Source organism: Hylobates moloch, unplaced genomic scaffold (assembly GCF_009828535.3).
Source record: "Hylobates moloch isolate HMO894 unplaced genomic scaffold, HMol_V3 SCAFFOLD_15, whole genome shotgun sequence".
NCBI classification, from domain to species: Eukaryota; Metazoa; Chordata; class Mammalia; order Primates; family Hylobatidae; genus Hylobates; species Hylobates moloch.
This window is the reverse complement of record NW_026652290.1, coordinates 46,116,961-46,247,448: the sequence shown is the minus strand read 5'-3', so window position 1 is coordinate 46,247,448 and position 130,488 is coordinate 46,116,961. Positions and strand designations below refer to the sequence as shown.

The window sequence follows — 130,488 nt, the reverse complement described above, 5'->3', positions numbered from 1 at the left end:
GTGCCAGTTTTCAAAGGGAATGCTTCCAGTTTTTGCCCATTCAGTATGATATTGGCTGTGGGTTTGCCATAGATAGCTCTTATTATTTTGAGATACGTCCCATCAATACCTAATTTATTGAGAGTTTTTAGCATGAAGGGTTGTTGAATTTTGTCAAAGGCCTTTTCTGCATCTATTGAGATAATCATGTGGTTTTTGTCTTTGGTTCTGTTTATATGCTGGATTACATTTATTGATTTGCGTATGTTGAACGAGCCTTGCATCCCAGGGATGAAGCCCACTTGGTCACGGTGTATAAGCTTTTTGATGTGCTGCTGGATTCGGTTTGCCAGTATTTTATTGAGGATTTTTGCATCAATGTTCATCAAGGATATTGGTCTGAAATTCTCTTTTTTGGTTATGTCTCTGCCAGGCTTTGGTATCAGGACGATGCTGGCCTCATAAAATGTGTTAGGAAGGATTCCCTCTTTCTCTATCGATTGGAATAGTTTCAGAAGGAATGGTACCAGTTCCTCCTTGTACCTCTGGTAGAATTCAGCTGTGAATCCATCAGGTCCTGGACTCTTTTTGGTTGGTAAGCTATTGATTATTGCCACAATTTCAGAGCCTGTTAATTGGTCTATTCAGAGATTCAACTTCTTCCTGATTTAGTCTTGGGAGGGTGTATTTGTCGAGGAATTTATCCATTTCTTCTAGATTGTCTAGTTTATTTGTGTAGAGGTGTTTGTAGTATTCTCTGATGGTAGATTGTATTTCTGTGGGATCGGTGGTGATATCCCCTTTTTCATTTTTTATTGCATCTATTTGATTCTTCTCACTTTTCTTCTTTATTAGTCTTGCTAGCGGTCTATCAATTTTGTTGATCTTTTCAAAAAACTAGCTCCTGGATTCATTAATTTTTTGAAGAGTTTTTTTGTGTCTCTATTTCCTTCAGTTCTGCTCTGATTTTAGTTATTTCTAGCCTTCTGCTAGCTTTTGAATGTGTTTGCTCTTGCTTTTCTAGTTCTTTTAATTGTGATGTTAGGGTGTCAATTTTGGATCTTTCCTGCTTTCTCTTGTGGGCATTTAGTGCTATAAATTTCCCTCTACACACTGCTTTGAATGTGTCCCAGAGATTCTAGTATGTTGTGTCTTTGTTCTCATTGGTTTCAAAGAACATCTTTATTTCTGCCTTCATTTCGTTATGTACCCAGTAGTCATTCAGGAGCAGGTTGTTCAGTTTCCATGTAGTTGAGCAGTTTTGAGTGAGTTTCTTAATCCTGAGTTCTAGTTTGATTGCACTGTGGTTTGAGAGACAGGTTGTTATAATTTCTGTTCTTTTACATTTGCTGAGGAGAGCTTTACTTCCAACTATGTGGTCAATTTTGGAATAGGTGTGGTGTGGTGCTGAAAAGAATGTATATTCTGTTGATTTGGGGTGTAGAGTTCTGTAGATGTCTATTAGGTCCTCTTTGTGCAGAGCTGAGTTCAATTCCTGGATATCCTTGTTAACTTTCTGTCTCGTTGATCTGTCTAATGTTGATAGTGGGGTGTTAAAATCTCCCATTATTATTGTGTGGGAGTTAAACAAGCCAGACGTGGTGGCTTATGCCTGTAATCACAGCAGTTTGGGAGGCTGAGGTAGGCGGATCACGAGGTCAGGAGTTCAAGACCAGCCTGACCAACATGGTGAAACTCCATCTCTACTAAAAAATACGAAAATTACCCGGGCATGGTGGCACACGCCTGTAATCCCAGCTACTCAGGAGGCTGAGGCAGGAGAATTGCTTGAACCCAGGAGGCAGAGGTTGCAGTGAGCCAAGATCGTGCCACTGCACTCCAGCCTGGGTCACAGAGCGAGACTTCATCTCAAAAAAAAAAAAAAAAAAAGACTAAAACGACATGCATATGTATCTCAAATGTCATTAAAAATCACAAAATTGTGTCCATGTGTGGTGGCTCACGCCTGTAATCCCAGCACTTTGGGAGGCCAAGGCAGGCAGATCACAAAGTCAGGGAGGATTGAGACCATCCTGGCTAACACGGTGAAACCCTGTGTCTACTAAAAATGCCAAAACTTAGCAGGGCTTGGTGGCGGTTGCCTGTAATCCTAGCTACTCGGGAGGCTGAGGCAGGAGAATCACTTGAACCTGGGAGACGGAGGTTGCAGTGAGCCGAGATCATACCACTGCACTCCAGCCTGGGCAACAGGGTGAGCGTCTGTCTCAAAAAAAAAGTTATAAAAATATGTTGGAGACTTCTCATAATGAGATAGGTAGAACTGATCATTCTTTTCGATTAGTATTATTAGTTGAATATTATTAGGCTAGAAAATACAGTGTTGGTCATCAGATCTCCTATTTTTCATTTTTATTGAGATAACACTAAGAAAAGTTACATAAGTAAGTACTTTGTAATGAAGGATGGTTCTTTAAATTTTGTGTGTGGATGCCGTATTGTTCTATTGTCAACTTGGTCAAACTAGGTATTTCCCAGAATTCTCCTCCACATATACAGTTGGCCAAACAGAAACTTGTTTGGAAAGCAGAAATGAAACAGGGCCATTATACTTTTGGAAACTCTGCAGTCAGATGGAGTGATAAATAAAGGCAGAGGTAACTGGCTCATTCCAGCTTGTACTGACTCTTCTCTGCTTTAGTTCCAGGACTTCTTCCTGTATTACGAGCCTAATGACCAGCAAGGGCCCCAGACCCACAGAGGGAACAGCTTCTCAAACTTCTCTATGACTTTCCAACTCCTTGTCCTCAACTCAAGGAGTCAGTTGGCCTTCACTTGGGCTCTCTCTTCCTATGCTGCAAAAGGAAAACTCCCCAGGCAGTCAAGGGGGTAATCATAGATTCACTACCACAATTATGCTGTGAAACATTACATTACCATCATTGTGAAAAGTTCCCTGTGCCCCTTCGCAGCCAGTCCCTTTCCCCAACCCCTGGCCTTTGACAGCCATAATCTGCTTTCTATCACTATAGTTTTGCCTTTTCTAGAATTTCATATGAATGAGATCATATAGTATGTTGTATCTGGCTTCTTTCCATTAGTGTAATGGTTTTGAGATTCATCTATTTTGTTGTATCGGTAGTTTTTTGCTTATTATCCCATTGTATGAATATATTGACATTTGTTTATCCATTTGATGGACATTTGGATTATTTCCAGGTTGGGTTGCTATGAATATTTGCATGCAACTCTTTCAGGTAAATACCTAGAAAAGGAATTGCTAGGTTGTATGGTGTTTCACTTTTTTTTTTTTTTTTTGGGAGGGGGCTTGCTCTGTCTTGTCACCCAGACTGGAGTGCAGTGGTGCTGTTTTACCTTTTAAGAAATTGCTAACCTGCTTCCAAAGTAGTTTTACCATTTTGTATTCCCACCAGCAGTGTATGAGAGTTCTGATTATTCTGCATCCTTGCCAGTACTCCATATTGTCAGTTTTTAAATTTATTTATTTATTTAGAGACGGAGTTTCACTTTTGTTGCCGAGGCTGGAGTGCAATGGTGCGATCTCGGCTCACGGCAACGTCCGCCTCCTGGGTTCAAGTGATTCTCCTGCCTCAGCCTCCCAAGTAGCTGGGATTACAGATGCCTGCCAGCACACCCAGCTAATTTTTTGTATTTTTAGTAGAGATGAGGCTTCACCATGTTGGCCAGGCTGGTCTCGAACTCCTGACCTCAGGTAATCCACCCACCTTGGCCTCCCAAAGTACTGGGATTACAGGTATGAGCCACCACACCCAGCCTTATAGTAGTATTTCATTGTGATTTTTCTTTTGGTTGATTTTGTTTTGTTTGTTTTGTTTTGTTTTTTTGAGATGGAGTCTTGCTCTGTCACCCAGGCTGGAGTGCAATGGTACGATCTCAGCTCACTGCAACTTCCACCTCCCGGGTTCAAGCGATTCTCCTACCTCAGCCTCCCAAGTAGCTGGGATTGCAGGCATGTGCCACCACACCCAGCTAATTTTTATATTTTTGGTAGAGACAAGGTTTCGCCATGTTGGCCAGACTGGTCTTGAACTCCTAACCTCGGGTTTCCTAACCACCTGTTTCAGCCTCCCAAAGTGCTGGGATTACAGGCGTGAGCCACTGTGCCCGGCCTCATTGTGGTTTTAATTTGTACTTCTTTGTTGAGTAGTCTTGCTAAGCACTTTTTCATGTGCTTATTGACCATTTGTATCTCTTTTATGACTTGTTTTTTGAAATATTTTGCCCATTTTTAAATTTAAAAAATTATTTTTTATTATTTAAATTGTTTATATATTCTGGATACAAGCCCTTTGTTCAGATGTTTTGAAAATATTTTCTCCAGTTCCGGGCTTGCCTTTTCATTGTCTTACTTGTGTCTGAAGAATACAAATATTTCATTTTGATGATGTTCAGTGCATCAAAAAAAAAATTTTAATGGTTTTTGTCCTAAGAAATCTTTGCTTGTCCAAACATCACAGAGGTCTATGTTTTCCTTTAGAAATTTTATGGTTTTCATTTTTACACTTATATCAATGATACATATTGAGCTAATTTTTGTATATGATATCAGGTAAGGATGGGAGTTCATTTCTTCCCCATATAGATATCAAGTTGCTGTGACATAATTTGTTGAAAAGATTGTCTTTTTCTCCCCATTCTAAAGGCCTTTGCACTTTGTTGAAACCCAGTTCACCATATATGTGTGGGCCTACTTCTAGACTGTTTCATTGATCTATATGTCCTTATGCCAGTTGCACCCTATCTTGATTAGTATAGCTAATAAAGTAATTAGTGTAGCTATAAAGTAAGTACTGAAATCAATTAAATATAAGTCCTCCAACCTAGTTCTTTGTTTTGCAATATTTTTTGCCTGTTCTGAGTCCCTTGTGTTCCCATATGCATTTTAGAGTCACCTTGTCAATTTCTACCCCAAAAAAATGCCTGATGGGATTTTGATTGGGACTGCATTGAATCTTTAGATTAATCTGGGGAGAATTGATGTCTTAGCAATATGGAGTCTTCCCAATTCATGAACATAGCATATCTCTTATTTATTTATTCCTCCATTTAACTTTCTCAGCCATTTTTTTAGCTTTAGTGTACAGGTCTTGCATGATTTTGTTTAATTTATCCTTAAGTGTTTTTCTGATTTTTGGTCCCGTTGCAAGTGGTATTTAAAATTTTTCAATTTCCAATTCTTCAATGCTAGTATATAGAAATATAAAAGTTTTTTTTTTTTTTTTTTTGAGACGGAGTTTTGCCCAGGCTGGAGAGCAATGGTGCGCGATTTCGGCTCACCACAACCTCTGCCTCTTGGGTTCAAGTGATTTTCCTGTCTCAGACTCCCGAGTAGCTGGGATTACAGGCATGTGCCACCACACCCAGCTAGTTTCGTATTTTTTAGTAGAGACAGGGTTTCTCCATGTTGGTCAGGCTGGTCTCGAACTCCTGACCTCAGGTGATCTGCCTGCCTTGGCCTCCCAAAGTGCTGGGATTATAGGTGTGAGCCACTGCACCCAGCCAAAATATAATAGTTTTTATGTTGACTTTGTATTCCACAATCTTTCTTTCTTTGTTTCTTTCTTTTATTTATGTATTTATTTATTTATTTTGAGACAGGGTCTCACTCTGTCACCCAGACTGGAGTGCAATGGCATGATCTCAGCTCACGCAAACTCTGCCTCCCAGGCTCAAGCGATTCTCCTGCCTCAGCCTCCTGAGTAGCTGGGATTACAGGCGTGTGCCACCATGCCTGGCTAATTTTTGTATTTTTAGTAGAAACAGGGTTTCACCATATTGGCCAGGCTGGTCTCGAGCTCCTGACCTCAAATGATCCACCTGCCACAGTCTCTCAGTGTGCTGGGATTACAGGCATGAGCCATTGCGCCCGGCTGTCCCACAATCTTCCTATTAGTTCTAATAGCTTATTTTGATAAATTCCTTAGAGTTTTTTATATACACAATTATGTTTTCTGCAAATAAAGACAATTTTGCTTCTTCCTTTCCAGTCTGTATGTATGAGTCCATTTTCTGTTGCTTATAACAGAATACCTGAAGTTGGGTGATTTATAAAGAAAAAGAAGGTGATGGTGACACTAAAAGTTTAGACTTCACCACTATGCAGTATATTCATGTGACTCAACTGCACCTGTATCCCTTACATTTATACACATTTTTAAAGGGAAAAAAAGAAAAAAGATTTGTTTCTTATAGTTATGGAGGCTCAAAAATCTAAGGTTGAGAGGGCATATCTGGTGAGAGCCTTCTTGCTGATGGGGACTCTACCGAGTCCTGAGGTGGCCACAGGGTGTCCCATGGCGAGGGGGCTGAACATACTAATGTGCTATGCTCAGGTCTCTCTTCCTCTTATAAAGCCACTAGTTTCACTCTGATGATAACCCATTAATTAAGTAACCCTTTAATATATTGATCTATGAATTAATCTATTCATGGGGGTAGAACCCTCTTGATCCAATCACCCTCAAAGGCCCCACCTCTCAACACTGCCACATTGGGGATCAAGTTTCAACATGAGTTTTGGAAAGGACATTCAAGCCATAGTACTGTACTTGTTTCTTTTTCTTGCTTTATTTCACTGACTAGAACCTTCAATACAATCAATGTTGGATAGAAGTAGGGAGAGTAGACACCCTTCACTTGCTCCCAGTTTTAATGACAAAGCATTCAAACTTTTACCCTTTTCCAATCATGTTCCTCTAATGTAGAGCTACAACTCTGACCATCTCTCCTTCTAGGTAAAATGAGCAACCAGATGCACCACTCAAAGTTTTGCCCACTCGGAAGATTTCCTTTGACCAATGTTCTCAGGACCACCTTGAGTGGGGTTATAGCAATATGTGATGCAGAAACATCTGTAACAAGGAACCAGACTTGAATTTTTTTTTTTCCTGAGGCAGGGTCTCACTGTCGCCCAGGGTGAAGTGCAGTGGCACGATCACTACTCACTTCAGCCTCAACCTCCTGGGCCCCAATGGTCTTCCTGCTTCAGCCTCCCAAGTAGCTGGGATCACAGGTGCATGCCACCGCACCTGGCTATTATTATTATTATTATTATTATTTTGTATAGATGGGATCTTACCATGTTGCTCATGCTGTTCTCGAACTACTGGGCTCAAGCAGTCCTCCCGGCTGGGCCTCCCAAAGTGCTGAGATTATAGATGTAAGCCACCGTGCCCAGCCAGACTTGAATTTTTTTTTTTTTAATTTTTACCTCCTTGGTCAACTGGTGATAGGGGATTCCCCATGAGGCCATAGATGTGGGTTGAGAGAGAATAGGCAATGTAGCGGAAGTAGTTACTCAGAGAACTTGCTTCTGCATTTAGGACCTGCTCAGACCCAATCTCATTTATACCATTTCCATTTCATAATGACTCCATCATTAAGTAGATGGAGTGCAACCTTCTGGCTTGATGAGTCATATAATACCCAATTTAATTTATCGTTAATAAATAATGATATTTAGGCTTAGCTCAGGACACTTGATAATTTGGTGGCCCACAGCCAAGGGCTTTAGTGTCCACTAGGGCCAAGTGACATGCTCGAAGCTGTATCTCAAAAGAATAGTTACCTGCAGAAGATAGTATTGTGTTTCTTCTGATTTCATCTTGAGGCCTCTTTCTGGAGAGTGGCTGTAAATTCTAGCCCTGTCCTGACTCCAGGGCCCCAAGAGAGGTGGCCATGGATGTTTGCAGTGTGCCATTGACAGGATACTTCATTATCTGGCAGATGGCCTAATTCCTAAGTGTCAGACCCATGACCAGGTGTCTGTCTCACAGGAAACTTGTTGATACTGGCAGACACCTGTGTGGCTCTTGTCTGACTTGTGTCCAGTTTATTCCTACGAAGATAGCCATTCTGTAGGAGAACCCTCTATGGAATGAGAGTTGGGTTCAGGTGTGATGGTCAGGTGAGTTGCAGAGGAGGCAACACAGCAAAACACATGAAGTAACAGAAGTAGTGTATTGCTTACAGATCTCTTACAGAGAAGAGGGCAGCATGCCTCTCAGGGCCAGTGGGGAGAGGAGAGCCAGCCTGGACATGGATGGGTGCTTAGCTGGGGAGTGGGGAGAGGAGAGCCGGCCAGGACACACGTGCTTAGCTGGGGAGCAGGGAGTGAGAGAGAAAGCAAGGAGCCTGAGGGCTAATGTCTGTATTGGGTCCAGGCCATTACCCAAGCAGGTTTCCTGAGAGGAGTTTTTGTTTTTTTGTTTGTTTTTTTTGGGGGGTGGGGGGTGGTTTTTTGGTTTTTTGGTTTTTTTTTTTTTTTGAGACAGAGTCTCACCCTGTCGCCTAGGCTGGAAGGCAGTGGTGCCATCTTGGCTCACTGCAACCTCCGCCTTGAGGGTTCAAGTAATTCTCATGCCTCAGCCTCCCAAGTAGCTGGGATTGCAGGTGCCCGCCACCACACCTGGATAATTTTTGTATTTTTAGTAGAGACAGGGTTTTGCCATGTTCCCCAGGCTGGTCTCAAACTCCTGACCTCAGATGATCCTCCTGCCTTGGCCTCCCAAAATGCTGGGATTACAGGCATAAGCTGCCATGCCCAGTGGGTTTTTGGTTTTTTGAAACAGAGTCTCATTCTGTTGCCCAGGCTGGAGTGCACTGGCGCTATCACAGCTCACTGCACCCTCTACCTCTCAGGCTCAAGCAATCCTCCCACCTCAGCCTCCTAAATATCTGGATCACAGGAGTGTGCCACCATGCCTAGCTAATTTTTAAATTACTTTTGGTAGAGACAAGGTCTCGCTATGTTGCCCAGGCTGTCTCGAACTCCTTGTCTCAAGCAGTCCTCCCACCTTGGCCACTCACAGTATTGGGATTACAGGCATGAGCCACTGCGTCTGATAGGAGTTCTAATTGGTAAGTTTAGAGCAAGCAGGCACAAGTACCATGGGGTCATGCTGTGACTCAGAGGTGGTCACTGCAGCATGTCTGGGCAGTCCATCTGGGGCGAGGGGGTTGGTGGAGCAAGTCACGTAGGTAGTATCTAGGTGTCCACAGGGAAATGGTCATCAGGAGGTGGTTGTATAAGGCAGGTATCTAGACTGATCACACTGAGGAACTAGGAGGAGGTGGAGAACTGGAAAATGTGTCAAGGGTGACTGAGTCCTGCTAGAAAGACTAACCTATATTTAAAACGGATGCTGAGGCAACATATAATTACAAAAATTTCACCACGTGCAATGGCTCATGCCTGTAATCCCCACACTTTGGGAGGCCAAAGCTGGAGGATCACTTAAGTCCAGAAGTGTGAAACTAGTCTGGGTGACATAGCAAGACATTGTCTCTACAAAAAAAATTTTTTTTTAAGTTAGCCAGGCATGGAGGCACACGCCTGTAGTCCCAGCTATGTGGGAGGCTGAGGTGGGAGAAAGGCTTGAGCCCAGGAGATTGAGGGTGCAGAGAGCCATGCTTGCACCACTGCAGTCCAGCCTGGTGAGATAGAGTGAGACCCTATCTCATAAAAAGAAAAGAAAATATCCTGAGTCACAAATGCCCTGAATACACCTAACCTACAGGATATCATAGTTTAGCCTAGCCTACCTTAAACATGCCCAGAACACTTACATTGGCCTACAGTTGGGCAAAGTGATCTGTCCAGACAGCCCACCATAGAGTATTGGTCATCCAGCCTAGTGATTCTGTGGCTGGCAGAGCTGCACTCAGCTGCCCAGCATCACGAGAGAGCGTCGCACCACATATCACTCACCTAGGGAAAGATCAAAATCCATCATTCGAAATACAGCTTCTACTGAATGCACATCGCTTTCACATCATTGGTGAAGTAAAAAAATTTAAGTTGAACATAAATCAGGGATTGTCATGACAGTGTCATCTTTTGTTCTGGGCCCCACTCAAAACTGATAGCCTTTTAGGTTATTCAGAAAATGGGTCAGAGAAGAACATTCAAATGAGGTATACATTGCCTCCAAAATCCAAACCCACTGGGCATTGTGCCTCTTTCTTAGTGGTAGTAGGGCCCAGCTTAACATGCCCCAGACCGTTAGGCCCCCCAGAAGTTTCACTGAATGTTTGTGGGATTTATTTCCCACCCTCTGGCACACATATGTCTCGTCAAGGTGGCTAGAATAGTTACTACTTCTAATCAGCATATTATCAACACATTAGACGAATGTGATGTCCTGTGGAGTAGAGAAGAGGACAAGGTTTCCGCAAACTAGATGATGACAGATGACTGCGAATTGATACAGTCCTGAGTTTGGATAACGAATAGGTATAGCTAGCCCTGTCAGCTCAAAGCAAACTGCTTTTGATGGTCTTTACTAAAAATTACTGAGGAAAAAAGCATTCATCAGATCAATAGCTGCATACTTTGCTCCAAGGCATGCATTGATTTGCTTCATGAATGAAGGCACACTTAGAATAGCAGCTGCAATTGGAGTCACAACCTAATTGAGTTTATAATAATCCATGCCATTCTCTTGGATCCATCTTGGATCTGCACAGGCTAGAGAGCTAAGCTGAATGGAAATCATCAGCTCTGTGTCTTTCAAATCATTTATTAGTGGTGGCACTAATTTCTGCAATCTCTCCAGGAATGCAGTGCTGCTTTTGGCTCACTGCTTTTATAGGTAGAAGCTAATATTTATATGGTTTGTCTTTTTTTTTTTTTTTTTTTGAGTGGAGTTTCGCTCTTTTTGCCCAGGCTGGAGTGCAATGGCACTATCTCGGCTCACTGCAACCTCCGCCTCCCGGGTTCAAGCGATTCTCCTGCCTCAGCCTCCCAAGTAGCTAGGATTTCAGGCATGTACCACCATGCCCAGCTAATTTTGTATTTTTTAGTAGAGATAGGGTTTCTCCCTGTTGGTCAGGCTGGTCTCGAACTCCTGACCTCAGGTGATCCACCTGCCTCGGCCTTCCAAAGTGCTGGGATTACAGGCGTGAGCCACCTCGCCCGGTGTCCATTTTTTTTTCAATTCAGCATAATTTGTATTGTCTCTGAAACTTATCTTCCTCATCTGTGAAATACAGATAATGATGCCAGCCTTAACTTGTGTTCAGAGGTTGTTGTAAGACTCAAATGAGATTGTGTAAGTTAAAATACATTACAAACTATAGAACCCTCTATGGGGTATAAGGAATAAATGCTAGAATTATTATTACCTCCTTCCATCCCCTCTTATATAGAAAATTTAGATTATAGTCTCCTTGTTACTATTTCAATCTATGTTTTTTGTTGTTGTTTTTGTTGCAAGTACTTGGAATCCACTCAGAGTAGTTTAAGCATAAATATGGAATCGAATTTGAAAGATCCAGGAGTGTCTCAAGAAGCTCAGAATTCACGGGCAGGAAAGGCACTTGTGCATCATGAGGTGGTAGAAAAAGGAACTGAAAAGGCATTGGGAGCTGTGGCCATGAGAGTGCGCTGCTCACATCTCTGAATGCAGGGAGCGTAACATGGCCCCCTGCTGCTGGGCAATGAAATTCTGTCACTGCATTTGCACTGAGACCACCCTTCCTGTGAGCTGCTCCCACCCGGTGACTGAGTGCAGGCCTGCCATACTAAGGCAGGCCCATTTCTGGGATATGGGGGACTCCTCTGACAGGTGGCTTTGGCAGAAGCACACCTCATCAGCTCTTCCAGAGCTTTCTTAGAAGTACACTACATTCTAAGCTGGGCATGGTTATGCACGTGTAGTCCCAGCTACTCAAGAGGCTGAGGTCGGAGAGTTGCTTGAGCTCAGGAGTTTGAGGCCAGCCTGGACAACAAAGGGAGACCGTCTCTGAAAAAGAAAGAGCTACACTGCATTCTAACACCTCCTCAACCCAGCCCTCCTCCCTTCCCGTCTCCTCGCAGGGGCTACAGCTGCATTGCAGCTCTCCCAGGCTCTTCCAGCTCCTTCCTATTCCCTTCACAAGTGTTTTCCCAGCACATCTCTTGCACATTTAGTCCTATCTGGGCATCTTCTCAGAGGACTCAAACCTTAGGACAGGAACCTAAGTAATTCCTCTTTTGCAACTCCAAGTCTATGTGGACTCTTATTTTCTTTCTACTTTTCTACTTCCTTTCTGCTTTACTCTTTCACCCAACCCCTGCCTAATCTTCTCAGCTTTTCCATTTATATAAAGAAAAATGTCTGACCCAGTTTCTAAATTTACAAATCTTTCCAGTTTGAGCACTAATTGACACTGATGTCTTTGAATCCTCACTTCAAGCTCCCAAAAGAATCAAGTGCCTTCACTTGGATTAGGAGCTCATTCCTGGTCCAGTTGTGGTAATTATGGCCAAGGAGACAGGTCTCATGATACAGATAGTATTACTGAGATTCACATCTCAGCTGATGACCTGCTTTGTTTAATGAGAAAATGGAAGCAAATCAGGCTAGGTGCAGTGGCTCATGCCTGTAATCCCAGCACTTTGGGAAGCCAATTCACTTTGGGAATTCCAGGATCACTTGAGCCCAGGAATTTGAGACCAGTCTAGGCAACATGACAAAACCCTGTCTCTACCAAAAATAATTTAAAAATTAGCCAGGCAGGGTGGAGCACTCCTATGATCCCAGCTATTTGGGAGGCTGAGGTGGGAGGATCACTTGAGCCCAGGAGATTGAGGCAGTAGGAGTTAGTGAGCCATGATCTCGCCACTGCACTGGGCAACAGATTGAGACCCTGTCTCGGAAAAAAATAAATAAATAAATAAACAATTAGACCAGAACTGCCTCATTTTCCCACCACCAAATGTACCAGCCTATACCTGGACACACACTGCCTTTGTTCCTTTTAAGATGAAAGCCCACCAAATGAGTGTGCTCCTTGGGGTGATCTGTTATTCCACAGTAGACAACTAATACAACCAGCCAACATAAGAAAGAAAAGGCAGACTGGGTACAGTGGCTCACACCTGTAATCCCAGCACTTTGGGAGGCCAAGGCAGATGGATCACTTGAGGCCAGGAGTTCAAGACCGGCCTGGCCAACATGGTGAAACCCCATCTCTACTAAAAATACAAAAAAATTAGCCGGGCATGGTGGCACACACCTATGGTTCCAGCTACTTGGGAGGCTGAGGCATGAGAGTCATTGAACCCGGGAGGCAAAGGTTGCAGTACGCCAAGATCGCATCACTGCACTCTAGCCTGGGCAACAGAGCGAGACTCTGTCTCTAAATGAATAAAAATACTGCATCCCAGGGGAATGGCAGAGATTAATGCCACCTTAAAGAACAAAGGATGCAGGGGTAGTGCCCCCCCCCTCAAATCTCCATTTAATTCACCCAACTGGACCCTATGAGATCCAGGTATGTCCTGTAGTGTGAAAGTAGACTACAACAAAAGAACCAAATATCCCAATTGCAGCCACTGTGCCAGATGCATCCATGATAGAGTGGATTTACATAGTCTACACAGTGTAAGGGAACTGACCACTGATCTGGCAAATGCACGATTTCCCATCCCCACCAAAAGGGAGATCAGAAACAGTAGATTCACTTGGAATTGATAAAAGTATATATTTATGGTTTTCCTACAGGGCTGTGTTAACTCTGTCAAAATACAGTCTAAAAACATGAGAACTGTCTGAATATTTCTTAGAACTTCATATTAGTTCCTATGTTGATGATATCATATGCATCTTGCTAATGAGGCCAGATGAGCAATAAGTGTCAAGTACTTTGGGTGAGACACATACACTCTAGAAAGTGGAAGAAACGTCCTGTGATATACAAGAGCTTGCCTCATCAGTGAACTTTTTAGGAGTCCAGTGGTCTACGCGTGCTGAAACATTCTAAAGCAAGGAACAAATTACTGCAACTCATACCTACCACAAGGAAGAGGGAAGCACAACTTCTAGTAAATCCATTCATATTTTAGAGGCAGCATATTCCACAACTGGGAATATTGCTTAACCTAATACCGGGTAACACAAGAGGCTGCCATCTTTGACTGGGGGGCCCAGAATAGGAGAGGGCTCTGCAGCAGGTCCAGTTGCTTCAAGTGGCAGACCCTGCAGTCTTGATGTTTTAATTGATCCTCATCATTTCTCTTCCTCTACTGTCCGTTTTAGATTCCCCTTAACCTCAGGAAGCACCTCTGCTAAGGATCTGCTCATTCCATTATATTACAGTTATCCAAGGTGGAGTTTCTAGCAAGCCCCAGCAGGACAATCATAATATAGGTCTTCAGGGTTCTGGAGCAAGACCATACTATCTGCAGCAGAGAATTAGACACCTTTTGAAGAATAGCTCCTGGAGGGCTACTAAACCCTGGCAAAGATGGAACATTTCACCAAGGAGCACCAAGTGACCATGTGTCTAGAACCGTTCGTTATTAGTTAGGTTCTGCCTATCAAACTCACCAAGACATAAAGTTGAATGGGCCTAGCCATAATCCATAGTAAGATAGAAATGGTATGCCCAGAACTGGGCATGAACAGAGCTACACAGTCAGGTGGCCTAGACACACATGTCACCTGCCAGTGTAGCACCAGTGCTTCTCCCTCAGCTCATGCCTGTGGTTGCACAGGGGGCAAAGTCCCTTTATGATCAGCTGACAAAAGAGGAAAGCCTTTGCTTTTTCTTGATTCACAGATGGGTCAGACTGGTATGTGGGTGCAAGCCAAAAATGAACTGTGACTACAATACAGCCCACCACAGGCTGATCTTAACAGACAGTGGCAAGGGAAATCCCCCCAGTGGATCAGTCCTCTCAGTGGTGCATCTGTTCATCCACTTCATATGGAAAGACATGTAGCCCAAGGGTACACTTTATATTCATTCATGGCTACTAGCAACTGCCTTGACGGGTTGATCAGGGGTCTGGAAGGAGAAAGATTAGAAGATCAAGGACAAGGATGTCTGGGACAGAGGCATGTGGATGGACTATTTGAGTAGTTAGGAAGTGTGAAGAGGACCACCAGAGAGCATCTAACATGAAAGAAACACCAAACAACCAGCTAGACAGAATGATTTAGCCAATTTCATGTCAGCCAGATGCCATCAGCCACCCCAGAACTGACACAATGGGCATGTGAAGGAACAACTGTGGTGGCAGGGATGGGGACAAACACATGGACCAAATAGCATGGGCTGTCACTCACAAGGGCTGATGTAGCTACCGCCACTGCTGAATGTTCAGCCTCCCAGCAATGCATCAGTGCTGATCCTCGGAAATGGCAGTAGCTCTCAAAGTAAATAAATAGCCACTTGATAATAAGTTGACTACAGTGGGTCCCTTCCATCCTAGAAATGGCAGAAATTTATTTTGACTAGAATGGACACATGGTTTACCTTTTCTGCCTGCAGGGCCTCAGCCAACGCCACTATCTGAGGGCTTCCTGAGTGTTTTACCCACTGACATAGGATCCCACGTAACATCACATCAGACCCAAGGGCCCATTCATTGCACAGCAAAGGAGGCATGACAATGGCACGTGACCATGGGATCACTGGTCCTGTCACATTCTGCACAACCCAGAAGAGACTGGCTTGAATGAAGAGAAGAAATGGGTTGTTGAAGGCATAGCTGAGATGCCAGCTCAGAGACGATGATACCAAGTAAGGAGGGGGCACCACCTTCCAAGGCACAGTGTACACTCTAATCAACAACCAATAAGGTGCTATGTCCCACTGGGAGGAATATATAGGTCCAGGAACCAAGGGGTAGAGATAGGAGCGGCTTCACTTTACATTAATCCCATTAGGGTATTTCTGTTACCACAACTCTAAGCTTTGAGGGTTTTAGGTTCTGGTTCCCAATAAGGAAATGTTTCCATCAAGGGATACAGCAAAAGTACACCAAGGAACCAGTAGGCAAGAAGCAGGAGCCACCATCCTGGCAGAAGTAGTGGACCCTGCCCACCAGGAAGAGATGGGGCTGCAGTTGCACAGTGGGAGCCAGAAGGAATATGTCTTTGTACACTTTTGCCCCTTGTTGATGGTAAATGCACAGGTGCAGCAGCCATGGCCTGAAAAGGGTATGGTGGCCAGGGGCTCAGCTGAGGTGCTTCCTGCAGGGAAGAGAATCTAAAATGGATAGAAGCCGAGGCGGGCACAGTGGCTCATGCCTATAATCTCAGCACTTTGGGAGGCCAAGGCAGGAGGATCACCTGAGGTTGGAGTTTGAGACCAGCCTGGCTAACATAGTGAAACCCTGTCTCTACTAAAAAAAAAATTACAAAAATTAGCCAGGCGTGGTGGCATGTGGCTGTAATCCCAGCTACTCAGAAGGCTGAGGCAGGAGAACTGCTTGAACCTGGGAGGTGGAGGTTGCAGTGAGCCGAGATGGTGCCATTGCATTCCAGCCTGGGCAACAGAGTGAGACTCGGTCTCAAAAATTAAAATAAAATAATAAAATAAAATAAATAAAATAAAATAAAATAATAAAATAAAATAAAATAATAAAATAAAATGGATAGAAGTCCAGGTGCAGTGCTTCACACCTGTAATCCTAGCACTTTGGGAGCCTGAGGCAGGAGGATCACTCAAGCTCAGAAATTCAGCATCGGCCTGGGCAACATAGTGAGACCTCATCTCTTAAAAAAAATTAATTAGTTGGGTGTAGTGGCACATACCTGTAGTTTCAGCTACTCAGGTGGCTGAAGCAGGAGGATCACTGGAGCTTGGGAAGTGGAGGCTGCAGTGAGTTGTGATCACACCACTGCACTCCAGCCTGGGCAACAGAACAAGTCTCTAAATAAATAAATAAAGATAAAATGGATAGAAGAGGGAGATGGGGAGTATCGGTGAGGCCTCAAGAACAGCTGCAGTGGTGGGGGCTGTGGTCATCTGATGAACCATTAGTTTGTTCCAGAGAAAGATGAGCTGCTCCGAGAACTTACCCAGAGGAGTGGATCTGAGTGGCACGAGAGGCTGTGGAGCCCCGATACACAATCCAGATCCCCCTCAAGACAGAGGCTCTGCCCCAGCTGCTGGGAGGATTGCTGGCTCACAGCCCTCCTCAGCAATTGCCCCCAAGTGAAGACAGCTTCCCCACCCAATGTCCCACCACCCCTCTGGGGACAGTATGCACCCAGTGACTGGCTGAAGCTGGGGTACAAAGGTCTGGCCCCTCAGCTCAGTGTGGGCTGGGGGCATCTGAAGCTGGGACAGCCATGAGACCTTTCTAAAGCTTCAACACCCTCCATGGGTTCAGCTGAGGGGTGTGTCGAGACTGCCTTGCAGCCCAGCTTCTCGCTCTGAGCAAATCTGCTTCCTTACCTTCTCCTGTAGGTGCTGAACCTGAGAGCAGCCCCAGTACACTCCTTGCATGCGAATCTCCATCTCAAAGTCAGCCTCCAGGGAGCCCACCCTGAAACAGATTCTGTCATGCAACTCGACAGAGTATCCCGGTGTGGATAACCAGTGTTGGGAGTTAGAGCATGGACTCTCTCCACCTGCATGTTGCTGGAGCTCTGCACACCCCCTCTGCAGCCATCCCTCGCTGCTGTCCCTTAGCTGACGTCCTTGCCCTCTGTGTATCCTTCCTCATGGCCTGCAGGTTTCAGATCCCAAGCTACAGATCATGTCTTCTAGTTTGGGCTCTGGCAGAGAGTTCAGAAGCACCTGTTTATTATCTTAGCAGCAGCATGTGTGGAAATCATTTCTCATTACAGCGGAGGTCAGGCATTGTGCAGAGGGTTAAGTGGGCCTGCTTGAATTTGGTTGTCGTTAGCTCTCATGTCTATGCCTTGGTCCCTTTTCCCGCAGGACTTGGAGAGCAAGCCGTTTCAGTCTGATGCCACCCCTGGGCTTCGACTATCATGCCAAAAGGCAGCAAATAAGTGCCTTTTCTTCCCTTCAGGATACATGGACAATCCAAAGCTCTATTCATCTATTATTCAGAATGAAAAATGTTTACAATATTCGTCCTCTTACTCCTCAGTATGTGAGACTGTTCCTCATAGCAGGTTATTTCTTCCGAATTCAAAAACTCCTCATGGAAGCATCTGTTTTTGTCATCAAGGAGGGGGCTGTATGTGGAATTGCAAGGCCAAAGACACCTCGGGTCAACTCTTCTCAGGACGAGATCCAAGTCGCCAGTGAGAACACACATTCAGGCAGCCTCCACCAGTGCCCTGCCTCAGGAGCGAGGCTCCCTGCTTCATGTGGGCAAGAGTTGCCCCTGTTTTCCCAGCAGGCAGTCGGGGGTCTGGACCCTAGGAAGCAAAGTGAAGCACACACTCCTGCTTCCTCCCTTCCCTGCAGTTGATGAGTTTCTGGCTCAGTTTAGGTTAATATCATCTCTTCAGCCTGGCCCAGTTTACCACTATGGGAAGGAGCCCAGCAGCAGGGGCTGCCAGACCTGGAAATAGATCTGCTCATTGCAGTGTGGCAGGTGCAGAGGAACAGAGCCAGCTATAGCTGGAAGAGAATCTTAGGGCACAGAGTTGCACAAACATGTATGAGCAAGTCGAGACCCAAGTACCAAGCTGTAGAGTTACTGCACCGTAGCAACCCAGGCCAGGAGGCAAGGCAAGAGGGCAGTTATTACAGAGAGCCATGGGGCAAGAGTGGAGCCACCTTGACAGTGGGGGTGACCAGAAGCCACATCTAGGAGTGTTGGCCCAGAGTCTCTGCATTTCCTCCTGCTCAGGACCTTAAGAGAGGCCCATCTTAAATGCCACTGTCTCCACGAGCTTTTGGAAACCTTACTGGTTTCCTCCCACGTTCAGGGAGCTCCACTAGGGCAACATTCCTGCCTTCTCTCCACCCCTCTATTACTTTGCCCCAGGGAAAATAAAAGATGACTGCTTGGATAGGTAGGTGGGAAGGGGAAACTGGTCCTGTGTAGGCCAGTGGGCCCCTCCATCGCCTTGGGGGTGAGCCGCATGCAGGGTACAAAATCCCACTGCTCTCGCTGAGGGGGCTGCACTCCTGCAGGACTAAAGGAGGCTTTCTGTGGTTGAGGGCTGCCATGGCTAGGCTGGTGAGCCTGCCTCTTAGTGGGATTTGCATTAGCAGCTCACTTAGTTCACAGGTCTAAAGCTATGTCCTCCAGCCCAGCCCTCTAGCAGTAATAAAGACGATATTTGGGTTCCTGTTGCCACTCCTTTGTTTTATTTCTCAGGGCCCTCAAAGACACCCCAGAATAGATTTCCTGTCCCCTTCAATCTTGCCCTTCTTTGAGTCCCCATTGCATTTTGTGGTATATTTCTAGCATGACCTTTCATTCTTTCAGTAATTACCTCCTTATTTCCTTCCCCCCCTGCATTTAAAAAAATTTTTTATAGATGAGGTCTCACTCTGTCAACCAGGCTGGAGTGCAGTGGTGCAATCATAGCTCGCTGCAGCCTTAAACTCCTGGGCTCAAGCAATCTTCCTGCCTCTGCCTTCCAAGTAGCTGGGACCACAGGTGCACATGACCATGCCCAGCTAACTTTTTTTTTTCTTTTTTGTAGAGACGGAAGTCTTACTTTGTTGCCCAGGCTGGTTTCAAACTCCTGGCTTCAAGCAGTCTTTCCACTTTGGCCTTCCAAAGTGCTGGGATTACAAGCGTGAGCCACCATGCCCAGCCTCCTTCCCTTACTAGCTGAGAACTAAGAGAAGACACTCTGGAGACAGAGGAGGAAACAATGACGATGCCACATGATGAATACATAATGGAGGGTGAAGACAAGGCTCCGTCAGGGGCACCAACGAGGGAAACCCAGTTCTGTGGGGAAGGTATGGGGTGGCTTCACAAGCCCGGTGTCTGCTCCCTTTGTGGGAGACGTGTTGTTTCAGCATCCATTCCCCCTTCTTTTAGGGAAAGTGCTTGAATTTCCTTTTCATGGAACCACCCACCTCCCTCTCATCCATGCATTCTATTCCCAGCATCAGGGGTAGACAAGTGACTTCAGGCTTGGCCAATTAAGGTTCTGACTCTTGGTCAAATCGGAGTGAATCCTGAGTCATTTGTAAACTCCAAGGAAAGGGCTTGCTTTGTTTTCTGTTGAATGCAGTGCTCTGAGATAGCCGGAAATGAAGTTGCTTTCTTGCCACACTGAAGGCTAGAGAAGGGCCTGGCCAGGAAATGATGCCAGTGATCAGGGGTGGAGCTGGAAGAGGGGGAGCGAGGAGGCCCAGACATCTTGGGAACCCCGAATTCACCTCAGGATTTAACTTCTCCTCTGCTCAGCCAATAAATTCCTTTCTTCCATGACTAATTTGAGTTGAGTTTTTAGTTTTTGCAACTAAAACAGCACTGACTAATACCCCCTTAGGTAAGATTAGAGCAAGAATTTCCAATATCTGTTTTCTTCATCCTGAAATTTGGTGAGGATATCTAAGGTTCTTTTGTCTTTTAAAAGAATTCTGTTGCAATGGAAAGTATCAACCCATATTTTTCCATTTCTCCAAAATGTTTTAGTGTATATCTACGGGGCACAAACTTATCTCTGCAGGCCCTCTGCCACAGTTGCTCTGTGCCACTTGATAAGGGGCTGGTATCTAGTATAAAGAACTCTTAAAACTCAGCCGGGCACGGTGGCTCATGCCTATGATCCCAGCTCTTTGGGAGGCCAAGGCAGGCAGATCACCTGAGGTCAGGAGTTTGAGACCAGCCTGGCCAACACGGCGAAACTCTATCTCCCTAAAAATACAAAAATTATCCAGGCGTCGTGGCTCACTCAAGACTGAGGCAGAAGAACCACTTGAACCCAGGAGTTGGAGGTTTCAGTGAGCCCAGATGGCACCATGGCACTCCATCCTGTGTGACAGAGTGGCACAGGATGGCAAAAACAAACAAAAGCTCTTAAAACTCAACAATAAAAGACAACCCAATTTAAAAATGAGAAAAGGGCCAAGTGTGGTGGTAATCCCATCACTCTGGGAAGTTGAGGTGGGTAGATTGCTTGAGCCCAGGAGTTTGAGACCAGCCTGGGCAACATGGCAAAACCACATCTCTACAAAATACAGAAAAGAAAAAAAAAAATTAGTCGGGTGTGGTGTTACACACCTGTAGTCCCAGCAACCTGGAGGCTGAAGTGGGAGGATCGCTTAAACCTAAGGAGATAGAGGCTGAAATGAGCTGTGATTGTGCCACTGCACTCTACCTTGGGCAACAGAGGAAGACCCTGTCTCAAAAAATAATAATAATGAAAGATGGGAAAAGAATTTATTTCTTTCCTTCTTCTTTTTTTTTTTTTAGACAAGGTCTGGCTGTGTCCCCCAGGCTGCAGTGCAGTGGTGCAGTCTTGGCTCACTGCAACCTCTGCCTCCCAGGTTCAAGAGATTCTCCTGCCTCAACCGCCTGAGTAGCTGGTACTACAGGAGCAAGCCACCACACCCAGCTAATTTTTGTATTTTTAGTAGAGACGGAGTTTCACCATGTTGGCTAGGCTGGTCTCGAACTCCTGACCTCAAGTGATCTGCCCACCTCGGCCTCCCAAAGTGCTGGGATTACAGGTGTGAGCCACTGAGCCTGGCCTTTTCTTGCTGCTGTTGTTGTTTTTTGTTTTGTTTTTGTTTTGAGACGGAGTCTCGCTCTATCACCCAGCCTGGAGTGCAGTGGCTCAATTTCAGCTCACTGCAACCTCTGCCTCCTGGGTTCCAGTGATCCTCCTGCCTCAGCCTGCTGAGTAGCTGAGACTACAGCCAAGACACCACCATGCCTGGCTAATTTTTTTTTTTTTAAGTAGAGATGGGGTTTCACCATGTTGGCCAGGCCGATCATGAACTCCTGACCTCAAGTGATCTGCCCACTTTGGCCTCTCAAAGTGCTGGAATTACAAGCATGAGCCACTGCACCTGGCCTTTTTTTTTTTTTTTAATAGAGATGAGTACAATGGACTTTAGGGACTCAGGGTAAAGGGTGGGAAGGGGGTGAGGGATAAAAGACTACACACTGGGTACAGTGTGCACTGCGTAGGTGGTAGGTGCACCAAAATCTCAGAAATCACCACTAAACGACTTATTCCTATAACCAAACACCACCTGTTCCCCAAAAACCTATTTAAAAAAAAAAAAGAAAACTCACATAAGTAAATAGAGGCCAGGGGCAGTGGCTCATGCCTGTAATCCCAGCACTTTGGGAGGCTGAAGTGGGCAGATCACCTGAGGTCAGGAGTTTGAGACCAGCCTGGCCATCATGGAGAAATCCCGTCTCTACTAATAATACAAAAATTAGGTGGGCGTGGTGGCACACGCCTGTAATCCCAGCTACTTGGGAGGCTGAGGCAGGAGAATCGCTTGAACCTGGGAGGTGGAGGTTGCAGTGAGCAAAGTTCACGTCATTGCACTCCAGCCTGGGTGATGAGTGAAACTCCGTCAAAAGAAGAAAAGAAAGAAAGGAAAGAAAGATGCGGTCTGGCTGTGTTGCCCAGGCTGGAATGCAGTGGCTATTCACAGGTATGATCATAGTGCACTGCAGCCTCAAAACTCTTGGGTTCCAGTGGTCCTCCTGCCTCAGCCTCCTGTGTAGCTGGTACTACAGGCTACAGCTAAACTGCTCAGCTCCTCCGTCCTTCTTCATCTCCCACAGTGGATACAGAGCGTGGCAGCCCCCTCTCAGGAAGTCATAGATCTTTATGGCTGACAGGACTGTAAAGTCACCCAGTTTGGCCCCTCATTTACATATAAGGAAACAGTCCTATAGAGAAGGTGTGCCTTTATAAGTCACACATTTGAGCAAATAAATAATTATCTCCTCACACATTTAAGATTGCTATTACATCCTTTTCTCTAGACCTTTTCTTTTAACCTTTCATCCACTCAGAATGCTTGCCGACCCTCTCCAATTTCGCAATATCTTTCTTTTTTTTTTTTTTTTTTGAGACGGAGTCTCGTTCTGTCGCCCAGGCTGGAGTGCAGTGGCGCGATCTCTGCTCACTGCAAGCTCCGCCTCCCGGGTTCACGCCATTCTCCTGCCTCAGCCTCTCGGAGTAGCTGGGACTACAGGCGCCCGCCACCACGCCCGGCTAATTTTTTGTATTTTTAGTAGAGACGGGCTTTCACCATGGTCTCGATCTCCTGACCTCGTGATCCGCCCGCCTTGGCCTCCCAAAGTGCTGGGATTACAAGCGTGAGCCACCGCGCCCGGCCTAATTTTTGTATTTTTAATGGAGACAGGGTTTCACCATGTTAACCAGGCTGGTCTCAAACTCCTGACCTCAAGTGATCCACCCACCTCAGCTTCCCAAAGTGCTGGAATTACAGGCGTGAGCCACCGTGCCCAGCTCAACATCTTTCTTAAGTGGGCCCGAGGTTGGGGGAAAAATCTCACCATAGAGATATTTGTTAGATATCGAGCATGTGCTGAAGAAGGCATCTGTGATGGTTAATTTTATGTGTCAGTTGGACTGGGCCATGGGGTGCCCAGATATCAGCTTGAACATTACTCTGGGTCCATCTGTGAGGGCGTGGGGCAGGATTGGCATTTATGTTGGTGGAGCAAGTAAAGCAGGCTGCCTCCCTAACGCGGGGGATCCTCATCCATCAGCTGAGGGCCCAAATAGAACAAAAGGCTGAGTTGGAGGGCGCCTCTCCTGCATGACCAACTTTCAAGTGGTGACATCAGCTTTCTTCCTGTTTTTGGACTTGAACTGAAACATCAGCTCTTCCTGGATCTTGAGCCTGCTGGCCTTCAGACCAGAACTACACCCTCAGCTCTCCTGGGTCTCGGCTTGCCGACTCACCCTGCAGAACTTGGGACTTGTCAGCCTCTACATTTGTATGAGCCAATTCCTTATAATGTCTCTTTCTGTATATATACATATATATCCACATCTTATTGTTCTGCTTCTCTGGAGAACCCTGAGTAATACAGCATCATTCCAAGATCAGCAGAAATGTTAGTGCTTCTGAGGAATTACTGCAAAGGGTACCTGAATAGCAGCACATGCTCTCAGTACCCCCGCCTTCTGTTGTCTGCCGTTGCCTGCTCCCTCCCCACCCTTTGGGTTGATTTCAGGATAGAGATATGGGGATGGGACTGGGGTTGGGTGTGTAGTTACCCAGAATAGCCAGGATGTGTGCACACTGTGACCCAGGAGCATCAAGCACTGCTCAAGCTGCTTGGAAAAGAAAACAAAGTCAGGAAAGTGAAGAGCTGGGTGGGCGCTGGAATGGAGCAGGAAGAAACGGGCAAGGGTAGGAGAGAAGCAGAAAAAACAATCCCTGAGACAGAGCTGGTGTAACCAAGGCTCTGTTTCCCCCACCGTTTGAGAGTGGGTGAGCCTGACTTCAAGGCCCAGCTCTGTTCAAAGATAGGACACTGATTTTCTTCAAGAAGGCAGAGCTGGTGAGTGGCCTCATGTCTTACCATCATGGAAAGGGGAGGGCTGGGGGAGAGTGAAGGGGCAGCCAGGGCCTCAGAGTGGTGTAGGCCTCACCCTTGCGCTCACATGTCCCAAGGACTGCCAGCTGTGCCACCTCTGAATCCCAGACCCATGTAACCATCCTCTACCTGGACCACAGGAGGAAGCTCCACGTTCTTTGCCACGGTTCAGGGTAAGGGGCATGATCTAAGTTGGGCAAAAGAGAGTCATCCTGGTACCTTAAAAAAGAGTCTAGGGTGAGCCCCAGTCTGCTGGTGGCCATCTTCACCACCTTTGGGGAGAGATGGCCTGAGCAGACACACAAAGCAAAGAGGTGGAGAGAAACCGTGTCTTTGCGTCATTGTTTGAGTCCCTGGACCCAGCCAAGTCCCCCGGACTACCCTGAACTTTTCAATTGTGGGAAACAATAAATTCCATTTAGTTAAGAAAGTTTCAGTTCTGTGTCTTGCAGCTGTGAGCATTCTGACAACCTTGATGTTCCAGGCCCTCCTGAGCTAGGTCCATGAGCTAATTGCTTGCCCGCACCTCCAGTGGGAAGGAGCTGCTCACATCAACTCAGTGTTCCCCAAAGCCACGCCCTTCCTTTCCTGCTTTCACACCACTGACTACACCATGCCGTCGTGAAGGCCTGCCCCTTCTCCAAGGCCCAGATCAAGTCTCTCCTTTAGGAAGTGTTCCTTGGCTGTCAGGTTTGGGTGTTATCACGTTTCCTCTTTCCTGGTGGCTGGATTGGAAGGCCTTAGAGGGCAAGGATCATATGTGTTAGAATCTCTGCATCCTCCACAAGGCACTTGTGTTCAGTGTATTTGCTGAATAAATGCTACATAAAAAAGCATGACCCAGCCGGGTGTGGTGGCTCATGCCTGTAATCCCAGCTTTTTGGGAGGCCAAGGCAGGCGGATCACCTGAGGTCAGGAGTTCAAGTCCAGCTTGGCAAACATGGTGAAATCCCATTCTCTACTAAAAAATACAAAAATTAGCCAGGCGTGGTGGTGTGTGCATGTAATTGCAGCTACTCAGGAAGCTGAGGCAGGGGAATTGCTTGAACCCAGAGGTGGAGGTTGCAGTGAGCCAAGATCGCACCACCACACTCCAGCACTCCAGAGTGCACTCTGTCCACTCGCAACAGAGTGAGACTCCGTCTTAAAAAAAATAAAAACAACAACACATGACTCCTGGCCTAATGGACTGATAAGGTAAATAAGAAGAAAGACACAGGCCTGTACACATAATAGAAATTGGGCGTGTACCAGCCTGGGCAACACGGCAAGGCTCTGTCTCTGCAAAAAATAAATTAGCCAGAGGTAGTGGCTCACACCTGCAGTCCCAGCCACTCAAGTGGCTAAGGTGGGAGGATCACTTGAGCCTGGGAGGTTGAGGCTGCAGTGAGCCATGATTGCAGCACTACACTCCAGCCTCCAGACAGAGCAAGAGCCTGTCAAAGAAAAGAAAGCAAAAAGAAAAGAAAAGGAAAGAAGGAAGGAAGGAAGGGAGGGAAAGAAAGGAAAAAGAAAAAGAAAGTGAGAAAGAGAAAGAAAAAAAGAAAGAAAGAAAGAAAAGGAAAGAAATTGCATGTGTGTACATGCCAGCAAATTTCCCATACCCTGTTAGAATACGAGGGAGCAAACAGATGGAAAGAATCAATAAGGGGGCAGGGCGCAGTGGCTCACCCCTGTAACCCCAGTATTTTGGGAGGCCAAGGCAGGCAGATCACCTGAGGTCAGGAGTTCGAGAACAGCCTGGCCAACATGGCAAAACCCCATCTCTACTAAAAATACAAAAATTAGCTGTGCATGGTGGTGCATGCCTGTAATCCTAACTACTTGGGAGGCTGAAGTTGGAGAATTGTTTGAATTGGAGGTTGCAGTGAGCCGAGATCTTGCCACTGCATTCCAGCCTGAGCAACAAAGTGAGACTCCATCTCAAAAAACGTAAGTAAAAATGAATGAGACATTCTTCCTTTATTAAAATAAAACCCATCAACCACCCCAAGGTTATTCCAGAAGGAAACTCTCCACCAATAGTGGTGGCACTAGACATATACTAAGAGACCCCCAAGAGGGAAGTGAAGCCATGGGGGCATCTGGGGCTACATGGTCTATCTCACCACACAGGGAGGCCCTTTACAAGGCTAGCTGCCATTTTCTACCAAGACAGAAGGACAGGAACCTTCCAAACAGGGCAGCCTGCAGGCCCTGCAACTTCAGGCCCCATTCTCAGACACCCGTACAACCCCTTAAGCCAGACGGACTCACAGCTGTCTCTGGAAAGTTCTTCGTTACCTGACTCTTTAGACACATGGTTGGCTGGAGGGGCCTCTCCCTCACCTTGAACATCTTATGAAGCCCCTTGCCACCCACTGTGTTGCTGTCCCACTCAGCTGAAAGACTGGCCAGTCCCGCATAAACCCTCCAGCTCTGAGATCAGCCAATCTTCCCTGGACACTGCTCTCTCCCCCAGCAAAAAAGCCAAGAATTTTCCCCAAAGCTTATGGTGAGGAACCGGTCGTGTGTGTGTGTGTGTGTGTGTGTGTGTGTGTGTGTGTGTGTTTGAGATGGAGTCTCACCGTGTCATCAGGCTGGAGTGCAGTGGCACGATCTCGGCTCACTGCAACCTCTGCCTCCCGGGTTCAAGTGATTCTCCTGCCTCAGCCTCCCAAGTAGCTGGGACTACAGGGACCCGCTACCACGCCTGGTTAATTTTTGTATTTTTAGTAGAGACGGGGTTTCACCATGTTGGCCAGAATGGTCTCGATCTCCTGACCTTGTGATCCGCCCACCTCGGCCTCCCAAAGTGCTGGGATTACAGGCGTGAGCCACTGCACCCGGCCAGAACTGATCTTAATTCTCAAACCAGTGACCCTAATAAAGTGTCTTCATTTCAGGTGGGCTCATTCAAAACGACATTTTCAGGCTGGGTGCAGTGGCTCACGCCTGTAATCCCAACCCTTTGGGAAGGGAGGCAGAAGGATTGCCTGAAGCCAGTAGTTTAAGACCAGCCTGGGCAACATGGTGAGACTCTGTCTCTACCCACCCCCACAAAAAAGACATTTTCTCTTCTCCACGAACCTCCTGCCTCCCATTAAAATGTCACTCCCCCAAAAAAATGCAGAGGAAGAGGTAAGATTGCAGACTATTTGAAAACAGGGGCATGACGTTTGTCAGTTCCCTTGTGTCTCCCCACAGCATCTGTGTTCCATTAGTGTAGTGGCTGACAGCGTGGATATTTCAGGCGAGATGCCAGCTGAAGACTCTCTAGTCATCTGGGGAAAGCCGCCCTGCCCCAGATGCACCACCTCTTCTTGTGTCCCAGGGTCCTCTCCTTGCGGCCCTTCACATCCCATGGCTTCTCGTCTGCGGGCCCCTCTTCGCCTGTGCAGTTGATGCCACCTTCCAGCTACCATGTGACAGGTGGGCAGAGACTGGGGCTCCCGCATTCCCAACTCCAGCACCTGGCTGAGACACTGGGCCCTGGGATTGACTGTGACTGCCCTCTTCCCCTTTGGCAGGTCCCGTCTCCCACTTCCAACACCCTCACTTAAGGCCAGGCAGACTCCTTCCTACTGTCACCAGTCATTAAAATAAGGCTGCATCCCTCCCTTCCCTTCTCAAAATCCTTCCAGGGCTCCTTCTGCTGTTAGTGCCTTAAATGAGCACCCCTCACCTTTCTAACCTCGGCTCTTACCACGTCCTGGCCACCAGTGTGCTTTTGCTCTTGCCATTCTCTCAGCAGGAGTGTCCCTACCCCAGTTCACTCCCACATCAAGTGTGGCTCAAGCTGTGTCCTCCAGGAAGCCTTTTATTTATCACTCAGGTCAGAACTGGCTCCCTTCTGGGCACAGCACTTTTCCGAGCCGGCCGCCCACTTCACTCTGCCTTTCTGTGGACAAGTCCATCTCCTGAACTAAGGACATAAAAGCCTTGCAGACAGGGTCCTGTCAGTCACTGTATATTTCATGGTGCCTAATGGTGCATTGTCTGAATGGACATGAGAGAGAACACACTCCCAGCTTCCAAGAAAGATGTGTATTCTCCCTAACAACAACAAAAAGAGACCTAAATGGGCTGCTCCCTGAAGAGAGCCCTCAGCTCTTTTACCGTGATGCACACTCGGGGCTGGGTGTAGGCTGTGTAACCGAATGTATGAAGGAAGAAGGAATGGAGAGAATGTGGGCAATCAAGGCCTGGCACTGCCCTACAGGAGGCTTACAGGTCACACTCCCAGAACTGTCTCTATCCCCATGCCTCTCCTAGTAAGATTCATTGCCTATGATTTCAAAGAAAGTGCAGTTTCTAGGGAGTGAAGGAAAACGTGAAATACAGAAAGAGAGAAAAACACACAAATCATTAAATAAAATTTTAAAAATAGACGGAAAAAAAGTGTAGTTTGTTCTGCAAGCCACAGCCCAAAGAAGTCTATTTCCTCCCACAGGATGGCTAGAGTTCAGAAGCCGCGTTCTCTTCTATAGCTCACCAGAGGACGCAGCCTGAAGAGCTCAGGGTTTGAAGGTAGGGCCTTGGGCAGGAGTCAGCTACTATTTCTAGCTGTTCTAGAAGGACCTAGAAACTTCCTGTGTGATTAGGAAGCTCTGGGGGTGAAAATGCCATGCACGGAGCTGGCCCATGCCAAGTCCCTTCTAACTATTTTAAATTACATCTTTGGCCAGGTACGGTGGTTCATGCCTGTAACCCCATCACTTCGGGAAGCCAAGGTGTGTGGATAACCTGAGGTTAGGAGTTCCAGATCAGCCTGGCCAACATGGTGAAACCCTGTCTCTACTAAAAATACAAAAAAATTATACGGGCATAGTGGCGCACACCTGTAATCCCAGCTACTCGGGAGGCTGAGGCAGGAGAATCGCTTGAACCCAGAAGGCAGAGGTTGCAGTGAACTGAGATCATGCCACTACACTCGAGCCTGGGTGACAGAGCGAGACTCTTGTCTCAAAAAAAAGAAAAAGAAAAAAAATTACAGCCTCATCAATGTCTCCTGCTTCTCTGAGACGAAGGGAACAAAGCAAATCAGGAAAATTGTGACAGAAAAATGACAGGCAGCCATTGTCATTTCCATTCTTATTCGTGGTTTCTGGTTTTTTGGTTTTGTTTTCCTTTTTAATTTTTTTCTAGAAAAAAAAAAACACAACCAGGGGAATTTATATGACAAACTATCAGTGTCAGGATGGCAGAGGAAAAGAGAAAGAAGAGGAAGGCCAGAGACATGGGGAGTGAATAAAAAGTGGGTTCCAGATCGTGCGGAACAGTCCACAGGGTCATGTACAGGTCCTCAGGAGATGACCGCTCCCTTTGGCATGCATGTCCGGTGCCTGGTCTTCTGGTCTGCCTGCTCAGACACCCAAGGGCAGAGAAAGCTGGCCACAAGTAAACCTGCCAATGACAAACTCAGGACTTAACAGACTTAGTTCAGCTCCTTGGCTTTGTGCTCAGGCATCACATAGCAGGCAGCCGGCAGCCTTTCTTGCCTGAGAGAAGAGTCCAGAAGAGCAGGAGAGTCACTTTTGAACACACTCTGGCATCACAGCAGTGAATTGCAAGCAGCCACCGGCTCGTGTGCAGATGTGGCCCTCGCCACCCATGCAGGCATCTGTCCAGACATCCCCAGTCAATCTGGCCAAAGGATGGGACATGACAGTCCCTTTCTAGCCACAGCTTCATAGTGTTGTCCATTCTCCAGTCTTGCTCAAACTATCACCTTAAATGTTGGAAGAGATTGGAATCCATTTCCTTTTCAGCTCAGCAATGGACACTGATTCCCAAGAAGCAAGTAACTTAACAAGGACAGGTTGGCCATCTGGATCTACACTGAAGGTCTTTCAAGTTTCATCCACTTTATGCCCAGAACTCAGGGCAGAAAATTCAGCCAGACCCAGAGCAAACGGTGGCCAGAGTGATGGCTGAGCAAGAAAGCCTCAGCAGCACACTGCAAGACCAGAGTACATTCAAGACAGGAGAGGGCATGCGGCAGGCTGGAGTCCCGAGTCAGAGTCTAGGGCAGCACTGGGTCTGAAGGACACAGCCCGGCCTGCTGGGCTGATAGGGTGGGTCTGACGCCTCACGTGACGGGGCCCCACCGGTTGTATTCCTATGTGGAGGGTGGTGGGTTCCTGCCCTGTTGTGGCCCCTGTTCCTAAACTGAGGCCAGGTTCCATCTTAGTGCCGCAGTCCTGAGGAGCACCACGCTGGCCCGCCAGCCAGGCCACAGTCCTCAACCCCTCTGGGTTCTACGAGAAGGCCCCCGGGAGCCACCGTCACTGGGAGGGAAGGGGCCAGGGAAGGGAGGCTGCATTCTACTGGGAGAGACTCGGGGAGGGACTACCACGGGCTTGGAAGGAGCTACAGCCCCAAATATTGCAGAGCCAAAAGGAATGGGATACATGTCTAAAAAGTGACAAGTCTTGTCCCTCTTTTAAAAACAGAATATTGTTGCTGTTGCCTGGTTTCGTTTTTTTCCTTTTGAAACCACTCACATTTAAAAGGTGAAGGGCTGGGAGATGTAGTCCCCTTCACTCTGGTCCTTGATAGGCACCAGGGGGCCTCAGTCTCACGCTGGCTCCTGCTCTCCTTGCCTGGGTTCCAGCCACATGAAGCAAGGGCAGAGAGGGTAGCAACTGCTCTGCCTTCCCAATAGTGATTCCCTCTCCCCATAAAACCAGGGCACACATGAGAAGAAGTCCAAAGAGTAAAGTGCACAGAACTCCCCGGAGCAGGTGGCCTGGGGGCGGGTCACTCCGAGAAGGACGGGGTCTGGGGGGCATCAGCCCAGAGCTACAGCTGTGGAGCAAACACTGATCCCTGTGAAGTGAGCCTGCAGGGCACAGTCCCCTTTCCCTTGGGCCCTTTGACACTTCTTTCTGGGACTGTCCACTCTCAGCAGCTCTCCAAGGAAAGTCTCGGTCCCAAAGATATGGCCCATGCTGGAGGAAACTTGGATGACCTTCCCTGGCTGGTAATGACTCGTGAACATGAAGGGGGCAGCATGTGGCAGGAGGGAAAGAGTACATTATAGAAAACCAGTGGACCTCCGGTTCTGAGAGCAGGGATACTTGGATGACCCTAAAGGCAGAGTATCTCCTGGGGAAGGTTTGCAGAAGATGGTCAGGATCCCACCAGTGAGGCCTGCTGGGGAAAGGAGCTCCTCTGGGTGCGAGAGGAGCTGCAGAGTTGAGGGAGGGGCTGCTGAGGAAGAGAGCCCAAGGCTGGCATTAGGGTGTATAGGCAGGGGGTGGCTGGAACTGGTTGATGACCTCATATTCCGCCGGGTAGGGTTCGTTCTCCTCCATCTCTGAGAGCAGCTCCAGCGCCTGCTCCTCTTCCTCTGTGGGGTAGTGGCGCAGGAGGTTGGCTGCCGTGGCCAGGATTGAGGCTCCACCAGCTCCTGCCACCAGGTAGAAGCTAACGGCGAAGGTGACATAGACCTGGGATCCATGGTACTTCTTATGCTGCTGCTGCTGGGCCAGGATGAGTTCAGAAGCCCAATAAGAAAAGCCAATGACGGTGGCACACTGCAGGACTAGGGGACAGAGGGACATCACAGAAGGGGAGTTAGTGAGCACTCCACAGCTAGGATGCTTGAGGACCCAATCACAGCCTCTCTACCCAAACCCCATTCTCAGAGAACCTGCCTGGCCCCAGACTCTGCAAGGAGGAGCTCTCTTGGCCATGGGATTCCTGGCCTGAGGTTGGGGACAGCAGTCTGACCTCATCTAGGCCAGTCAGATTCTCTCTGTCTTAAGGAGCAAATAGGGTCATGCAGCTTGGGAGCTGGAGTAGGCACACCACAATTCAAACCAACACAGCAGTGCAGGCATGAGGGAGGAGAGCAGCTACATACAAGAAAAGGCGGGTCTGTAGGGAAGCAGGAAGGTGGAGAGGAAAGAATCTGACCAGGAGCTCCAGAGGAGACACGGGAGATTGCCTGGTTCCTTCTTCACTTATATCAGGTCTGAGCTTCAAATGCCATTTTAGAGAGCTGTGAGCTTCCTTGTGGAATTTCTAGCAACATTTCCCCTCTACAGCTGGGCTGAGTGACCCTGGCAAGTTAGCAGCTAGACTGGAGCAGGCTGCTGACACCCTGACACTCTGGGAAAGACTGGAGCTTGGCACATGAGCTCCTGAAGGGTGTCTGCTCGGAGAAACCAGAGCCCCCACCGGCAACTCAGACAGGATGCCCCCGCCCTGTAGCAGTTCCTCCCCCAGTGTGAGCAGGCTCACGGCTTACCCGTGAGGATATGGGCGAAGGCATAGCGACGAGTGATCTTCAGGGCAGGATGCTTGGGCCCAAAGACATCCAGAAGGAAAGCGGAGAGACTACACAGGATGCCCAGGAAACAGAAGGCGGCGATGACCCGCAGGAGCAGCACTGTCTGGGGATTCATGCAGAAATCTGTAGGGGGAGAACCAAATTTTCAGGGCCCCAAGTAACATCTGGTGCAGAAAGTCCCCACCTAGAAGGAGTTTGATTCCCCTCCACCACAGTCCTGGGAGCCAGGGCAGTTCTGGAGGACACTGTCTTAGCCCCTGCTCCTAGGTGGTCTGCATGGGAGCTGGAACAAATTCCACATTAGCAAACAGAAGCCCTCTGGGCCACTGCTCTCCTGTACCTCAAGTCCTTCTCTTTCCAACAAGACTAGCCTAAGTGCAGGATTCTACTTCATTGTGTGTGCCATGCCCTTCTAACCATTTTTAAAGACACTGACAATTAACTTGACATGTTAATGCATTCTGCTAAAGGATACTTTGAGCTGGCAGGAAAAGCCTGACTTTGGAGCTGAGACAGGCAGAGAGGCTAAGACCATACAGGTCAATTAATGCTGATTCTCCATTTACTCACTCATTCATTCCCTTTTTGTTCCAAAAAGAAGTTAAACTTGAAGATACTATACTAAGTGAAATCAACCAAATGTAGGATAAATATTTTATAATTCCACTCATATGAGATACCTAGAATAGTCAATTTATGAGACAGAAAATATAATGGTGGTTGCCAGCAGGTAGGGAGAGGGGAGAACAGGAAGTTATCATTTAATGTGCACAGAGGTTCAGTTTGAAATGATGATAAAGTTTTGGAAACAGATAGTCATGATGCATGTGCTTAATATCAATGAACTCAACACTTAAAATGGTTATTAATACTTTGGGTGGCTGAGGCAGGAGGATTGCTCGAGGCCAAGAGTTTGAGATCAGCCTGGGCAATATAGTGAGACTCCGTCTCTTTGAGGAAAAAAAAAAAAATTAGCTGGGCATGGTGGTGCATGCCTATAGTCTTAGCTCCTTAGGAGGCTGAGGCAAGACGATTGCTTGTGCCCAGGAGTTACTGTAAGCTATAATCACACCACTGCACTCCAGCCTGGATGACAGAGAGAGATCCTGTCTCTTAAAAAAACAAAATATTGGCCAGGCGTGGTAGCTCACACCTGTAATCCCAGCACTTTGGGAGGCCGAGGCGGGCAGATCATGAGGTCAGAAGATCGAGACCGTCTTGGCGAACATGGTGAAACCCCGTCTCTACCAAAAATACAAAAATTAGCCGGGTGTGGTGGCATGTGCCTGTAGTCCCAGCTACTCAGGAGGCTGAGGCAGGAGAATCGCTTGAACCCAGGAGGTGGAGGTTGCAGTGAGCCGAGATTGCACCCCTGCACTCCAGCCTGGTGACAGAGTGAGATTCTGTCTCAAAAAAAAAAAAAAAAAATGTTGGCAGGGCACGGTGGCTCACACCTGTAATCCCAACACTTTGCGAGGCCAAGGCGGGTGGATCACCTGAGGTCAGGAGTTTGAGACCAGCCTGACCAACATGGTGAAACCCTGCCTCTACTAAAAATACAAAATTAGCCGGGTGTGGTGGTGCATGCCTGTGATCCCAGCTACTTGGGAGGCTGAGGCAGGAGAATCACTTGAACCTGGGAGGTGGAGGTTGTGGTGAGCCGAGATTGCGCCTTCACACTCCAGCATGGGCAACAAGAGAGAAACTCCGTCTCAAAAAAAAAAAAAAAAAAAAATTAAAATGCTAAGTTTTATGTTATGTATATTGTACCACAATAAAAAAAAAAAGTAAAATAAAGAAAAGAGGAAGAAAGAAGTTGCAGCAGTTTAGAGAAATGTGCAGCTACAAGAAAGTATTACATAGATTAGGAAAGTTGGTAGACTATATCATCACATTTAGTTTAGCTCCCTCCCTGAACTCTACGAGAACAAAAGAATTCTTTTAAAAGGCAACCCACACAAAAAGAAAGGGAGGTATAAAACAAGGCTCCCAAAACTGCAAAGTAAAGGGAAAAAGACCTACCTAAAAGGGACTCAGCAGACTGGGCAGAGCGGGGGACAAGCCATCAACAGGAAAAGCTAGGAAGCCACCACATTTATACCACAAAAGCCCTAGAAGCCTTGGACAGTGCCAACGTGCACATGTCAAGGGCATAAATGAAGGAAAAGGAAGAGGCTAAAAGAAAAGACACAGCACTCAAGGGGTTCCTGGGAGTCATGGTGCAGGGAGAACCCATGACAACAACCACACAGCAGACACACAGAGCAACTTGTATTTCCCCCCAGTACTTTAGCCATTCTTTAAAAAAACATTTCAACTAGACGACACTGCTGGGCGCAATGGCTCACGCCTGTAATCCCAGCACTTTGGGAGGTTGAGGCGGGTGATCACCTGAGGTCAGGAGTTCGAGACCAGCGTGGCCAACATGGTGAAACCCCATCTCTACTAAAAATACAAAAATTAGCCGGGCACGGTGGCGTGCGCCTGTAATCCCAGCTACTTGGGGGGCTGAGGCAGGAGAATCGCTTGAACCCTGGAGACGGAGGTTGCAGTGAGCTGACATCGTATCACTGCACTCCAGCCTGGCAACAGAGCGAGACTCCATCTCAAAAACAAAAAACAACAACAAAAAAAAACTAGACGACACTGTCTGTCTCCTTCGATAACTATGCAAACTGCAAAAGCTCCCAGAAGCATAGGGTAGAATAAAGGCTGAATCAAAAAGAAACTAGGCCGTGATTAAGTATTTTAAGCTTTAATAAAAAGTAGAAATGGGGTCGGGCATGGTGGCTCACGCCTGTAATCCCAGCAGTTTGGGAGGCCGAGGTGGGTGGATCGCCTGAGGTCAGGAGTTTGAGACCAGCCTGACCAATATGGTGAAACCCTGTCTCTACTAAAAATTTAAAAAATTAGCCAGGTATGGTGGCGTGCACCTGTAGTCCCAGCTACTCAGGAGGCTGAGACAGGAGAACTGCTTGAACCTGGGAGGTGGAGGTTAGTGAGCCAAGATCACATCACTGCACTCCAGCCTTGGTGACAGAGTGACTCCATCTCAAAAAAAAAAAAAGTAGGAAATGGGCCTTAACTTCCTCTCTTTCTTCTGTTACAGGCACTGGCAAGTTCTTCTTTTATTTAGGCCATGGGTCACCAAGTGATTTAGGAAAATTTGGAAAGGGCTGGCAAGACTCAGGCTATATAGTGTCCTTTCCTGAACTTGATCTCAGGCTGAGAGGGTGTGGGGTGTGATCATCAATCTCTAGGGCATACCCAAATCACTGGGGCACTGTCTGAAAGCATGTTCCCAGGTCCCCAGAGAGTCCGAGTTCTAGGTCTGGAGCAGGGCCTAGGAATCTGGATTTTAACAAGCAGCCCAGGTAATCCCCATGCAGGTGATCCAAGCCCCACACTTCAAGAAACACTGGTTCCAGACCTCAGAGGAAGGTGGACTGATGGGGGAAAGTCCAGGAACCTGGGGAGGGGACCTAAACCCAGCAAAGCTGACACAGCCCAACAGATGCCAGCATCACAGGTTCTGGGTAGAGAGAAGCCCTGGGCCTCTGGGATTGAGCATGTATACCCTGCCTCAGGCTCAGAGTTCGCCCGGCAGAGGCTGGCTGGGCCCAGACAAGGCTCATACACCTCTGTTTGGCTTTGGGTCACCCACGAAGCAGCCCTCAGAGCTATCTGTCATGATCTCTTGTCTGCTGACCATCTGTTTTGGGCCCAAGCACCCAGCCTGGGTAACTGTCTACTGCCAGAAAGCCTGCCTGTGCGTGAGCCCTGCCAGCAACTGGGACCAGCCTTCACTGAACCCAGCCCTGCAGAGCCGTAGTGCATGGGGCCTCACTGAAAGAAAAGCTCTAGGAGACAGGGGCTATCTCCTGGCTTTATTTTAAATCTTATTAAAACTAAGAGAGTTCTTCTTGGGGTCCACATGGCATGTGGCAGGGATGGGGCAGTGTTCTTATAGTGCTTCCAAGAATAACCTGCCAGAGGTCACATGCCGCTCTGCAGCAGGCCGTGTCAGATTCCACTCACACGACTAATGAGGCCTGGCACTTGGAGTAAGAAAAGTAATACGTGGGGGCTTCAAGGAGCCTGTATTGTTTCTTTGGCTGGATGGTGAGCACAAGGATGTTCATTTGATTATCCTTAAAAATATACATCCATGACATATACTCCTATTGTCTTATGTTTCATTATACATGAGTTTTAGTAGTAAGGAGACATGTACATGATAAAAAGCTTCCGAGAGGACGTTCCTCCCCTTGCAGATGTCCACCTGCTCCTCTCCAAAGGCAAATATTGTTGGAGGGGCCTTGTATACCCCTCCTGGAACAGCCTGTGCACACAGATGGGTCAAGTGCCCCCCTGGGGGATTTACCACACAGCTCAGATGAGGAGTCGGGAGCTCCAGAAGGTGAAGTGGCTTCCTCCAGGCCACACGCTCCAGAGCTAGATTCCAAACCATGATCAGCCTCCCCTACACTGTGCTGCTCGGAATCACCAAGTACCAGAGTCGGCCACTGTATTTTTCCCTGGAGATACTCAATCAATTCCTAAAGAGCTGTGCATGAATGAGGGGTCAGAAGCTAACAGGAATACTGTTGGAGCCATCCTCAGAGCCAGCTGCTAAGCTCACTAGAGGAACAGCTTGAAGCAATGAAATCTCTCAAAGAAGCAAAAAAGGTTTGGGTCATTAAGTCCTCACATGGGGAATTATTGGGCAAAACCTGCCAGGCATGGTGTCTAAGCTCCTGCAGCACTGCAACCATCAGAGCCTGCTCTAGGAAGTGGTCAGGACACCAGAAAGGCTTGGGACCTGGCACCGAATCCTAGCTCTAGCAGAGACTGTGTTACTTTGAGCAAGTCCCTTGAGTGCACTGGACCTCTGTTCTCTCATCTATCAAATGAAAACAATAACATCTGCCCCACCCACCACCAGGGCATGCTGGGTCAGCTGACACCGTGCCCATGAAAGAGCAGCCACCTGTACTGTTATTAACCAGAGGCTGTTTCAGCTGGGCCAGTGTGTCACCTCAGCGTGCCTTTCCTTCTTCCACCAAGACTTCGTTGACCACACATGTCAGCCCGTGTGGACCAAAGCCTACTAAAGCTAGACTAAGGGCCTACCCTACAAGTGTGACAATATGATAGAGAGAAGAGACTTTTGACCTAAAACTCCAACAGGTTTTGTTTCAATGTAACTAACTGCCTTTCTCCACTCCAAAGCTGTGAGTAAACCCTCAGGGTCAGTGAGAAAACCAAATATGAACTTCCCTTTGGGCAACGTTAACAGATACCCCAGGGGCCTGCCCCATGTGACAGGTGGATTTTCCTCAGAGGGTCTCAGAGCACACCGGAAGAACAGGCAGTTATCCTAGACAGGCTTGGAGCCCAGCTCAGAGACTCTTCTGGAGTCAGTATCTCAATGTCTTTCTCTCCTCCCTTCCTAGACGTCGGTACAGCAGGGAAGGCAACAAGCACCTGCTCCCATGAGGGGATTGCTAAAGAAAACCCCTGAAGGTTATGTATGTAGGATTTTATTCGAGAGAGAAATGGCATGCAAGGCAGGACCCTAACTTGAAATTCAAGCCAGTGGTGTAGTCCACGACGCCCTGGCTAGACACAGAACACCTCCTATCCTCCAGCTGTGCTCTGGCCTGTTGATTTTGGTAAACACTGCTTGGCGGTGCCCTCTAGTCATCAGGGAAGCAGGCAGCTGTAATAGGATCCCATGGAACTGACTTTGCTCAAGGTCACTGGTGAGTCACCGGGCTAGATTTGTTTTGAAGGTCCTGCCTCTTCCTGTCTATCTGCCCATTGCTCTAACCATTCCTGACCCAGTCTGCAGGCAGAAAGGCTTAAAGGGACTTCTGTCCCACCCCGCCCCCCTCCTTGCTGGAGTCCCTGTGAATTAGAGACACTTCCCCAATGCCCCAATCCCTTTTTATGCATCTGTGCAATCTGCTCAGCCTCTCCTCACTGTGACCTTTTTAGCTTCCAGAGAGGCCTGTGACACAGGCCTCTTAACAGAGCCCTCTAGTGCCCAGCCAGGTTATCCCACAGATACCAACAGGCCCCGCAGGACCTGGCAGTGTCAGCTGCCCCAGTCACCACCTGTCAGGCACACAGGCTCTCCCTGGAAGGCCCTTGATCTTCCAGTGGCTGCTGTCAATTGTGATTCACCTGACTTCTACTCCCCAACTTCCTCATTCTCCAAAGATGCTTCCTGGGGCTGTTGCCAGTGCCCTTTGGTGGCCACACTTGAGAGGCAGAAAGGATCAGAAGAAATGACTATCTGCGGCCCCTCTTTCTGGGGCCTAGAGGTGTGAGCCTATCTCCACCCAGGGCCAGGTTGAGAGCTGTGTGAGAAGCAGGCACCGCTTGCAGGGGCAGTGGAGAAAACCCAGGATGAGGTCTTTTTTTTTTTTTTTTTTAGAGAAAGGGTCTCACTCTGTCATCCAGGCTGGAGTGCAGAGGCACAATGATAGTTCACTGCAGCCTCGAACCCCCAGACTCAAGTGATCCTGCTGGCCTCCTGCTTCAGCCTCCCAAAATGCTGAGATTACAGGAGTGAACCACCGCACCCAGCCCAGGATGGGGTCTTTGGAGCCAGCTTTCATTGGCTAAAGCCTCTGAAGCTTTGTGAATGACAATGGGAGAGTGGCTTTGCCCTGGGATCACCAACTAAAGCCTCAACACTGAGGTGATGAAGTTATGACAAAAAGCACAGCTTTGGCTGGGCTTATGATAAAACTCAACTAGAATAGGAAAGTGATAAGCCTCAGGCAGCTTTGATGGGAAATAAACTCGGAGCTCACTAAGGTGTTGCCGTAAGAGTATGGACTTTGGAGTCAATGTCCACTCGGATTAGCTGAGCAAACTACCTAGCTTCCCTGAGCTGGGACCTTTGTGAAGTGGGGCTGATAACAGTACCTACCAAATAAAGATGCTGTTTAGGAGGAAAAAAGCAGGCATGGGGTGTGCTTAGCATAATGTCAAAATGTGGCACTCAGGCACGGGCTGAGAAATGGTAAGGCTGCTCCAGGGCCTGCTGGCTGCCCGACTCCCATCACCTGCAGAGACCTGGCAGGGTCTGTTCTCCCTCTGGAAATATCTATATGTGGCCAGGAGCAGTGGCTCATGCCTGTAATCTCAGCACTTTAGGAAGCCAAGGTGGGTGGATCACTTGAGGTCAGGAATTTGAGATCAGCCTGGTCAACAAGGTGAAACCTCATCTCTACGAAAAGTACAAAAATTAGCCGGGCATGGTAGAGCACCTGTAATTCCAGCTACTCGTGAGGCTGAGACAGGAGAATTGCTTGAACCCAGGAGGCGGAGGTTGCAGTGAGCTGAGATGGCGCCGCTGCACTCCAGCCTGGGTGACAGAGCAAGACTCTGTCTCATTAAAAAAAAAAAAAAACTCTATATGCACCACATCTGTGCTCGACAGCTCTGCTCCCTCTTGAGATGTGGAATACTCCAGGCTCCCAGGTCAGGACATCTGTTAGGCCCTGAGGATCGGCACAGTCACACAGGATACTACATGTCTGAAGGCCCACTGGGTACCAAAAAACCAATAGGTAAAAAAGGGAGAGAAGACGCAATCAAGGACCTCCGGATTCCTTACTGATTCTTCTGTGATAGCTCATGAGGCACCACTGCCAACTCTCCTATTAATGGGCACAAAGTGCTCTTAGGAGATGGCCACAGGCAAGCAAGTAGAAACTATACATGGGTTAAGATCTCTAAATATGTGAGCAAATGTAATGTAAAGGTTAAGAAAACATGCTTCGCAAAAGACAAAACGGAGCCTGAATAATTTCTTTTTTCTTTTTTTTTTTTTGAGATGGAGTCTCACTCTGTAGCCCAGGCTGGAGTGCAGTAGTGTGATCTGGGCTCACTGCAACCTCACCTCCCAGGTTCAGGCGATTCTCCTGCCTCAGCCTCCTGGGTAGTTGAGGCACCAGCCACCAGGCCTGGCTAATTTTTGTATTTTTAGTTGAGATGGGGTTTCACCATGTTGGCCAGGCTGATCTGACTCCTGACCTCAGGTGATCCATCCGCCTTGGCCTCCCAAAGTACTGGGATTACAGGTGTGAGCCTCCATGCCTGGCCTGGCCTGAATAATTTCTTAGAAAGGGTAAATACACATGTGAACAAAGAAGAACCTGCACCAAGAATTTACTTTTTTTTTTTTTTTTTTTGAGATGGAGTCTTGCTCTGCTCTGTCGTCCAGGCTGGAGTGCAGTGGTGTGATCTCTGGCTCACTGCAACTCCTCCACTTCCTGGGTTCAAGCGATTCTCCTGCCTCAGCCTTCAGGGTATCTGGGACTACAGGTGTGTGTCACCACACCCAGCTAATTTTTGTATTTTTAGTAGAGACAGGGTTTTGTTTCACCATGTTAGCCAGGCTGGTCTCCAACTCTTGACCTCAGGCAATCCACCCGCCTCGGCCTCCCAAAGTGCTGGGATCAGAAGTGTGAGCCACTGCTCCTGGCCTTTTTTTGTTGAGATGGAGTTTCGCTCTTGTTGCCCAGGCTGGAGTGCAATGGCGCGATCTCAGCTCACTGCAACCTCTGCCTCCCGGGTTCAAGCGATTCTCCTGCTTCAGCCTCCCGAGCAGCTGGGATTACAGATGCCTGCCACGATGCCCGGCTCAAAAATTTACTTTTATTTTTAACATGCCTTCGACAAGGATGCACACCAAAGTGATATAATTATGAGATTGTTCCTTATGACAGCTGAAGTAAAACAAAGGATAAAAACCATAAATGACACAGCAGCATTTTATATTGGCATCAACAGATGTGGGGTAGTCCCAGCTCTGCCACCCCCAACTGGGTAGCCTTGGGGAGATCCTTCATTTTTCTGAGCCACAGCTAAGCATACCCCATGCGGTGCTAGATTTTGAAGATCTAGCTTTCTAGATCTGATGGGTCTAGTGGTGGGAAGGTGGTATGTGTGCTTCAAAGAAAGCAAGTACAGGGCAATGTGCTAAAAGAAAAACCACCAAGACTCACTCAAGCTTAATGCTCTTTGTGCCATTAGCAACATGACAGAGAAAAGGCTGCATACAAGGCCTCTGTCATGTGCATAACTTTGGCTTTAATGAGCCAACCCAGCAAAGAGTACCATTAAGGTGAAATCTGGAAACAACCAGTTGTCCCCAATCTTCTACAAAATCACGCTACAGCTTCTAAAACTCAAGAGAGATGCAAAACAGTAAGAGAACACTCAGAGAAAGGCAACATTTGGCCACAAGGATGAGGCTTTTCAGCCTAGACCTGCAGAAGCAGAGTATGGTCCAAGGCACAGCAGGGAACTTGGACCTTTTCGCCAAATCCCAGTGCCTGAATTCTTCAGGAGGTAACACGCAGATATCTAACAGGAAGTGCTTCTGATAGGCGGTGCAGTAAACATCTGGAATGCATCACAGCCAGGGAATAGCACAGAGAGGATAGCACAGAGAGGATATAAGACCTTCAAGATGGCTCAAAAGACCTTGGGGTTGATGAACTATGCTGTTACTAAGGACTGTTTGGGGTACATTGATCATTGTTAGGGTAAAAAGCAGGTGATACAGTCCAGTCCTGTCCTCACACTTCACAATTTTTACTGGAGGCAAGACTGGGCAGGATAAACTATGGGGCCCATAGGACCCTCGCATAGTCTGCTGTCTATCTGGCCGGAAAGCATGATGATGAACAAAGCAACCTTGCCTCTGTCAGGCACACTTATAATGGTTCCAAGAGCCACATTCCAACTGTTGTACTGCGGGTGGCAATGGAACGGTCTTCCGATTACCTAAAATGCCACAGATTCCCTTTTTCTCTAATACGCATCCAATTACCATAGAACTCTAAGGTATCTTTTAAAACCTAGTCATATTAAAAGTTCCTTTTTCTCCATCTATCAGTCTGCCCCAAAGAAGCTTTTCCATATCTCACAGGCTCCTTAGAAGGGGCCAGCTAACTTTGATACCTAGCACCCTTATCTTTTCTCGATACACAGCGTCCTTCCTCCAGCAGAATCCTAAAATAGCAGCAGTCCGGATTAACATGGCTGTGAGGAGTAGGTGCTTAGCTGAATAACATCAGAATTAATGAGGGGCCGGACCCCAAACAGAGCCACCTGGTGGGCATGAACACCAGGCAGTTATGGGGCCGTTTCCTTCAGCCAAGTGTCTGGTCCCTGGCTATCTCTGCTTCAGCCAGAACACATTCTGTCCCCCACCGAGGCCTGAAGGGCCAGCGCGCAGCACCCTCACCTTTCAGCAGGTCCGGGTGCACATAGCCCAACACGTCGGAGACCCCCAGCTCCTGGCGCGAACAGGTGCCTCCGTGGATGTGCAACCAGGCGGGCTCGGCGAGGGCAGTGCACAGCGCCGTGATAGACAGGGCGCCAGGCAGGGCCGAGGCCAGGCTACGCTCCGGCTGCTTGGGCAGAGCGCTGCCTCCCGGGCTCCTCCGCCGGCGCCCGCCGGGCAGCCCTGCGCCTCCGGGGGCGTACATGCCCGGGGCCGCCCGCCGTCGCTCCGCAGTTGCTGCTGGTCGCCGCCGACCTCCGCGGGGCGCGCAGAGCCTGACAGTCCGGTGGAGGATAGCAACGCTCCGGGTTCGCTGCAGGTGAGGCCGGCACTGGGCTGTCAGGGTTGACACCAGAGGATAGCGGGGTGGGACCCAGGGCTGACGGAGACGGGGAGGGCTGCGGGGATTCGGGGGGCGGAGACAGGAGACTCCGGAATGGGACTGCGGGACGACAACCGGAGAGGGCCAGGGGCCAGATGGGGTCTGGGCAGACTCAAGTGGCGGGCGGAGGGATCGGGGATCGGCTACTGCTAGAGCAAAGACCCAGAGTCAGGGTCTCGGCCAGAGGATGCTGAGGGGCGGAGGACCGGGCTGGGCCGCGGGGATCGGGGACCCGTGATATGGGACCGGCGGTTTGGGGTGCGACCTGTGCGCAGAAAAGACCCTCCCCACGCCGCCCATTGTTCCTCACCAGTCAGCAGGCCCCAGGGCTGGGATGGTGCCGCTCAGCCCAGTCACCGGCTTCTCGGCTGCCGGGGGCCCAGCGTTCCCAGGCCTCAATCCCTCAACGCCCGGACAGACCCGGGTACGATGCACTTCCGACTTCCTCCTCCTCTGCCTCCGCCTCCTCCGGCTCCCCGCCCAGTCCCCCGCGCGCGTCACAGCCTGGGCGCGCCGCCGGCTCTGCGCAGGGCCTCACGGGACTGGTAGTTCGAGGCGGTCCCGCGATGCTTTCCCTGCCGAGGTGAGGGGAACGACTACAACTCCCATAGGGTATCGCGGTCGCAGCAGTGGGCAGTTGAGTTCTCGGGGTGACCCAGGTTCTTCGGCGGAAGCGGGAGCCTCTGTCGGCAGCAGAAGCCTGGAGTGGGCGGTGCGCAGACGCGCGCAGTGAGACCCGCTGTCTGCGCAGCGGATTCTGCCCGCCCCCACCTCCCCCTGCGTGAGGCCGCCATGAAGGACTCGCTGGTGCTGCTGGGCCGTGTCCCGGCGCACCCGGACTCCCGCTGCTGGTTCCTGGCCTGGAACCCCGCGGGGACCCTGCTGGCCTCGTGCGGCGGCGACCGGAGAATCCGCATCTGGGGCACGGAGGGTAAGGCCCAGCCTGGCTGCGCGGCCCTCGGCACTGAGGGCTCCGCCTGCGCGTAGTGCTGGCGCTCAGGCTGCAGGGGAGGCTGAACCTGTTCCTGGCGGAGGTAGAGTCGGGTGTTAGCCACCCGGAGAAGGGCTTTACAGGCAAAGAAGTCTGCGGCTGTTGGGAGGAAAAACGTCAGCAGACAAGCTGAAATGTCAAGGGAATTGTGTTAGCTACTGAGGCAGGAAAATGGGAAAAGAGAGATGTTAGGAAAGTGGCCTTCAGAGTAACTTGCGACTGGATTGTCACATTTTATCCCGAGGGCATTGGGGAACCAATAGCAATTTTAGATCAGATTTGTTTTAGAAAGATGCCTCCAGAGGTTGGGCGCGGTGGCTCACGCCCGTAATCCTAGCAGTTTGGGAAGCAGAGGCAGGTAGATCACCTGAGGTCAAGAGGTCGAGACCAGCCTGGCCAACATGGTGAAACCCCGTCTCTACTAAAAATACAAAATTAGCTGGGCGTGGTGGTGGGCACCTGTAATCCCAGCTACTCGGGAGGCTGAGGCAGGAGAATCCCTTGAACCCAGGAGGCGAAGGTTGCAGTGAGCCGAGATTGTGCCATTGGGGCATCAGAGCAAAAACTCCGTCTCAAAAAAAAAAAAAAAAAAAGGCTCCAGAGGAAGTAGATTCAGTTGCATCTTTGTAAAAGCTGTGAAATACACTCCCTCAGCTTTCCCCCACTAGCTTGACTCCAGTGCTAGCCGCCGATATTGAATGGCTTCATGGTGCTGCACCCAGCTCCAGAGCCTGGCCTGCGCTCCACCTTTAGGTGACAGCTGGATCTGCAAGTCTGTCCTTTCTGAAGGCCACCAGCGCACCGTGCGGAAGGTAGCCTGGTCCCCCTGCGGTAATTACCTGGCCTCTGCCAGCTTTGATGCTACCACTTGCATTTGGAAGAAGAACCAGGATGACTTTGAGGTACCCAGGCTGGTTGGGACCAGAATTATCGCCTGTTTCCTCCCCAGGGCTGGTTCAGGAACCTGAGCCAACCTGCGCCAGTTGTGCTGTACCCATGGGAAGGGCCTTAGGGGTGTTAGCTGCTGTTAATTCTCATTTTCCTTCCCCTTTCACAGTGTGTAACCACTCTCGAGGGCCATGAAAATGAGGTCAAGTCAGTGGCTTGGGCCCCATCTGGCAACCTCCTGGCCACTTGCAGCCGAGATAAGAGCGTTTGGGTCTGGGAAGGTGAGTCCAGGTCCCTCCAGGTGCATTGGGAACCACCTGACAGCCCCCTCCGTGTCCCTGACAGGGTCAGCTCTTGGGTCCCCTTTTTCTCTCCCACAGTTGATGAAGAGGATGAGTATGAATGTGTCAGTGTTCTCAACTCCCACACACAGGACGTCAAGCATGTGGTTTGGCACCCAAGTCAGGAGGTAAGAGTCAGGCAGGGTCTCTTGTGGGAAGGGCTCTGGTGTGCAGGCTTGTGCCCATCCTTCCTCTGCTTTTCAGCCTTAATCTAGCTTTTACAGAGACCTTCATCTGTGAACAAAAAACATTAGTCCCTTTATAAAAACAGATCCGGCTGCGTGTGGTGGCTCACACCTATAATCTCAGCACTTTGGGAGGCCATGGTGGGTGGATCATCTGAGGTCAGGAGTTCGAGACCAGCCTGGCCAACGTGGTGAAACTCCATCTCTACTAAAAATACAAAATTAGCTGGGCATGGTGGCACATGCCTGTAATCCCAGCTATTCTGGAGGCTGAGGCAGGAGAATCGCTTGAACCCAGGAGACGGGGGTTACAGTGAGCCGAGATCGTGCTATTGCACTCCAGCCTGGGCAACAAGAGCAAACTTTGTCTCAAATAATAAAATAAAATAAAAGCAGATCCCCGGGACTGACCTGTCCTTTACCTCCTGGGCCACACAGACACATGTTGGGTTTCCTTTCCCTCTTCCCCCAGCTCTTAGCTTCTGCCAGTTACGATGACACAGTGAAGCTGTACCGGGAGGAAGAGGATGACTGGGTATGCTGTGCCACCCTTGAGGGCCATGAATCCACTGTGTGGAGCTTGGCCTTTGACCCGAGTGGCCAGCGCCTGGCGTCTTGTAGTGATGACCGTACTGTGCGCATCTGGCATCAGTATCTACCAGGCAATGAACAAGGTGAGATCCATTAGTAGAGCTAAAGAAGACCCATCTCTCAAGAGGTTCACAGTCTGCTAAGACACGTACATGAGTCAGAGCAAATTAGGGTAAAAGGTAAGATGTGCCACAAGAGGGCTCTGGATAGAGTGCTGGAAGAATTAGGAAAGCTTTGTAGAACAGGCCGTTTCATCTGAATTTAAAAGGGTATGTAGGATTTTAACATGAGAATTTTACGTGAGAATTCAAGTGAAAACTCAACAGTGTGAGTAAAGATAATGATGGCAGGAATGCTTAGACTTACATGAGGGGTGGTAATTCATTTAAATGGGGCATAGGACATCTAGGGTTTGGAGAGGAATAAAGTGGGTTGGGTCGGCTGGTGGGTGGCCTTCACAGGCACGCAAAGTAGTTACATACAATCTGCAACAGAACAGGGACGTTTCCTTCTCGGAATTCTGCTTGAGAAAGGCCAGTCTGGCTGTAGTGTGTAAGGCAGACCAGTGGGGATGGGGACATGAATGGAGACGCGGACTCATAGTCAGTTGAAGATGAGGGTGAGGGAAGGTAAGTTAGGTTCTCCTTTGAGGTGCCCAGGACATAGGAACGTCTTAAGGATAAGAGAAGTCTGTCTTGCAGGGGTGGCATGCAGTGGCTCTGACCCCAGTTGGAAATGTATCTGTACTTTGTCCGGCTTCCACTCAAGGACCATTTATGACATTGCTTGGTAAGACTCCATCCCCCACCCCCATCCCATCCCCATAAATCAGGGATTTTAGAGAAGGCATGCCCTATGCAGTCCTCTGCAACCCTGGGGGAGTGCTTGGGAATTGAGGGCAGCCACCCCCATTCCTTATCAGGCCTGACTCTACCATGCTGGTTTACAGCTGGCTGGGCTGGCATTCACAGTAGCAGAGAACAGTCCCAGGCTGTGAGGGCAGCACCAGTGCTAGGGGTTCACACAGCTCATGCTGTCCAGAAGTTATTATTGAATCTGTGCATTCATGGCTGAGGTTTTTGGGTTTTTTTTGTTTTTTGTTTTTTTGTTTTTTGTTTTTGAGACAGTCTCACTCTGCAGCCCAGGCTGGAGTGCAGTGGCGTGATCTCAGCTCACTGCAAGCTCCGCCTCCCGGGTTCACGCCATTCTTCCTCAGCCTCCCAAGTAGCTGGGATTACAGGCGCCCGCCACCACGCCTGGCTAATTTTTTGTATTTTTAGTAGAGACAGGGTTTCACCGCGTTAGCCAGGATGGTCTCGATCTCCTGACCTCATGATCCACCCACCTTGGCCTCCCAAAGTGCTGGGATTACAGGCGTGAGCCACTGTACCTGGCAGGTTTTTATGGGTAACACTGACTCTGCCCTTGTGGAAGCTGGAAAAGCTGCACTATTCATATAGAAGAGTAGGTCAGAGGGTAGTTCTGGCCCTGAGAATTGATCCCTAGGAAATCCAAAACAGTGAAAAAAACTGAGCACTTAAGCTTGCTTTATATTAGCAAACATTTGGGAATCACCTATTCAACAAAAGTGAACTTAAGTAAATTATGGTAGGACTCAGCTTGTTATATCACTGTTTAAAGAAAGGGGTTAAGAATACTTTATGATGGGGCTGGGCGCGGTGGCTCACGCCTGTAATCCCAACACTTTGGGAGGCCGAGGTGAGCGAATCATGAGGTCAGGAGTTCAAGACCAGCCTGACCAACATGGTGAAACCCCGTCTCTACTAAAAATACAAAAATTAGCTGGGCATGGTGGCGCACACCCAATCCCAGCTACTCAGAGGCTGAGGCAGGAGAGTTGCTTGAACCCGGGAGGCAGAGGTTGCAGTGAGCCGAGATTGTGCCACTGCACTCCAGCCTGGTGGTAGAGCGAGACTCTATCTAAAGAAAAAAAAAAATAGTTTATGATGGCCGGGCCCCATGGCTCATGCCTGTTTATGATGGCCGGGCCCCATGGCTCATGCCTGTAATCCCAGCACTTTGGGAGGCTGAGGCGGGTGGATCACTTGAGGTCTGGAGTTTGAGACCAGCCTGTCCAACGTGATGAAACCCTGTCTCTACCAAAAATACAAAAATTAGCCTGGCATGGTGGCACATGCCTGTAGTCCCAGCTACTCAGGAGGCCGAGGCAGGAGAATCGCTTGAACCTGGGTGGGGGAGGTTGCAGTGAGCCAAGATCATGCCACTGCACTCCAGCCTGGGCAACACAGCGAGATGCCATCTCAAACAAAAAAATAGGCTGGGCGCGGTGGCTCACGCCTGTAATCCCAGCACTATGGGAGGCCGAGGCGGGCGGATCACGAGGTCAGGAGATCGAGGCCATCCTGGCTAACACAGTGAAACCCTATCTCTACTAAAAATACAAAAAATTAGCTGGGCAAGGTGGCGGGCGCCTGTAGTCCCAGCTACGTGGGAGGCTGAGGCAGGAGAATGGCGTGAACCCCAGGGAGCGGAGCCTGCAGTGAGCTGAGATCACGCCACTGCACTCCAGCCTGGGCGACAGTGAGACTCCGTCTCAAAAAAAAAAAAAAAAAACTTTATGACATGGGAAACTGCTTATGCCAAGTGAGGAAAGTGCAGTTCATAATTGCATATCGTTTTTTAGGATAATCATTGTAGGGAAAAGAACTAGATTGCAGCATCTGAAGATGTAAGTGGTGATATTTGTGACTCCTTATTAGTTAAGGAAACATTTTAATAAAAGGTTTTTAGCTGAGTCCTGAAGTTAGGGAAGAGAACAGGCCAGGAACTATGGAACAGGTCTCTCTGGCCTAACTAGTCAGTTATACCCACTGATGTCACTTTCCTTCCAGGTGTCAGCTGACAGGGGCTCTGGCCACAGCTTGTGGGGATGACGCGATCCGCGTGTTTCAGGAGGATCCCAACTCGGATCCACAGCAGCCCACCTTCTCCCTGACAGCCCACTTGCATCAGGCCCATTCCCAGGATGTCAACTGTGTGGCCTGGAACCCCAAGGAGCCAGGGCTACTGGCCTCCTGCAGTGATGATGGGGAGGTGGCCTTCTGGAAGTATCAGCGGCCTGAAGGCCTCTGAGCTACCTCGACTTTGGACAGAGTAATGACTCCCCAGAAAACATCATAAGACTTTACCAGCCCCTGAGACGGCCAGGAGGAGCATCCTTGACCTTCATTTAACTTGGCTCACTTCTCTTCAGACTTGGGTAGAAGTGTGGAGCCACAGAATTGCTCTCCTTCCCCTCCTTTTGACACGATGCCTTCAGTAAAGAGCTACAGAACATCAGTACATGGTTATACCACAGATTTTTCTTGCATTAGGGCACAGTGTTAAATTTTTTGGAGGTAAATATACTATTTATATTTACTATAAATAGTAGGAGGGGGTATGTGTCTCAGGCCTTTCTGAAGTTGCAAGACTTAAATAATCCATCTGCATCCCAAGTCCTATTTTATAAGGATATTCATAAAAATTCCATGGTGAATCATTGTCTGAAATAGGTCCTGCCTTCCCAGTTTCTGTGTAAGTCTTTGTATTTAAGACATCCAATCAATAATGAAGGAAATTTTTTTCTTTTTTTTCTTTTTTTTGAGACGGAGTCTTGCTCTGTCGCCCAGGCTGGAGTGCAGTGGCGCAATCTCGGCTCACTGCAAGCTCCGCCTCCTGGGTTCACGCCATTCTCCTGCCTCAGCCTCTCTGAGTAGCTGGGACTACAGGCGCCCACCACCACGCCCGGCTAATTTTTTTGTATTTTTAGTAGAGACGGGGTTTCACCGTGGTCTCGATCTCCTGACCTCATGATCCGCCCGCCTCGGCCTCCCAAAGTGCTGGGATTACAAGCGTGAGCCACCGCGCCCGGCAAGGAAATTTTTTTCTGAATGTAGGTTTGAGGGGCACCTCTGCTTTCCCTTAGAAACCCTCATATACCTCCTGCACCGTTGTTATGCTGTGATGGCAACTGGGGATAGAAAAAAATGGGGAAAGACAGGAACCCTAAAAGGGAGAGTTATTACTGGCCACAAGCCCTATATTCTCAACAGGGATGCAAATTGGTTCTTCAGTAAGGATAAAAAAAAAATCAAGACAGTTGTTTGTGGCCCTCCTAAGGCCCACAGCACATATAGTGTGGCTGTGATATTCCATTTTCATGGCAGGGAGTGATCAGGAAGAAGGCTCCCTAGGGAACTGGCAATGAAAACCAGTTGAGAAACACTGCCATCAGCAGGCAGTTTCAGGCTCACTGAAGTCTCTTGACAGTCACTTCTAAATGGGTTCTAATGTGACAATGGCCTCCAGAACTACAGCCTTCCCCGAAGTTTAAGCTGTGACCTTAGATTTTAGAAAGACAGTGGGGCAGTACCTAGAGTAGTGGTTCTCAAAGAATGTAGTCTGCAGATCCTGGGAGTCCCAAGACTCCTCAGGGAGGATCTGTGAGGTCAACTGTTGGCACTGCGGCATGAATCAAGGTGGTGGCAGCAAACTTCCAGTAGTTTTGACATGTCCTTGATAGAACAAATAGCAATGGTTAACTACTAAATGTTGACCTAGCCAGCGCAGTGGCTCACGCCTGTAATCCCAGCACTTTGGGAGGCTGAGGCGGGCGGATCACCTGAGGTCGGGAGTTCGAGGCCAGGCTGACCAACATGGAGAAACCCCGTCTCTACTAAAAATACAAAATTAGCTGGGCATGGTGGTGCATGCCTGTAATTCCAGCTACTCAGGAGGCTGAGGCAAGAGAATCGCTTGAATCCGGTAGGTGGAGGTTGCAGTGAGCCGAGATCACACCATTGCACTCCAGCCTGGGCAACAAGAGTGAAACCCTGTCTCAAAAAAAAAAAAAAAAGTTGACCTTGAGAACTTAAAATATTCTGAGAAAATTGGAAGCATGCTTCATACATCATACTGCTGTGCACTGAAGTATGGGTGCCTTGAGGAAAAGCACTTACACAATTGAGTTGCAAGCTGAATTGACTGTGCAAGGCATGCCCTTTAGAGTTGAAAGAACTAGCAGATTACGGTATTTAGACTTGAATATTTGGCTGATACTTTCAGGAAAATGAATGGAATGAGCCTCTCACTTCAAGGGAAACAACTGATAGTGTTGCCAATGACAAAAGAGAGCTTTCAAGCAAAAATTAGAATTTCTGAAAATCTGTACTCCACCATGAGCTTTATTGTTGAGGATATTAACAAATGTGATTTGTATAATGAAATGCATTTCATTTGGAAGAATTCAATGAACCATTTTTCCAAGTGACCAGTACGTGATGTTACAAAATCATGCATGGCTCAAAGATTCATTCAAAAGTGTAAGGCCAGTGGATTTTAATGTATTAACAATATAAGTGCATTAAGTTTTCGGAGTCCACATTGCCTTTAAGAAACTATGACTTGTGGTAAGCTGGGCGCGGTGGCTCACGCCTATAATCCCAGCACTTTGGGAGGCCAAGGCAGGTGGATCACAAGGTCAGGAGTTCAAGACCAGTCTGGCCAATATGGTGAAAGCCCGTCTCTACTAAAATTACAAAAATTAGCTGGGCGTGATGGCAGGTCCCTTGTAGTCCCAGCTACTCGGGAGGCTGAGGCAGGAGAACAGCTTGAACCGGGGAGGTGGAGGTTGCAGTGAGCCGAGATCGGGCCACTGGACTCCAGCCTGGGCGACAGAGCAAGACTCCATTTCAAAAAAAAAAAAAAATCGCTTGTAGTCTTGGTGTGATATCAAAGAATAGCTACAATTAGCTGAAAAGGCTATTTTAAAAACTTTTCCAACTGCATATCTGTGTGAAGTCAGCTTCAACAAAAAACAGTTAGTTTGGATGTAGAAGCAGCTGTAAGAATTCAACTGTTTCTTATTATAACAAGATACTAAAGAGACTGTAAAATGCCACCCTTGTCCTTGGATTGTTTTGGAAGTTATTCTTCATAAAAAATGTTAACGTGGGCTGGGGGCATGGTGGCTCATGCCTGTAATCCCAGCACTTTGGGAGGCTGAGGTGGGCGGATCACTTGAGCTCAAGAATTCAAGATCAGCCTGGGCAACATGGCTAAACTCGGTCTCTATTTAAAAAAAAAAAGTTAACATTATGATTTAAAAGTGCATTAACCTTAACCTAGATAATAAAAGTTTTTTGGGGCAACCTCCAGAACTGTGAAAAATAAATTTGTTATTTAAAAAGAAAAAAAAAAACCTCTTTGAGTTTATTAGTTTTTAGTAGTGTAAAGAGGTCCTAAGACCAAATCATTTGAAAGCTGCTACCCTGAGGAAACTGCCCTTCAGAATCATCTTTCAATTTTGTGTGCATTTAATCTAAAGAACAGAAGGTAAGAATTTGAAGACAGTCGGAAGATCTGGATTAGAAAACCTGTTATATTAAGACTGGGTCACATCCAGCTGGTACATTTGGTGCCCTTTCTGGTGCTGCCTCCCAGGAGCAGACACTGCAGATTTCAGAACCCCCATCTAGAGAAACCCCTAACCTGTGATCTAGCTTCCGAGGCTCAGTGTTGGTTCTTGTGGTAATGCTAATGTGTGGGTACCACTGAGGCCAGGCCACAGTCGCATGTTCCCTCCTCCAGGCTGACTCAAGGCTACAGGGGACAGCACACCTAATGAGCAGGTCTGTCCTCCAGACGTACTCATTACAAGCACGTTCCTGGCTAAAAAAATAACCAGATCTTTTTGGCCATGCCCTCAAGATAGAGAAAGAAAACTTTTAATTTGGAATCACTGCAAAGACGAATGGTTTCTACAAATTATTTTATTAGAATGTCAGACTCAAAAGAACTACCAGGAACATGCCTGAAAATGCTATATATGATTTATGCTTGACCCATGACACCTGCTGTCACTGGATCCAGAGTGAGCAAGGGAAAGGAAGTGGAGGTGGGCGGGGACAGCACCAGCCCTGGCTGGCCAGACCTGAGGCCCATAGACCTGGTCCCCACAACCAGGATCCCTACAATGTACACATTCCTAATTCAGGCTCTACTCTCCTTTACCCAAAAGTAAATGCCTCGGGACTCAATCTGAATCACTGTCCGTCTCAGCTTCTTTCACATCCACGCTGAATTTGTACTCCTGGTCACATCCCATGTAAGCGTCACTCATGAAGTACAGAGTGTAGTTGTGGGCACCAGTGGCTGGGGCCACAAAGTCCAACTTCACCTAGAAAGAGCAGGCAGAAATCAGGATGAGCATGGACACGAGAAGCATTCTCACCCTTCCCCCATGCCAGAACAAATGCTGGGGCCAGTGGACACACTCACCTTGGCCTTCTGCTGCAAGGTCAGCCTCTTGATGGAGATGAGGCTATTGGACTTGGCGTCTCCAATCACCACCCACCAGCCCTCTTCACGTTTCTGCAGTGATCCAAAACCAAGAATTTCAGCATGTAAAACTTGATGACCATAGGCAACCATGAAATGGTACAGTTACAAAAGAAAACAAAAATCAGATAGCTTTCCAAAGTTTCTTCCCAAAATACAATTAGATATAACATTTTAATACTATCAAAAGTTGTCTCAAACAGACTTAATTTTTTAAGTAGATGAACTCATTTGTTGGTTCTGGCTCATTTCCTTGTGCCAAGGTACCTTCTCCCACTTAGTACCTGCCACTAAGTCCAAGGTACTACTATTAGAGGTCTAGTCTTTGAGGCCTAGTAGCTTTGAGTTCCTTAGAGATACTTTTAAGTACAAGGCAAATCTGCCAGATGAGAAAAAGCTTAACAAAGAGCTGAATGTGCAGAGATGATCCACAGCTGGCCTTGCAGCCCTGTCTACGGGCCGCCCCACTGTCACAAAGACCAAGAGTCCCAGTTAAAAGCACTCTTTACTCAGAGCCTATGAAACAATTAGTTTACAGAATTAAACATGACAGTATCTGGTTTCTGCTGTCAACCTTCAATTATTCTCCCATATAAAGAGAACCAGAATTTATTTCTGGTGGTAAAAAACCAAGCACCCAGAAGCACAGTAAGTGGCAGTGAGAAAAAAGAAGAAACAACCAGGAAAGCCCAAGTGTCCTGGAGCCATCGGAGTTAGACAAATGCATCTTAAACAGTCAGGGAGATGGACAACACTACACAACTGACGGGCTTAACAATGACCAGTCATCTAAATTGTGTGTGTTTTTTTTTTTTGAGACGTCTCACACTCGGCTGGTGTGCAGTGGGGCGATCTCAGCTCGCTGCAACCTCCATCTCCCGAGTTCAAGCAATTCTCCTGCCTCAACCTCCCGAGTAGCTGGGACTACAGGTGCCCACCACCACACGCAGCTAATTTTTGTATTTTTAGTAGAGACGGGGTTTCACTATGTTGGCCGTGCTGGTCTCGAACTCCTGACCTCGTGATCTGCCCGCCTCGGCCTCCCAAAGTGCTGGGATTACAGGCGTGAGCCACTGCGCCCGGCCCTAAATTGTTTAAGCAGAAACAAACAAAAAAAAACCCATAGCCTCAAGATTAATTCTCAGCCTTGTGAGCTCATTATCAGTCTAAAGTTTCCCTCCCTCAGGGACAGTGTGCCCTTGTACCAAGCACCTAGCCAGTGGATAGGGTGAGTTGACACTTGGCAAAGCCAGCTACCAGCACGCACCTGCGGGAAGAGAGGCGCAATGACAGGGCCTGTGACTTCTTCCTCTCGCTCCAGCTGCACCAGCACCACAACTGGCCCGCCACTGCAGGGGGAGAGGAGGGGCGCACATCAGCAATGGGGCAGTGGGCTCACAGCATACTATCATGCTGTGCCCAACAGGCACCACCTCTGGCTTACCTGCGGATGCTGTCCTTATCTACCACCTCATAAGATAGTTCGATATTAGGGTAGCGGTTACAAAAGCGAGCCACATCTGCAATCTGGCTGTCAGTCAGCTGAAGCAATGCATTCCGTTCTTCATCCTCCATCTCCATGATGTCGAAAACACTCTCCACTCCCTACAGTGAGTATTCAGACGTCAGGAAAGAGAGAACACAGGTCAAGAGCAAATGACACAGGCAGCAAAGAGCTGCTAATTTTACCTCCTGCACTATCCAGTCATCTAGATAAAACAGCTGCAGAAAGAACATGGCCCGCAGTTGGCAGCCTCTCTAGCATCTCAACAGGGAGCACCTTTGGAGGAACCATAACTAAAAGTTTAACTTACTGAGACTCACCTCCCGCAACCCACCCTCAGTCCACAACACTAGGCTCTCAGGCTCACCCACCCGACCCTCTAGGCTGACCCGGCTCACCTTGTCTGTGCAACGTTTGATATGCTCAGAGGTGAAGTGTGGCAGCTGCTTCAGGTATGAGTCCTTGGACCACATGGCTTGGGTGACCATCTGGGCCAGTTCCATAGCTGCCAGAGCAGGGCTGAGCCACCCATTGCTGGAGAGGACATCCACGCAGGCCTGGATGAGCCGGATTGCCTGAACAGGAAAAGGTGTACAAAAGTGGGCGGAGTTGGAGCTGAGATGTTTAGAGCACCATTGGCCCCTCTGCCCCACACCCACACTCTACCTTACTAAGGATTTCCTCCGTATCTGACTGCAACTCAGCACTCAGCTGCATGCGGGACAAGTGAGCCTGCAGGAGCAGGTTGGTCTTGACGTGCGGATCATTGAACTTAGGGTTATTCAGCTTGTGGGGGACCTTCTGAGCCAACTACAAAGTGGAAGAAAAATAGCTGGTGATGAACAGGTGACCTTGCCTGAGACCAACTCAGGCCAAAACACCACGTGGCCCAGGCTCACACATCCCTTCAACACCCTGAGGCATGTGGGTGGTAATGGGATGGAGATGGGTATCAGGGAGGTATGGAGCGGGGGACATATGGCGGGGGTCAGGGGATGCGTATGGGGGTGTTGGTGGCAAGGATGCCATGTGCTCTGGGCACACAGGCCAAGTTTGTTGTTCCCAGAATGTTCTCCTGAAGTCTGCCGTCCTCACCTGCCTCAGGAGGTTGTCTTCATGGTGCCGGATGGGAATGTTCTCATACTCTGCTGCATTGGAGATGATCTCGATAAGCCCTCGCACCTTGGTCTTGGCATTGAGGGACATGCTGAAGAGCTCTGACAGAAAAAAGAAATGTGAGAGAAGCTAAACGCAGGCAGAGAAGGAGCAGAACTGCCTGGGCTCCCCTGCTGTCCCCTGCAGTGTCATCCCGCTGACAAACACGGGCGAACCTCTCATCCCAGTGAGCTCCTGACCCGTGTGAGAAGATTCCCACAGACAGGACACGGGCCATGCCGGGCCTCACCAATGGTGGTGTAGTTGATGTAATAGTAGGCGGCGATCATGCCTAGGTTCAGAGGCGCCACGTCCATCTCGTCCTCAATGCTGATGCACTTGGACTGCTCCAGGTCACTCAGGGTCTGCTCCACCAGCTCTGACAAGTGGTCTGACAAGTGACGATGGGAGATGCCTATGGAGGTGAGAGGAGAATGGGGAGCCTCGAGAAGATGCCCAGCAAAGACTGTGAGAACCACCAAAGGATCACGTGTGCTCCCAAGCCCACTGACCCTGCAGGTTGTAGTAATTGGGGTTCTGTGTCATGCGGCGGTACAGAAAGGTCCAGGTGAGATAGTCCACAGCATCCTGCTTGTTCTCAATGGTCTTGGTGACGATCTCAGCATTGAAGTGGTCATGCATACAGTGGTCCAGGTGAGATTCTACTGGCAATGGCTCATATAAGAACTTCTTGAAGAAATCCTGTGGGTTGGAGAAGGAGAAGGAGTAATAAAGAATTAGTGACAACATAGTCACAAAGGGCCAAGGGCAAATCAACAGGGCATGGTCCCTCTGTGAGACCTAATACCAAAATGGAAGAAGTCACACATTTAGAAAGTGCATCACTGATGACAATACGCAGTGGGAACAGAGGTACAGCAAGTTACGAGGGCAGAGCAGTGAGCAGCCCAATGAGGGAGGGAACCAAGTAGAGGGTGAAGACCTCAACACGTGGAGCCAACGGCAGCAGCAAAACCAAAAGGCAGCAAAATTCCACATGGGTGGCAGGCTCGTTACAAAAGAATTGTGTAAATAAGAGAGGCAGAAGTTAAGAAACTAAAGTTACTGAAGACATCCATCAAAAGATTAAAGAATCCATTCTGAGGCTCCGGATCCAAGAGGCTACATGAGTCCAGGACTGACCTTCTTGGAGCCCTGACACATGATGACACAGCGCCCCTCATCGTCCTGCAAAGGGCGGTTGGCGTGGCCCACCATCTGAAGCACGTCGTAGATGGGGTAATCCACATAGCTGGTGACAGAAGCAGGGAAAGAAGGAAAACCCACCTTAACACAGAGACCACGCTGAGGAGGCCCAACTCCCTTCACCAAGTAAGAGTAAAATGTAAATACAGGGAGACACAGTCAAATCACAACACGACTCTGTTTATGAATCTCTGCACTTAGAACTAGCTTCACTGGCTGGCCCGTACATCATTTTAGTATTCAGTGTAAGGGCCATGAATTTGCTGCTCAAGTGCCATGAACTGAGCTACAAAACTATCTAATGCCAAAACCAAAATAACTCCCTATTCGAGGATCAAATATGTAAGTCAAACTTCCCAAACTTTTCTCCTTTAATTAAAAAAATTATTATTGTTTCTATTTGTTTTGATACAGGGTCTTGCTCTGCTGTCCATACTGGAGTGCAGTGGCACAGCCATGGCTCACTGCAGCCTTGACCTCCTAGGCTCAAGTGATCCTCTCACTTCAGCCTCCAGAGCAGGTGGGACTACAGGTGCATACCACCACACTTTCCAAACTTCATAGCTGTATATTTCGTGAGTCATCAAGTCACCTGACTTTAACCCTACCTAGAAGCAGGTTCAAACATTAAAAATGAACCCGTAAATAAAATTCATTTCAAACTAATCTGCATTTCAGGAAAAAGTTATTAAGCGTTGGGCCAGGCACCATAACTCATGCCTGTAATCCCAGCACTTTGGGAGGCTGAGGTGGGTGGATCACTTGAGCTTAGGAGTTCAAGACCAGCCTGGGCAACATGGTGAAAAACCATCTATACAAAAAAAAAAAAAAGCAAAAATTAGCTGGGAGTGGTGGCACATGCTGGTAGTCCCAGCTACTTGGGAGATTGAGGCAGGATGATTGCTTGAGCCTGGGAGGCAGAGGCTGTAGTGGGCTGAGATCATACCACTGCATTCCAGCCTAAATGACAGAACAAGATTGTCTTAAAAGAAAAAAAAGTATGCAGGCTTTTTTCTGAGAATGATTGACTCTTCTAACTTTTTTTATTTTTGAGATGGAGTCTCGCTCTGTGGCTCAGGCTGGAGTGCAGCGGCGCTATCTCAGCTCACTGCAACCTCTGCCTCCCGGGTTCAAGCGATTCTCCTGCCTCAGCCTCCCAAGTAGCTGGGATTACAGGTGCGTGCCACCACATCAGGCTAATTTTTGTGTTTTTAGTAGAGACAGGGTTTCACCACGTTGGTCAGACTGGTCTCGAACTCCTGACCTCGTGATCCGCCTGTCTTTGCCTCCCAAAGTGCTGGGATTACAGGCATGAGCCACCACACCTGGCCTTTTTGTTTTGTTTTGTTTTTGTTTTTGAGATAGGGTACCACTCTGTTGCCCAGACTGGAGTGCAATGGCACGATCTTGGCTCACTGCAACTTCTGCCTCCTGGGTTCAAGTGATTCTCCAACCTCAGCCTCCCAAGTGGCTTGAACTACAGGCGAGTGGCTTGAATTACAGGCATCTGCCATCAAGCCTGGCTAATTTTTGTATTTTTGTAGAGACGGGGTTTCGTCATGTTGGCCAGGCTGGTCTTGAACTCCTGATATCAGGTGATCTGCCCACCTTACCCTCCCAAAGTGCTGGGATTACAGGTGTGAGCCACCACACCCAGCCTTTTTTTTTTTTTTTTTTTGAGTTGGAGTCTCACTCTGTTGCCCGGGCTAGAGTGCAATGATGGGATCTCAGCTCACTGTAGCCTCTGCCTCCCAGTTCAACTGATTCTCCTGCATCAGCCTCCCAAGCAGCTGGGATTACAGGCGCCTGCCACCACACTCAGCTAATTTTTGTATTTTTAGTAGAGACGGGGGTTTCACCATGTTAGCCACACTGGTCTTGAACTCTTGACCTCAAGTGATCCACCCACCTCAGCCTCCCAAAGTGCTGGGATTACAGGTGTTAGCCACTGCGCTCAGCACTCCTCTAGCTTCTTACTTGTCACTATATAGGTGTATGACCTTGACCAAGTCACTTTTCCTCATCTACAAGATGTTTGAGGTTAATGACACAACGTCAAACATTCCTCCTGGCTCTAACTTCCTATCTCTCCCAACTGCTGAATATGGCAGCACAATGACTAAAAAGCAAATGTGAGCCTAAGTATTGAGACATAAAACTCTCAAACACTTGGCTCTGGTGGCATCTCAGCTATTAACTTCCCTAACACCTTTTCTTCATCCTAGCTTACTTTCTGTGTATCTGCAGATTCACATTCATTTTAGGAAGGAGGTCTGTGCTAACACAGAGCACCAGTTGTACTCACGCGTGGATCTTGCCATTGTAGTACTGGGTGTCCATGATGATTACCAGGTGCGCAGCCACATTCATGCCCCAGCAGAGACTCCGAGAAGCCACCACCACCTGGATAGCCCCTGAGCAGTAGAGGGGAGAGGAAGGCTGAGGGCAGGGGTCTCTGGGTGAAGCAGGCTCACTGCCTCATGGGCAGGCCATGGCTTACCCTGTGCTATGTTTCAGAACTCATAGCAAGGCTGGCTAGGAACAAGGTCTAACATGAATGAGAGCTAACACATTGCTATGAGGTAGCTCCACGCTGCTGGTGCCTTGCTCTGGGACTATCCAGGAGAAAACAAGTCATCGTAGAACAGAACCCAAAGCCCAGGAACACCAAGGCAAAACTACTGCTGATGGACTGCTCCTCTGACCAGAAAGTGCTAACACTCATGTAGCCACAGGCTGGCTCAGCCATGCCAGCAAAACGGAGATCACTCTAAGCATGCCCCAAACAGGCAGATTCAAGGGCCAAAGAGTGACAGGAAGTGATTCTGGCAGGAGGATCTCCAATGAGGCTCCAATAAGCCGTGTTAAAATGTAAATCTTTGCACAAAATGCCACAGGGCAACAAGGGACAGTGGCCAGCAAGAGTGAGCTCAAGGGAGAATCAGAACTCTCCTCTGTGCTAATCTCTAAAGTCTAACTATCTTGGTGAGATGGTTTGGATCTGTGTCTCCACCAAATCTCGTTGAACTGAAGTCTCCAGTGTTGGAGCAAAGGCCTAGTGGGAGATGACTGGCTCATGGGGGCGGAGTTCTCATGAATGGTTCAGTACCACCCACCCTTGGTACTATCTAGTGAGTGAGTTCTCACAAGATCTGGTTGTTCAAAAGTGTGTAGCACCTCCCCACTCACTCTCTCGGTCCTGGCTCCTGCCATATAAGATGCCTGCTTCCCCTTTGCCTTCCCTGAGGCCTTCCCAGAAGCAGATAACACCATGCTTCATGTACAGCCTGCAGAACTGTGAGTCAGTTAAACCTCCTTTCTTTATAAATGACCCAGTCTCAGGTATTTCTTTATAGCGATACAAGAATGGACTAATACACTTGGGGAGTCTGGTATCCATGGAGAATCAGCAGTCTGGTGGCCAAAGGTCCTGGACTCTAGAAAACCAGGTTCTGAAATAGCACAACCTGATGTGTCTGCCTGTTTTCTCACCTGGCAAGTAGGGATGGTGTTTGTCTCACCTGCCTCATGAGGTTCTTGGGAGGATCAAATAAGTTAACAGCCAAGAGTCCTAAACAGTATTTTGAAAATGTCTAGTATGCTGTAGAGAAAACACTGCCACCCGCACCCCTCAAGTTTAACACCACCACTTGGTGATACCCTTGCTATGCTCCCCTTCCGTGGCCTGACTTACCCGAGCTGAAGAGCTGCTCTACCAGGCGTCGCTCCATGGGGCTGAGCCCCTCATGCAGGTAGCCCACCCCATTTAGCAGTGTTTCCTTGAGAGTGCTGTCACTTAGCTTCTCCAGGTATGGAATCAGATCCTTCTCGGTGCAGTGCAAGAACCTGTGCGGTACGGGCACTGGCTCAGCTCAGAGTGGTCCAATTCCTGGCAGACACCTTGCCAGCTGTGCAGAACCCGGCCCCGAGCAACATGGGCTAACCCCACCCTCATAAAGAGGACACCCTTGGAGTAGGCCAGCCTCACTTAACCTAACCCCAACCCCCAGAAGCCAGGCCCCGCCCACCTCTGCCGTTGGATGTCTGCCGCACAGGTGGTGAGGATGTCAATGGCAGTGAGGCGGGTCTGCTTGCGAGACGGGACAAAGACAATGACAGGCTTCTTGGGCGAGTGCTTGGTGATAGCATGGTACACAGGCTTGGCCATGGAGAGCAGGCGGGTTTGTGTATGGCTGATGTTGAAGCCCTGGCGACCGGGAAGAAGAAAAGACACCAAGGTTATCAGACCTGGGTCACTCAGGATCTATGTGAGACCCCACAGACGGATGAGGAGAGTGGGTCCTACCTGGATGTGCAGCTCCAAGGGGACGGGACGCACATTGGGATGGAAGTTGAAGGTGGAGGTGGCACTGCAGCCCAGCCAGTGGGCCACATCCTTGGCATTGGAGAGCGAAGAGCTGAGTGCCACAATTCGAATGGGCCGCTCAATCTGGGAGGAGATGTAGCGCATTCGGGAGCAGATCACTTCTAAGACAGGCTGGAAAGAGGGAGGGAGGGAGGGTCACTGCAGGCCGAGGCTCCCATCCTCTGCCTGGAGGTCCCCTTTGTGAACAGCCCAACAGCCTCAAAATGACCTCATTCTTCCTTCTAACTAGGAGCTCTCAAGTCTTTGGTTCTACCTCCTCCACAGCAGCCAACCTCCACTAAACAATACTGTTTTCCTAAAGTACTACCAAAAAAGTTAACATTGTCCCTTTGGAATAGGGCAGCAGGCAGAATCCTTTGGGGAGAAGCCCCGAGCCTCTGTCCTCAGACCCAAACATTAGGCCCAATGCCAAGGTCACTTGGTCAGTCCCAGTCCCTCATCTGTGCTGCAAGGTCACGCCATACCCCATTCTCGCCCCCGATAAGGTGGACCTCATCCACCACGAAGAGGTTGATGTTCTGCACGTTCTTGCGCTGCTTCCATCGCCGGGAAAGTATGTCCCACTTCTCAGGGGTGCTGATGATAATGTTCCCTTTGCCTAGCAGCTTCAGGTCTGTGCTGGTCTCGCCTGTCAGGAGTACCACCTTCTTGTTGAGCCTGTCCTGGAACTTCTCATACCAGTCCATGTATACCTGGCAGGCAGAGGAGGGAGGCAGAACAACACTAGGTCATACCAGGCATCTTTCACTTATGTGAGGAAAACCTGAGATGCCAAACAGAGAGACCTGTTGACCTGCAGATCTCAAGCTACATTCTAATCCCATAGCAGCCTCTATGCGATGCGATGGGGCAGCTTTTTCTTTTTTTTTTTTTTTCTTTTGAGATGAAGTCTCGCTTTTTTTGCCAGGCTGGAGTGCAGTGGTGTGATCTTGGCTCACTGCAACCTCTGTCTCCCGGGTTCAAGCAATTCTCCTGCCTCAGCCTCCTGAGTATCTGGGATTACAGGCGCACGCCACCACACCCAGCTAATTTTTGTATTTTTAGTAGAGACAGGGTTTCACCATGTTGGCCAGGCTGATCTCGAACTCCTGATCTCAGGAGATCTGCCCGCCTCAGCCTCCCAAAGTGCTGGGATAACAGGTGTGAGCCACCACGCTTGGCTGGGGCAGCTTTTCTTTAATACACAAACTGAGGAAATGACCCTGCAAATTTCAGGGCTTAGAAAGCCTTTATACGGAATCACAGATGAAATGCTTCTTGGGAAATTCACATGACACAGCGCCACATCATACCTGCTCTGCCAGGGCCTCCATGGGGGTGATGTACACACAACGCCCCTCTGAGCTCTGCAGCAGCATCCGCAGGATGGCAAACTCTGCACAAATGGTCTTCCCGCTGCCCGTGGGGGCCCCCACAAACACGTTGTCGTCACTGTTGTACACAGTGTTAAACACTGGAAACCAACAGAAAAAAGCAGTGTGAGTATCAAGAAGAAGAGACGGACTGGGACATGGATCACTTGTCAAAACAAAGGACAACATAAGAAATGAAGTCAGGCAGTTCTGGAGTGCAGACAGAGGAGCTATGGCATCCAAGCCTCTAACTCCCAGCCGGCCCTACTGTACCCCCTCACCTGCTCCCACTTAACAGTTAAAGGGGAAGAGGCCAAGATCAAGAGCCCAGGTCCCCTGGAGATGTGTAGGATGACAACAAAAGCAAAGCAAAAGAAGCCACACATTCTTCTTTGCTTCTCAGGGACTAGGATGCGGGACAGAAAGGAACTGGATCCCTTTCTCTGCCCCTTCAACACTCTCCTGCATTTCCTAGAAATAGCCTAAGGTAGAAAGTAAGAGCCTTAGCCCTGGCATCAAGACTGAATTAAGCCGGGCGCAGTGGCTCAAGCCTGTAATCCCAGCACTTTGGGAGGCCGAGGCGGGCAGATCACGAGGTCAGGAGATCGAGACCATCCTGGCTAACACGGTGAAACCCCGTCGCTACTAAAAATACAAAAAATTAGCCGGACGTGTTGGCGGGCACCTGTAGTCCCAGCTACTCGGGAGGCTGAGGCAGGAGAATGGCGTGAACCCAGGAGGCAGAGCTTGCAGTGAGCCGAGATCGCACCACTGCACTCCAGCCTGGGGGACAGAGCAAGACTCCGTCTCAAAAAAAAAGACTGAATTAAAATCCAAGTTCTACTATTTATCAGTTGGTTCAACTGGGGCACCCTCTATGCCTCAGTTCCTCACCTATAAAATGGAACACTAATGGCAGTATCTCCAACAGAGATTCCTTTTAGGCTTGGTGGGAGGAATAAGAGAGAAAACACCAGTAACGTACTCAGCCAAGAACTGAGAAAACAGTGCCTGCACTGTGAATGTCCCCGTTATTTATCATGATGTGGGGGAGGAGGCCTCAGTGCCACCCCATGGTTCTGGTTCAATACTTGAGCGCCAGGGGCAGGCCTCTAAGCCTCCTGGGCCCAAGAAATGACCATGCCATGTAAGGCCTTGCTCTACTGCCCCTCCACAGTGACACATGCAGAGCAGCAAAGCAACCAAAGGCTTCTGACAAAGGAAAAAGTCCTGGTGGGTCCCAGGGGTCACACTGAGGAGCTCCCAGGCCTACCAAGTGCCTGAGCACCCCCACTCCCCTGCCTGCCACAGAACACATCTGTCTCCTGGTGACTTCAAAAGCCTCCAGAGGAGGGATGGAAACACTTACCCTGGGTCTGGATGGGATTGAAGAAAGGAAATTTATCTTGGTAAAGACTCTCAAAGGCACTGTTTCTCAGAGCAGACACGGGCAAGGGCTGCAGGTCCAAAAGTTCAGTTGGAGGTGGGTACTTCTCCGGCAGGATCAGGTGCCGGAAGGAGACAGGCAGCTGGGTCTCACAAGCTGCCAGAAAAGAAACAGGAAGGATATAAGCAGTGCTCTCTTTACCTCACTGGCCTCTAGATCCCCTCCATGAACACTGGAAACCTAGGCAGCATATGTATCACTCTGTCCCCAGCAAAGGCAAGCCCAGGACAAAGTGCAAGACATTCTTCTACTGTCACTCACAGAGCCAGCGGTCAGACACCACTCGGATGAAGTACTGAGGGGGCAGCGGTTCAAAGACAGGCACGAAGAATGTAATGAGGTGCTCGTCCTGGGCGTACTTGGCCTTGAGGAGAAAATACTCATGGTGCAGAATCACCTCGCTGTCCACGTCCTCCACCAGAATCCAGAAAGCCTCGGATGAACCATGCACCTGCCAACAGGAGCAAGGGTAAAAGGAATGTGAGTCAACGTAGACTGAGCGCCTCCAATCCAGCTCCTCTGCCTGGCAACATAGACTGAGCACCTCCAATCCAGCACCTCTGCCCAGCAAAGCCTCACCTTTTCATCCCACTGGAAGTCCGGCGTGATGGTCAGCTCCACCTTCAGGGTGGAGCGTGTGATAGGCTGCAGGTGCACTGACAACTCCAACTTGGGAAACAGATGGACATATTTGTGGATGGTCTTCCCCATCTTTGGCATGCGGATAAGCTCCCCTATGAAGAAATGAGAGTACTGAGGCTGCAGCCCAGCCTGCCTACTATACTGCAAACTGGGCCTGAGGGCCACTGTGGGAAAGGGGTAGGGTCTCCCTTTATGGTCAGTGGAGCCCAGGATTCCAAGTCCCCAGACCAAGGGCCAGCCTGTACTTCAGTGGGACTTGGGGAGTGAACACAGGATACTAATGCACAGGCCTAGGAACAGGAAGACTGCATAGGCAAACTGGGAGAGACACCCAAGCAGTGAGGACAAGGGCAAGAGCGTCCCACACACCGATCTCATTATGATTCAGGTCATAGAGACGCTCAAAGGGGAAATTCTTCTTCTCAATCTTCTTCACTACTTCCTCAGGGAGTTTCCGGAACTGGCGCAGAGGACACATGGACTGCCACCTATCCAGGAAGGAGGCAAAGCTGTTGGTCCCTTCTGCAGGGATGTGACAAACCACCCACTTCATGGCTTCCAATAGTTTAGCAGTGACTACACAAAACATAGTCATTAAAGGCAGACACTGACACTGTGCCAGCCCTGGCCTCCACCACAGAGGGCCTTCCCTCTTCTCAACGTGCACCAAGGTTCAGGTCATACTTCCGACGTCAGGTCTGGAGATCAGATGCACCCTGAGGCTTTCCCATCAGACCCTTGGGTTGGGGACCCCCACTCACGATGACCAGCATCCAGCTCACTGGGTCCTTACATGCGTTTGTCGATCATCTTGCAGAGGTTCAGGGTCTTGTCTGTAAGCTGTGCCCAACCTCGGTTCAGGACAATTTCAAATATCGCTCGCATCAACCGGCCAGCAGACTAGGCAAAGAAGCAGCATTCCCACTGTTAAGTCTCGACTATCCCCAGGCCTAGTGAGCCACTCTACACGCGGTTTCATTACCTCCAGCTCTGACACAACCACCCACCCCAACTCAAAGGCAAAGTCCCCTCTGTCTTTACGCCTTTCTCCGTTCCATATAGTAGATGCTTGCCGAATGGGGAACAATTAGAAGAGTGCGGCTCAAGGTCACTGCACAACATTTTAACTTAACATTCACTGCATGATTTTTTTTTTTTTTTTTTTTTGAGATGGAGTCTCACTCTGTCGCCCAGGCTGGAGTGCAGTGGCACAATCTCGGCTCACTGTAAGCTCCGCCTCCCGGGTTCACACCATTCTCCTGCCTCAGCCTCTCCGAGTAGCTGGGACTACAGGCGCCTACAGGCGCCCGCCACCACACCCGGCTAATTTTTTGTATTTTTAGTAGAGACAGGGTTTCACCGTGGTCTCGATCTCCTGACCTCGTGATCCAACCGCCTCGGCCTCCCAAAGTGCTGGGATTACAAGCGTGAGCCACCGCGCCCGGCCTCACTGCATGATTTTAAAGCTTTTGACTCATTTAGCATTTAGAGTTCTAGGAAGAGTTGAGGGTACCAGTGACCTGTTCTTAGAGGTAAAGATGAAGAGCAGCTAATAAAACCTTGTGCCATTTTTGGATTTATTTACGAGCTGTGCAGCAACAGTGGGAAATCACTTCGCTGCTGGGAAGCAGACACTGCGTGCTGTGGCTCTTCCTGTCTCTCTGAGGGCCTGTGGAGCCTCGAAGCATTCCCTCCTAAGGTCTTATCTTTCCCACGTGCTCAAGATGTGTACTACAGAGTGGCTGCACCACACATGCACCAACCAACTACCCGGCAAGAGCAGAACTAAGCACTCCTCCCATCTCACTAGGGTCAGGCCTCCTTTTCCCAGGATGCACACAGCACACAGGGATTGAACTGTTCAGGCCCCTTCTCACAGCTGCCATACAACTCCGCCCTCACCTGTGTGACATACACCATGTCAGCCATCAGTGCAAAGCCCTCCAATTTCAGCTGTGAGATGAAGGCTTGCAGAAGAACGTTGATCTGTAAAGAAGCAAAATCAGCCAGCAGGAGACCAATCACTGAACAGTCCAAGAAAGGGAATTACATTTCTGCTCTGAGCATCCAGGCCAGGTGAGATTCTCTACAGGTCTTGATTTACAAATACTAAATAATTGTTATTTCATATAAAAAGAACATGCGAGAAGGCTGCAAAAACTAGGAGAACTGAGCAGGAAACTACACATGAACCCAAATTCAAGGTTCATCTTTTAGAAGATTATGAAAACCACTTAATCCTCATCCTGATCAAAGCAAAGAGGAGAGGAGCTCACCTTGGCACTGGGTTCCTCAATGCTTTCCTTTACAGGGATGGGCACCCTCTCCAGCAACTTCTGCAGCTCCAGCTTCTCCTCCTGCCACAAGGAGGAAAAGGTCAAGGGAAAGCCTTGTGGCCGAGGAGGGACACCATTCAGTGACTTGGTGAGCACCAACTCCCCACCCCATCATGCTGCATAGGCTCACCTCTCTCACTGTGATGTTCTTGAACTCAGAGGACAACGAGAAGACCCTGAAAAGCTCAATCTCACTCAGGGTGGGCTTCAGCAGCTGGTTGTAAGTCTGCACTGTATCATTGGTGATGTAGTAGTGGCTGGCTATACGGCCCAGTTCTGTCACCTGGAGAGAAGGTAGACTCAATCCAGTGCTGACTATTAATGAGCTCCAACCTCTAACTGTAGACCATAAGTTATTGTCCTACAGGGTTTTTGTACTTTTTTTTGGTAAAGTGTATGACCCAATGTCATTATTGTCCTAATAGGACAACTGGATGAAGTCACAGCAGTACAACTGCCAGGCCCAGGCACATGAAGAAAAATAGCACAATAAGCTGGCCCACAGTGAAATGATGTCTGCACAGACAAGACAGCTGAATTATCCACCTCAAGTTATGGGAAAAGCTACCCATTTTTCTGCTGTTCTAAGCAACAGGTGATTAGATAGGCAGTACTCACATCAAGACAGCAATCTGAAAAATTTTCTCCTGGGCAACAACTTCTACTGAGACCTTTGCCTCAAAACCCTCACCCCACGCACCTGGAAGTTGCCCGTCTTCTTGTCATACTTGACCAGATTGTTCTTGTCCAGCATCAGGGCAGCTGTGTGAACCAGATCTAGTCGGCGCTGATCCAGCAGGGGATCTCCCTTGAGGTCATCATGAGAGATGCCATAGAGGGTTGGGGATCGCAGCATTCGGATATACAGGTAGGCATAGCCCAGCCAGTTCACCGCATCCTACAAGACACAGCTCATGGTTCTTAGCATGGAGAAACTCTTGATGTCCAAATGAAAGGCTCCCATGAATTGCTTAGAAATTAATTCCCAACTACAAGGATGCATATTACATCATATTCTTAATGTTTTTAGCATTTCATTATTAAAAAGATCTAAGCATCTTCTAAGATCTTGGTAACAAGGGGAACTATCTGCCAGACCCAAGATGTGGGTGCAGGGATGGAGGGCCTCGGACGCTGCTGGCCCGCAGCACAATAGGGACCAACCCACTCCTGATGCCTCGGTGTCTGTGGGGAAAGCACGAAGCACAACAGGCAGAGTCCTCCCCTACCTTGGCATTCTGGACATTTCCTAGCACGATTTCTGCGTTGAGCATGTCAGGAAGCTTCGAAACCATCTGGCTTTCAATAGGAAGTTGTTGATTGAGGAGGGACAGGTAGTACTGTAGCTCTCCATGAGATGTGATGAGTATGCCTTCGCCCTTGGTGTCATACTGGGGTCTTCCGGCACGTCCCAGCATCTAGATCAGAGACAGCAAACCAAGAATGCTATAGCAAGAGAATGTCTGATTTTGATGCAGGGATCTACATTACAGAACCAGGCCTCTGATCTGCTAGCTTTCCAGCATCCCTGCATTTCAGGCAAGGACACTGATCCCCACTGAGAATAAACTCAAAGGTTCTGTACCTGCAGAATGTCCAGTGCTCCCAGTTCTGTCCAACGCCCCTTCTCTGGACTGTACACCTGGGTGCCTTTGATGATGACTGTATGTGCAGGGAGATTCACACCCCAAGCTAGAGTTGCTGTGGAAACTAAAACCTACAGAGGCAAAACAAGGTAATGAGGAGAACAGATACCACCACCAGGGGTTAATATCCCTGGCTTCTCTAGGCAGTTGGCCTCAGAGCTTCTATCAGGACTAGCTGGTAGGGCGCGTGGGGTCCCACTACTTGTCAATGTGACACCAGAATAAAGAGGAAAGGTTTCCTTGGGTTCCTCATCTATTCAGGAATGAACATTTCAAAGTTCCAGAGGCACAAGTGCAGACTTGTATTAAACAACCTTAAAGTTACTAGAAAAGGTAAAACAGAGGCTATCCGGAAAGAGGGAACGACAGGGGCACGCGTGCCCCCATGAGACACTGTTTGGAGCTATCTGAAGTCTCCAAAGTGCTTGCTTCACTATGCTTCTCAGACTGTCCTAAACTCACTCATCTTCCCTCACGCAAGGTGTGAAGAGTTGGGAGAGTAGCATAAGGTTCTATTTATTGTATCCACCACAACCCTCTGACCTGGGCTAGCTGGGCCAGAAGCAATAAAGTACCACAAGCAAACATGGCACAACCTTGACATTGCCCGTCTTCTGAAGTATGTCCCACCTGCTCCTCCAAACACTTTGCACCCCCTCACCTGAATATGTTTATCAGCAAAAAGATCCTCCACGAGTGTTCGGTCAACCCTGGTCATGCCTGCATGATGAATAGCAAAGCCATAAGGCAGAAGATCCTTCAGCTCCAGGTTCTGTGGAACAAAGAACCAGGGATGAGGCGAGCCTTCCCGTAGGACTCATCCAAGGACTAAGGAAATCTCTTCCCATGAGACCCTGCCCCTTAACTATTATGTGGAATAGTAATAATCACATCCAGACAATCAACCTTAACCCATGGGAAACAATAATACCACAGTACAGTCCTGGAGGAGCTGTCTGGGGCCTCAGATGGACACAGCTGCCAGGTAGGAATGAGAGAACCCAGCCGGCCCCTCCTCACCTTGCACTGCTCAGCTTCTGTTCGCAGGACTTCCGTGGAGGCTGAGCCCTCCCTCAGAAACAGACCCAGAGTGTCCTTTTCTAGGCACATGTCCCGGATGGCCCTGGCTGTCTTTCCAGTCTCCTTCCGGGAGTGGACAAACACCAGCACCTAAGGAGAAGCCACAGTTTGCCACAGTCACGAGACACTCACAGCCCCAGGGCACCTGCAGCAGGAAGCAGAAGTTGCACCATCACCATCAGAAGCCAAGGTCCTGGAGAGGGGCAAGGGCAGGAATGTGTGCAGGCTCAGAGGAAGCCTAAACATGGCTGGAAAGACTTTAAGGGAATGCATCCACCAAGTTCACAGTCCTGGAGCTGAGAAATTAAACCAACTTCAACATCCTATCTTGAACAGCAACTTTAAATAGACTACGACTACAAATTCAGGCCTCTCAACTCAGAATTTATGTTCAAGCACCCAACAAGAGTCAAAGCTGCATGAAAATGTGTCTGCAAAATAACAGCTAAAACATTACACTACTTACAAAAGGATTTAGGAAATAAGTCTGAGACTAGTACAGTGTTGTAGGAAATGAAGTCTTCCTAGTATTTAGTGCCAAGAAAAGATCTGTCTCTTCATATAAATTCATATGCTTCATCAGACAAAAAGAAATACAAAACCAGTCACTTTTCCTTATTTTTTGTCTTAGTTAACATTGCTCAACTCGACTTTCAATTTAAAAATTCTATCACACTGTCTAGTAAAAAGCCCTCTTCACTAGTTTTTCATTTTCCTCTTTTTATTGTCTTGCATTTTTGGTGTAAGCGACCCCAAATCTTTTACGGAGGGACCCTGGATAACGTGAATGCACAAAACGATTATCTGGGACTGGGGATTGCTTGCTGGGGGAATTTTTAATTCTCCAAACTCTCTAATAGTTGTAGGGCTCTTCATGCTATCTATTTCATCTGGGCTGAGTTTTGCTAGTTAACTGGTAGTTGTTGGAGAACTGGTCCATTTCTTCTGAATTTTTAAAGTTATGAGCATAAAATTACTCATAGTATTCCCTTATTATCCTTCCAGTGGCTATAGGTTCTGTAGTAATATTCCATTTCATAGCTGATATTGGTGATTTATGTTGTGTCTTCTCTCTTTTAATTTCTGTCAATCTTCCCCAATTATTGGTGAATCAAACATTCGAAAGAATGGGGTTCAAGAGTAACCATAAACTATAGGCAAACCTGATTTTTTCCAGCATGTTCCATGATTTTTTCATAGACGATTTCATTCATGATCTGGAAACGCTTGATAGCTTTTTTCTCTGTGATACCCACATATGTCTGTTCCAGAGGCACTGGACGGAAGCTAGAAGTTCAAATGTTAGACAAATGAGGCTTTGGCAGAAAATACTGCGGGAATAAACAGTCTTTTTCATTGCCCCAAGAGCAATATTCCTCCTTTATGATTCACACCACATCCAAACCCAAAGGCCCTTCTAAAACCCAACCCAGTAGCACTTCTTGGAAAAGGGGAAGGAGAGCAGGATGGTCACCTTGGCAGAACTTTGCCCAGTCTTTTCTGATACCTGTTGTCAAAGTAAAAGAGACCCTTGGCAGGGTCAACACGTAGAAAGGTGGCTACATCTTCATAGTTAGGTAGGGTGGCACTGAGACCAATGAGTCGGACATCCTCTTGGGTCATCTCAATGTTTCGGATGGCCCTGGCCACCAAAGCTTCTAAGACAGGACCTCTGTCATCGTGGAGAAGATGGATCTCATCCTACGGAATTGGAGGACTAGTCATTACAAAGGCTAGTGCCTACAGAAAAGGCAGCAAAGAAACATTTCGCATGAAAACCCAGCAAACCCGCCTTGACGCAACTGGCCTCTATAGTCTACGAGTGCTCCCAACTCACCAGAATGATGAGCCGCACCAGCTGGGTGTAGGTGCGCTCGCCACCCTTGCGGGTGATGATGTCCCACTTCTCGGGGGTGCAGACGATGATCTGAGTGGCACTGATCTCTTCTTTGCACAGCTGGTGGTCCCCAGTCAGTTCAGCAACAGTGATGCCATAAGTGGCCAGGCGCTGTGGGAGGAAAACTACATTAGGCAGGAATGCTTGAAGGGGCCAGGACACCGTGCTCTCTGTTTGGGCAACTGGAGTGTAGGGCATTGGGAGCAGGCATCAACCCATCAGGTGAATACAAGGCGAATCAGATCTTATGAACATATCTTCCTCAAACAAATCCAAATTTAACTCAGGCAAATAAAGCAGACAAAAGATCTCTGGGGGCCAGGCACGGTGGCTCATGGCTGTAATCCTAGCACTTTCAGTGGCCAACGCAGGCAGAATGCTTGAGCCCAGGAGTTCCAGACCATGTTGAAACCCTGTCTCTACAAAAAATATAAAAATTAGCTAATCTAGTTGTACATGTCTATAATCACAGCTACCAGGGAGGCTGAAGTGGGAGGAGCACTTGAGCCTGGGAAGTTAAGGCTGCAGTGAGCCATGATTGTGCCATTGCACTGCAGCTTGGGCGACAGCGAGACCCTGTCTCAAAAAAAAAAAAAAAAAAAAAAAATGATCTCTGGGAACTCTGTACACAAGAGGAAGAAATGGCAACTTGTAGATAACAAGACCTACAATAACACCACTAGGTCTATTATCATGCACATCCATTTGATGTTCATAAATACTTCAATAACACAAATGATACCAACTGCAGAAAATTGCCATGGAGAGGATGAAAGAAAGACGCTAACCCTTGTAAAAGATGGCTCAGGACATTCTTACTTCAGAAACTCTGTACCTGGGTTAAGTTCCATCTTGGAAATGGGGAGAGAAAAATAAAAAAAATCCCAGGAGGCATTCCAGAGATGCCCTAATACAAGAAGCGGTGAGGTCCAGGCCTGTCCACAACACTTTGATAGCTGCGCCCAGTATCCTCTGGAGGAAAGTTCTACTCCCTCACCTTTCCAAAGCTGCCCACCATCTCCTGCACCAAGGAGCGCATGGGGGCAATGTAGATAATCTTGAAGTCATCCACATTGATGGTGCCGTCCATGTTTATGTGTTTCCCGATCTCCCGGAGCATGCACATCAGGGCCACGTTGGTCTTCCCGGCACCCTACGGGAGAGGTCAGGGATGAGAACGCCTATTCACCTGGTTATTCTCACTGCCCTAACTTCCATGGGCTTATTTCTCAAATAGAGACTAGAGCTTGTCCTGGGCACTTTATCCTACTATTTAACCTCTCTTCCATCAAAGGACAAAGAATTAGGGGGTGGGGGTGGAGACAAAAAACAATCTTGCAACGGAAACTCCACACCACATTCTTTTTTTTCTGTTTTGTTTTTTTGGTTTTTTTTGTTTGTTTGTATTATTATACTTTAGGTTTTAGGGTACATGTGCACAATGTGCAGGTTTGTTACATATGTATCCATGTGCCATGTTGATTTCCTGCACCCAGTAACTCGTCATTTAGCATTAGGTGTATCTCCTAATGCTATCCCTCCTCCCTCCCCCAACCCCACAACAGTCCCCGGAGTGTGATGTTCCCCTTCCTGTGTCCATGAGTTCTCATCGTTCAATTCCCACCTATGAGTGAGAACATGCGGTGTTTGGTTTTTTGTCCTTGCGATAGTTTACTGAGAATGATGTTTTCCAATTTCATCCATGTCCCTACAAAGGACATCAACTCATCATTTTTTATGGCTGCATAGTATTCCATGGTGTATATGCTCCACACCACATTCTACAAGAAAAAAGCAGGCAGGGTGGCGCTTACAGTAGGAGCACACAGCAGCAGATTCTCATCCGTCTCAAGGGCAGCACGGTAGAGCTTACTCTGGATCCGATTCAGTGTTTTGAAGCCCTCAAACCCAGCCTGGGCATACTTTGGCAGCTTTTCCACTGGAAGCAGTTGCTAGAAGAAAAGAAGTGCCATCAATATCATGTTGGCAGCATCCTTGAGCAGACTGTTATTGTGGGATTGCCAGGATTTTGTTCCCTGGCAATCTCTTTGCATAACTCTCCATTAAAGGTCAGTCCAGAGATCAATATTGTCCCCTGGGCTCAAAATCAGAATGGGAAAATTCTGTTGCAGCTTTCACCCCTGAAATAAACTATATATGAAACTAGGCTACATTCTGGTCAATGGTTGAAACCCAAACCAGGAGGTGAACTGAGCAGAGAACTGAGGAAAGTAATTCACTTACTTCTTCTGAGCCAAAGGGCTTGGGCTTCAGAGCAGGCACATGCACCTCTTCATAGCCCTTACGCTGGCGACGGAAGGATCCATCAGGAAGCTGACAGCGTTTATTGGCCATAAAGTGGCTCCCTTGGGTAAAAACCAGGTCCTCCAAGTCCAGAACCTGCCGTGGAGCCAGTGCCTGGGAATGTGAAAGACAAAAACACAAAGGAAGTAAGCAAGCCAAGCAAGCGAGTTCTCCATCCATCAAGGCCTGGGAAATAAATTACCCTGGATCCTACCTCTCCACCCTGGTCAAGATCCATGGTTTCCAGATCTGTGTCCATTCGAGACTGACGCACTCGCTCTCTCCGGGACCTTTCCTCCTGTAGTGGACAAAGATAAAAATCACAAAAACAATTCATCAGTATCATAGGTTCTTGTCCTTTTCTATCCCTGCTTAGCTAATACTTGAGTCATAGGTGCTGACTAGTAAGTCGTCAAACAGAAAGACAATGCTTTACATGGGGACCACCAGAATGATCAAAGCAAACAAACACTTTCAAAGGGGCAATGCGCAGTACAGGGATGCCACAAATAGACATTCTATAATTAAGTACAAAGGGCTACCCCTGAGGGGTAGAAGTGTGGGTTCCATTAAGCAAGCATATGTGTTCTGTTACTCTATTTTAGTAAACACCATGTATATACTGTGTAAATAAACAATAAAGGTCCCCACAGTGCTGGTGAAAGATAGCAGCAGGTCACTTGTCTCATGACCAAACCAATGTGGATGTGTTGATTCTAACCTGTATGCAGTGATAAACCCCAAAGAATTTAGAGAAATTACTTTTTCAACTTCCACTTTTAACATGAATTTAGCTTCATGCTGCAATCTTCTAGCCACCGTTAGCTCAGAAATCAGACAGATAAACCAACCCAGTCCTTACTCGGATCAGATCCTCCTTCTCGGTTTCATGAAGCTGGTAGAGGAACTTGGATAGCTCTGGGTCAGCTTCCATCTTTCCCATAATCCTTTCCTTTTCAGCTTCACTTTGTGCGCTGGCCAGCAAGGTACAGTATAAAACTACCCACAACAAAAGGAACAAAGGAAAAGTGAGGAGGAGGAAATAAGGCAAAAAACCATCCTTAGGGTAGAAAGAAGAAAAATAAAAGAAGCACTTAGGCTGTGAGAACAACAGAATCTCTATGTCACACATGCACACATATGTACTCACTCTGCAGGAAGACCCCAGCATATACTCACTCATCATCCTGTGCTGCCGCAACACTTTAATGAAATCAAAGGTGTTGAAACCAAGCAGCAGAACCAGCTGATTCTCACATTCCCGATCATCACTGGCCGTCTGCAGAGAGCAGGTAACACCACCAATAAAGACAAAGCCATCTGCCACTTCATATGCTGTCCCCACGTGCTAAGATACACTAAATATACAACTATTGTCATCTTGGTCATACCTTCAAAATCTCCAATACTTCATCTGCCTTCTTCTGCGACACGATGGCATCATCATAGAAACGACTGAGCTGCCGCTGTAGCCAAAATGCATCAATATCCCGAGGGTGCAAATCCTTCTTCTTGGAACTCATCAGTTCACCTGAGGCTACGAGCTATAAAAGTAACCAGGCATTTAGCTCACCAGGTCTCTGCCAGCCTCGATCACTTTGCCACTACCCTGCAACCAAGTTCTACTTGCCACCCCACAGCCCACCTTCTGATGAGGACTTTCCAGAGGGAAAAACTCTGGAATATTGAGTTCAGAAGCACACCAGACTAAGATTCCATCAACATACATCTTTGGGAAGGAAGAAAACCAACTGAAATCTTAAGAAACTCTAGACACTAAGTGTTTATTATAGTTCACTCCAGCAAAAAGTGGCTCAATAAATGTAACAGGATCTGGGCACGGGGAAGAAGCACTAACACCCAGAAGTAACCTTGTAGCAATGAGAAAGAGCAAACTGAACTTACATTAGCCGAGAGGGTGCAGCGCACGACAGCCTCGTCCCCTTCCATGTCGTCATCAGATGCCTCTTCTCGAACCTCCCCGTACACATCTTCATCACCTTCCTGTGGAAATGGCCCCAACTCAACCATGATCTGGAGCTGATCCTGCATCACCACAGAACCTCTCCCTCAAGACACCCTAAATTAGCTCAATGGGTAGAGAAATGGCTTTGGGGTGAAACCGAGAGCCTATTGGAACCAAGGTCAGCCTTATTCCAGTGGACATAGAATGACTGCTTAGCACAACTTATTAGATGCATCTACTTTCTATTTCTCACCTTAGGCTGCTACAATGGCAATCAACTGGATCATAGCCTCTCTCTAATACACACACAATCAACACTCAAAAACAGTGATCAGCTAAGGAGAGAAGAGCTATACAGAGGCATGCCTGGGAAAGCAGGTGGTGACTCAGGAATGAAGAGATCACACTTAGCCTGCTCACCACTCTGTTTACTCATACACTGCACATTAGGCATACTTGGCATAGTGTCACAGTCAAAGCAGGTACTTCAATAATGAGCACTGTTAAATGAATGAACTGCTAAAAGCAAAGCAGTTTGTTGCTACTTAAAATCATCAAATCCTATTAACTATACTGTAGGAAGAGGCTTAGCAATCACCTATTGAAGTGGCCTCATTTTATAGAAGGAGAAACTGAGGCAAGATGACCTGCCAAGACACAGGACTCAAATTCAGAAGTCTTGGCTCCTAGTCCTCTGACTCTCCCCGTGCGACCCCTTCTTCCAGCCCTGGTATATATACTGGGGCTCCATTTTCCCTTTCAGGAGCCACATCTACTCACTGAGAACTCTAAGGCACTCTGTAATTTTTTCAAAGTACCCCACTTATTCCTATTTAGTTATATTCAAGGAATTCTATTAGACAGTAAACATTAACCCCAGTGACTTAACCATGTACGAACTATGTCTGTGCTCTAGGGCAAATGTGCAATCTTTTAGTCGGTCACAGTAATAAAAAACGGAAAAATATTGTAATAAGGTTAAAATGCAGTAAAACACAGCAGATACATTCTCAATGAAAGTATTCACTGTACTTTATCTTTTTTTCTTTCTTTTTGCTGATCCACTTGGTATATTTTAAATAATTATATTGTGGCCGGGCATGGTGGCTCACACCTGTAATCCCAGCACTTTGGGAGGCCGTGGGGGGCGGATCACCTGAGGTCAGGAGATCAAGACCATCTTGGCTAACACGGTGAAACCCCGTCTCTACTAAAAATATAAAAAATTAGCCGAGCGTAGTGGCGGGTGCCTGTAGTCCCAGCTGCTCGGGAGGCTGAGGCAGGAGAATGGCGTGAACCTGGGAGGCAGAGCTTGCACTGAGCCGAGATCGCGCCACTGCACTCCAACCTGGGCGACAGCGAAGACTCCGTTTCAAAAAAAAAAAAATTATATCGCTTTACATTTGTTAGTTTAAATTTGCGATAGCAAAGTTAAAAGATAACTGCATTTTTTTTTTTAAGCAAAAGAACATATAATGCCCAAGTCTGAAACCCATACAACACCATAAAATTTATCTGGTTTAAACTAGGGAGCTTCTTTACACTAGAAGGGGTCCCTTTACTGTAATCAACTTCAAAAACAAGAACGGACTGGGTCTGTTTGCTTTATCACTCACCTCCTCATCAGACTCAAACTGCACATTCACACCGTATGTCTCATCAATGTTGTCATCTGAAACAATGAAGGATTAGAAAAAGAGGGCAGTGAATGGCTAGTAAAACAAGGCACTCTGGAGCCAATGTCCTCCCCAACTACCTCTCCTCAGGAAAGATCTAAGTGCTAAGGACACATACAGACACTTAGATGATCAACATGAGAGAGCCACCTATGCTGCCACTGCCAAGACCTTCTCCACCTGCCAGCCTTGGAGTCAGCCCAGCTCTGCTTGCCCAACCACTTGAGCCCCCAAGGCTCTGCCCACATTTTCTCATATTCCACACAATAAAAGGGTCTCAGAGTAAGGAACAGCTGCTGGAATCTAGGGATTCTGGTGTCCATCAATTGTAACTCTTCAAAAAACACAGAACAGATTATGGGAACTCACTGACATTAAGGTTTTTAAATGAATGATGCTAGAAGATGCATGTTTAGGGGTCAACAACCAGTGAACATGATCAGGACATAAAGAGCTCACTTACCCATATTTTGGATTTCCTTGTCTCCACCATAGTCTGTGATCTTTTTGCCCAGGTTCACTAGCACATGGTATCTGGTATCATCTGTTTGACCCAGCAGCAGGTCAATCTCCTTTCGCCTTTCCTTGTCCCGCAGCTTTTCATTTTTTAGAACAGCTAGAACTTCATCAGCGGCCCCACAAAGGATATCACGTGGCTGGTGTCAAGAAACAACCAACCAATATTGAGAATGATGACAGGCAAAACATCACCAACCAGGTGCATGTGGCAGCAGGATGTAAAGAGCCACACCTCTTCAAAACCTGCCGCATACTAGGCTCTGACCTTTCTCATTAATGCTGATTTAAAATGCCACAACTAAAGGAAGACTTGTCTGTTTTTAAAAAGATTAGCTGGGTGGTCTCAAGCAGCAGGACATAGCTTCCACAACAGCTTGCCACGTCTCCAGGTGGTAGTCACTTGGCAGACCTCCTCTAGCTTGCCACACTTTTGTAATTCTTTGTCCTCACTTCCTCTAGCACCCACCTCAACAGAGCTCCTCAGACTCATAATGGTCCCCAATCTAATCACACATGTGTAATTGTTAGGAACATAGATTCTAGAGATAAACTATCTGGATCATATCTTGGCTCTGCCAAATACTACTTCTGTGACTTGGGAAAATTACTTAACTATTCTTGCCTCACTTCTCTCTTCTATAAAATGGAAAATGAATATTAACAGCACCTATTCATGGAGTTATGTGTGTGAGGGGGGGAAGACACGTGCTGTTCCACACAAATCGAGTGCTCAGTAAATATAAGCCACTTCTGCCAACCAGTACAGCCCACAAGAGGATCCAGAGAAAAGATTCAGTCTCCCAGCTGTGACCCTCTCCCTTTCTGACACATGGTCTCATCATCTGGCCACCTCGCTGAGAATACAGAAATAAAGCAAACTCGTTTTTTTCTATACTCTCACAACAATTAACACAGAAGGCTTCTGTGACAATTCCTCCCCACCAGCAACCAATCCAAAAATTGTGCAGTGGACACAAGCTGGGGGTCCTCAAATTCAATTCCGTTCCAACGCTAACTACCTGGAGATAGGGTCAGATCCCAGAGGCTGAGGACTCAGTCCCACGAGCCTGCCTCCCACTTCATGATGCCAGTCACAAGCACAGGTTGTTTGACCTGTGCTTCTCACTATACAGCTATAAATCGAGGTTTCCACAATCCCCTTTTGGGGTTCAACTAATTTGCTAGAGCAGATCAGGGAAACACTTATTTTTACTATAAGGCATATTACAAAAGATGCCTACCGAAAGACAACAGATGGAAGAGGTACACAGGGCAGGCATGTGGGAAGGGGTGTGGCGCTACCAGGCCCTCTCAGGTGCACCACCCTCCAGAAACCTCCATGTGTGCAGCTATCCGCAAACTCTCTAAACCTAGTCCTTTTGGGGTTTTTATGGAGGCTTCATTATGTAGGCATGATTGATTCAATGACCAGCCTCCATTCTGAACTACCTAGGTGCTGCCAGCCATCAGTCAACTCATCAGCATACAGAAAGATACTTATCACGTCGAAGATTCCAAGGATCTTAGAAGCTGTATGCCAGAAAATGAAATAAAGACCTAATATATATTTCACAATATCACACTCACCTGGTCCCCAAGAGCAGCCTGGATGAAGCTGAGCAGCACCTCATAGGTCTCCCGGGTCTCTTTAGTTTTGGGCTTGTAGATGATGCCCACCATCTCATCAATGCCCTCCGACAGCAGAGTATAACCCTTCATCTTGTTGATGTCATGCCGGTCCTCATCACGCTTTCTTCGCCTAATGGACGAATGCAATGTGATATTGAATGGCAGAACCTTTTGTTCCCAAGGGAAAACTGGATCAAGCCCACCCTCTTCTCCTCAGCTTTATGGAAAGAAGTTAATACCTGAAAACAGGTACCTGAGCCTCAGTAAATGATTCTGTTAGGCCTTAATCACTTGTAGGAGTATTTCTTTATGGGACACAGTGACAGAAAGAAAAATTCCCTATCATCTTCTCACTAGATGCACTAAACATTACAATGAGATTATGTTTCTCACTTAAAAAATACAACCCTTCGGCCAGGTGCAGTGGTTCACGCCTGTAATCCCAACATTTTGGGAGGCCAAGGCAGGCGGATCACCTGAGGTCAGGAGTTCAAGACCAACCTGGCCAACATGGAGAAACCCTGTATCTACTAAAAATACAAAAATTAGCCGGACACAGTGGCGAGTGCCTGTAATCCCAGCTACTCAGGAGGCTGAGGCAGGAGAATTGCTTGAACCCAGGAGGTGGAGGTTGCTGTGAGCAGAGATCACGCCACTGCACTCCAGCCTGGGTGACAGAGTGAGATTCCGTCTCAAAAAAAAAAAAAAAAAAAAAAAAAAAGTACAACCTTTCATACGTTGTATGAGACAATTATATAATAGGATTTTGACTAGTTTTTCACCTCTCAAATGCATTTTCCTTTTCTAGCTAGAGAAACAAGCTCTAACAGAATCTACTGCCGTAGACTATCAACAAAGTATAACAAAACTGGAAAAGAAAATATAGCACACAGTGGAGATAATGTATTAACTCATTTCAAACATAACTACTTTAATCAAACTAAGCCTAGGAATTTTGGAAACTTCATCATAGGAAAGGGAGCAAGACACCAAGATATTCAAGATCAAAAGATAATGGTGAGGTAAAGGTAAGTTTTGAAATATATCCCCAAGAAATCTTAAAAAAAAAAAAAAAGAAAGGAAAAAAATGCAAACTAAGAAAGAAACCTATCTTTCATACTATGGATGCTTAAATTAGTTTGTAACAACAAAATAGGTAGGAAGTGGACAAGAGTAAAGGGAAAAAGCAGGGGTAGGAAGTTAGTAATGGAAAAAAAGGAAGAATTACTGGGACATAGGAATAGCAAGGGTCTTGAAAATACCCTGAAGAAAATTAAGATCTGTCTATGGACCAGAAACACACATGTAAGAAAAAGGTACCAACAAGTTATTTTCCACTTGAGATGCACTTGTTAAGGCCAAAAAATCTTTAAACTCTCCTGGTCTGTTTTTACCTTCACTAAATTGTTTTAATGCCACTGTTCTTACACCAAGCACTCCAGCAAAAATGTTGCTCGAATGTTAAAGGGAAGAGACTTTGGATCTGAAGGAAAAAATAGTATCCCCTTGGCACTCACTTGGCTCTTCTTTCCTCCTGCATCTGCGGTTTGGTCCGCTGAGCCTTGTCTCCCATACGGGTGCCCTCCAGCTTCCCAACAAGGGACAGCACCTCTCCTGTGGGTTCATCCCGGCGGGTCCGGTCAATGAGAGAACGGTCAGCTTGGAGCACAAGATTCGAATTCTGAAAAGATCAAAACATTATTGAAGCTTTGACATGAGCAGGGCCAATTCCTACTATCATAGTTACCCCAGCTGATGGAAAAATCGTAGTAACTAGTTGCTTATAATCACTAATCGTAATAAAAATGTATTTTCCTTAAGAATTGCATGGTATAACGCTGTGCAGAAGCATACAGCTGAATAAGTCTTATGGGCTGTCGAATCAGCTAAACAATTCTTGTTCCTAACAGTGCCCATCATAACCCACACCTGTGAAAAGTGGTGAGTGGGTTGGGAGTGACGTGTGGAAGGGGGCAGGCTTAGCGTTGAAGGGACTCGAGAAACTCCTCCTAGAGAGATCTTAGCACTCCCCAGACCCCAGTAGGTTATTCACGTCATCGTATAACCCCCACCTTCACCCCGATTCCATTTCCCCTCCGTTTTCGTGGCTCTCCTTTAGGCCTTCAGACTGAAACTCCCTTTTTCAGCCTCCCCCTCCCCATCGGACTGCAGAGCCTGGAATCCTCCCCCGAGCCCAAACGCACCGCCTTGTACTCGTACTGCAGACTACGGGCGGTTACATCCGCCATAGCCGCGGCTGCTGGGAGGCTTCAGACCTCCACGCCTCCCTACCGCAAGTTGCAAACAGCCGCAATCTCCGCTCCCGCCGCGCCGGAACGACGCAGGAAAGACGCACTGGGGAAGGAAAAGAAACGGGTTCCCTTCCGCTTCCGGGTCGTGCCCCAGAAGTGCGGGGCGGGGCGTGTCCGGGGCGTGTCCTTGGCGTGTGCGCGCGGCTTCCCGCAGCCTTGTGAGCGGGATGTGTGGGCCTGGTGCGTCTGGGTTCCCGAATCCCTAGACCCCCCCGCACTCTGGTTCCGTCCGCCCGCTGGCACTAAGGACCCAGGGCCCGTGCTCTCCCCGACCTCAGTCTCCAGCTTCCGGCACCCCTCACATCATAACGAATGCACGGCTGCTTAGCCCCTGTCCTGTCCCAAGACCTTTCCTTCTGGTTCCTTCCTCTTTGGCAACAGTCCCATGAGGTAGGCAGGAAAAAAGGGGCTGAAAACCCCATTTCCGTTTGAGGTAACTAAAGTACCCAGCGAGCAAGGTGACTTGCGCGTGTGTGTCTGTGTTTGTGTGTTTTAATGATTGGAGCCTTGCTTTGGGTTTCTCTTCTGTGTTCAACGATTGAAAAAGAAAGCTACTGTCCCCCACCCATCCCACCCAAACCTGTGCCCCCAAGACCCTCGTTTTCACCCAGCTGAACGAACAGGGCCGGGGCCCCCATTTGCTCCCAGTTGTCGGTAACATTCTATGGTAGGGCCCTCTCTGCCGCCCAGGGAAACCAGCAAAGGCAGGGCCAAATCCTTGGTGACAATGACTTAATTTTTTCCCCAGCTACAAAGTCTTCCCTGTCCCACATTCCCCACCACTTCTTGCCAGTAGAATGGCGCCTTATGGCTGAAGGTGACCTCCCTCCTCACTTAGAGCATGTTTGCTTTTGAGAAGATGAATGAACAGGAGGATGGGTGTTAAGCCAAAGGAATTCATCCTCAATAGCAGTCCCCTAGACCAGATTTGTTCTGTGGTGGTATCGTGTTTGGCTTACTGTTGGCTCCTTCTTTAAAAATTGGGATAATTCATGCAAACTCTGGCTCTCCCCCATCAGTTGAGAAACTAGAAAATCAGCCACATGACACCCACACTGCTGCATGGCATTACCTGCTGCTGGTCAGCAGCTGCCAAGGTCAGAGAATAGACAAGTCCTTCCCACTGCTCCTGTTTTCTCATGCCTGCCCATCTCCTTATTTTTACTTGCCCAGCCCCTGTAGGTATGGAGTTTGCTGCTTTGGTGGGTGTTTTTTTTTTTTTGTTTGTTTGTTTTTTAATATCTTAACTTGTCTTCCCAAGGGACAGTCGAGTCCTCGTAGCTCTACTCCTCAGTGGCTGTGTGACTTTGAAGTAGCTAGCTACCTGGCCTCTCGGTGAGCACCATTTTCCTCATCCTTAAAACTGAGGCAATTGGCTGGACACGGTGGCTCACACCTGTAATCCCAGCACTCTGGTAGGCCAAGGCAGGCGGATCACTTGAGGTCAGGAGTTTGAGACCAGCCTGGCCCACATGGTGAAACCCTGTCACAACTAAAAATACAAAAATTAGCCAGGCGTGGTAGTGGGTGCCTGTAATCCCAGCTACTCAGGAGGCTGAGGCAGGAGAATCACTTGAACCTGGGAGGTGGAGGTTGCAGTGAGCCGAGATCAAACCCTGCATTCCAGCCTGGACGACAGAGTGAGATTCTGTCTCAAAAAAAAAAAAAAAAAAAAAAAATCAAGGCAATAAAACCTTCCTCCCATTGTGATTAAATGGGATAGTGTGTTTAAAAGCACCTAGCAAAGTGCCTGACTCAAGGTGGGGTTCACTGAAAGTTATTGAAATCTGAATCCTTAAGGCTGACTTTTATTCCATGATCAGGCTGTGGCCCACCCACCTGACACGAAAGGATCTCAAAGGTATTTCGGGGATTCCACTCTGTTTCTGTAGAAGGAGCATTCATGTTCACAGATGCAGCTGGGCTGTGGGCAAACCTGTGAAGCAAGAAAAAAAGGAAACTTTCCCCATCTTTTCTTTTCCTCTCTAATCAGGCTCTACCAAATGTAAATCTTGCATTTAGTCATTCAGATGGACTTGTAAGTTTCCATAGTATGTTAGAACTGGAAGGAGCCTTAGAGATGGAGTAATCTGGTTCCCTTATTTTCCACATGAGGAGACTGCAGCCCTGGAACAATCGTCACACTAAAATGTAAATAAGGAAGAAAATAATTATGATTTCGAAAAGAAAACAACAGGCTGGGTGTGGTGGCTTATGCCTATAATCCCAGCACTTTAGGAGGCTGAGGAAAGAAGATTGCTTGAGGCCAGGAGTTTCAGACCAGCTTGGGTAACATAGTGAGGCCCTGTTTCTACAAAAAATAAAAAAGTAGCCACGCCTGGTAGTGTGTGCCTGTAGTCCCAACAACTTGGAAGGCTGAGGCAGGAGGATTGCTTGAGCCCAGGACTTCAAGGCTGCAGTGAGCTAGGATTGTGCCACTGCACTCCAGCCTGACCCACGTAGCAAGAGTCTTCCCTCAAAAAATAAAAACAATTTTTAAATTAAAAAGATAGAAAAGAAAAATGACAGCCGTGCATCCTCACTCTGGGGAAGGGGCCCAGGGAAACTTCCTAGGCCAACTTGTTGAAAATGGGGGAAGGGGTCTAGTGAAGACAAGTCAAAGGAGTCACTGCCCCACATGAGAAAGGAAAGAGGAGCTGGGGTTAGACTGGGATGTAGAAAAGGGAAGAGAAAAGTCTTCAGGAAGCAAGAGAGGCCCAGGAAAATGACAGTCAGCCAGGACCTAAAGGAGCCACAAGCAAAGAGAAATTTATTTTACTTTTTTTTTTCTTTTTGAGATGGGGGATCTCACTGTTGCTCAGGCTGGAGTGCAGTGGCACGATCATGGCTTACTTCAGCCTCCCAAGTAGCTGGGACTACAGGCACACACCACACCCAGCTAATTTTTTGTATTGTTAGTAGAGACGGGGTTTTGGCATGTTGCCCAGGCTGCTCTCGAACTCCTGGGGTCAAGCGATCCACCCACCTCAGCCTCCCAAAGTGTTGGGATTACAGGCTGAGCCACCTTTCCTGGTCTGGGCAAAGAATTTGAACAGACATTTCTCCAGAGAAAATATACACGTGGCCAATAGGCACATGAAAAAATGCTCAACAGCCATGCATGGTGGTTCACACCTGTAACCCTAGCACTTTGGGAGGCAGAGGCGGGTGGATCACGAGGTCAGGAGTTTGAGACCAGCCTGGCCAACATGATGAAAACCTGTCCCTACTAAAAATACAAACATAGCTGGGTGTGGTGGCGTGAGCCTGTAGTCCTAGCCACTCAGGAGGCTGAGGCAGGAGAATCACTTGAACCCGGGAGGTGGAGGTTACAGTGAGCTGAGAGCATGCCATTGCACTCCAGCCTGGGCAAAAAGAGTGAACCTCTATCTCAAACTAAATAAATAAATAAAAATAAAAATTAGCTGGGCATGGTGGCACATGCCTGTAATCCCGGCCACTTGGGAGGCTGAAGCAGGAGAATCACTTGAACCTGGGAGGCAGAGGTTGCGGTGAGCCAAGATCGTGCCATTACACTCCAGCCTGAGTGACAGTGCGAGACTCCTTCTCAAAAAAAAAGAAAGTCAAACATAGAGTTACCCTATGACCCAGCGATTCTACTCCTAGGAATCTACCCAACAGAACTGAAAACATGTCTACACAAACATTTGTACATAAATGTCCATAGCAGCACTACTCACAATAGCCAAAATATTGCAACAACCCAAATGTTCATCAGCTGATGATGGATAAGCAGAATGTGCTATTTCTTTTTTTTTTTTTTTTTTTTTTTTTTTTTGAGACGGAGTCTCGCTCTATCGCCCAGGCTGGAGTGCAATGGCGCAATCTCGGCTCACTGCAAGCTCCGCCTCCCGGGTTCACGCCATTCTCCCGCCTCAGCCTCTCCGAGTAGCTGGGACTACAGGCGCCCGCCACCACGCCCGGCTAATTTTTTGTATTTTTAGTAGAGACAGGGTTTCACTGTGGTCTCGATCTCCTGACCTCGTGATCCGCCCGCCTCAGCCTCCCAAAGTGCTGGGATTACAAGCGTGAGCCACCGCGCCCGGCCCAGAATGTGCTATTTCTATACAATACATTATTCAACCACAAAAAGCAATGAAGTACTGCTGCGTACCACAACATGAATGAATCTCAAAAACATATTAAGGCCAGGGACAGTGGCTCACGCCTGTAATCCCAACACTTTGGGAGGCTGAGATGAGCAGATCACTTGAGGTCAGGAGTTCAAGACCAGCCTGGCCAACATGGTGAAATCCTGTCTCTATTTTTTATTTTTTGAGATGGAGTCTTGCTCTGTTGCCCAGGCTGGAGTGCAGTGGCACCATCTTGGCTCACTGCAACCTCCACCTCCTGGGTTCAAGCAATTCTCCTGCCTCAGTCTCCTCAGTAGCTGGGATTATAGGTGCGCGCCACCACACCCAGCTAATTTTTGTATTTTTAGTAGAGACGGGGTTTCACCATGTTGGCCAGGCTGGTCTCGAACTCCTGACCTCAGGTGATCCACCCGCCTCAGCCTTCCAAAGTGCTGGGATCACAGGCGTGAGCCACCAAGCCCAGCCCCGTCTCTATTAAAATACCAAAATTAGCCAGGTGTGGTGGTGCGCGCCTGTAGTCCCAACTACTTGGGAAGCTGAGGCAGGAGAATTACTTGAACCTGGGAGGTGAAGGTTGCAGTGAGCCGGGATCCTGCCACTGCACTCAAGTCTGGACGACAGAGTGAGACTGTCTCAAAAAATATATATACATATATTAAATTAAGGCCTGCTGCAATTGCTCACACCTGTAATCCCAGCACTTTGGGAGGCTGAGGCAGTAGAATTGCTTGAGGCCAAGAGTTTGAGACCAACCTGGGCAACATAGAGAGATCCCTGTCTCTACAAAAAAAAAAAAAATTTAATTAGTTGGGCATAGTGGTGCACACCTGTAGCCCCAGCTACTCAGGAAGCTGAGGTGGAAGGATTGCAAGCCCCAGAGTTTGAGGCTGTGGTGAGCTATGATCTCGCCACTGCACTCCAGCCTGGGGCAAAGAGGGAGACCCTGTCTCAAAAAACAAAAACAAGTTTTTAGAAACCATATTAAATGAAAGAAGCCAGTCACAAAAGACCACATATTATGTGATTCCACATATATGAAATGTCCAAGGTAAGCAAGTCTATAGAAACAGAAAGTAGTGCTTGCCTCGGGTAGGAGGTTGAGGAGGAGAGAGAGGGAATAACTACAAATGGGAACAAGTTTTCTTATTGGGGTGATGAAGATGTTCTAAAATTACACTATGGGGATTGGTGGACAACACTGAATATATGTTAAAAACCACTGAACAGCATATTTATTTATTTATTTAGAAACAGGGTCTCACTCTTGCCCAGGCTGGAGTACACTGGCACAATCCCAACTCACTACATCCTCAAACTCCTAGACTCAAGTGATCCTCCTGCTTCAGCCTCCCAAGTAGCTGAGACAACAGGCATACACCACCATGCCTGGCTAATTTTTTTTTTTTTGGTAGAAACAGGGTATTGCTATGTTGCCCTGGCTGGTCTCAAACTCCTGGCCTTAAGTGATCCTCCCACCTTGGCCTCCCAAAGTGCTGGGATTATAGGCATGAGCCACTGTACCCAGCCCAAACAGTACATTTTAAATGAAAGAATTCTTAGGCCGGGCGCAGTGGCTCACACCTGTAATCCCAGCACTTTGGGAGGCCAAGGCGGGTGGATCACGGGGTCAGGAGATCGAGACTATCCTGGCCAACATGGTGGAACCCCGTCTCTACTAAAAATACAAACAAATTAGCTGGGTGTGGTGGCACGTGCCTGTAATCCCAGCTACTCGGGAGGCTGAGGCAGGAGAATCACTTGAACCAGGGAGTCAGAGGTTGCAGTGAGCTGAGATCATGCCACTGCACTCCAGCCTGGCGACAGAGTGAGATTACATCTCAAATAAATAAATAAATAAATAAATAAAAGAATTTTATAGTTTATAGCTTTTATCTCTCTAAAGTTGTTTTTAGACAATTTTTTTTTAAACAGGGTCTGCCTGTGTTGCCCAGGCTGGAATGCAGTGACACAGTCTCAGCTCACTGTAGCCTCAATCTCTCCTGGGCTCAAACCATCCTCCCGCCTCAGCCTCCCGAGTAGCCAAGACTACAGGCATGCACCACCACACCCAGCTAATTTTTGTATTTTTGGTAGAGATGGGGTTTCACTGTGTTACGCAGGCTGGTCTTGAACTCCTGGCTTCAAGCAGTCTTCCCGCCTCCGCCTCTCAGAGTGCTAGATTACAGGTGTGAGCCACTATGCCCAGCCTGTTTTTAGACAATTTTTAATAGAGGATTATCCTCAGGAAGCTAAAGGACTGGGGGCACCCTGGCAGTTACAGACCCCTGGGATGGCATTAGTTACCAAGATGGGCTCAGAGCAAGGGCCTTTAGCTTCGTTTCAGTCCATGTGCTGTCTCTCTCCAAAGATGACCTTCTGAATTCACTACTCCCCAGCCCCAGGCCTGCACAGGTTACCCAGACTTCTGTCTGGGTCCTGCATTTCTGTATCTAAAGACCTGTCACTTCATTTAATTACGTCTCAAATATTTGTATGTGCTCTGTGAGCACTTTTAGGGACTCAGAGAAAGACAAGGCATAGATAAGACCCTTGAGAAGTTAAAGTCTCACAGGAGAAGTAAAACTACAGATATGGTGGTGCACACCTGTGAGGCAGAGGCAGGAGGATTGCTTGAGCCCAGGAGTTCCAGGCTATAGTGCGGTATGATCATGCCTGTGAGCAGCCACTGCGCTCCAGCCTGGGCAACGTAACAAGAACTACATCTCTGAAAAAGAAAAAGCAGAATGCAGTCAGTGCCACAAGGGGGCACTGTGGGAAATCACTTCCGACAGGAGAGCCTGTGAGGCTTTATAGCTGTAATGCAAAGGGTGGCTAAGGATTTCCTTAGAGGCAGGAGGTGGGGGATTTCAAAGGGACAGAAAAAGAAGCATGAAGGCGGGAAGACAGAGGTGTATCTTGGGTACTGTTAAGAGCTCCATTAAGCTAACTGCAGGGCAAATGTAAAGAATGAAACAATGTGATAAGAGACTGAGAGTCTGTAATCTCTCCATTAAAAAAAAATGCCATTGTGAAGAGTTTTTCCTTTATTTAGGAGACAACAGGAAGCCATAGCATGTTTCTTGTCTGGGGAGTTTTATTTGTTTTCCACATCTTCATAGCATGTATTTGATTAGACAGAAGAACACTTAGATTAAGCAAAAATTTAGTGTATATGTGACAAGCATTTGTAAAGTTCCACTTTAGCATACATTAACTCATTGAATCCCCATCCAGCCCTGTGAAATATATTGATGTCCCCCATTTCACCAATGAAGAAATCAAGGCCCCAAGAAGGTATTTGACTTGTCTGGCCTCATCTGCCGCAAAGCCAGGCCTTCTGTTTTCACCCCCTATGCACAGGGGCGTCCTCACAGAGCTGAGCTTCAGGAAGGTGATTCTCACAGTGCTGGGTGTGGAGTCCTAACTAAGGAAAAGGACTCAGGCTGGCAGGACCAAAGGAAGGCAAAAAGAGAAAGCAGATAAGCCATGAGTCTGCCACTGCACCCGGCCTATCTGGTGTGTTTCTAAACAGGCTTGTTCCCTTCCAGGTCTTCACTTTAGGAGGCAATGGTCTTTTTTAAGCAACAGGCAGTTTCATGAGGTGGTTAAAAGTATAGACTCTTCTGCGAGACCAGCTGGGTTCAAATCCCAGCTTCACCCCTTACTACCTGTGTGATCTTAGGCCTGTTTTTAGCTACTCTGGGCCTAACAGGGATAGTTTTACCTATGCCATAGGGTTGCCTGGCACCTAGAACTATGCCAGGAAATAGCAAGTATAAGGTTTTATCCAACAGCGCTGTGTTTCCTAAAACCATTTCTAATCCCACTCTGTGTTTGGAGGCAATTTTATGACTCACAAAGGAAAACTGCCCTATTCTTGGTCATATCTATCCTTTCTTATCCCAAATGATCTTACCCAACCTGATGGCCCTTCCACCCAGTAAACTTGGTTCTGAATGACTGCTGTTTCCCAAACTCCAGGCCTCATGCAGAGATAACAGGTTGCTAGCACTGGGTATATTTAATAACATGAGTAGGTTGGGTGGCTGTTCCCAGAATGCTGTCAGCTGGCCTCAAGTGATCCACCTGCCTTGGCTCCCAAAGTGCTGGGATTATAGGTGTGAGCCACCATACCCAGCCACCACCAACTTTTTAATAAGCCAGTAAGGCTGGGCACAGTGGCTCATTCCTGTAATTTTTGAACTTTGAGAGGCTGAGGCAGGAGGATTGCTTGAGCCCAGAAATTTGAGACCAGCCTGGGCAACATAGTGAGACCCTGCCTCTAAAAAACAGTTTTAAAATATAAGCCAACAGACGTGGATACAGTGCCCTCCATGCACTGGTGACTGTGCCTATTGTGAAGAGGGTCACCAAGCATAAGCTCTTCTTGGAGGCAGACACAGGCAACTGAGGGCAGGTTTAGGGAAAGCCTCAAGTGCGAATTCCTGCCAGAGCCCAACACAGGATGGGCAATCTTTGAGCTGATGGTGTTATCCTCAGTTCTCCATGCATTGTGCCTGGCACCCCACAGTTGCCTCTCATAATGGACATCTGCATTCTTCAGACAGATGACAAGTTGCCCACCCTTCCAACAGCAGCACAGTCTAGTGGCATTGTTTCTGGCCTTAGCCAGTGCTGCAGCACTGGGGCAATAAATATTTTGCTGCATTTCACCCTGATTATTAAATGAGTGGGATTCTTTTTGAGATGGGATCTGGCGCTGTTGTCCAGGCTGGAGTGCAGCGGTGCAATCATAGCTCACTGTAACCTCAAGCTCCTGGGCTCCAGGGATCTTCCCACCTCAGCCTCCATAGCCTGTAGCTGAGACTACAGGCACATGCCACCATGCCAGGCTAATTTGTTGGTTTGTTTTTGCTTGTTGGTTTGTTTGTAGAAATAGGGTCTTGCTTTGCTGCCCAGGCTGGTCTTGAACTCCTGGCTTCAGGTGATCCTCCCACCTTGGCCTCCCAAAGCACTGGGATTACAGGCCTGAGCCACCATGCCTGGCCTGAATGGGTATTTTTAAAAATGAAAATTGGTGATATTAGTGAAAAAGCAAAGGTTTTATAATTTACTACAGTTGGAAGTCAATAAGCAGGCCCAAAGTAACAAACCTTTGCCACACTAGTTGGGGTTCAGTGGACTTAAGCCAATCCCTAATGTATTCGGTTGGAGAGTAAAATGAGAGTATGAACAAATGATTTGGAAATGTCATTGAAGAAAATATCTAAAAGGCAAGATGTAATTAGATATTATATATATATATATATATATTTTTTTTTTTGTCTCAGGACAAAAGAAACTTAAGGGATCCCTTCTCCTTAATAGAGTTTAAGTTCTTTTTTTTTTTTTTTTTTGACAGTCTGGCTCTGGTGCCCAGGCTGGAGTGCAGTGGCACAATCTCAGCTCACTGCAATCTCTGCCTCCTGGGTTCAAGCGATTCTCCTGCCTCAGCCTCCTGAGTAGCTGGGATTACAGGCATGGGCCACCATACCCAGCTGATTTTTGTATTTTTAGTAGAGATGAGGTTTCACCATGTTGGCCAGGCTGGTCTCAAACTCCTGACTTTCAAGCGATCCGCCTGCCTTGGCCTCCCAAAGTGCTGGGATTACAGGCATGGGCCACCATGCCCGGCTGTGTTTAAGTTCTTATTCAACTAATACATGTCACTTTTTGTACATGTTCAGGAATGTGATGTAGTGAGAACTGCCTTAATTTCTTTGACCAACTCAAATGATTATATAATTATTGGCATTGGTTGAGTTTATTATGTGCCAGGCATTTATCCTATTTTATTCTTCAGCACCATGTGAGGTCAGTGTTGGGAAAGGCAGTCTGCATGGTCCAGAGCATGCCTGTGTGTTCTTGCTGGGTGTGCCAGGAATGCAAGGCCCTGGCCACACTTTCCTAGGCCCTTTCCCAGAGCTGTATGTGTAGTGGGCAACCTTGAGGGATAAGGTAATGTCTTCCATCAGGACAAAGAGAAGAATGGCCATGAAATAGGTAGTTTCCCTGAAATCAGAATTCCTTGTCTGCAATGCAAACCGTTCCATGCATAGCATCCACCTGGGCCTCCCCATGTTGCCCCTGTGAGTCTTGAGAGAGCAAGGAGAATGGACACAAACAGGATGCTAGTGCTGATTGTTGTGCCATGAGTCATAAATTATTCTGTCTCTGACCCAGGAGTCTTATGTCTTCTGCCAGCATCCATGAAATAGCAACAGTAACTATCTTTTAAGTAGGGTAAAATTCCAGACTTTTGACAGTTTGGATGGAAAGGATTTAATGTTGTCATAACTATGGGGCAGCAAGCCTTGCAGCCACAGCCAAAAGGCAACATGATTGTGGGTGCTGAGTCACTGAGTCCCTAAAACTGAGACAAATGGCATCAGCAATGAGGATATAGAGCTTCCAGTGGACCGAAAGCACTGGAACGTGCAAAATCTTGTTTATTGGAACAGAGCTGCTCTCTCCCTTTGTGCGACTGATTCTTTGGACACCTCCCCAACCTCAGCTATGTTAAGGAAAAAGCTGAGTATGTTGGAGAACTTCACGGAAGGGGCTTTGTTACAGGAACCCGAGTCACCATCCTCCCCTGTGGCAGGAAGCGGTGCTAGGCGCAGCTGGAGTGGTTTTAGAGCAGCCTGAAATAAAAGACACTCAGTCCCTCAGGGCCAGAATCAGAGGAGGCTGTGGCCAGAAAAATGCCAGCTACTGGATGAGCCTGAGGACAAAGCCTAGGCAGGCAAACACAGCCAGAAACTAAAGGGCATCACAAACAGGAAATCTGACGCCGGCAACATAAAGGGGTCACCACCTCAGTAGAAGCAGAGACCAGAGCCCTTAAAGAGTGAATGGATGGACACACAGATCCTCCACCCCCTCCTCATCCACATGGAGGGATCTCCACTCCCTCTACAACTCAGGGCCCCAAATTCTACATGGTTTCTGTGGAAGCAAGTCCTCATGCATCTAGTTTTAGTCCCTGGAGAGCTGGTCTCTTGGCCCCTGGATAAGGTGAAAATCCAGTAGGCACTAGAAGAGACTGCCCTTCCCTTGTTCCCCGCTATTTGTCCTTCCCATTCCCACTAGTTCCTTTGTCTTTTCTCCATTCTACATGCTCTGTCTCAACGCGGGACTAAAATATGTATTGTTATTAGTTACAGAGTTATTGATTGAGTAAAGTTTTGGTTTCTAAACTTGCTCTCAAAATGCAGTTGCATTGAACATTTGATTTGCCTTTATTATTATTATTATTATTATTATTATTATTATTATTAAGACAAAGTCTCACTCTAACCCCGGCTGGAGTGCAGTGATGCGATCATAGCTCATTGCAACCTCCAACTTCAACTCCTGGGCTCAGGTGAGCCTCCTGCCTCAGCCTCCCAAGTGGCTAGGACTACAGGCACTCGCCACCATGTCCAGTTAATTTTTTTAATTTTTATTTTTGTAGAGATGTGGGGGAGAGGGGGTCTGGCTATGTTGCCCAGGCTGGTCTCGAACTCCTGGGCTCAAACTATCCTCTGGCCTCAGCCTCCCAAAGTGATGGGATTGCAGGTGCAAGCCACCCTTCTGACTTGTCTTCCTTCAGAAAACACTGAATTGCTTGGTGCTGTCTGGGTCTCCAGTACTTTATCTATAAATGGGGATAATGTTGAAAAGACTAAATTAGTTAATACACATGAAACACCTACAATGGTGACTGCTGTTGTTGCCCTTCATTGAGGTGTGATCTGTGATGTAGTCTCCCCATCCTAGAACATCCCCAGCCCACGTCATAAACAGTTGGGCAACATCCCATGGGAAAGCCAAGGAGATAGGAAGCAATACCAATGCAGGAAAGAAAGCAAACAGCAGGGTGCCTACCATCCAGGGACCTCATGAAACTCTGGGGACCGTTCCCAATTGCGTCTCTCTCTCATCTCCCTCAACCAGGGGCAACCACTTTCTTAACTTTTATGTTAGTCATTCTCATGCTTTATGGTTTTGCTATCTATGTATGAAATCTGAACAACAGACCAGCCTGGCCAACATGGGGAAACTCCAGCTCTACCAAAAAAACACAAAAATTAGCTGGGCATGGTGGCACACACCTGTAATCTCAGCTACTTGGGAGGCTGAGGCACAAGAATCACTTGAACCCAGAGTCAGAGGTTGCAGTGAGCCAAGATGGCACCACTACAGCCTGGGTGACAGAGTAAGACTGTCTCAAAAAAAGTCTGAACAATATATTCCTCAGTTTTGAAAAAGTTAGTAGCAAGCACAAACTCAGCAAAAAAAAGGGCTATATGGCCCCATTAGATGGAGGCCTAGGAGAGGAGATGACAAGAGTTCTGCACTGGAAGCTGGCCTCAGCCTCCCTGAGAGCCTATGGGGGTCACTCCGGCTGTGAGAAGGCGAAGCCACAAAGCAGTTCCCGGAAGCACAAAGGTCAAGGCAGTCTGGCATTGGCAGCATTGCAGTATAGACCAGGACAGTCTTTTGGGAAGGGGCACAAGGAAGATAATTGCTTCTGTTTGAGACCAAGTTTGGCTCTTGTCACTCAGACTGGAGTGCAGTGGTGTGATCTTGGCTCACTGAAACCTCTGCCTCCCAGGTTCATATGATTCTCTTGCCTCAGCCTCCTGAGTAGCTGAAATTACAGGCACCCAGCACCACACCCGACTAATTTTCATATTTTTAGTAGAGACAGGGTTTCGCCATGTTGGCCAGGCTGATGTTGAACTCCTGACCTCAGGTGATCCGCCCACCTCGGCCTCCCAAAGTGCTGGGGATTACAGGTGTGAGCCACCATGCCCGGCTAGATATTTGTTTTTAAACCTGGCATGGCCCAAATTGTCTTTATTCTACTCTCACACGTGTTTGATACTTTGGCTGAGTATAAAAGTCTGGACTGGATACCGTTTTTTTTCAAAATTGTAAAGGCATTTCTCTGTCATCTTTTTTTTTTTTTTTTTTTTTTTTTTTTTTTTTTTTTTTTTTTTTTTTGAGATGGAGTTTAGCTCTTGTTGCCCAGGCTGGAGTACATAGTATGATCTCGGCTCACTGCAACCTCTGCCTCCCGGGTTCAAGCAAGTCTCCTGCCTCAGCCTCCCAAGTAGCTGGGATTACAGGCATGCATCCCCACACCCAGCTAATTTTGAATTTTTAGTAGAGACAGGATTTCACCATGTTGGCCAGCCTGGTCTCAAATTCCTGGCCTCAGGTGATCCACCCGCCTTGGCCTCCGAAAGTGCTGGGATTACAAACATTTTGCTTTCATCTTATTCTAGTGCTGTATTTAAAAATCTGGGTTGGCAGGGCACTGTGGCTCACACCTGTAATCCCACCACTTTGGGAGGCCAAGGCCAGCGAATTACTTGAGCTCAGGAGTTCAAGACCAGCCTGGCCAAGATGGTGAAACCCTATCTCTACTAAAAATACAAAAATTAGCTCAGCATGGTGGTGCGCACCTGTAATCCCAGCAGGTTGCAGTGAGCCAAGATCATGCCACTGCACTCCAGCCTAGGCTGGACCTGTTGGAGACCCTGTCTCAAACAAACAAACAAAAAATTTAAAAAAAAAGAGAGAGAGAGAAAGAAATCTGACACCATTTGTCCTGATCCTGTGTATGCGATCTGTGTTTTTTGTCTCCAGAAACTTGTGGAATCCTGTTTGACCTGAGTGCTCTAACATTTCATAATGAAGTGACTAAGTGTGAGTTTACTCTCATCCATGGGCTGGGCACTTAGTTTCAATCTGGAAATGTCTTCCCTTTATAGGATGCTTGCTTTATTATTTCTTTGACAAGATTTCTTCCTCTCCATTTCCCATGTTCCTTCTGGGGCCACTAATCATCGAATGTTAGACCTACTGGGTTGGTCCTTGGCAATTTTCTTGACTCTTTCCAGCTCTTTTTTTTTTTTTTTTTTTTTTTTTTTTTTGAGACGGAGTCTCGCTCTGTCGCCCAGGCTGGAGTGCAGTGGCGCAATCTCGGCTCACTGCAAGCTCCGCCTCCCGGGTTCACGCCATTCTCCTGCCTCAGCCTCTCCGAGTAGCTGGGACTACAGGCGCCCACCACCACGCCCGGCTAATTTTTTGTATTTTTAGTAGAGACGGGGTTTCACCGTGGTCTCGATCTCCTGACCTGGTGATCCGCCCGCCTCGGCCTCCCAAAGTGCTGGGATTACAAGCGTGAGCCACCGCGCCTGGCCGACTCTTTCCAGCTCTTTACATTTTTACTCTTAATTTTGGGAGACTTCCTCAATTTTAACTTTCAGTTTCTATATGGAGTTTTATCTGTATTATCAAGTTTTTAATTTCCAAGAACTCCTTCCAGACTCTCATTGTATCAGGTCCAAATACATCTTTCACAGTTATAAAACATTCAAATAAATATTTGTTGGGACTGAGCATGGTGGCCCACACCTGTAATCCTAGCACTTTGAGAGGCTGAGGCAGGAGGATTGCTTGAGCCTAGGAGTTTGAGACCAGCCTGGGCAATATGGCAAAACCCTGTCACTACCAAAAATACAAAAATTAGCTGCATGGTGGTAAGCATCTTTAATCACAGCTACCTGGGAGGCTGAGGTGGGAGGATGGCTTGAGCCCGGGAAGTGGCAGTTACAGTGAGCTGAGGTCACACCACTGTACTCCAGCATAGGTGATTCAGACTCTTTTTCAAATAAATAAATAAATATTTGTTGAACGGCATGAACAAGTGATTGGGACAGATGGTAGACAGAATCTACTTATATCTTTCAAATCCCTATTTAATCAAGAGCACCTATGTTTTATCCTCCCAACAGTACAAGTGCTACATTGAGAAGAGAAAGCAAATAATACGCATTGATATGCTATTCAGATTTTTTTTTCCTTTTTGTGGAGAACGGGGTCTTGCTATGTTGCCCAGGCAGGTCTCAAACTCCTGAGTTCAAGCTATTTTCCCACCTCTGCCTCCTTAAGTGTTGGGATTACAGTGTGAGCCACCGTGCCCAGTGCTATTCTTTTTTTTTTTTTTTTTTCCGAGACAGTCTTGCTCTTTTGCCCAGACTGGGGTGCAGTGGCACAATCTCAGCTCACTGCAACCTCCGCCTCCTGGGTTCAAGTGATTCTTCTGCTTCAGCCTCCCCAGTAGCTGGGATTACAGGCGCCCACCACTACACCCAGCTAATTTTTGTATTTTTAGTAGAGATGGGGTTTCACCATATTGGCCAGGCTGGTCTTGAGCTCCTGAGCTCAGGCAATCCGCCCGCCTCGGCCTCCCATAGTGCTGGGATTACAGGCATGAGCCACTGCACCCGGCCCAGATTTATTAAGCAATAGTGGTGCATTTCATGCACAGGTAGCAGCTAGTCTAGTAATAATTCTCCTCCACAAGTCATTGGGAAAAAGGCAGCAATTTTCTACTTTTCCTTTATGTTCGGAAGCATCAGCAATATACAACTCAATGTCCACACAGGTCTTTGTTACACAGCATGAGTCACAAAATGTTTGCCACCAGAGCAGGATAAGTTTTTGAGCTTGTAATAGCAAGAAACTGGTTTGAAGAAAATCTTGCCGTTATAAAATAAAGTGATTTTTTTGAAATGTGTTGTTGAGAGACATGATTTGTCATGTAGTTATTTATTGTATCAGTTATTTTGCCTGGTTACCCTGATCTCCCACCTCTAACCTCAAAACTAAATATTTTATTTGAGATCTGTTTATTTGCTTATCTGATTCTTGGCCATATATCTAATTTCTACATCCTCTTGGTCAGGATTTCGTGTGCATCTTAACCTTGCTTCCTGTAAGTTATCCCCAACTGCCAAACATCTTATACAAAAAGAAGGTACAGTCTCTATCCCACCGCAAACTCTCCTATTTCTCATAGCTGAATCGTCCTGTCACTCACTCATTTCATAACACTTAGCACTTGCACACCAGGAATTAAGCTAGGTCTAATTTTGGTCTTTGCCCTTAAGGATCCCAGTGTGATGCTGTAAGGACCCAGTGAACACTGTTGAGCCCAGGAGCGAGGTGACTAATCCGTGACCCAGGTGCTCTAAATATACAGTAAAGGGCCATTTAATTTTCGCACCAACCTTAAAAGAGAAGGACTTTTATCACCATGTTTGCCAGATGAGGAAGCTGAGGCTCAAGGAGGTTCGGAACTTTGCCGGACCGAGTTGGCAGGAGGCGAGACGAGGCTCTAAGCCCGGCTCCCAGAGCTCTTTCTCCCCCATCAAGCTGCGTCCACGCGGTTAGGAAGCATCGCTTGGGACTTGGGGATGGGCAGCGGCAAAGGAGAGCTTTTTCCCGTCCGATCGGGGGAAGAGCGCCCAGGGGAAAGGGGTTGTGTGTCCCGGCACGCGGCACTACGCTCCCCGTCCCCCGCCTCGTCTTTCTTCTGCTCGGCCCGTGGGGCTTCCGCCGCCCTGGGCTTGCAGCTGGGACTCATTTCCAGATGGGTCGAAGGCAGGTCTTCCTTCTAGGGACCGGTAGCTCAGAGGAAGGACCGGCGGCAACCGCTGCCCCGTCCGAAACTGCGTCTCCTTTTTCATTCTGAAATGAAATTCGTAGTTGGTTACAACGGGGCTCGCCAGCACGATTTACAAACAAGACGAGCGCTCGCTGCAATCACATGAAGAGAAAAGCAAAGGACTAATTCATAATGCAGTCACTAGAGCCTCAATATGCCCAGGGGAGCACCCGCCGAGCGACAGCGGGAACAGAGCATCGCGGACTCTGCAGGGAGTGTGGCCCCCCCGCAGGCGCGTGCACAGGCTCGCACTCTGGAGGGCCGCGCATCTCAGCTGTGCGCGCGGTCTTTGCCGCCCCAAACTCCCGCAGCGAACAACGCATCCCGGGGGCGGCCCCGCGGCTGCTCTTGGAGGCGGCGGAAAAGGCGCGTCCGCGGCTTGGGGGACACAGGCGGGGTCGGGGGCGAAGGGAGGCGGCTCCTGGGGCCCAGAAAGCTGGCGAGGAGGAGGAACCTCCCCCGACCTCCACTCCCCCTCTCCGAACCGTGAAGACACTGCCCCGGCACAAAGTGTCTCTACCCGTTCTAGGCACACCTGTTTCTGTAGAAAACGTGTTTTGTGCTCACGAGGGAGGGCTTTGGGCACACAGCCCATTCATACGCTGGACACTGCATGTTTATTTGTGTGAAAAGAATACCTCCTTATTACTAGACACCTGCAATCAATCCCTCCACCCTCAGAAGATCACTGTAAATATTTAGGGATCCACCCTTTGAAACTTTTCCGAGGCATGTGATGCACAGACACACACACGTAATGGGAGTAAGCCATAGCATGTTCTTTTTTTTTTTCTTTTTTTGAGAAGTTTTATTCTGTTGCCCAGGCTGGAGTGCAGTGGTGTGATCTCAGCTCACTGCAACCTCCACCTCCCGGATTCAAGCGATTCTCCTGCCTCAGCCTCCTGAGTAGCTGGGATCACAGGCATGCACCACCACGCCCAGCTAATTTTTTTTTTTTTTTTTTTTGTATTTTTAGTAGAGACGGGGGTTTCACTATGTTGGCCAGGCTGGTCTCGAACTCCTGACCTCAGGTGATCTGCCTGCCTTGGCCTCCCAGAGTGTTGGGATTACAGGCGTGAGCCATCGCGCCCGTCCAGCAACCACTTTTAAAACAAATCCTTAACCATGAACACACATTTTTAAGCACATGGTTTTACAGATGCTGGTGAAAATGGGGAGAAAAGGGAACTCTGATATGCTGTTGGGTAAACTAGCACAGCTGCTATGGAGAATAACATGGAGGTTCCTCAGAAAACTACAAGTAGAACTACTCACATGATCTAGCAATCCCATTACTTAAAATCTATCCAAAGGAAAGGAAATCATTATATCAAAGAGACATCTGCACCCTCATGTTTATAGCTGCACTATTCAGAATAGCCAATATAGAATTGACCTATGTGTCCAACAATAGATGAATTAATAAGGAAAACGTGGTATATGTACACAATGGAATGCTATTCGGCCATAAAAAAAGTGAAATCCTGTCATTCTCAGCAACTTGGATGGAATTGGAGGATATTAAGTGAAATAAGCCAGGCACAGAAAGATAAACACCACATGTTCTCAGTCACATGTGGAACCTAGAAAAAGATGATCTAATAGAAGTAAAAGGTAGAACAGAGGATGCTAGAGGCTGGGAAGGGGAGGGGAAGGTGGCGATAGGGAGGGATTTGTTAAAGGATTCGAGATTATAGCCAGACAGGAGGACTAAGTACTAGGGTTTCACACCACTGTAGGGTGACTACAGTTAACAATAATAGACCAGGCGTGGTGGCTCATGCCTGTAATCCCAGCACTTTGGGAGGCCAAGGCAGGCAGATTGCTTGAGCTCAGGAGCTTGAGAACATGGTGAAACCCCCACTCTACTAAAATACAAAAAATTTGCCGGGCTTGGTGGTGTGCACCTGTAATCCCAGCTATTTGGGAGGCTGAGGCAGGAGAATTGTTTGACCCAGGAGGTGGAGGTTGCAGTGAGCTGAGATGGCGCCATTGCACTCCAGCCTGGGTGACAGAGCAAGACTCAGTCACACACACACACAAAATAACAATAGTAATAATATATAGTTTCAAATAGCTAGAGGGAGGATTGAACCTTCCCAACACAAAGAAATGATAAATGTTTGAGATGATGGATATGCTAATTACCCTAATCTGAAATTATACATCGTATGTATGAAACATGACTGTGCACCCTACGAATATGTACAATTATTATTTGTTAATTAAAATAATACAACTTTAAAACACATGGTCTTAAACATTATTGTTTTTGCACACTCTGAAGCATATATTTTGCATCCTGACATCATGTCATAAGTGAAAAGATAACAGACACTTTTGTTATTACTGCTCCAAATGCATGAATGCTCAATAACCTGTGATCTATTTTTCGTAATTCACGTTTATAAAAAGTAACTTTGGAACTTCAGTCATTGTCAGCTAGCAGACAGTTTTTCCTGCTCCACGATTAAATAAGTCAGTATTTTTGGAAGTATTGTACAAGTTGTTTGGGAGCTCCCTACACATTGCCACTGGATAAGAAGACCTGAAACCCAGCCGTGTGTGATGGCTCACACATATAATCCCAGCACTTTGGGAGGCCGAGGTGGGCAGATCCCCTGAGGTCAGGAGTTGGAGACCAGCATGGCCAACATGGTGAAACCCCGTCTCTACTAAAAATACAAAAATTAACGCCATGGTGGCGTACACCTGTGGTCCCAGCTACTCAGTAGGCTGAGGCAGGAGAATCACCGGAACCTGGGGCGGGGAGGCTGCAGTGAGCCGAGATGGCGCCACTGCACTCCAGCCTGGGTGACAGAGCAAAACTCTTTCTCAAAAACAAACAAACAAATAAAAACCCTGAAACTTGTCTTTCAGCAGAGGGATTTTAGTGAGTTAGTATCAAGGGGTCATCACTTCCTTTTCTCCTTGGATAACTGACACAAGACAGGAAGACTAAGGGCTCTTTCTGATATCTGAAGATCCCTTTCAGGAAACCCATTCTGTTGGTGTTTCTTAAGGTGTGATAAAGCTTGTCCAGCCTCCACACTGTATAAAGTTCTCCTTTATACACCCTTGTATCAGCAGAGCTGCCCTGTAGGTAGGATTCTTACTCCCACGTGGCCAGTGAGTAGCAAGCAAGGCCCCAAGTAAGGTCTTTGGGTGCTGTCTGTTCTTTCATGAGAGTCACTTTGATAAGAGAAAGGGGTTGGGGAAAGACGCCTGAGTCTGGGCATGGGCTGGGAGGGAAGCACATTTAGGGTGCTGAAACTACATCTTATTTCCTGTGCCATTTTGCTCAGGGCCAGCCCGAAGTGAGAATGGCTTTTCTCGGTCAATTCCTAGTTTTGCCACCATCATCCTTACACCCGAATCCTAGTAAGTCTATTCTCCACTGAACTCAGCTGAGTGCAGCTGACAGTAGGTACGGCGGTGCCCCATTTGCCACCCCAGGGAGGCTGAGCAGCGGCGAGTGTGTGGCCACGGCCCCTGCACTCTCCCAGCAAACCCACGGGGTCCTCGGTGCGGACAGAGACCCGGTGTGCAGAGGCCGCAGCCCCTGCACGCTGGGCCACGGGGGTTTCGGCGGGGAGGAGCTTGTACTGGGGGTGGGCGGGGAGGAGCCCAGACGGCGGGAGCGGCTGCGGCGCGCCGGCGCCCTCGGAGCCGCGTGCTGGGGGTCGTAGGGACCCACCGCGCTCAGCCAGACGTTCAGGAGCTCGGACAAACATGGTCTATAACCCAGGAAAGGGGAGCAGGGCCACTCCCGCGGGCGGCCCCAGCGATGAACCGGACGCCGCCACCCTGCCGGGAAAAAGGCAGTGGCGGTCAGGCCGCGCTGTCTCTTTAAGACCGTGTTCCTACTAACACTGCCGGTGAGTAACCTGGCCCTGGGTCCCGGGAGACATCCCGAGGTGGGATGGGCCCTTGGCTTCCTACGGATAGATGGGTGAGAGTACAAATCTCTGGGCGTGGACTTTGGGGAAGTTATGAATGGGGGGAGGGGCGGGTTCCGATTTGAGCCAAAGCCCCCAGGTACCTTGTACATTTTAACAGGACTCCTGGAGAGGGCGGGGAGACGAAGCAAGGCCAAGTTCCAAAGGGATGAGAGTCCCAGCTGGCTTCAGCATCCACACGGCATAGTCCTTCAGGAATCTTGGTAAGCGCGGAAGCTTGTGAATTAGGGTGAATGGCAGAAGCTCGGGCTTCACGGGTGGGTGGGGAGGCAGTGGAACTGACCACTGCCGGCTGTCAGGTAGGCCTTGGGCACCCGGTTCTGCAGACAGTTTTCTGAACTAAGAAGTGAAGCTAGCCTGCCCACCACACACGAGGTATCCACTAGCCCCTTAGGAGCAGAGAGGGCACCGTAGCAAGCAGCTGGTGGCACTGTGCCTCCCTTGCGCTCCCTGGGCAGAGAGGGAGAGGCTGAGTGATGAGGCTCACTTCATTTTGGGTGAGCAGAATGAAGACTGTGAAGTCACAGAGGAAGTGGAATGCTACAACTGGCTGCCGGGGCAGAGGAAAGGTGTCCCCCAGGCAGGCTCAGGGCTTTCTGGCTATGAAAGGGAGCCTCTGGGATCAGCAGGGCATATCTGGTGCTCATGGTTGACTGATGAGTCGGGTGAGGCCACCCTACCACAAGGGTCCCCCTCCCCATCCTACACAGGAATGAAAACAGTCCCATGTCCACTTTCTGGAAGCCTAAATACCACCCACACCATGTGGAAGGAAAGCAGGACAGAGACTGAGTGGCACATCCTGTCGCCGTCTTTTCTCTCGAACCTCCTCCCAGGCCGACCACCCTTGCTGTGTCCAAGCCAAGCTCTGTGGGCTTTCTGTTCCTCCTGAGTAGTTGATTTTCAGAATTTGGGGTACCAGGGCTCTAGGGAATGTGAGCTAGAGAGCAGATGAGTCTGGAAGATGACCACTGACTCCTACTCTCGTACTTCTCCAGATGCAGAGGCCTCCATGGCTGTGATAAGCCTGCTGTTCTTGGCAGTGATGTATGTTGTTCACCACCCTCTGATGGTCAGTGATCGGATGGACCTGGACACATTAGCCAGGAGTCGGCAGCTGGAGAAGCGAATGAGCGAGGAGATGCGCCTGCTAGAGATGGAGTTTGAAGAGAGAAAGCGAGCGGCTGAGCAGAGGCAGAAGGCAGAGAACTTATGGACAGGAGACTCATCCAGCGACCAGTTAGTGCTGGGGAAGAAAGACATGGGGTGGCCGTTCCAGGCCGATGGCCAGGAGGGGCCTCTGGGCTGGATGCTGGGAAACCTGTGGAACACTGGCCTCTTTTGCCTATTTCTCGTCTTTGAGCTCCTGCGACAGAACATGCAGCATGAGCCGGCCTTTGATTCCAGCAGTGAGGAGGAGGAGGAGGAAGTCCGTGTTGTCCCTGTCACCTCTTACAACTGGCTTACTGACTTCCCCTCCCAGGAGGCCCTGGACTCCTTTTACAAACACTATGTCCAAAATGCCATCCGTGACCTGCCTTGCACCTGTGAGTTTGTGGAGAGTTTTGTGGATGATCTCATTGAGGCCTGTCGGGTGCTCAGCCGCCAAGAGGCTCACCCACAATTGGAAGACTGCCTGGGCATTGGGGCTGCCTTTGAGAAATGGGGAACCCTCCATGAGACCCAGAAATTTGATATCCTGGTTCCCATTGTCCCCCCACAGGGCACCATGTTTGTCCTGGAGATGAGGGACCTGGCCCTGGGCCGCCGCTGTGGCTGTGTGCTGGTGGAGTCAGAATGTGTGTGCAAGCGTGAGAAACGCCTAGGGGACGTGCTGTGCCTGGTGCACCACCACAGGGACTCCTCGGCAGTCTTGGGGAAGTGTAGTAGCTCCATCAAGGCAGCTCTCTGCACCGGCTTCCACCTAGACGTGTGCAAGACTGTGCAGTGGTTCCGGAACATGATGGGCAATGCCTGGGCCCTTGTGGCCCACAAGTATGACTTTAAACTCAGTCTCCCACCGTCTACCACCTCCTGCAAGCTCAGGCTGGACTATCGCTCAGGCCGTTTTCTCTCAATCCATTTGGTCCTGGGGGTGCAACGAGAAGACACCTTGGTCTACCTGGTGAGTCAGGCTCCTGACCAGGAGCAGCTCACCGGTGTGGACTGGCCTGAGTCCTTTGTGGCCTGTGAGCACTTGTTCCTGAAGCTGGTGGGGCGCTTTGCCCCCGAGAACACCTGTCACCTCAAGTGCCTCCAGATCATTTTAAGTCTCCGGCAGCATCACAGCTTACCCCACGGAGCATCCCGCCCCATCCTCACTTCTTACCACTTTAAAACAGCTCTCATGCACCTCTTGCTACGGCTGCCCTTCACGGACTGGGCCCACAACATGCTCTCTCAGCGGCTCCAGGACATTCTCTGGTTCTTGGGCCGTAGCCTCCAGCAAAGGTCCCTCCATCATTTCCTCATTGGTAACACTTTTCTGCCCCTGACCATCCCGATCCCTAAGACATTTAGGAATGCTGAGCCTGTCAATCTCTTCCAACACCTGGTGCTCAACCCCAAGGCACATTCACAGGCAGTGGAAGAGTTCCAAAACCTTCTGACCCAGGTGAAAACTCTGCCTCGTGCCCCACTGGCTGCAGCACCTTGATGTAAAGACCATTTAAAAAAAAAACAGAGGAAAGTATTTCTAATTCCTTGGGCTACAAAAGTGTTTGTTTTTCAGATATATCAGTGGTATATGTGACCTTCACCTTGCCAGTGGGGGCTATGATGAGACACCTTAAGGAATGTGTGAGGTGGTCATGAGGATGGGCCTAATGACCCTGCAGGGCCTAGTCAAGGATGGGTCATCTGAGGTTTTCTTCTGCTAACTTTCATCATGACCCAAAGAAGGTCCAGGGAAACGGATGTTATGGGAGGATCTTGCTGCTCAGGAGGTGAGATCCAGAGGGGTACTGTGAAGTTGTGTTTTTGTATCAACACTGGAAGTGAGAGAACCAGAGAATACCTTTATTCCAGCTTATTCCTTTTTGTGATTGACTTCCAGTATGTTCCTTGTGAATTGGTTTCCTTGTTGAACTGTTAGCTTAATTCTCATCTGAGCTGGTGGCACTTCATTTTATCCCAAATGCTGTGATGGGCAACTTCTCATATTTTAGGATCTAATTTTTCAAACCTTCACTATTTTGAAAACATAACCAAGGCCGGGCACGGTGGCTCACGCCTATTAATCCCGGCACTTTGGGAGGCCGAGGTGGGTGTATCACCTGAGTTCAGGAGTTCAAGACCACCCCGGGCAACATGGTGAAACCCCGTCTCTGCTAAAATACAAAAAATTAGCCGGGCATGGTGGCGCGTACCTGTGGTCCCAGCTACTTGGGAGGCTGAGGCATGAGAATCACTTAAGCCCCAGTGGTGGAGGTTGCAGTGAGCCGAGATCGCACCACTACACTTCAGCCTGGGCTACAGAGTGAGAATCTGTCTCAAAAAAAAATATATGTGTGTATATATATATTATATATATATAAGTATATATATATTATATGTATATAACCAAGATGTTTACATTCCATTTTCTTAATTTAGCCCTATTTTCATATGACAATAGAGTTTTTATGCATCTGAAAAAACTACTTAATTTATTCGCATTGATTCACAAATATTAAGTCAATAGTAACCTGTCTCATAGTTGAGATAATGTATTTACTATAATAATGAAATGGCTAACATCTGATGACCTTTTTAGTGACTGGAGGCAACATTATAAAGGCCTTCACAAGGACAATCTTTTTGGGGGCTCTGAGATGAACAATTACTTTGTTTCTTGTGGGGAGCCACTTGTTAAGTGTAAAGAAGGTTTAGCTGCCATGTTTAGCTGTGCTTTTTCTGTCTGGTCATGCCTCCTTTGTATTTTTATTTTTTTTCAAAAATGACAAAGGGATTACTTGAATCGTGTTTGTGGTTTTGAAAGAGGGGTCATCACAATCCAGGCTCATTGCCAGGTTTGTATAGGAAAGGATTGGGAAGCAGTCCAACTCTAAAATTGTGATTCTAGAGATATAATTGGTGTATTTTTCCCTTTTTTCAAAACCATGGGATGCTGAGGAGGAGTGCTAAGAAATGCAACTATAGCTATGGGTGTGGTTGTTTTGGAAACGCCAATGCTGTTCTATCTGCACTGCCAAGAAGATCTGCTGGGGAGGGTAACCTGTCCCCACTGAACTTGACCTCAGCAGGGATCAGATGCTGGCCATTACGGGCTTCAGTCATAGAATACACACCCTCTCCTCCAGCAAAAATAAATTTAAAATGTCCCAAAGCCAGGTGCAGTGGCTCACACCTGTAATCCCAGCACTCTGGGGAGGCTGAGGTGGGCAGATCACACGAGCCCAGGAGTTCAAGACCAGCCTGGGCAACATGTCGCGATCCCGTCTCTACAAAAAATTAGCTGGGCATGGTGGTGTACACCTGTGGTCCCTGCTACTCTGGAGGTTGAGGCGGAAAGACTGCTTGAGCCCAGGAGGTCAAGGCTGTAGTGAGCTATGATAGTGTCACTGTGCTCCAGCAACCTAGGCAAAAAAGTGAGACTATGTCTCAAAAATAAATAGATAAATAAATAAAATAAAAAAAAATAAGTTTCCCAGAAGCTGATGCCAGTCAATAGTTGGGGCTCCTAGTGCACAATAGCTACTGTGTTCCTATGTTGTCTGCATCTGTCAGGTACTGCTTTCAATGCAAGATGCAATCATGGTTGGTTCCCTGCTGGTGGGATTTTGGTGTTTTAGGAACATCCATATACTTTTTGTTTAGAAAATTATTTGCTGATGTTTTAAGTTAAAGTCAATAAAGGAGGCTATTTTCTGTATACATTGGAATCTATGCAGTAACACACTCAGCAGATCAGCATTCTCACATGCCTGTTCCCAAGAAGTTCATGTTACCCTGATAGCTCCATTCGGTACATCCTGGTATTTCTCAGTGTACTTGGAACTAGTCTGCCTTGTGGTTTCCCAGTGGCATGGCCAGTAGCCAGAAAAGAATAAGCAAGATCTAGGTGATTAATTTTCATGGTGCCCAAACCAAAATATCAGCCAAATTAGAAGATCTTAGTGGTTGCAAACAACGTGCATAAACTCTAAAAGTCTTCTCAGGTAGAAAGAAGGTGGTATGATTTCTAGGAGTGCATGGTTGTTTCTAGTCTAATAGATAAAAAAGAAAATAAAGGCCGGGCGTGGTGGCTTATGCCTGTAATCCCAGCACTTTGGGAGGCCGAGGTGAGCGGATCACTTGAGGTCAAGAGTTTGAAATCACCTGGCCAACATGGAGGACCTGCGTCTCTACTAAAAATTTAAAGAAATTTGCCGGGTGTGGTGGCGCACGCCTGTAATCCCAGCTACTCAGGAGGCTGAGGCAGGAGAATCGCTTGAACCTGGGAGGCAGAGGTTGCAGTGAGCCGAGATTGCGCCACTGCACTCCAGCCTGGGTGACACAGCGAGACTCTGTCGCAAAAAAAAAAAAAAAAAAGAAAACATAAAGTTATAAGAGTGAGCAGATGATTACAAAGGGAGCAGTCAGCAAAACTTGGGTGGAGCAGAGGGTGCAAGAAAGAGTATTAAAAAAAAAGAAAAAAACACACAAAAAAACAAGTAGTAATGGAAAGAACAGACCTGTAGTGCTCTGGGAATACTTTTACAATTAAAGAGGAAAGCTCTCCAGATAGGAAGCTAAGCTTTATTCTAAAACAAAACCTGGCTAGCCCCCAGGATACAACAGCAGTTATAGTAATGGGAATGCTTAATGTTCACTGAGCTTTGCCAGTGTTCAGGACACTGTTCTGATGGCTTTACATCTGGTAACTCATTTAATCTTCATACTATAACCCCATGAAGTGGGCCCTTCATCCCCTCCATTTTACATATGAGGAAACTGAGGCGCAGAAAGGGTACACAACTTCCTCAAGGTCACGTAGCTAGTGGCAGAGCCTGGAAGAAACTATCTGCCATTGCAACTTTTCAGCTTGGTCTTGGAAATAAAACAAGATGTAGGGGTTAAAGGGCTTTGAGAAGCAAAAAGCACTATATTTTAAAAGATGGTATGTTACTGTTTAGAAATTCTAGAAGACAGAAATTGTTGATTCTTAGCCCAGTCTTAAGGAGGTCAGGAATTTCATATCACATGCAAAAATTAAAGGCATTTGCGCCGGGCGCAGTGGCTCACGCCTGTAATCCCAACACTTTGGGAGGCTGAGGTGGGCGGATCACCTGAGGTTGGAAGTTCGAGACTAGCCTGACCAACATGGAGAAACCTTGTCTCTACTAAAAATACAAAATTAGCTGGGCATGATGGTGCATGCCTGTAATCCCAGCTATTCGGGAGGCTGAGGCAGGAGAATCACTTGAACCCAGGAGATAGAGGCTGTGGTGAGCCGAGATGGCGCCATTACACTCCAGCCTGGGCAACAAGAGTAAAACTCCGTCTCAAAAAAAAAAAAAAAAGGCATTTGCTTAGAGGCCAAAATGAACACAAAGCCATTTCAACTACGTGCCTACTGAGTCCCAGTGACTTGATGGTTTCTATCACGGACTACATCATTATATAAGCCAGCTGCAGGCTGGAAAGTCAGGGCAAATTTGAAGCCAAAAGATTGCTTGTTCAGGTAGCCAATGGATAACACTATTGTTTTTCACCTAAACTAAGGCAGTTTCCCATTTATTTGGGGGAAGTAGAATCTCCATGAAGAGTAAAATGGGGTGGGGAAGGGAGACGAAACCAGCTCTGCTTTTCTGGCAGCCTAGGATTAGTGGAGGAACTTTAACTACTTTACTTTTGCACAAACAGAGGTATTGAGCTTTGTACACCACTGATATCAGTGATAAATCATTCACTGTTCTGTATTTATTTATTATTATTATTTTTTTGAGATGGAGTCTTGCTCTGTCGCCCAGGCTGGAGTGCAGTAGCACCATCTCGGCTCACTGTAAGCTCCGCCTCCTGGGTTCATGCCATTCTCCTGCCTCAGCCTCCCGAGTAGCTGGGACTACAAGTGCCCGCCACCACGCCAGGCAATTTTTTTTTTTTTTTGTATTTTTAGTAGAGACAGGGTTTCACTGTGTTAGCCAGGATGGTCTTGATCTCCTGACCTTGTGATCTGCCCGCCTCGGCCTCCCAAAGTGCTGGGATTACAGGCTTGAGCCACCATGCCCGGCCAAATCATTCACTGTTTTGGCACCCTTCACAGCCCTAAAAACAAAACAAAGATGGCATTCAGAGCAGGAGGTGAAAGACCCACCTGCATAAGGCAGCTCTGGCCCAGAGAGACACTGGGCATAGAGCTGGCTTTGCCTTCCTGCACGTGAAGCTGGAAGCAGCTCAGGTGGCTCCATTATTCCCACAGAACAGCCTCAAGGCTCACCTAGTGGGTCACTTAGTAGCTTTCCTCCCCCAGGGCTTCCAAGCTGTCCTTCAGAGGCTCCTGATTCAGTGTATCACCTCCTAACCCTTGCTGCTCTTATGTACACATGAAATCCAGAGGATCACACTTGTCCCAATGTCCTCCCTCAGATGCATTCAGCAGAGAGAACAAGTGAGGGAGATGACAGGGACCCTAGTATATACTGAGCAAGTCCAGTGCAGGGGATACTGCCTTCCCCATTTTATAGATGGGGAAGAAAATGGGGCCCAGAGAGGTTAACGTGCCCAACCCAGGATTTAAAATTGTCTTCCAGCTGTACTCATTGAATACATATTTAAGTACTTGCTATGTCCAGGGCCAGCACCAGGCCATGGGAAAACCATAGTGAGCAGATACGGCTTCATCCTCATGGAGCTGACAGTCTATGTAGGAGACAGACATGAAATAGTCACCCTAGTGCATGGAAAATCGTAGCTGCGACAAGTTCTCCTGAAGCCTCCAGTATGGAGAGTTGTATGTATCAGGGAAGGTCTCCTTAAGGAACCTGAGGGGAGTAGAAACCTGACTGGAGCTACAGGGGTTAAGATGGGGATGAAGAGGATCCTAGCTAGAGGAGTGTGTGTGTGCAGAGGACTGGGGGTAGGAGCAGCTGTGATGAGAGGAATCTGAAAAAAGGCCAGGGCAGCTGGAGGGCAGGGAGCAAGGGGAGCAAGGTCCCTGAAGAGGCTGGAGAGGCTGCAGGGGTGGGTAGGCAGGCAGGAAGACCCTTCCAGGGCCTTGTAGGACGCTTAGAGGTTCCCAGGCTGGTGGAACCCCTGAAGTGTTATACTTCCGGGAGGAAGTGGTGGGGGACAAGTGGGAGTGACAGCTCAGGTTTGGACTCTGCATACACTACTCAGGGCCTGAGGTGGGGCCAGAGCAGACCAGTGAGAAGGTAATGTGGATGGAAGGAGAAAGGCAGGATTGGCGATTTTTAGGAGGTGAAAATAGCTTGCTTGATAATGGATTGTGTGGGGAGAGAAAGGGAGGGAGTCCCCCAGGATGACTCCTGGGTGCTGATTTGGGTTCTTGGGTGGCTGATGGTATCATTTACTGAGATAAACAGTGTCAACCGGCCGGGCGCGGTGGCTCACGCTTGTAATCCCAGCACTTTGGGAGGCCGAGGCGGGCGGATCACGAGGTCAGGAGATCGAGACCACGGTGAAACCCCGTCTCTACTAAAAATACAAAAAAAATTAGCCGGGCTTGGTGGCGGGCGCCTGTAGTCCCAGCTACTCGGAGAGGCTGAGGCAGGAGAATGGCGTGAACCCGGGAGGCGGAGCTTGCAGTGAGCCAAGATCGCGCCACTGCACTCCAGCAGCCTGGGCGACATAGCAAGACTCCGTCTCAAAAAAAAAAAAAAAACAGTGTCAACCCGTTTTCTCTAACCCACACAGCCTTACACTGAAGATTTGAAGGTGGTCACTAGAAGAACAAGTTTATACGAACAACAGATAGGCTTAAAAAGTGGTTTTCAGCCAGGTGCAGTGGCTCGTGCCTATAATCGCAGCATTTTGAGAGGCCAAGGCAGGTGGATCACCTGAGGTCAGGAGTTCGAGACCAGCCTGACCAATATGGTGAAACCCCATCTCTACTAAAAATACAAAAATTAGCTGGGTGTGGTGGCAGGCACCTGTAATCCCAGCTATTCAGGAGGCTGAGGCAGGAGAATCGCTTGAACCCGGGAGGTGGAGATTGCAGTGAGCTGAGATTGTGCCATTGCACTCCAGCCTGGGCAACAAAGCAAGACTCTGTCTCAAAAAAAAAAAAAGTAGTTTTCAACAATGGGTGGCACTTTTTGATTGCCAAAATGAGTGACAGCACTGATGGCATTTAGTGGGCAAATGGTGTCACAGAGGCTTAAGAGCCCACAAAGAGGGCAAACATCCTATCATGCCAAGAATTGTTTCACCCTGAATGCCAACACTGCCCTTGAAGAGAAACACTATAAAAGATGCCAGATATGAGAGTTACAAGAAATTCTAGGATGTGCTAGGGATATTCCAGGGAATCACCCTGGCCTTTACTCCCATAATTCAATCCTTAGGGTTACATGAAACTGGGGACAGATGGCATTTTATGCTTATTTCGTTTTTTCGACCTTTATTTTTTTTTTTTGAAGGGTGGGGGGTGTTTCCAGGAAGCTATTCACACGAATCTGAATAAAACGATGGCCTTCATCTTATACTATATTAAATGTACATTTTGTACTATATTAAATGTATATATAGCATTTTTGCATCAGTTCTTCCCCACCTGGACTGCTCATTCCCACGTAGGCTCCCGCTCCCCTCCGTCCCTCTCCCCCGAGGTTTTCAGCGTTTTGCTGCCCACATAGCACAGATCTCTACGGGAAATAAACCTCGTTTTCTTGATCATCTGCCTCCCCATTAGAAAGTAAATTCCACGGGCTGAGCGCGGTGGCTCACGCCTGTAATCCCAGCACTTCGGGAGGCCGAGGTGGGTGGATCACCTGAGGTCAGGAATTCGAGACCTGCCTGGCCAACACGGTGAAACCGCCCCCCCCCCCCACCCCCGTCTCTACTAAAAACACAAAAATTGGCCGGGCGTGATGGCAGGCGCCTGTAATCCCAGCTACTCGGGAGGCTGAGGCAGGAGAATCGCTTTAACCCAGGAGGCGGAGGTTGCAGTGGGCCGAGATCGCGCCACTGCACTCCAGCCTGGGGGACAAGAGCTAGACTTCGTCTCAAAAAAAAAAAAAAAGAAAGTAAATTCCACGAAAGACGGGCCTTGCTCGCCCTGCTCGACGCTGGGTCCCCAAGCCCAGTCCTGCACCTAGTGCTCGAAAGGAGGGGGTTTTCATACTATTTCGGGGGGGGGTGCACAGACCCCAAGAAGCCCAATCAGACGGGGTCCTCAACCCAGAACTCCTCACGCTGGCACCGCCCGCGGAGGCCCGAGGTGGTCTGCGCAGGCGTGCTGCTGGCCCCGCCCGCCGGCGACGTCACGCGGCCGTTAAGCCGCTCAGGCGTCTCGACGCGCGCAATTTAAAACCAGCTCAGGAGACGTCAAGGCAAGATGGGACCTCCCGGCCCAGGTGAGCCGGGCGGTCGGGAGGCGCGGCGGGAAGGGCCCCGAGCGAAGCAGTACTTCGGGCGGGCAGGGCTGGCGGGCTGGCCTGGGCGGGGAGAGAGGATATGCTCAGCCCGGGTCTTGGCCCTGCGGCCGACAGCAGAGGCCGGTGCGGGGGGAGGGGAGGGCCGGCGCGGGGCGGGCGGAACTTGTGCGCTCAGCCAACCAGAAAGCGGCTTCGGCCGGTGTCGGAGCGCGCGCGGGCCCTGCCTCACGCTCCTCAGTTCCCGGGCGGGCGGTGGGGCGGCCTCCTCCCTGGGCTCCTAAAGCGTGCTCGGTGTCTCTCCATTAAAATGGTGATTTTCCTGGAATAGACGTTATTTTCAGGGCTTTGGAAGCGATGTGGTTACCGTTGTATGCTTAGCATGCATGCATTTATTTTTGCATCTGTTCAAAAGTACTGAGCTCTCCCGTTGGGCGAACAAAACTGATAATATCTCTATACTGTTGGAGTTGGGGAGACAGACAGTAAACAAAAGAAATAATTACACATGAGGCTGAGTGCTGTGATTGAGTATAGCAGAGTGGGGGTGGCTCCGCTAGGGGTTCAGGGAGGATCTTTAGGCAGATACTAGGGAACGTATTTCAGACAGAAATAGCAAGTACAAAAATGAGGCAGGGAAGAGCCTGGCCTGGCCTAGGACCTGTCCAGAACATTGTGACCAAGCTTAGTGAGGCCTGACACGTAGGCAGGGTCTGGAGGCCTTGGGTAAGAGATTTGGAAATTGAGTTATATTTTGGACATGGTATGTGTGACTGACCGGAGAGAGACTCAGGTGAAGGGATCTATAATCACTTAGATGAGAATTTGGCTCTCAGGGGAGTTATGTGGACCACTCAGGGAAGTGACCCATGGATTGAGAAATAAATTTGGATACCATTATCATATAGGCCATTAGACCATAAAACCATGGGAACAGGTGAGAACACGAGGAAGGCCCTGCACATCTAGGACCAACATTTAGAAGCTGGATAGAGAAGGATGAGCTGGAAAAACTCAAAAGACAATGGTATAGGAAGAAGCCAAGAGTGTTTCAACAAGGAAGGGACTGTCAGCTGTTTCAAATGCTGCTGGATTCCAAGAGAAAGGCCAGAAAATGACCATAGGGTTTAGGCAACATGGAAGTTGTAGATGATCACGAAAAGATAGTTCTCATGAAGTTGGAATAGGAACCAGACCAGAGTGGGTTGAAAAATGAGTGGGAAATGAGGAAGTATACATAGGAAGTGTCTTTGAGCTCAGTAACCATCGGTTGAATGAATGGATGCATAATATCAAAGGCAAGGAGAGAAACCACGGGAAGAAGATTCGGAGAATTAAAGTATGCCTCTAATTCCAAGTTTAGTTTCTCTCTTAGACAAGGTTTTCCTTCAGTGCTTCCTATTTCTGTTAAGGTATCTTCTCCAAAGGTCCAGCTTCCTTCCTTAGCCTGTAGCCTACTGTGCTTACATCAAAATGCTGTCCTCACAAGTCCTCTTGATTCCATTTCTAAAAATGTCTCTTGCCTCCTCCCTTCCTATTTTTACTTTTTTTTTTTTTTTTTTTTTGAGATGGAGTCTCCCTCTATCACCCAGGCTGGAGTGCAGTGGCGCAATCTCGGCCCACTGCAAGCTCTGCCTCCCAGGTTCACGCTATTCTCCTGCCTCAGCCTCCCAAGTAGCTGGGACTACAGGCTCCTGCCACCACGCCCAGCTAATTTTTTGTATTTTTAGTAGGGACGGGGTTTCACCGTGTTGGGATGGTCTCGATCTCCTGACCTCGTGATCTGCCCGCTTCAGCCTCCCAAAGTGCTGGGATTACAGGCGTGAGCCACCGCGCCCGGCCTATTATTTTTTAGAGACAGGGTCTTGCTGTGTTGCCCAGGCTGGAGTACTTGGCTATTGATAGGTGCTGTCCTTGCTCACTGCAGCCTCGCTGAGCACAAGCAGGCTTAGCCTCCTGAGTAGCTGGAACCACAGATGCCTGGCAAAGTACCCCACTTCTCAATACCACCTATATCTTTCTAATTCACTCCCTCGTTCCCTGACTCCAACAACCTTTTTTTTTTTTTCTCTGAGACAGAGTCTTGCTCTCCCCCAGGCTGGAGTGCAGTGGCTTGATCTTGGCTCACTGCAACCTCTGCCTCCTAGGCTCAAGCAATTCTCCTGCCTCAGCCTACTGAGTAGCTGGGATTACAGACATGCGCCATTACACCTTGCTAATTTTTGTATTTTTAGTAGAGACGGGGTTTTGCCTTGTTGGCCAGGCTGGTCTCGAACTCCTGACCTCAAGTGATGTCCCACCTTGGCCTCCAAAGTGCTAGGATTACAGGCATGAGCCACTGCGCCCAGTCTTGTTTTTACTTCCTATTTTACTGAAAAAAAAAAAAGCAAACAAAAGGGAACATCCCCAAGTCTGCCATTGCACCTGCTCCCTGCCTGCATCTGTGCCTGTGCCTCTGTCTTTTCTCCTGTTGCCGAGGATGGGCTCTCTGTGCTCTCTACAAAGGCAACCCCTTTACCTACTTGAGTACATTGTTCAGCAAATTTTATCTTTTATTTTGGATGGTCACTGTGATAGGCTGAATAACACTTGCCCTAAAGGTGTCCAGAACCTGTGAATATGTTATCTTACATGGTAAGAGGGACTTTGCACATGTGATTAAGTTAAGGCTGTTGAGAAGGGGAGACTATCATGGATCATCTGGGTGGGCCTAGTTTGATCACAGTGGTCCTTATAAAAGGAAGGTCGTTGGGGCAGAGTGAGAGCAGATGTGATGACAGAACAAGAGGTTAGAGTGATGGGGGGACAGTGAGCCAAGGAATGTAGGCAGCTCTGAAGCTGCAAAAGGCAAGGAACAGATCCTCCCGTCAAAGCCTCCAGAATGAGTGTAACCCTCTACAACTGCAAGAGAACACATATACATGTGTGGTTTTGTTTTTGTTTTTGTTTTTGTTTTTTGAGACGGAGTCCCACTCTGTCACCCAGGCTGGAGTGCAGTGGCGCGATCTCGACTCACAGCAAGCTCTACCTCTTGGGTTCATTCCATTCTTCTGCCTCAGCCTCCCGAGTAGCTGGGACTACAGGCACCCGCCACTGCGCCTGGCTCATTTTTTGTATTTTTAGTAGAGACAGGGTTTCCCTGTGTTGGCCAGGATGGTCTCGATCTCCTGACCTCATGATCTGCTCGCCTCGGCTTCCCAAAGTGCTGGGATTACAGGCGTGAGCCACCACACCCAGCCACATGTGTGTTTAAACCGCTAGGTTTGTGGTCATTTGTGACAGCAGCCATAGAAAACTAATACAATCTCTTTGCTTCATTCTTTCTACCATGCTGAGGTTTTTTTTGTTTGTTTTTTTGTCTTAAAAATTCCTCACTTCCCTTTCAACTCTCACCCTCTCATTTCTCTTCACCCTTTTACAGTAGAAGTCCTTGGGCTGGGCGTGGTGGCTCACGCCTGTAATCCCAGCACTCTGGGAAGCCAAGACAGGCAGATCACGAGGTCAGGAGTTCGAGACCAGCCTGGCTAACACTGTGAATCCCTGTCTCTACTAAAAATACAAAAAATTAGCTGGGTGTGGTGGCGGGTGCCTGTAGTCCCAGCTACTGAACCCGGGAGGCGGAGTTGCAATGAGCTGAGATCCCGCAACTGCACTCCAGCCTGGGTGACAAAGCAAGACTGTGTCTCAAAAAAAAAAAAAAAAAAAGTCCATGAACACCTTGTCATCGTTTGCTGTCTCCAGTTTCTCTTCTCCCATCTTCTCTTGAACCATTCCAGTTCAGCTTTCTCCCTTACTACTGTAGGAAAACTGTTTTTGTCAAGATCACTAGTAACCCTAGGTTCTAAATCCAATGATCAGTTCTCAGTCCTCATCTACATAGTTTATCACATCCTCCTCCCCTAAAAATACTTTCTTCACTTGGCTTTTAGAATGCCACATTCTGCTGATTTTCTCCCCACCTCACTAGTTGCACATTTCCCAGCTCTTTTGCTGGTTTCTCCTTTATTTTTACTTATTTATTTTTTTGTGTGACAGAGTCTCATTCTGTTGCCCAGGCTAGAGTGTAGTGGCGTGATCTTGGCTCACTACAGCCTCTGCCTCCCAGGTTCAAGCGATTTTCCTGCCTCAGCCTCCCGAGTAGCTGAGATTATAGGCACCCACCACCACGCTCAGCTAATTTTTGTATTTTTAGTAGAGACAGGGTTTCACCATGTTGGCCGGGCTGGTCTCGAACTTCTGACCTCATGTGATCCGCCTGCCTCAGCCTCCCAAAGTGCTTTCCTGCTCTTTAAACCTTTAAAGTGTTCCTCTACTCAGTTATTTAGTGATCTCATCTAGTATTATGGCTCTGAATACCCTTTACATGCTGATGACTTCCCAGTGTGTGTATCTCATCTGGAACTTTCCCTAAATTCTGGGATTAGATACCCACCTGTCTAACCCAGTTAGATGACTAATACTAATAAGCATCTTTCTTTTTTTTTTGAGACGGAGTTTCACTCTTGTTGCCTGGGTTGGAGTGCAATGGCACAATCTTGGCTGAGTGCAACGTCCGTCTCCCGGGTTCAAGCGATTATCTCGTTTCAGCCTCCTGAGTAGCTGAGATTACAGGCACCCACCACCACGCTCAGCTAATTTTTGTATTTTTAGTAGAGACAGGGTTTCACCATGTTGGCCGGGCTGGTCTCGAACTCCTGACCTCAGATGATCCACCCACCTCGGCCTCCCAAAGTGCTGGGATTACAGGCATGAGCCACTGTGCCTGGTAGCCCAGGCTGTTTCTTAACTCCTGGCCTCAAGGGATCCTCCCACCTCCGCCACCCAAAGGGCTAGGATTACAGGGATGAGCTACCATGTCCAGCCTTTTTTTTTTTTTTTTTTTTTGGTTGTTATCTTTTAAGTTAAGAGACTAAGCTAGTTTTCTTGAAAACTGTCCTGCATTCTAGATTTGTCTGTTTCCTTATGATATCATTTAACTTGTTCCTCGACCCCTTGTATTTCTTATAAACCAGAAGTTAAAGCTCTAAAGTTCTTTGGTTAAATTTAGATTAAACATGTTTGGTGGAAATATTTCCTGGGTGATGCTATGAATTTCACATTGTGTCACATGAAGAGATGAGTAACTTTCAGATTGATTTTTAGTGAGGCTACATTTGACTGGTTAATGTGGTGACTGGTAGAGTTTTTATTGTAAAAGACATTTTTCCCTTTGTAGTTAGCAAATAATCTGGATGATTCTTTGGAACATTCTATTTGTTTTACATGTTTATGTTGTTTTTTCTGTCTGCTTGCCAAGATATGGAGGAGCTGGGATTAGAGCCCAGCCTGTCTGACTCTATAGCCCATACCTCACCCTTGTCTCAGCGTCTGTCTCTCTCTTGTCTTACCTGGCATGATGGGTTATGTATGTCTGTTGTCCAGTTTGTGAGCTTATCAGAGGCAGCAACATTATATCATCCATCTTTATATCCGTGCAGTACTTAAGTTCACAATAGCTGCAGAGTGGATATTTGTCCCAGATTAGCAAAGAAGCATCAGAAACCTATGGCCTCCCCCCTGCACCTCCAAGAAACCCAAACTCTAGAGGTTCTAGCCATTAAGTATTAGAGTTGGAGAAGATCTCAGTGGACAGTGTGTGGTGAACCTCCACCTCTGTGACAGGCTCAAGTCTTCTTTGGATATAGGAAATGTTCTCTTGAAGGTTTCTTGAGCAAGAATTTTGTTCCAGCACTGCCAGCCACAATGAATAACTCTTCTTCAGAGACCCGAGGACACCCCCACAGTGCCTCCTCTCCTTCAGAGCGGGTGTTCCCAATGCCCCTGCCCAGGAAGGCGCCTCTCAATATTCCTGGCACCCCAGTCCTCGAAGACTTTCCTCAGAATGACGATGAGAAGGAGCGGCTGCAGCGGAGGCGCTCGAGGGTCTTTGATCTGCAGTTCAGCACCGACTCACCTCGCTTATTGGCCTCCCCCTCCAGCAGGTGAGGGGCTCCTGGGCTGGTTCTCCTTGAGGCGGCCGCCTTGATGTGGGCTGCGTAGGTTCAGGCATCTCCACTAAACTTCATGGGTCTAGGTTTTGAAAATTTAAACTATCATGGATTCTTGCCAGAGTTGTTTGTTTTTGTTTTCCATTTAGGAGTATTGACATTTCAGCTACTATCCCCAAGTTTACAAACACGCAGATTACGGAACATTACTCCACGTGTATCAAACTGTCCACTGAAAATGTGAGTATCTGCTGGTTTATTATTGAAGATGTGATCCCTTGATCACAGGGGAAATCCAGCTATCTTGTTTCTGTAGAGAATGCACAATTAATGATGATAATTCTCCAGTGAGTCATCTTAGTGCTGGTGGTTTCCACCGGTAATGCTGGTGGTTTTACTGTTTCCTCTGGACCTGTGGTGCACCTCCTGAGAGGCTGCCAGCTATCTGCCTGCCGTGTATCTAGAAAGGCAGCATGGCGCATGAGTTAATAGTAGAGTTCTGGAGCTAGCCTGAGTTGGAGGCTACATGTTTCTAAGCTGTGTGTGAGCCACCCAACCGTTTTGCTTCCGTGTCCTTCTCTGGAGAATGGGGGTACTGCCTGCCTCATGAAGTTGTTTGAGTCCCTTTGTGTGCAGTGCTTAGAGTAGGGCCTGCACACTGAGCATTCAGGAATTTTGTGCCGTCATTCCCTAGCCTTGAACATGAGGACATGCCTGTGAGGATTTGGCTCTTGACAAGTGTTTTTGGGAAGAGAGATCAGTGACAATACGTGGGTATTCCTATGTAAAGACTTAGCTTCCTCTGTTAAAAGAGGCATTATTTACATGAGTCTAGGCTATAAATAACAATCCTTTCTGCAATTTTCTGTTTTCAGAAAATCACTACCAAGAATGCTTTTGGTTTGCACTTGATTGATTTTATGTCAGAGATTCTTAAACAGAAAGACACCGAACCAACCAACTTTAAAGTAAGAAGGATGTCCACTTTCTCTTGCATCTGAATTAAATGATGATGATTTCTACTACTTGGCATAACACAGTTGAATTCTGCAAATACATGAGAGACTTCTCATTTAGATGTTATGTTAGTTAATTTACTTTCTTTTCCTAAACTGATGAAATACAGAGAGAATATATATTCTGTTTATTCCCTATCAGTCATAGAGGGATCTTTGTCATTGCTTCCTTGGGGCAAGTAAATATTTTGTGAAGCTTGCTGTGTTTTACCTGTTCAGAAGTTCTTTTTTGTGCATCTTTGTGAGTGTAGCTCTGATCGTTTGACTAGGTGGCTGCGGGTACTCTGGATGCCAGCACGAAGATCTATGCCGTGCGCGTGGATGCTGTCCATGCCGATGTATACAGAGTCCTTGGGGGGCTGGGCAAAGATGCACCGTCTTTGGAAGAAGTGGAAGGCCATGTTGCTGGTAGGTGGGTAGGGATCTGGATTTAAGTGGCTCTTTTTAGGGCATACCAGGTAGTTACTTGAGTAATATACTAGAAGAAGGTCACAAGAAATCAGTGATCTCATTTTATTGAAGACAGGGCATTTTTAGAACCATATATGGTCTTACATGAGAAGATACTCAAACACTAAAGTTACATTTCTTTGAAAAAGAGAAGGGCCTTATAAAAGCATTTATATTTTATTTAGGCCAGGTTGTGTAAACATCACCAACTAAGGAACTTCTGATCTGGGAGTCTTTGGAAATGGACTTGCATGAGAAACCAAATCTAAGAGTTTGGTTTCTCCATAAGTTGCAGATTAAATATGCCTGATGTTTTGAGAGAACTGCATGTTTTTTTTGTTTGGTTGGGGTTGGAGTTGTTTTTGTTTTTGTTTTTGTTTTTTTTTTTTGAGACGAGGCTCACTTTGTCACCCAGGCTGGTGTGCAGTGGTGCGATCTTGGCTCACGGCAGCCTCTGGCTCCCAAGTTCAAGTGATCCTCCTGCCTCACCACCCCAAGTAGCTGGGACTACAGGTGTGCATCTCCATGTCTGGCTAATTTTTGTACTGTTTTGTAGAGACGGGGTTTTGTCATGTTGGCCAGGCTGGTCTTGAACTCCTGAGCTCTAGCGATCCATCTGCCTCAGCCTCCCAAAGTACTAGGATTACAGGCATGAGCCACCACACCCGGCCTCACATGTTTAAATTACGACAGGTTTTGAAGCACTTGAGTTAGTAAGTTCACATGCTTCAAAGGAGCCCTTACAGTACGCAATTGTATTTCTCCTTTTAGATGGAAGTGCTACTGAAATGGGAACAACCAAAAAGGCTCCAAAGCCAAAGAAGAAGCACTTACACAGAACCATTGAGCAGAACGTAAACAACCTCAATGTCTCCGAAGCAGATCGGAAGTGTGAGGTGAGGAACTGTGTGCGCAGTGTGGTTTCTGACTAATTCAGAACCTTAGGGGCTGAGACTTGGCAGGGCTAAGGCTGCCTTGCTGGTATGTGCCTGTTTAAGCCTAAGGGAGTAAAACATTCAACTGATATCTCTGCATTATCATCTTTTAGCTTGACAGTAAAGACTAAAAGTAAGTCTCTCAGTGTTTCAGAATGATTGAGAAGGAAGAGACTTCAAATTGCTGAGAAATCTAATTGATAAAAAATTAATTTTATTTCCTAGTATATGTAGCAGTGGTTACGTTAGCTAACATTTAATGTACACATAGTGAGCACCATGTGCTTCCTTAAACCTGTAACCTGTGTTAACTCATTTAATCCTCACAACATTCTTGTATCATTTTAGGAAGAGGTAACTGAGGCACAATGACTTGCCCAAAATGACACATCTAGTAAGTGAGCTAGAAGTTGAAGCTAAGTGGTCTAACTCCAGAATCCTAGCTTTAAATCATCTATCTAGCAAATCCTAAAGAATCTGCTTAAACAAATGGTACTGGAGGCCTCATCTATAATTAGCACAGTTAATTTAAAGCAAACAGGTATTACTACAATTTTATTTTTTAATTCTGCCATTAAAAACATTGTTTCAGTGAACATTGTAATGCATATTATCTTTGCACTCGTATAGGAGAATATCTGTAAGAAAATTCTGAGACATGGATTTTAAGTTGCCCTCAAAAAAAAGGTACTAATTTACTCTCCCACTAGCAGTAGACTAGATTACTTCTCTCTCTTACCTCCGCAACATTCATAAATGGTAATTAAGGTCACAAAATTGGAATTGGTCACCAAGGAAATGAATGTATGTGAGAAGAAGACTGGGAGTTCCTTTTCCCCAATCTTAGGAGTTCAGAGAGCTGAAGAAACATCCAGTGGGTAGGAGGAAAACCAGAAGAGCGTGGTATCCAAATGAGAAAATATTTCAGGGAGTGGGGAATGATCAACCATGCCAAATGTGGCAACCTGAGGCCACTAATGAGCTTGGAGTGGGGGCCCCTCTGGAACTCAAGCTCAGACCTCCAGGGAAGGACTTGGCTGGTGCTAGTGTCCCTGAGTTTGAGGGAGGGGATTGTGTGCCCAGCACCCAGACCCTGGAGCGGGGGCATGCTGGCTGGTGCTGGTGTCTCAATAAGGCTGGTTCTGTGAGTGTGAAAATCTGCCAGTGGGGTTCAGCTGCTGCTACAGGTGGGCTCTGCTGCAGCCGGGGTGGGACACTGCTGGGTGACGTTCTCCTAACATGCAGCCTGCAGAAAAGACCAAGTGCCTTCTCTCCCTTGGAGCCTGTAGTCTCCCTCTAGTGCCCCTTCTTGGTAGAGCCTAGCAGGGAGCTGCTGGCAAAGCTGAATGTCCCAGATCCCGCATCACAGCCGAGGAGAGAGGGTAGGCTTAGAGCTGAGAGGCAGTAGCTTAGTAACTGGCACATGGTGAAGTGTCATGAGGATTACTGACAAAAGACTCTGGAATGGGGAGAGAGAGAGATATGTATAGAGAAGGTGAAAACAAATATGCAGAATGCTACCCATTAGGGAATCTAAGTAGAAGCTTTACAGAGATTCATATTACTGTTTCAACATTCTTGTGGATCTGAAATTTTTTTATGATAAATGGGAGGAAAGGACTCAAAACACTTGAATATAGGTAGTTGTTTTGAAGAGTTTTGGTATAATTTGGAGCAGAGTACTGGGATAGCAAATGGAGGGAAAAGTAAAGCCAAGAGTTTTGATTTTGTTTTTGAATGGGAGAAATGACAGCATATTTTGTTGATGACAGCAGTCTAGTGGAGAAGGGATTATTGATGATGCAGCAGAAAGGAGAATTGCCAGGGTGATGTCCTTGCACAGGTGAGAGGGAAGGGAATGGACAGCACAGGTTGGGCTCGGCTGACAGGGGTGGTGTTTGGGTGCACTCCTGGGGGAGCCTTCTGGATACTGTCTTAAAACAGGAAGCCAGGTCATCAGCTTACAGTGAGGATAGGGGAGGAAGGCACTGGGGGCGTGAGGAGGGGAAAGGGTAGGAAAGAGTCCTCTAGGAGGTGGGCGAGTACATGAACTTGGGAGATATGGTGTGACTGTCAGACAACTTAGGGTCTACTTGAGGGTGGTGGCAGATGGATATAAAGTGAGGTCAGCCAGCATGATTTTGTGTCTTTCTCCAGCCGTGAATAGCTGTGTGGGTACAATCATGGAGTAGGCAGAAAGTTGGGTTTAATATGGGATCCTGTTGAGCTGAGTGAATGGACACAGCTGGAAAGGGACACTGGAGGTGAGTGCATGTGTAAAGGTGTGGTTGCATTCACTGCTCAGGGAATTTTACCTTGGAAGAGAGGGGAATGAGGGGCAGTGGAAAGTAATATAATCAGTAGATTGTAGGCCTGGTGGGGTCAAAGACTTCTTGGTGTTGGGGACAAGAAGGGGTGAGCTGGAAATGTAGGAGGTGGTTGCCAGAGAGGGGCTCTTAGAATTGAGCATATGGAGAGGTTGCAGTCATGGTTAATGACTTGACTCAGAGCAGGCAAGGGAGCAAATGGCAGAGGCGGGGTAGGGGTCTTACTAGGCTGTCTTGGTGTCTTACTTGGCTGTCTTGGAGTCCTGGGTTTCTTAGGATGAAGGAGACCATTGAAGGAGAGGATATCAACCAAGAGGCAGTGTCCTGGATGGATCAACATATGGATATTGAAATCAATAAGAGCTACACCAGGAATAAATTTGGAGACTAGTAACGAGCCATAAACTAATACTAAGATCTTCCGAGAAGAAGGGCAGGTTGTGACCTGGGGATTGGAAGATGACTGCAACACAGATGGGCAGACAGTGGCAAAGGCTGATATTGTACTGAGAGCTAGGGCATTAGAAATTGGGAGGGAGGATAGTTGGATGCTGCAGTCACCTGGCCCACCTGTAGGCCACTGGTTTGAGGGCTGTGAAGAGAAAGCAGCCACTGCAGAGGCCCGCAGGGGAAGCATATCCTCAGGCTGGTACCATGTCTCAATTGGAGCAGTGCCTCTCAGCCTGTTTTTTATCACTTTTGCCTCTTCAGACCCATTTACACATTTTGTGCCTACTCCTTCCCCTTGAAATGAAATACTAAGGAATAAGATTTTGTCAGATAGGGTGGAGGTTTGGATAGGCAAACATTATTGTAATATCTAAGATTTTTTCCACCTTGCCTCTAGGAAACAGTTTTCACCCATTGAGAGTGAAATGAGAACTCCATTGAGAATATATAAACAAGTAGGTGGAGATAATCCTCAGGAACTAAGTGGGCGATAGAGAGAATTTTGCTGATGACTGAGTCTGGAGGGCCCTGAGGAAATACCAGTTTTTGAGGAGGGGTGGGAGATGGGGGCTGTGGTGGGGTGGGAGGTGGCATCAGAGTTCTATAGATCTTAAGAGTCCAAGAAATGTAGAATTGTGGGTATCTTGGGTCTTTTTGTATAATTAATAAATAAGCCAGATAAAGGGCACCAGTGAGATGAATGCCAGTGTTCTTATAGCAGATGGTAGTGGTAAGACTGAGTATGCAAGGGGCTAGGGAGGTGGGGCCTTGCCATGCCCACTCTGAGTGGTGAGGTGAGCGGGGCATTGCTGTGCACGGGCAGGGAGGGGCCAGAGGAAGGAGAGTCATTGAGAATGAGGCCTAAGGGAGGGGAGAGGCGAGAGTGGCTGGCTCTTGTGGGGAGAGGGAGTTGTATTTTTTCCTTAGGTGTGTGTCAGCATTAATTGTGGGTGATGTGTGTAGCATATCACCATGTTTAAAGACCTTGACATAGGCCGGGTGCGGTGCTTAGCTGTGTGACCTGGGAAGAGGTGTGAATCTCACTGTCATATACTATAAAAAATGGGGAACGCTGGCCCCACTCACATCTCGGTTTTATATTAGTGAATCCACTTATGTCAAAGTCTCTCTTTTTTTTTTTTTTTTTTTTTGAGACAGAGTCTTGCTCCGTCACCCATGCTGGAGTGCAGTGGCGCTATCTCGGCTCACTGCAAGCTTCACCTCCCGGGTTCACGCCATTCTCCTGCCTCAGCCTCCCGAGTAGCTGGGACTACAGGCACCCGCCACCATGCCCAGCTAATTTGTTGTATTTTTAGTAGAGATGGGGTTTCACCGTGTTAGCCAGGATGGTCTTGATCTCCTGACCTTGTGATCCGCCGCCCGCCTCGGCCTCCGAAAGTGCTGGGATTACAGGTGTGAGTCACCGCACTCGGCCTATGTCAAGGTCTTTAAACATGGTGATATGCTACACACATCTGAAGAGGTATTATTTATTAGTCGTAGGGATCCAGAAAGCCCTTTCTACCTTCCCTTCCCTCCCCCAGTTCTCCTTGTTTTTTCCCCTTCCCAAATAATCTGGAATTTATCTTACTGTCATTCTTTTTTTTTTTTGAGACGGGGTCTGGCTCTGTGGCCCAGGCTGGAGTACAGTGGCACGATCTTGGCTCACTGCAACCTCTGCCTCCCTGGTTCAAATGATTCTCGTGCCCCAGCCTCCCATGTAGCTGGGACGCACTACCACGCCCAGCTAATTTTTTTTGTATTTTTAGTAAAGATGGAGTTTCACCATGGTGACCAAGCTAGTCTCGAACTCCTGATCTCAAGTGATCTGCCTACCTGGGGCTCCCAAAGTGCTGGGATTACAGACATGAGCCACCGCTCCTGGCCCTTACTGTCATTCTTGCTTTTGATTCTATAGTGAAATGTTCAAATCAATCAGGGATTACTAAGTACGGGATGTTTGGAAATTCTGTTTTGTAGTCATCTTCTTTCTTACCAGGTAATCTCAATTCTGGGAGCCTGAGGAAAACGGACTATTTCCCAGGCCTGCATTAGCTTTTCCCATGATTATAAAGAGAAAAGGAGAAAGCAGCAAGTAGGGCTGAATACTGTCATGAAGAAATGCCGAATACTCCAATCCTGGAAAGCTTTTTTTGCTCTGTAAGTTGCTGTAAACTTGTAATCATCAAGAGTATGGAAGATAAACAAGAATGCTTGTGATTTTTGTACATTGATTTTGTATCCTGAGACTTTGCTGAAGTTGCTAATCAGCTTAAGGAGATTTTGGGCTGAGACAGTGGGGTTTTCTAGATATACAATCATGTCATCTGCAAACAGGGACAATTTGACTTCCTCTTTTCCTAATTGAATACCCTTTATTTCCTTCTCCTGCCTGATTGCCCTGGCCAGAACTTCCAACACTATATTGAATAGGAGTGGTGAGAGAGGGCATCCCTGTCTTGTGCCAGTTTTCAAAGGGAATGCTTCCAGTTTTTGCCCATTCAGTATGATATTGGCTGTGGGCTTGTCATAGATAGCTCTTATTATTTTGAGATACGTCCCATCAATACCTAATTTATTGAGAGTTTTTAGCATGAAGCGTTGTTGAATTTTGTCAAAGGCCTTTTCTGCATCTATTGAGATAATCATGTGGTTTTTGTCTTTGGTTCTGTTTATATGCTGGATTAGATTTATTGATTTGCGTACGTTGAACCAGCCTTGCATCCCAGGGATGAAGCCCACTTGATCATGGTGTATAAGCTTTTTGATGTGCTGCTGGATTCGGTTTGCCAGTATTTTATTGAGGATTTTTGCATCAATGTTCATCAAGGATATTGGTCTGAAATTCTCTTTTTTGGTTATGTCTCTGCCAGGCTTTGGTATCAGGACGATGCTGGCCTCATAAAATGTGTTAGGGAGGATTCCCTCTTTTTCTATCGATTGGAATAGTTTCAGAAGGAATGGTACCAGTTCCTCCTTGTACCTCTGGTAGAATTCGGCTGTGAATCCATCAGGTCCTGGACTCTTTTTGGTTGGTAAGCTATTGATTATTGCCACAATTTCAGAGCCTGTTATTGGTCCATTCAGAGATTCAACTTCTTCCTGGTTTAGTCTTGGGAGGGTGTATTTGTCGAGGAATTTATCCATTTCTTCTAGATTTTCTAGTTTATTTGCATAGAGGTGTTTGTAGTATTCTCTGATGGTAGATTGTATTTCTGTGGGACCGGTGGTTATACCCCCTTTTTCATTTTTTATTGCATCTATTTGATTCTTCTCTCTTTTCCTCTTTATTAGTCTTGCTAGTGGTCTATCAATTTTGTTGATCTTTTCAAAAAACCAGCTCCTGGATTCATTAATTTTTTGAAGGGTTTTTTGTGTCTCTATTTCCTTCAGTTCTGCTCTGATTTTAGTTATTTTTAGCCTTCTGCTAGCTTTTGAATGTGTTTGCTCTTGCTTTTCTAGTTCTTTTAATTGTGATGTTAGGGTGTCAATTTTGGATCTTTCCTGCTTTCTCTTGTGGGCATTTGGTGCTATAAATTTCCCTCTACACACAGCTTTGAATGTGTCCCAGAGATTCTGGTATGTTGTCTTTGTTCTCATTGGTTTCAAAGAACATCTTTATTTCTGCCTTCATTTCATTATGTACCCAATAGTCATTCAGGAGCAGGTTGTTCAGTTTCCATGTAGTTGAGCAGTTTTGAGTGAGTTTCTTAATCCTGAGTTCTAGTTTGATTGCACTGTGGTCTGAGAGACAGTTTGTTAAAATTTCTGTTCTTTTACATTTGTTGAGGAGTGCTTTATTTCCAACTATGTGGTCAATTTTGGAATAAGTGCGATGTGGTGCTGAGAAGAATGTATATTCTGTTGATTTGGGGTGTAGAGTTCTGTAGATGTCTATTAGGTCCACTTTGTGCAGAGCTGAGTTCAATTCCTGGATATCCTTGTTAACTTTCTGTCTCGTTGATCTGTCTAATGCTGACAGTGGGGTGTTAAAATCTCCCATTATTATTGTGTGGGAGTTTAAGTCCCTTTGTAGGTCACTGAGGACTTGCTTTATGAATCTGGGTGCTCTTGTGTTGGGTGCATATATATTTAGGATAGTTAGCTCTTCTTGTTGAATTGATCCCTTTACCATTATGTAATGGCCTTCTTTGTCTCTTTTGATCTTTGTTGGTTTAAAGTCTATTTTATCAGAGACTAGGATTGCAACCCCTGCCTTTTTTTGTTTTCCATTTGCTTGATAGATCTTCCTCCATCCCTTTTTTTTTTTTTTTAAGATGGAGTCTTTCTCTGTCCCCCAGGCTGGAGTGCGGTGGCGCGATCTCGGCTCACCGCAACCTCCACCTCCTGGGTTCACGCCATTCTCCTGCCTCAGCCTCCCAAGTAGCTGGGACCACAGGCACCCACCAACACGCCTGGCTAATTTTTTTGTATTTTTTAGTAGAGACGGGGTTTCACCGTGTTAGCCAGGATGGTCTCGATCTCCTGACCTCGTGATCCACCCGCCTCGGCCTCCCAAAGTGCTGGGATTACAGGCTTGAGCCACCGTGCCCGGCCTCCTCCATCCCTTTATTTTGAGTCTATGTGTGTCTCTGCACGTGAGATGGGTTTCCTGAATACAGCACACTGATGGGTCTTGACTCCTTATCCAGTTTGCCAGTCTGTGTCTTTTAATTGGAGCATTTAGCCCATTTACATTTAAAGTTAATATTGTTATGTGTGAATTTGATCCTGTCATTATGATATTAGTTGGTTATTTTGCTCATTAGTTGATGCAGTTTCTTCCTAGCCTCAATGGTCTTTACAATTTGGCATGTTTTTGCAGGGGCTGGTACCGGTTGTTCCTTTCCATGTTTAGTGCTTCCTTCAGGAGCTCTTTTAGGGCAGGCCTGGTGGTGACAGAATCACTCAGCATTTGCTTGTCTGTAAAGTATTTTATTTCTCCTTCACTTATGAAGCTTAGTTTGGCTGGATATGAAATTCTGGGTTGAAAATTCTTTTCTTTGAGAATGTTGAATATCGGCCCCCACTCTCTTCTGGCTTGTAGAGTTTCTGCTGAGAGATCAGCTGTTAGTCTGATGGGCTTCCCTTTGTGGGTAACCCGACCTTTCTCTCTGGCTGCCCTTAACATTTTTTCCTTCATTTCAACTTTGGTGAATCTGACAATTATGTGCCTTGGAGTTGCTCTTCTCGAGGAGTATCTTTGTGGTGTTCTCTGTATTTCCTGAATCTGAATGCTGGCCTGCCTTGCTAGATTGGGGAAGTTCTCCTGGATAATATCTTGCAGAGTGTTTTCCAACTTGGTTCCATTCACTGTCTCAGCCCAAAATCTCCTTAAGCTGATTAGCAACTTCAGCAAAGTCTCAGGATACAAAATCAATGTACAAAAATCACAAGCATTCTTGTACACCAATCACAGACAGAGAGCCAAATCATGAGTGAACTCCCATTCACAATTGCTTCAAAGAGAATAAAATACCTAGGAATCCAACTTACAAGGCATGTGAAGGACCTCTTCAAGGAGAACTACAAACCACTGCTCAATGAAATCAAAGAGGATACAAACAAATGGAAGAACATTCCATGCTCATGGGTTGGAAGAATCAATATCGTGAAAATGGCCATACTGCCCAA

At 47.7% G+C, this 130,488-nt stretch overlaps 5 protein-coding genes and 3 long non-coding RNA genes across 12 annotated transcripts in view; 5 read left to right on the top strand and 3 right to left on the bottom strand.

The window, feature by feature from the left end:
• LOC116484228 (uncharacterized) overlaps positions 1–17,817 on the top strand; it is a 41,343-nt gene extending 23,526 nt beyond the window's left edge. For both annotated transcript variants that reach the window (XR_009209978.1, XR_009209977.1), the window contains 2 exons: positions 15,238–15,489; positions 17,641–17,817. This is a non-coding gene — a long non-coding RNA (uncharacterized LOC116484228). The remainder of the gene's footprint in view (positions 1–15,237; positions 15,490–17,640) is intronic.
• A 1,529-nt stretch (positions 17,818–19,346) lies between these two features.
• Positions 19,347–20,078, top strand: LOC131381316 (uncharacterized). The gene is made up of 2 exons (XR_009209976.1): positions 19,347–19,596; positions 19,875–20,078. It is a non-coding gene; the product is annotated as an uncharacterized LOC131381316 (long non-coding RNA).
• A 9,173-nt stretch (positions 20,079–29,251) lies between these two features.
• TMEM127 (transmembrane protein 127) lies at positions 29,252–43,766 on the bottom strand. Its single transcript, XM_032177629.2, has 4 exons — positions 43,470–43,766; positions 42,739–43,113; positions 32,424–32,588; positions 29,252–31,715 (listed from the first exon to the last, which is right to left on the bottom strand). Exons 2-4 carry the CDS (start codon positions 42,980–42,982, stop codon positions 31,408–31,410), a joined length of 717 nt encoding a protein of 238 aa, XP_032033520.1. The 5' UTR covers positions 42,983–43,113; positions 43,470–43,766; the 3' UTR covers positions 29,252–31,407.
• CIAO1 (cytosolic iron-sulfur assembly component 1) lies at positions 43,758–52,525 on the top strand. Its single transcript, XM_032177628.2, has 7 exons — positions 43,758–44,090; positions 44,904–45,052; positions 45,208–45,319; positions 45,419–45,507; positions 46,037–46,238; positions 46,857–46,944; positions 49,029–52,525. The coding sequence occupies exons 1-7, from the start codon at positions 43,952–43,954 to the stop codon at positions 49,267–49,269; spliced, it is 1,020 nt and encodes a 339-aa protein (XP_032033519.1). The 5' UTR covers positions 43,758–43,951; the 3' UTR covers positions 49,270–52,525.
• A 408-nt stretch (positions 52,526–52,933) lies between these two features.
• SNRNP200 (small nuclear ribonucleoprotein U5 subunit 200) lies at positions 52,934–82,620 on the bottom strand. Its single transcript, XM_032177627.2, has 45 exons — positions 82,468–82,620; positions 81,781–81,944; positions 80,222–80,393; positions 78,579–78,771; positions 78,056–78,111; positions 76,379–76,477; positions 75,865–76,017; positions 75,653–75,752; positions 75,336–75,472; positions 74,688–74,771; positions 74,414–74,587; positions 73,984–74,121; positions 73,167–73,322; positions 72,110–72,280; positions 71,780–71,973; positions 71,436–71,559; positions 70,213–70,362; positions 69,854–69,964; positions 69,132–69,263; positions 68,776–68,964; positions 68,247–68,444; positions 67,677–67,829; positions 67,487–67,567; positions 67,113–67,196; positions 66,004–66,110; positions 65,580–65,698; positions 65,148–65,302; positions 64,830–65,019; positions 64,491–64,664; positions 63,062–63,222; positions 62,234–62,461; positions 61,689–61,880; positions 61,411–61,589; positions 61,077–61,228; positions 59,688–59,796; positions 57,320–57,428; positions 56,689–56,878; positions 56,427–56,591; positions 56,117–56,238; positions 55,688–55,831; positions 55,420–55,596; positions 54,962–55,122; positions 54,785–54,866; positions 53,458–53,550; positions 52,934–53,356 (listed from the first exon to the last, which is right to left on the bottom strand). Exons 1-45 carry the CDS (start codon positions 82,510–82,512, stop codon positions 53,213–53,215), a joined length of 6,411 nt encoding a protein of 2,136 aa, XP_032033518.1. The 5' UTR covers positions 82,513–82,620; the 3' UTR covers positions 52,934–53,212.
• A 1,743-nt stretch (positions 82,621–84,363) lies between these two features.
• LOC131381292 (uncharacterized) lies at positions 84,364–103,628 on the bottom strand. Of its 2 annotated transcripts, none has more exons than XR_009209930.1 (3): positions 103,238–103,628; positions 98,759–99,218; positions 84,364–84,511 (listed from the first exon to the last, which is right to left on the bottom strand). It is a non-coding gene; the product is annotated as an uncharacterized LOC131381292 (long non-coding RNA). The 2 variants fall into 2 exon arrangements; XR_009209929.1 differs by lacking the exon at positions 84,364–84,511 and adding an exon at positions 94,193–94,329.
• On the top strand, positions 102,826–106,665 carry ITPRIPL1 (ITPRIP like 1). 2 transcript variants are annotated; one of them, XM_032177890.2, is made up of 3 exons: positions 102,826–103,073; positions 103,255–103,357; positions 104,153–106,665. In XM_032177890.2, the coding sequence occupies exon 3, from the start codon at positions 104,167–104,169 to the stop codon at positions 105,808–105,810; it is 1,644 nt and encodes a 547-aa protein (XP_032033781.1). In that variant the 5' UTR covers positions 102,826–103,073; positions 103,255–103,357; positions 104,153–104,166; the 3' UTR covers positions 105,811–106,665. The 2 variants fall into 2 exon arrangements, with proteins under 2 accessions (XP_032033781.1, XP_032033780.2); XM_032177889.2 differs by lacking the exons at positions 102,826–103,073; positions 103,255–103,357 and adding an exon at positions 103,718–103,819.
• Positions 106,666–113,563: 6,898 nt separating this feature from the next.
• The window catches only part of NCAPH (non-SMC condensin I complex subunit H), a 44,204-nt gene continuing 27,279 nt past the window's right edge, over positions 113,564–130,488 (top strand). Inside the window, exons 1-6 of one of the 2 annotated variants that reach the window (XM_032177271.2) lie at positions 113,564–113,671; positions 119,418–119,670; positions 119,826–119,916; positions 120,552–120,644; positions 120,962–121,100; positions 121,914–122,038. In XM_032177271.2, the coding sequence (XP_032033162.1) occupies positions 113,653–113,671; positions 119,418–119,670; positions 119,826–119,916; positions 120,552–120,644; positions 120,962–121,100; positions 121,914–122,038 (720 nt within the window). In that variant the 5' untranslated portion in view covers positions 113,564–113,652. The remainder of the gene's footprint in view (positions 113,672–119,417; positions 119,671–119,825; positions 119,917–120,551; positions 120,645–120,961; positions 121,101–121,913; positions 122,039–130,488) is intronic. The other variant, XM_032177272.2, reaches the window with a different exon arrangement.

Coding starts and splice junctions, on each gene's coding strand:
- TMEM127 (XM_032177629.2), bottom strand. CDS start 42,982: ATGTACGCCCCCGGAGGCGCAGGGCTGCCCGGCGGGCGCCGGCGGAGG. Junction 32,589..42,738: donor GCACCCGGACCTGCTGAAAG/GTGAGGGTGCTG, acceptor CTCCCCCTACAG/ATTTCTGCATGAATCCCCAG. Junction 31,716..32,423: donor CTTCGCCCATATCCTCACGG/GTAAGCCGTGAG, acceptor TCTGTCCCCTAG/TCCTGCAGTGTGCCACCGTC.
- CIAO1 (XM_032177628.2), top strand. CDS start 43,952: ATGAAGGACTCGCTGGTGCTGCTGGGCCGTGTCCCGGCGCACCCGGAC. Junction 44,091..44,903: donor CCGCATCTGGGGCACGGAGG/GTAAGGCCCAGC, acceptor CTCCACCTTTAG/GTGACAGCTGGATCTGCAAG. Junction 46,239..46,856: donor TCTACCAGGCAATGAACAAG/GTGAGATCCATT, acceptor TCTGTCTTGCAG/GGGTGGCATGCAGTGGCTCT.
- SNRNP200 (XM_032177627.2), bottom strand. CDS start 82,512: ATGGCGGATGTAACCGCCCGTAGTCTGCAGTACGAGTACAAGGCG. Junction 74,772..75,335: donor AGAAGGAGGATCTGATCCGA/GTAAGGACTGGG, acceptor TGTCCACTACAG/GAGGAAAGGTCCCGGAGAGA. Junction 62,462..63,061: donor TGGAGGCCCTGGCAGAGCAG/GTATGATGTGGC, acceptor TCTGCCTGCCAG/GTATACATGGACTGGTATGA.
- ITPRIPL1 (XM_032177890.2), top strand. CDS start 104,167: ATGGCTGTGATAAGCCTGCTGTTCTTGGCAGTGATGTATGTTGTTCAC.